This window comes from Grampus griseus (assembly GCF_964374135.1).
Source record: "Grampus griseus genome assembly, chromosome: 17".
Classification (NCBI taxonomy): domain Eukaryota; kingdom Metazoa; phylum Chordata; class Mammalia; order Artiodactyla; family Delphinidae; genus Grampus; species Grampus griseus.
In genome coordinates, this window is record NC_139011.1 from 41,774,676 (window position 1) to 41,918,854 (window position 144,179).

The 144,179-nt window shown below is 42.0% G+C and overlaps 1 protein-coding gene across 1 annotated transcript; it reads left to right on the plus strand.

Moving 5' to 3' along the window:
* Nucleotides 1-3,844: 3,844 nt before the first annotated feature.
* On the plus strand, nucleotides 3,845-90,979 carry CDH17 (cadherin 17; the record flags this gene model as incomplete). The annotated part of the gene is made up of 17 exons (XM_082674734.1): nucleotides 3,845-3,895; nucleotides 16,480-16,578; nucleotides 32,882-33,016; nucleotides 33,945-34,083; nucleotides 36,238-36,396; nucleotides 36,504-36,703; nucleotides 40,671-40,802; nucleotides 41,116-41,266; nucleotides 46,451-46,666; nucleotides 50,340-50,416; nucleotides 52,540-52,731; nucleotides 75,239-75,483; nucleotides 78,752-78,882; nucleotides 81,060-81,299; nucleotides 87,509-87,625; nucleotides 87,760-87,873; nucleotides 90,879-90,979. The coding sequence occupies 17 exons, from the start codon at nucleotides 3,845-3,847 to the stop codon at nucleotides 90,977-90,979; spliced, it is 2,499 nt and encodes an 832-aa protein (XP_082530860.1).
* Nucleotides 90,980-144,179: the final 53,200 nt, after the last annotated feature.

Genomic DNA, 144,179 nt, shown 5'->3' on the forward strand with positions numbered 1-144,179 from the left:
CCTAGCAGTGGTGTAGTTTGCCTTGGATCGCTCAGACGAAGGCTTTGCCTGGCCACTTCATTTGGCTGTGAGAGTGTTGCTGTGAAGGATGCTTCTTGAGTATCCTTATGGCCAGGGCCATTGAAAGCTGGGAATTGTGATAGGAGCTGTCCTGTGGGACAATATTTAATTTCTGACTAAGCAAACTTGGGTGGCAGAAGGAATTTTTATTTGACAAACACTGTTCAAAATATTAACTTATTGAGTCCCATAACTCTCAAAAGTAGATACTATTATTATCCTTGCTTTACAGTTGAGTAGACATTAGTCAGTGAAGGAGCCAGGATCCAAACCAGACAAACTAACAACCACATGGTATGATAGATTTGTCCACAAAGAAATCACGAGACCCTAGGCGTGGGAGCAGAAAGCAATTACTTCTTTTTCCCACCAGAAACCCTTCCGTGAAGGATGAAACTGAATGTAAATGATAAAAGAAAGGATGAGTGTAATGCTATGTTTACTTTTTAGGTTCCATTAAAACACCCCGGATGGTGGCCTGTTTGAGCATCTGACTAAAATAAGGCATTTAATTTATTTTTATTTGCTTTTTATCATTCAACTTACATGTCTTTGGAAGATTGAAAGTGCTAAAAAAATCATTTCAAGTGGAGATGGTATATATATCAACCAGCTCTTAACCTATTTACTGAACAGAAATCTGTTCATGTATTTAAAAGAGAAATAATCCTCTTTGTCAACAATAAAAATTTATTACTTTGCATCAAAATAAATCTTTAGATTTCAAATTCGTTTCCTTTAACATTTTCTGTTTATTCTGAAAGCTCTTATAGATTGGACAAATTCATAGAATACCAATGTTAGACAATCACAAGTGTTTTAGAAGTTAAGAAACATCTGTTGAGAGCTTAGTATGTGCAAGCCATACTATGAAGAGCCATGAGAGGTTAAAAAATATAATTTTAAAATGAGGCCCCTGTCTTGAAGGACTTTGTATTCTAGTAGTGGCAGCAACACAGACATGTAAATACGTGATAAAAAATAAAATGCAGGCAGGAGGGGCCTTGAGAGGAAGATGCTTCTGGCTGGAAATCAGGGAGATTTCATGAAGGATGTAGGTTCCAGCTCCATGAAGCAGACCTTGTACCCCTTAGTTTGTCATCCCCGTTCTTAGCACAGTATCTGGCACATAATAGAATGATTAAATTCAGTGATTTTAAAATGAATGAATAAGTTGGTCTTAGATGGTAGGGTATGAGAAGTAAAAGTAGAAGTGAGAAAGGATAATCTCAATCCAGCTTGATTCAGAAAATATCAATTGTCATTTACTCCAGGTGGGGCCCTGTGCCGGGTGGGGAGAACAGCCAGTGACAAATTGTGGAGACAGGGAAGCTCGGTGCAAAGTCCGTGGGGTGCTCAGCATTACTGGGTGTGGTGGGTGTGGGAGATAAGGCCAGACGAGTAAAGTGGAAGCAGCATTTAAAGGATCTTGAGGGACTTCCCTGGTGGCTCAGTGGTTGGGAACCTACCTGCCAATGTAGGGGACACGGGTTCGAGCCCTGGTCCGGGAGGATCCCGTGTGCCGCGGAGCAACTAAGCCCTTGCGCCACCACTGCTGAGTCTGCGCTCGAGAGCCCGCGAGCCACAACTGCTGAGGCCTGTGCGCCCGGAGCCCGTGCTCCGCAACGGGGGTGGGGGGCCACAGCAGTGAGAAGCCTGCGCGCCGCAATGAAGAGTAGCCCCCGCTCACCGCAACTAGAGAAGACCCACGTGCCAGTGAAGACCCAACGCAGCCAAAAAAATAAAAATAAATAAAAGTTCTTGAACGCTGAGGGGTTTGAGGAGAAAGATCCTCCAATGTGTCATTATTGTCTGTATTTTTACTTCTCTTAAGCAAATATTGGTTGATCGCTGATCATGTTTATTTGGCTAATATAAAAAAAGACCAATTAGACTTAAGAATACCAATTTATTCATTTAGATACATTTCATATTGCAATATGCTAGAACCTGCGATTCTTATTGGTTTCTGTGTGTTTCCAAACCCCGTGAGCAGTCTAAAGCAGCAGAAAAATGTCTTGTTTGTGTTTGACAAGGAGCCAATTCTAAAATGATGTTTGGACACAGCGGCCAGACTAATTCTGTTGCAAAAGCTCATTTCTAAACATTCACAAAATTTACAGCTCTAATTGCACTGAAGGGTTGTAGTCCTAGCTCTTCCTTAATATAGCTGTAGATCCTTGGGACGAGTTGCTTCATTTATATAGCATATACAAGCAATATGTACATTTTATACGTCTCTACATCTCTACACCTACAGCTACGTCTGTCCAGCTATCACACTGTGTAGGGTATAGCAGAAAGACTTGAAAGGCTCTTTGGACTTTGGCATCTGACAGATCTGGTTGGAAGCATGGCAATATCACTTCCTAGCTATGTGTCTTTAGGTGAATGGCTTAACTTTGAACCTCAATTTCCTCATGTACAAAATAAGAGTAACATTTCCTAACTCATTATGTCTGTGAGAAACTCATAAGAGCGCTCATTTAGTACTGAGCAATTGCTATGTATTTTCCATTTGAGGAAACTGAGGCACAGAGAGATTAAATAATACACCCACGGCCACACAGCTAATGAAAGGCCAAGCTGGGTTTCTGGTCCAGGCTGACGCAGAGTTTACCTTCTGTACCTCTGACATCCTGTTTGTAAAGGTCCCTCCACTAATCTACCCTATAGAATGCTGCTTAATAAATGCTCATTTCTATCTTTATCTCCCAGGGCATTTGTGAAGCTAAAATGTGATAGTACTTTGACCTCTATAAAGTTCAAATATAAGCTATCCAAGAGTAAGGAATTAAACAATTTCAGGGTCTAAATTTTTAGAGTAGTTAGAATTTTATAACCATTTCCCATGTTGATTATATTGATGATATAAGTTCAATGCAGAAAACTTTAAAAAATAAAGAAAAAATAAAGAAATAAACCAAGAGCATCCACAATCCCTAGAGGCAATAAAATAATTGGAATTTTAGTGCAGTGAGTGCATTCTTCACTTCCCTGGTTTTTTGTTTTGTTTTGTTTTAGCAGTCCAATATTATGATAGGCAGCAACCCTGCTTTACAGGACATGTGGAAAATTTATCTCAGATCTTAAAATCAGTTAGTCATGATGTGTCTTAGGGTGAAAATTATAATTTCTGTGAAATGCAAAGGCACGAGGAAAAAGGAAAAATAACATTGAATAGAATAGAAGAGGGGCAGAGTTTGGATTTTTACTGGGTTGCTTTTGAAGTAATAAGAAGTACATTTATTCCTTAGATGTATGGCATAGTTAACAGGAAGGTTTAGAAGAGCAAAGAGGCAGCTGGTGAGGTCTTTGAATGAAGGGTTGTGAACATTCTTGGGTTCTTCCTGCTTGAAGAAGCTCATCTATTTGCAGGTTTGAGTCAGCACCACTAACATTTTAGTATCTACTTATTGTGGCATTTGCCAAAACATATATCCCCCACGCATATAATGAGTGAAAATTATACTTATTGCCTATCATTTAAGACTCTTAAATGAAGAAGACTAATAAAGTGAAGCGGTTAGTAAAGATGGAATTAGCACACGCTTGTTTCCGGATGTTGACTTGTGGTTGCTGTGGAGGACAAGCTATCAGGAAGCTTCTGGAAGGCCAGGCTGTTCCACAGAGCAGAGGCTGAACTTCAGGGATGCCTTCTACTAGGTTTATAAATGAATATGATCCAATGATCCTTTATGCTTGGAGAAACATGGTTTTAACAGGATTGGCAACTAATCAACTTATCTCCGGTTTATTCACAGGAGCTTGAATAAAGAAAACCATGACGATGCAAGCCCAACTGCACTGCTTGTGTCTCTTTACACTTTACTTGGTAAGAGAAGAGAATGTTCTTTATTTATTTAGTAGAATATCCCCAGTCATCCTTCTACCCCGTACCAGGGAAGCAACGGCTATCATGATGTAAAAAATAGTCTATCAGAATTAACTCATTGTGAGCAAAGGGCACTTTGCCCCGATGGACTATTTTTGTTGAAATAGCTACAAGTCATATGTCCAACCTTTAACCAGAGGTGTACTTTCTCCTCAGCTCTTAAAAGCCAATGCCACTTCACGGGCAAGGTTTAAGCAAATCCGTCTACTTAGCTTTACACCGTTGCATACAGCTCAGGGAATCTGGAAAGAAAAGTATACTGATACCTGTGTTAGTCTATGTCCCTTAATCTTGACTTTTTTTTTTTTTTAACTTTGACCATGAGAAATTACCACCGAAATTAAGAAAAGCATTTTCTCCATTTTTGACCCTGCTCTGCTCTGTACTTTTCTTCCCGTATACGGCTTGGAGTTTTCTGACCAAATTTGTGCTTAGTCACTTGTTGAGCTAACCCTATCGACTCGGGCTTCTAGAAGCTGGAGCTGGATGGAACCTGGGGAGACCAGACCTTAACCTCGGGTAGAGACAGGGGTGCTGTCTTCACTTTCCTTATGAAGCTCATAAAGGTTATACACTTGCCAAATCTGTTGTATTATGAAGCAAGATTATGGGGAAGCTTTTGCTTTCTCCTTAGAAGGAAGCTACTAGATCCTCATACCTCTAATCTTGGTTCCTTTCTTCTAAAACCCAAATATACCATATTGAATTTCAAGTTCCAGAGAGCCCCTGAGAGCCCACACAGTTCAAAATAGTTAGAGTGAAATACAGCCAAACTTGTAAACCTACCAGAGCTCTCCCCTTGGGGGGAAAATCTGCAGTTCAAACCTTACGAGCAAGGTGCGTCCTCACAGACCAGGGCTTGAAGCATGTAGCTAAGACTGCCTAAGGACTGGGTCTAACATCCCCACTTGACTTCTCTCCTCTTCCTACCCTCTCAGATGTCCTTTGCTATCTGTATTATCTCAGAATGGTGGTGAAGTCAGTGCCTAGTTCAAACTTGGCACTGCTATTGATTGGTGATAAGAACTCGGGTGAGTTACGAAGCTCTGAACCTCAGTTTTCTGCCCTGTGAAATGGGTCTAATAATAGTACTTGCCTTATGTGGCAATTAAATGAGATAATGCATTTATCAAGCCCTTGAATCAATGACTCACACAGTCTAAGGACTTGATAAATATTAGCTATTATTATTACTACCATGTTTTAAATATCCAGCGTCTACACTCAGATGGACTCTGACCTCCATGAGGAGAACTGTGTTTTAGTCATCTTTGCAGCCTCAGCACATAGCACAGTGCCCGGAACAAGTTAGAACTTAAATACATAACTATGGATTTATATTAGGAAACATTAGGAAACAACAGTGAGACCTAAGAGAGAGAGAAGATTCTGTCGTGATAATTTGACATTAGCAGGCTCATCAGCTTCTTGTCTGAGAAGGGGACATGGATTTTTCTTCCTAGATAAAGGATGAAAGTAAGTTTTCCTTTTTCCCTACTCTCACCCCAGTGGGATTTTTACCTGGAGTAAGAAGTACTGCCCAAACTACTGCTGGCAGCAAGAGCCTTGCCCAGGAGACTGCCACGTGCACAGCTGTCTCTGGGTGAAGGAGGGAGGCTGAGGCCTGTGTGCTGGGATCTCAGGGGCATTGGGATGGAGCCATTTCTCTTCTGCCTTCACCAACCCCTATGCCCAGACCCTCTCCTGTGAAGGCTGGAAGTTCAGTTGGAGCGTCTTTCCTTCAGCATAAGGCTTTATTCAGCAGAGGTAACCATTTAAAGTGATTGCCAGTCATTTATTCTATACTATGAGTGGCTCTCCTGTTCTTTCCTGAGAACAGGTTCTCATAGAGGGTTAGAAACACTGCACGAATATATTGTAAGGGCACTGATGAGAGGGTTTGGGAAAGAGTGCTGAGTAAGGAGGCAGGGAAATCAAGGAGAAGCCAACTGTTTTGGAGTTTTGCCTGGGACTATGCTTCTTCTGGAAGGAAGAAGATCTGACATACATACTATATAAACAGAGAACTCTTGCTGGAAAGTACAATGACGGTGGCTACTAGGCAGGCAGATCTGATAACAGCATGCGTCCTTTGCTGGCCCGGAAGGCAGTGGAGCAACGTGGTGCAGAGTTGGGGCTTGGTGGTCCAACAGAGCTGGTACCATCCCACAGCGGCACCAGTTATATGTGCCTCTGCTGTAGGACTCCTCCAGAGCTTTCCTGATATTGTTGAGGATCAGAAGAAATGACATGTGTGGAGGTTCTAGTTCCATAGCTGCCATACAGGAAACACTTCAAAATATCAGTTCCATTCTCTTCCTACTTTTCACCTCTTTATGCAAGATGGTGGGTTTTATTCTTCCAACTCTTTTCACAAATTTCCACCACAGCATTCTTCCCAGTTATGGATGTATGGCTTGATGACTCATGACGTGCCCATGCATTTTGAAATCTTTATAGCTCAGATAGCCAGGTTAATGGGCAGGAAGAGAGATTTGTTGCCCTGATACGAGAACCCAACCCAACTTTGAACATTGCAACTGAGACTTATCCTTTATTTCTCATAGGTGAGCCAGCTCGTCTACCTGGGGAAAATGCAGGCTTATTTGTGAGGTTTGCCTGACTAATGTAGTTTTCCTATAGATGCCGTCACTGGTGTGATCAGCTGAAAGATGGGCTGCTTGCTGATGCGAGCAGAAAGTTGATGAAGACATTTGCTGTTAAGCAGTAGCCCCTCAAAAAGCACTGCCCTCGTCCTGTACCAACCATGGCACCTACTTCTTGTGTCCTGCCTTGCAGAGGAACTGCTGGAGCTGGAGAAGATGTGGAAAGGAGTGGAAGGGGGGAAGAGCCCCCAGAGGAAAATACACTTTGAGAGGAACTGATGAGCTAGAAGTCTGTATAGTTATTGTGTCAGTTAAGAATGCTTTTAGCTACAAGCAACCTTAGAGTCTTTCCAGTCAATAGGGATTTATTTTTCTCAGACAACGAGAAGCCTGTCGTGGGCAGTCCCGGGCAGGTTTAGCAGTTCTGTGATGTTATCAGAGATTTGGGCTTCTTTCTCTTTGCTCCACTGTTGTTTGAGCTGGTTTATCCCCTTGTGGTTTCATGATGGCGGCCACAGCTACAGACATGAGGTCCATTGCTTGAGCAAGACGAACAGGGCAGAGGCCAGCCACATCTGTCTTTCTTAATCAGGAATACAAAATCTTGACCAGAACCATTCCCTCACTTCCACCCAGGCACAGCAGACTCCACCTTTTGTTTAACAAACCAGAACTGGGTCACTTGGTCACCCTCCTAGCTGCAAGGGAGTCTGGGAAAGAGACCACTTGTCTTCCCAAGGGAGAGAGGCTGGCAATGGCTGGGGACAGCTAACCCAAGGGCCTGACACAACTCTGAGGGAGAGGAGACCAAATTCCAAAGTCCTGTGTTCTTTTTGTTTGTTTGTTTGTTTTTTACATCTTTATTGGAGTATAATTGCTTTACAATGGTGTGTTAGTTTCTGCTTTATAACAAAGTGAATCAGTTATACATACACATGTGTTCCCATATCTCTTCCCTCTTGTGTCTCCCTCCCTCCCACCCTCCCTATCCTAACCCTCTAGGTGGTCACAAAGCACCGAGCTGATCTCCCTCTGCTATGCAGCTGCTTCCCACTAGCTATCTATTTTACGTTTGGTAGTGTATATATGTCCATGCCACTCTCTCACTTTGTCACAGCTTATCCTTCCCCCTCCCCATATCCTCAAGTCCATTCTCTAGTAGGTCTGTGTCTTTATTCCTGTCTTACCCCTAGGTTCTTCATGACATTTTTTTTCTTAAATTCCATATATATGTGTTAGCATACGCTATATGTCTTTCTCTTTCTGACTTACTTCACTCTGTATGACAGACTCTAGGTCCATCCACCTCATTACAAATAGCTCAATTTCATTTCTTTTTATGGCTGAGTAATATTCCATTGTATATATGTGCCACATCTTCTTTATCCATTCAACCGATGATGAACACTTAGGTTGTTTCCATCTCCGGGCTATTGTAAATAGAGCTGCAATGAACATTTTGGTACATGACTCTTTTTGAATTATGGGTTTCTCAGGGTATATGCCCAGTAGTGGGATTGCTGGGTCCTATGGCAATTCTATTTGTAGTTTTTTAAGGAACCTCCATACTGTTCTCCATAGTGGCTGTGCCAGTTCACATTCCCACCAGCAGTGCAGGAGTGTTCCCTTTTATCCATACCCTTTCCAGCATTTATTGTTTCTAGATTTTTTGATAATGGCCATTCTGACTGGTGTGAGATGATATCTCATTGTAGTTTTGATTTGCATTTCTCTAATGATTTGTTATGTTGAGCATTCTTTCATGTGTTTGTTGGCAGTCTGTATATCTTCTTTGGAGAAATGTCTATTTAGGTCTTCTGCCCATTTTTGGATTGAGTTGTTTGCTTTTTTGTTATTGAGCCGCATGAGCTGCTTATAAATTTTGGAGATTAATCCTTTGTCATTTGCTTCATTTGCAAATATTTTCTCCCATTCTGAGGGTTGTCTTCTGGTCTTGTTTATGGTTTCCTTTGCTGTGCAAAAGCTTTGAAGTTTCATTAGGTCCCATTTGTTTATTTTTGTTTTTATTTCTATTTCTCTAGGAGGTGGGTCAAAAAGGACCTTGCTGTGATTTATGTCATAGAGTGTTCTGCCTATGTTTTCCTCTAAGAGTTTCATAGTTTCTGGCCTTACATTTAGGTCTTTAATCCATTTTGAGCTTATTTTTGTGTATGGTGTTAGGGAGTGATCTAATCTCATACTTTCACATGTACCTGTCCAGTTTTCCCAGCAGCACTTATTGAAGAGGCCTTCCTTTCTCCACTGTACATTCCTGCCTCCTTTATCAAAGATAAGGTGACCATAGGTGTGTGGGTTTACCTCTGGGCTTTCTACAGTCTTCCATTGATCTATCTTTCTGTTTTTGTGCCAGTACCATACTGTCTAGATTACTATAGCTTTGTAGTATAGTATGAGGTCAGGGAGCCTGATTCCTCCAGCTCCGTTTTTCATTCTCAAGATTGCTTTGGCTATTTGAGGTCGTTTGTGTTTTGATACAAATTGTGAATTTTTTCATTCTAGCTCTGTGAAAAAGGTCAGTGGTAGTTTGATAGGGATTGCATTGAATCTGTAGATTGCTTTGGGTAGTAGAGTCATTTTCACAATGTTGATTCTTCCAATCCAAGAACATGGTATATCTCTCCCTCTATTTGTATCATCTTTAATTTCTTTCATCAGTGTCTTATAATTTTCTGCACACAGGCCTTTTGTCTCCTTAGGTAGGTTTATTCCTAGATATTTTATTCTTTTTGTTGCAGTGGTAAATGGGAGTGTTTTCTTGATTTCACTTTCAGATTTTTCATCCTTAGTGTGTAGGAATGCCACAGATATCTGTGCATTAATTTTGTATCCTGCTACTTTACCAAATTCATTGATTAGCTCTAGTAGTTTTCTGGTAGCATCTTTAGGATTCTCTACGTATAGTATCATGTCATCTGCAAAGAGTGACAGCTTTACTTCTTCTTTTCTGATTTGGATTCCTTTTATTTCCTTTTCTTCTCTGATTGCTGTGGCTAAAACTTCCAAAACTATGTTGAATAATAGTGGTGAGAGTGGGCAACCTCGTCTTTTTCCTGATCTTAGTGGAAATGCTTTCAGTTTTTCACCATTGAGGACGATGTTGGCTGTGGGTTTGTCATATATGGTCTTTATTATGTTGAGGAAGTTCCCCTTATGCCTTCTTTCTGCAGGGTTTTTATTATAAATGGGTGTTGAATTTTGTCAAAAGCTTTCTCTGCATCTGTTGAGATGATCATATGGTTTTTCTCCTTCAGGTGGGTAATATGGTTTATCACATTGATTGATTTGCATATATTGAAGAATCCTTGCATTCCTGGGATAAACCCCAGTGATCATGGTGTATGATCCTTTTAATGTGCTGTTGGATTCTGTTTGCTAGTATTTTGTTGAGGATATTTGCATCTATGTTCATCAGTGCTATTGGCCTGTAGTTTTCTTTCTTTGTGACATCCTTGTCTGGTTTTGGAATCAAGGTGATGGTGGCCTCGTAGAATGAGTTTGGGAGTGTTCTTACCTCTGCTATATTTTGGAAGAGTTTGAGAAGGATAGGTGTTAGCTCTTCTCTAAATGTTTGATAGAATTCGCCTGTGAAGCCATCTGGTCCTGGGCTTTTGTTTGTTGGAAGATTTTTAATCACAGTTTCAATTTCAGTGCTTGTGATTGGTCTGTTCATATTTTCTATTTCTTCCTGATTCAGTCTTGGCAGGTTGTGCCTTTCTAAGAATTTGTCCGTTTCTTCCAGGTTGACCATTTTATTGGCATAGAGTTGCTTGTAGTAATCTCTCATGATCCTTTTTATTTCTGCAGTGTCAGTTGTTACTTCTCCTTTTTCATTTCAAATTCTATGGATTTGAGTCTTCTCCCTTTTTTTTTGATGAGCCTGGCTAGTGGTTTATCAATTCTGTTTATCTTCTCAAAGAACCAGCTTTTAGTTTTATTGATCTTTGCTATTGTTTCCTTCATTTATTTTTCATTTATTTCTGATCTGATTTTTATGATTTCTTTCCTTCTGCTAACTTTGGGTTTTTTTGTTCTTCTTTCTCTAATTGCTTTAGGTGCAAGGTTAGATTGTTTATTCAAGATGTTTCCTGTTTCTTAAGGTAGGATTGTATTGCTATAAACGTCCCTCTTAGAACTGCTTTTGCTGCATCCCATAGGTTTTGGGTCGTTGTGTCTCCATTGTAATTTGTTTCTAGGTATTTTTTGATTTCCTCTTTGATTTCTTCAGTGATCACTTCGTTATTAAGTAGTGTATTGTTTAGCCTCCATGTGTTTGTATTTTTTACAGATCTTTTCCTGTAATTGATATCTAGTCTCATAGCATTGTGGTTAGAAAAGATACTTGATACAATTTCAATTTTCTAAAATTTACCAAGGCTTGATTTGTGACCCAGGATATGATCTATCCTGGAGAATGTTCCATGAGCACTTGAGAAAAATGTGTATTCTGTTGTTTTTGGATGGAATGTCCTATAAATATCAATTAAGTCCATCTTATTTAATGTATCATTTAAAGCTTGTGTTTCCTTATTAATTTTCATTTTGGATGATCTGTCCATTGGTGAAAGTGGGGTGTTAAAGTCTCCTACTATGAATATGTTACTGTTGATTTCCCTTTTTATGGCTGTTAGTATTTGCCTTTTGTATTGAGGTGCTCCTATGTTGGGTGCATAAATATTTAGAATTGTTATATCTTCTTCTTGGATTGATCCCCTGATCATTATGCAGTGTCCTTCTTTGTCTCTTGTAATAGTCTTTATTTTAAAGTCTATTTTGTCTGATATGAGAATTGCTACTCCAGCTTTCTTTTGGTTTCCATTTGCATGGAATATCTTTTTCCATCCCCTTACTTTCAGTCTGTATGTGTCTCTATGTCTGAAGTGGGTCTTTTGTAGACAGCATATATATGGGTCTTGTTTTTGTATCCATTCAGCCAATCTGTGTCTTTTGGTGAGAGCATTTAGTCCATATACGTTTAAGGTAATTATCGATATGTATGTTCCTATTCCCATTTTCTTAATTGTTTTGTGTTTGTTATTGTAGGTCTTTTCCTTCTTTTGTGTTTCTTGCCTAGAGAAGTTCCTTTAGCATTTGTTGTAAAGCTGGTTTGGTGGTGCTGAACTCTCTCAGCTTTTGCTTCTCTGTAAAGGTTTTAATTTCTCCATCAAATCTGAATGAGATCCTTGCTGGGTAGAGTAATCTTGGTTGCAGTTTCTTCTCCTTCATCACTTTAAATATTTCCTGCCAGTCCCTTCTGGCTTGCAGAGTTTCTGCTGAAAGATCAGCTGTTAACCTTATGGGGATTCCCTTGTGTGTTATTTGTTGTTTTTCCCTTGCTGCTTTTAATATGTTTTCTTTGTATTTAATTTTTAACAGTTTGATTAATATGTGTCCTGGCATGTTTCTCCTTGGATTTATCCTGTATGGGACTCTCTGTGCTTCCTGGACTTGATTAACTATGTCCTTTCCCATATTAGGGAAGTTTTCAACTCTAACCGCTTCAAATATTTTCTCAGTCCCTTTCTTTTTCTCTTCTTCTTCTGAAACCCCTATAATTTGAATGTGGGTGCATTTCATGTTGTCCCAGAGGTCTCTGAGACTGTCCTCAGTTCTTTTCATTCTTTTTTCTTTATTCTGCTCTGCAGTAGTTATTTCCACTATTTTATCTTCCAGGTCACTTATCCATTCTTCTGCCTCAGTTATTTTGCTATTGATCTCATCTAGAGTATTTTTAATTTCATTTTTTGTGTTGTTCATCACTGCTTGTTTCATCTTTACTTCTTCTAGGTCCTTGTTAAATGTTTCTTGCATTTTGTCTATTCTATTTCCAAGATTTTGGATCATCTTTAGTATCATTATTTTGAATTCTTTTTCAGGTAGACTGCCTATTTCCTCTTCATTTGTTAGGTCTGGTGGGTTTTTACCTTGCTCCTTCAACTGCTGTGTGTTTTTCTGTCTTCTCATTTTGCTTATCTTACTGTGTTTGGGATCTCCTTTTTTGCAGGCTGCAGGTTCGTAGTTCCTGTTGTTTTTGGTGTCTGTCCCCAGTGGCTAAGGTTGGTTCAGTGGGTTGTGTAGGCTTCCTGGTGGAGGGGACTGTTGCCCATGTTCTGGTGGATGAGACTGGATCTTGTCTTTCTGGTAGGCAGGTCCACGTCTGGTGGTGTGTTTTGGGGAGTCTGTGGATTTATTATGATTTCAGGCAGCCTCTCTGCTAGTGTGTGGGGTTGTGTTCCTGTCTTGCTAGTTGTTTGGCATAGGGTGTCCAGCACTGTAGCTTGCTGGTCGTTGAGTGAAGCTGTGTGCTGGTGTTGAGATGGAGATCTCTGGGAGATTTTCGCCATCTGATAATATGTGGAGCTGGGAGGTCTCTTGTGGACCAGTGTCCTGAAGTTGGCTCTCCACCTCAGAGGCACAGCACTGACTCCTGGCTGCAGCACCAAGAGCCTTTCATCCACATGGATTCGAATAAAAGCAAGAAAAAGTAGAAAGAAAGAAAGAAAGAAAGAAAGAAAGAAAGAAAGAAAGAAAGAAAGAAAGAAAGAAAGAAAGAAAGAAAGAAAGAAAGAAAGAAAGAAGGAAAGAAAGAAAGAAAGAAAGGAAGGAAGGAAGGAAGAATGAAAGAAAGAAAGAAAGGAAGAAAGAAGGAAAGAAAGAAAGAAAGAAAGGAGGGAGGAAGGGAGGGAGGGAAAGAGGGAGGGAGGAAGGAAGGAAGGAGGGAAGGAAGGAAAGGAAGAAAGAAAGAAGGTAAAATAAAATAAAGTTATTAAAATAATTATTATGAAAAAAAAATTTTTTAAAGAAAAAAAAGACCAAAAACAAAAAAACAAGCAAAACCAAAACAAAACAAAAGGACAGACAGAACCCTAGGACAAATGGTGGAAGCAAAGCTATACAGACAAAATCTCACATAGAAGCATACACATACACATTCACAAAAGGAGGAAAAGGGGAAAAAATAATAAATCTTGCTCTCAAAGACCACCTCCTCAAATTGGGATGATTCATTGTCTATTCATGTATTCCACAGATGCAGGTACATGAAGTTGATTGTGGAGCTTTAATCCGGTGCTTCTGAGGCTGCTGGGAGAGATTTCCCTTTCTCTTCTTTGTTCTCACAGCTCCCGGGGCTCAGCTTTGGATTTGGCCCCGCCTCTGTGTGTAGGTCGCCAGTGGGCATCTGTTCTCCGCTCAGACAGGACGGGGTTAAAGGAGCAGCTGATTCAGGGGCTTTGGCTCACTCAGGCCGGGGGGAGGGAGGGGCATGGAGTGCGGGGTGAGGCTGTGGTGGCAGAGGCCGGTGTGACTTTGCACCAGCCTGAGGCTCGCCGTGCGTTCTCCCAGGGAAGTTGTCCCTGGATCCCGGGACCCTGGCAGTGGTGGGTTACACAGGCTCCCCGGAAGTGGGGTGTGGATAGTGGCCTGTGCTCGCACACGGGCTTCTTGGTGGCTGCAGCAGCAGCCTTAGCGTCTCATGCCCCTCTCTGGGTTCCGCGCTTTTAGCCACGGCTCGCGCCCATCTCTGGAGTTCCTTTAAGCAGTGCTGTTAATCCCCTCTCCTCGCGCACCAGGAAACAAAGAGGCAAGAAAAAGTCTCTTGCCTCTTCGGGAGGTCCAGAATTTTCCCCGGACTCCCTCCCGGCTAGCCGTGGTGCACTAACCCCTTCAGGCTATGTTCACGCCGCCAACCCCAGTCCTCTCCCTGCGCTCAGACCAAAGCCCGAGCCTCAGCTCGCAGCCCCCGCCCGCCCCGGCGGGTGAGCAGACAAGCCTCTCGGGCTGGTGAGTGCCGGTCGGCACCAATCCTCTGTGCGGGAATCTCTCTGCTTTGCCCTCTGCACCCCTGTGGCTGTGCTCTCCTCCGCAGCTTCGAAGCTCCCCCCTCCGCCACCCACAGTCTCCGCCCGCGAAGGGGCTTCCTAGTGTGTGGAAACGTTTCCTCCTTCACAGCTCTCTCCCACTGGTGCAGGTTCCGTCCCTATCCTTTTGTCTCTGTTTATTCTTTTTTTTCTTTTGCCCTACCCAGGTACATGGGGAGTTTCTTGCCTTTTGGGAGGTCTGAGGTCTTCTGCCAGCATTCAGTAGGTGTTCTGTACGAGTTGTTCCACGTGTAGATCGTCCTCTGTGTTCTTGTTTGTTACTATTTTTTTGTTGGACAACCCAGATCAACTTAATCAAGATTCAATTAACCAAGGGATATAGTACAAGACCTTTTCCCCCATGATTTCATCCTAATTGTTTTTGGGTTATTCCCAGTGTTTCTATACGATAAGAGCACACTAGCTCCTCATAAAGAAATGGAAAATAAATTCTCTTCTCACTAGTTCTTCTTTCTTTTTTGGTTTTACCTGTCCAGTTCCCCAAACCATTAACTTTCCATATCGTACTTCTAATTCTAACCTATCCCAGCCCTGATTCCCATAACAAGTAGGAGACCTGAAGAACCACTTGGGAAGGAGGGGGCACTGGCATCAGTGTGGGTGTCAGATCCTTCGTTCCAGAGGGTGCTCTCTGTGGTGGGTTTATGGCTGGCTGCCCCTTCCTGCGTTCCGCCTGCTCCGCTCTGCCTCACGACTCCCGTTAGTGACCATTCCTGGTGGGAGACGAAGGGATGGCAGGAACTACTGCTGAATACACCCTCCTGCGCATCCCCATGCTGCCAGCTTCCCACCCCTCCCCCCCCACCCCAGGCTGTCTCGGCTGCTTCTGCTGTTGTGTAGTGGGGGTAGTGGCTAAGAGGGCCGGGTCTGGAGTTGCAGGTTCGAATCCTGCTTCCTGCACTACCTGGGCAAATTATTTAACCTCTCTGCGTCTCAGCCTAATCACCAGTGAAACAGAGCTGGCAATAATAATCCACCCTGTAGGGTTGTTGTCGGGATTCAATGTGTTTAGGACAAAGCTCAGCATATACTAATTTAACAAGTGTGAGCTCTTCTTGTTGGGTGCCAGGCAAGCATTGTACTCAACACGTCTACATATTTTTTCCCCTTAAAAATTCAATTGTCTTTGAGGTGCCTGAACTCTAACGTGCTGGGAATCTGCCATGGATTTCCTTATAAACTAAAAGGATTGGAATAGAGGGGTTTTAAGAAGCTGGTGTAGGGGTTTCCCTGGTGGTGCAGTGGTTAAGAATCCACCAGCCAATGCAGGGGATAGGGGTTCGAGCCCTGGTCCGGGAAGATCCCACATGTTGTGGAGCAGCTAAGCCCGTGCGCCACAACTACTGAGCCTGTGCTCTACAGCCCGTGAGCCACAACTACTGAGCCCATGTGCTGCAACTACTGAAGCCCATGTGCCTAGAGCCTGTGCTCCGCAACAAGAGAGCCACTGCAGTGAGAAGCCCTGGCACCACAACGAAGAATAGCCCCTGCTCACTGCAACTAGAGAAAGCCTGTGTGCAGCAACGAAGACTCAATGCAGCCAAAAATAAAAAAAGTTAAAAAGAAAAGAAGCTTATGTAAAACCATGTAGAATTTAACAGCATAGTGGCATTGTGGGAAGATCATGAACTTTCCTTCAGTTAGAACCCAGTGTGTGTGCCATGTCCACTGCTTATGGGTTTTACTCTGGGCAAGTAGCTAACCTGTGTGAGCCTCATGTATAAAACGGGAGTGTTAATTTCTCCCCACAGGGTGATTGCTTGAATGGTTAAATGAGAAAAGCCGTGTTAGGCTCTAAGCAAACCATTTTGACATAGTAGAGCCTCAACAACTATTAGACCCCTTCCTGCCTGTTTTGACTAGATTTCACATTGTTTTGAGCCAGGTTAGAATCTTAGGTTTCATATATCAGTCCTGGAACCATAAGAAAATCAGCAAGTGACGCGTATACATTCATAGTAGATGGTGATGCTAATTTTTTTTTTTTTGCTAATTTTCTTTTTCTTTCTTTTTTTAACAGACAACTGGATATGGCCAAGAGGGAAAGTTTAGTGGACCCCTGGAGCCCATGACCTTTTCTATTTTTGAAGGCCAAGGACCGAGTCAAATCATATTCCAGGTAACGGCTACTCTTGATCACTGTCATCTTGATTTTGCAGGCTCTCTCTTTTACTCCTTTATCTACTGTACACCCAGAAATAAAATATAGGCATAGTAGATCTCATTATCAAGAATGATTTCAGAAGCTAAGTTAAACACAGAGATGAGTGGCTTCCGTGCTATAAGACGTTGTACCTAACTTCCTCATTCGGACTTCCTCAGTGGTGTCTGGGGCAAGTACTCCCATCTCTGGGGCGGGGATCTTGGTGCCTGTAGACTCTGCCTCTTCCCCCAGGGTGGGAAGGGAACCTGTCTCTGGAGTGACAGGGCCATCTGAGGATCTGTCTGTTCAATGAGCTGGCTGCTTGAAGCATTTGAAGATGCGGGTTCTCTGGATTACTGCTGGAATGGCCTGCTTTCCTCACCGCCTCCTCTGAGCCCATCCCTGGGCCCTCACCCATGGGTTAGACAAGGCACAGTGGGAGGCAGTCATCTCATTTAGTTAGTTAACTGAGAAAGCATCAGGTTGAGGAGTGGACTGCAAGAGACTTCAGCTTTAAGGGCCCTGAGATAATCCCGGAAATGTAATGGAGAGAGGGAGAAAAACATACTACTGCATTGACCAGAAATCCCCTGGGGAAGCCTGCTTGGCCTTGGAGTGGCTGAGGGTGCTTTGATGAGCCTCTGGGTGGGCCCATGATCTCCCGTCCCATGCACTGGGGGAGCGACAGAGGGTTGCTAAACTACCATCTAAGGTGGATGCCTTCTGTTAACTGTCCAAGCATTTGTTTCGGCAGTTCCCGTCCACAGAGGAGAGACTGAAAGCTGCCTCATGCCACTTTCTGCCATTTGGTACCAAATTAGAGCAAAGGGGCTCCATAGTATGAGCTGTTGGGGGTGCATGTGTATCTCTGTGCCCTGCTGTGGGTATTTTAGAGGCTTTGACCTCTCCAGTCAGGGAAGCCGGCACTGAGCGACGAGCAAATGCTTTGAGAGCTGGAGGCTAATAAGAGAAGAGTGTTCCAGCAAAGGCACAGCTTGGACACCTGCCCTGTGCTGGGAGGGTGCAGGGCATGCCCCGAGTTTCAGCAGAAGGCCAGCAGAGAGCCTAAAGAAGAAGGTAGGAGAGGAGGCTGCAGAGACAGGAGGGCCCTGACTTCTAAGGCTCTTAGATTTTCTCCTCAAAGCAGCGGGCCTGAATCAAGTTTCCATTCAGGGCTACAAACTGGAGGGGGGCGGGAAACGGAAGAGGTTGCAAAGGAACTGGTTGGGAGTCTATGGCAGGGCTCACACAAGAGGTGATCTCGTTAACTAACTTTCCCTCCCTTGCCAGGGAGCACTTAGTTATAGATATCTTGTTTACATTTAAAAAATTCTGTTCAAGATGTAGAGAACAAACATATGGGCACCAAGGGGGGAAAAGGGGGGTGGGATGAATTGAGAGATTGGGATTGACATATATACACTGATATGTATAAAATAGATAACTGATGAGAACCTACTGTATAGCATAGGGAACTCCACTTCGCTGTACAGCAGAAACTAACACAACATTGTAGAACAACTATACTCCAATAAAAAAACATTCTGTTCACTTGTGTATTTTTATGCTTCATAAGCTGGTAAGAATGCTGTGGGATAGGCACACGTTCATCTCTTTTTTGGAATTTGATATATTTGTATTTATTTATTTATTTTTATTGGGGTATATTTGCTTTACAATATTGCATTAATTTCTGCTGTACAACAGAGTGAATCAGCTATACGTATACATATATCCCCTCCCTCTTGGACCTCCCCCTCCCATCCCACCCATCTAGGTCACAACAGAGCACCGGGCTGAGCTCCCTGCGCTATATAGCAGGCTCCCACTAGCTATCTGTTTTACACATGGTAGTGTATATATGTCATTCCCAATCTCCCAATTCATCCCACCCCCTACGCCCCCGCCCCGTGTCCACACGTCAGTTCTCTATGTCTGTGTCTCTATTCCTGTGTTGCGAATAGGTTCATCTGTACTGTTTTTCTAAATTCCACATATATGCGTTAAGATACAATCTTTATTTTTCTCCTTCCGATTTACTTCACTCTGTATGACAGACTCTAGGTCCATCCACGTCTCTACAAATGACCCAATTTCGTTCCTGATGGTGCCTATTGTTATAAGGCACTATGCTGGGTACTGAGGATACAAGATGACCCCAACACCATCCCTGCCCCCGCTGAGCTCATAGGGTAGTAGAAGGAGGCTAACAAGTAAGCAAACAATGTAGTGAAGGGTTCTGATTGGAGTCTGGTGGGCTGCAGAGGGAACCAAGCGCAGATGGAGAAAGAGTGCTCGATTTTAAGTGTGGGCGGTAGTGGTTGAACAGAAAAGGTTTCTCTGACCCCTCAGCTGAGTATTTAAAGTTGAACAGGCACTCACAGACAGAAAGCAGGCCCTGGATACAGTATGGGAAAAAGCACAGGGGTGTGCAAATCAACAAGAGAATGAAAGATAACAGGTGGTTTAGGGTGTGCAAAGGCGAGGCTGCTGAGGTCGGGTGGTGGGGATGGGTGTCCAGACCGGCCCTTTAACCTGTGGTAGGCTGCAGGGCCCCTGTGGAGGGTTAAAGAAGGTGTGACAGAATTAGACTGTGCTTGCACAGACCTACTCTGTGATCACTGTAAGTGTGGGATGAAGGGGGTGAACCTAGAGGTGGGAAGGCTCTTGGGACAGTTTGCCATAGACCAGTGGCAAGCGGTGGAGGCCTGGTTTAAGTAAGTATAAAGGGGGAGTGGAGGGAAGGAGAGGGGTGGGAGCAATGCAAGGAAGTCACACCATCTGGGGTTGGTGACTGAATGAGTGCAGGGGGAGAGAGGAGGTGTTTAGGGTAACTCCGAGGCCTCTGGCTTGCTTCACTGGCTGGTTAGTGGTGTCATTCAGAGAGAGAGAGAGAGAGAGAGAGAGAGAGAGGAAAGGAGAGAGAGAAGGAGGGGAGGGGAGGGAAGATTTATGGGAAAGTCAGTAAATAAGTGTTAGGCCTATTGAATTTAAGGTAATATGTGGGGTTAGCTAGGTGGAGATGTTGAGGAGACAGTGGCCATGTGGGTCTGGAGATACAGACTGGGGAGCCTTCCTCACACAGGTGCTAACCCAGTGCTTGGGTGTGAAAGTCCATCTGTAGTAAGTATCTCAACAGCCCACAAGGGCCAGGTAAGTGATGAATGATGCTATCTTGGGATAAGACAGGCAGTGGCAAAAAACAGATGTAGAAAAACCCCCAACTGTGCAAACGTGAAATTAACAGTCTTCTGATACTTGGCTCCAGCATGTGGGACACAGGGAATAGTGGGGACTGTGACAAACTGAGGGTACATCAAAAAGTATAGCCTTAATTCAATTCCAAATTGTTTCACAAGTCAGAATTTGTGTACAGTATTACTGGATTCTATAGTTTTTCCACAAAAGTCAGAAATTTTTATATTTATGTAAAATTTCCTGATCTAAGAATATTGGCACAATAAAAAAAGTCATCTTATAATCTAAGCAAAATGTACTTGTGGGCCAGAGAGTCTGTGGTTACTTCTGCAACCTCTGTTTGAGGAGACTCTTGAGCAGAAGGGAGTAGATGTTCTGTGAGTACAGGTCCACGTGCCACTGAACAGAATCAGAACTGTACCTAGAGGCAATGTCCAGCTAACAAACGTCACACACCTGGAAACTGCTTCATAGGATCCTTCTGCAGTCTCTCAGGAGCCCAGCCAGTAAAATCATTCCTTGGGTTACTCCACTTCTTTTTCTGTTCTTTTTCCATTAGCCACACTACAAAGCTTGTCTCTTCTTAACAGAAAATGATAGCCCAACTGCCATGGCTGAATGCTTCTTGTTTATCGGTGTGTGTGTTGGAGTGGAGGAGTGTAGGCAACGAAGGGGATTTCCTTCTAGAATCTGAGAGTCTTTGTTCTAGAAAAGACCTTAGAGACTTTTTGTACCAACTGCTTGTTTTACAGATAGGGAAACTGAGGCTTAAATAAGTTAATGGCATCACTGATATTAAAACACTGATATTCTCATTTTCTAGTCAAGCATATCATGCTACTTAACACCATATACAAAAATTAACTCAAGGGCTTCCCTGGTGGCACAGTGGTTGAGAGTCCGCCTGCTGATGCAGGGGACACGGGTTCGTGCCCCTGTCTGGGAAGATCCCACATGCCGTGGAGCGGCTGGGCCCGTGAGCCATGGCCACTGAGCCTGCGCGTCCGGAGCCTGTGCTCCGCAATGGGAGAGGCCACAACAGTGAGAGACCCACGTATGGCAAAAAAAAAAAAAAAAAAAAATTAACTCAAAATGGATTAAAGACCCAAATGTAAGACCGAAACCATAAAACTCCTAGAAGAACACATAAAGAGAACACTCTTTGATATAAATCGTAGGAATATTTTTTGGATCTGTCTCCTAAAGCAAAGGAAATAAAAGGAAAAATAAACAAATGGAAACTAATTAAACTCAAAAGCTTTTGCACAGCAAAGGAAACCATTGACAAAATGATAAGACAAACTACTGAATGGGGGAAAATGTTTGCAAATGATATGACTGATAAGAGGTTAATATCAAAAATATAGAAAGAGCTCATACAACTCAACATCAAGAAGCGAACAACCCAATTAAAAAATGGGTAGAGGGCTTCCCTGGTGGCACAGTGGTTGAGAGTCCACCTGCCGATGCAGGGGACACGGGTTTGTGCCCCGGTCTGGGAAGATCCCACATGCCGCGGAGCGGCTAGGCCCATGAGCCATGGCCGCTGAGCCTGCGCATCCGGAGCCTGTGCTCCACAACGGGAGAGGCCACAACAGTGAGAGGCCCATGTAGCGCCAAAAAAAAAAAAAAAAAAAAGGTAGAAGACCTGAATAGACATTTTTCCAAAGAGGACATGTAAAAGGCCAACGGGCACATGAAAAGGTGTTCAACATTGTTAATCATCAGAGAAATGCAAGTTAAAACCACAATGAGATATCACCTCACACCTGTCAAATGGCTATCACTAAAAAGAACACAAATAATAAATGTTGGTGAGGAGAAAAGGGAACCTTCACGCACTGTTGGTGGGAGTGTAAATTGGTGTAGCCAAGGAAAACAGTGTGGAGCTTTCTCAAAAAACTAGAAACAGAACTACCATATGACCCAGCAATTCCACTCCTGGGTATATATCTGCAAAAAATAAAAATACTAATTTGAAAAGATACATTCACCCCAATATTCATAGTAGTATTATTTACAGTTGCCAAGATATGGAAGCAACCTAAGTGTCCATTGGATAAAGAAGATGTAATCTGTCTATCTATCTATCTATCTATGTGCACACACACACACACACACAATGAAATACTACTCAGCATAAAAAAGAGTGAAATTTTGCCATTTGCAACAACATAGATAGACTTGGAGGGTATTACGCTTAGTGAAATAAGTCAGACAGAGAAAGATAAATACTGTATGATATCACTTACATGTGGAATCTAAAAAATAAAACAAACTAGTGAATATAACAAAAAAGAAAAGACAGATACAGAAAACAAACTGGTTGTTACCAGTGGGGGGAGTGCAGGTGAGAGGGGCAAGTTAGGAGTAGGGGATTAAGAGGTAGAAACCATTATGTATAAAATAAATAAGCTACAAGGATGTCTTGTACAACACAGGGAATACAGCCAGTATTTTGTAGTAACTATTAGTGGAATATAACCTTTAAACATTGTGAATCACTATGTTGTACACCTATAATTTATGTAGTATTGTACATCAACTATACTTCAATTTAAAAAAAGACCAAAATAAAAAGTAGGTTACATAGCAAAAAAAATAAAGTAACATCTGGCATATACAAAAAAAAAAAAAAAATAGCATACTGTGCTCTCTCCATCTTCTTATGTGGAAATGATGTGGAAAACCCAGCCTTGGTAAGAAGTACTTTGAGTTCTTTATTACAGTGGTGGGAAGGAGTTGTCCCAGTTCCCTCATCTGTATTCCTTGAAATATTCTTACCTGAAGTCAGGGAGGAACAAAGCAAGCTTTCTGCCCCATGAGGTTGATCCTTGGGTTATTAACATGTCCTCCAAAAAAAAAAAAAAAAGAAAGAAAGAAAGAAAAAAGAACTAAACACCTATAGACCTGTCTCACTGAGGATTTTCAACTATCCCCAGCTCTGTACTCTCAGGGGCTTCTAGATCTAAGGATAGTATGATACATATCTCAGATAGGTAATTACTTTTCTTCTTCTTTTTTTTTTTGCTTCAAAGGAGTAATGTTATTTTATAATTCTCCCCATTTATTAGTTGCTTAGTACTTGATTTTTAAAAGTGCACATTAAAAAAAATGAGAGTTGAATGACTTCGGAATAAAGAGGTCAGGAATACCAAATAAATTGAGTCCGTTTTTAGTTTTGTTCATGATAATTAAAGATGATTCAGCAACGATGGCCATTTTACGCAGCTCATTCAGGAGGGCTTCTAGTACATGCAAGTGCATGCACTTGATACAGAGGAGGATTTCATGAAGTTTCAGTGACGACTAGAAATATCATAAGGTGACTATGGACAATCTATAAACACCTGTTGTTGTCACTGGACAGAGAAGGCGTCCAGTTTTCCAATTCACAGCTGGAACCAAGCTCTCAGATCTTCCACTCGTCTTCACTGGCCAAAAGAAAACTTTGTAATGGCTGATATTTTTTCCTTACAATTTCAATGAAGCCTTAGATTGGATCACATGAAAATGCCTCCGTGTATCTTCCAGAACTCCCCAATACCTTCCTTAATAGCATATTCAACACAGTTCTTGCACTCTTGGGGTGTAAATCCAATTAATGCTCTCCCTGTAGTACCAATTCCCTGATCACTTGTCAATGTTTTAATTTGAGCTTCTATGTAATAAGGAGATACATAATAAAAATGGTCCCCAAGGACACTGTAAGCCATGTATTGAGAGCCTTCTGAGGTTTCTGTAACTTCTTGATCTTCAAAACTCTCTACATTGCAAGCTATCTCCATTTTCCCTTCGTGAGGAAAAGCCATCGTTTGGACGCCCTTCAGTCCATTCACATTTGAGCCCCGAATGGCACTAGTGATCTCTTTTCCCAGAGCCAAGTCTTGAGATCATCTTTGGTAACATTGCAGTTCATCACTTACGGGCTAGCTACGATGCCTGATGTGAAAGTTTGCTTCTCAGTTTGCGGTTTCGCTCAGCTCCTGCCTCCCGCAGATTGGCTCTCGTCTGCTCTAGCGGCAGCATGAATCTCCTCACTGCAAAGCTGAAATTCCAATTTTGGTCCAACGCAACTGTCACAACACCCTGAAGCAAGCTGTTAAACCACATCTTCGGGCAGGTGCAGCTCCCAGGTTAGGTTTAAGAACACTGAAATCCCTCCTTGTGAACCAGCCCAGTTGCTTCCTTCTCTGGACAAGAGTGTGCTTCTCAGGCAGGTCAGCCTCACCAAAGAGAAACACACTGCAGCCAGGAACACGTTGGACCAGATTCTCAGCAAGGCTTCTAGCCACAGCTCCACACTCTTCCACTCCAACACCAGAGAGAGGGTAAATGGGAATCGGGTCCACTGCTCCCAGGCAAGGATGGATCGTCTCTTGCACCTTCATATCAATTGACTGAAAGGCCTCCAGGCAGGCAGCCAGAACGGAATTGCGTAACTCAGCAAGAGAAGCTGCTATTGTAATGTCTTTTGTGTTGCACATTTTTTTTTTTTTTTTTTTTTTGCGGTACACGGGCCTCTCACTGTTGTGGCCTCTCCCATTGCGGAGCACAGGCTCCGGACGCGCAGGCTCAGCGGCCATGGCTCACAGGCCCAGCCGCTCCGTGGCATGTGGGATCCTCCCGGACCGGGGCACGAACCCGTGTCCCCTGCATCGGCAAGCGGACTCTCAACCACTGCGCCACCAGGGAAGCCCTGTTGCACTCCTGATCAGAAAATATATTGAGCACTGATACCTCAGGATGTTTCTGTCCATTTTTTTTCAAGAAAAGCTGCTTTTGCTGCGTTCTCAACAATGTATTTTCTTCTGGCTTCTGAAATGTTTCATAAACAGGCAGCCAAACGGAGCCCCAGTCTGTGTCCTGCGCACACACCACCGTTAGCACTTTTAGGGCGGCAGAGGTTCTCCGGGGAGGTCGTAGTGCGAGGTCTGGGCAGACACCGGCACTGGGACCCCCTGCGCGGTCCCGCCCAGGTTCTGGTGTGGAGTGGCCCAGACCCACGTGGGCCGAAGGGTAACCAGAGGGACTCGCTGAGGGCCCCGGGAGACTCCAGCAGGGGGATCAGCGTCCGCGGGCGGCGGGGCCCGGAGCGAGGGGCGGCCGGCGGCGGCGCTGCCCCGGGCCCGCCTCCAGCCTGCGACCACGCCGGCCGCTCCGCGGTTTGGGGGGACGCACCTGCGGGGGCGGAGGACGTCGCTGTAGGATGGCCTCTTTTTTCTTTGTAATGTGTGAGATATAGCTTATATATCATAAGATCTACCCTTTTGTTTTTGTTTTTTTGTTTGTTTGTTTTTGTTTTTGCGTACGCGGGCCTCTCACTGTTGTGGCCTCTCCCGTTGTGGAGCACAGGCTCCGGACGCGCAGGCTCAGTGGCCATGGCTCACGGGCCCAGCCGCTCCGCGGCATGTGGGATCTTCCCGGACCAGGGCACGAACCCGTGTCCCCTGCATCGGCAGGCGGACTCTCAACCACTGCGCCACCAGGGAAGCCCTACCCTTTTAAAATGTCCAATTCAGTGGTTTTTAATATGTCACAAAAATGTACAACCACCACCACTATCTGATCCCAGAACACTTTCACCAGCCTCAAAGAAACCCTGTACCAACTAGCAGTCACCCCCTATTCTCCTCTCCTCCCAGCCCCTGGCAAACACTAATCGACTTGCAGTCTCTAGAGATTTCCTTTATAGACATTTCATATAAATGGAATCATGTAACATGTGACCTTTTGTGTATAATTTCTTTTACTGAGCATAATGTTTTCAAGGTTCATCCATATTGTAGCAGGTATTAGTACTTTTTTTCCTTTTTTATGGCTGATTAATATCCCATTGTATGAATATAATACATTTTGAATATCCAGTTATCATTTAACGGACATTTATGGCTATTATAAATAATGCTATTATGGACATTCATGTACAATTTTTGTGAGGATATGTGTTTTCCATTCTCTTGGATATATACCTAGGAGTAAAATTTCTGGGACACAGTTAATTCAATTTTTAACTTTTTAAATAACGGCAAATCTGTTCTGCAAAACAACTGAACCATTTTACATTCCCACCAGCATTGTATAAGTGTTCTGATTTCTCCACATCCTTGCCAACACTTGTTACTTATCTGTTTCTTTATTGTATTGATAGCTATCCTAGTGGAGTAAAGTGATATTTCTCTGTGGTTTGGGTTTGCATTTCCCTAATGACTAATGTTAATATCTTTTAATGTGCTTATTGGCTATTTGTATATCTTGTTTGGAGAACTGTCTGTTCAAATCCTTTACCTCTTTTTAAATTGAATTATTTGTCTTTTTATTGTTGTAAGAGCTCTTTATATATTCTGCATAAACTTCCTTATCATACACGTGATTTGCAAATATTTTCTCACATTCTATAGGTTACTTTTCACTTTCTTGATAGTTCATTTGAAGCACAAAAGCTTTTAATTTTGATGAAGTTCAATTTATTTTCTTTTTTGTTTGTGCTTTTGCTATAACATCTAAAAAACTCATGCCTCAGCCAGAGTCAGAAAGATTTATCTTCTCAGTTTTATAGTATTAACTCTTAACATTTATGCCTTTGGTCTAGTTTTAGTTAATTTTTGTGCATGATACGAGAGGTAGAGATCTAACTTCATTCTTTTGCATGTGGATATCCAGTTGTTCCAGCACCATTTGTTGAAAACACTATTTTTCCCCATTGAATTATCTTAGCACCTTTGTCAGAAATTAATTTGACCATAAATACAAAAGTTTATTTCTGTACTCCTGATTTTGAATCCATTGATCTATATGTCTGTCCTTATGCCAGTGCCACACTCTCTAGAATACTGTAGCTTTGTAGAAAATTTTGAAATCAGGCAGTGTTAAGTCTCCCAACTTTGTTCTTCTTTTTCAAGATTGTTTTGGTTATTCTGGGCCTTATACATTTTTATATAAACTTTAGGATCATTGTGTCAATTCTACAAACAAGACAAAATAATTTTGATAGGGATTGTGTTGAATTAGTATCTCAACTTGGAGAATAGTACTATCTTAACTATATTAAGTTTTTCAAGTTTTGAGCATGGGATGTTTTTTCCATTTATTTAGATCTTCTTTAATTTCTTTCAACAATGTTTCGTAGTTTTCAGTTTACAAATCTTGTATTTCTTTGGTTAAATTTATTCTGAAGTATGTTATTCCTTTTAATCCTATTGTAAATGGAATTGTTTTCTTAACATCATTTTCAGATTTCTTTTTGCTAGTGTATAGAAATACAGTTGATTTTTTTTTTTTTTTGTATATTGATCTTTTATCTTGCAACCTTACTGGACTTGTTTATTTGCTGTAAAACTTTTTTATACTCCTTAGGATTTTCCATATGTAAGATCATGTCATCTGTGAATAGAGATACTTTTACTCATTTCTTTCCAATCTGGATGACTTTTATTTCTTTCTCTTGCCTAGGATTTCAAGTACGATGTTATATAGAAGTGACAAGATTGGGCATCATTATCTTGTTCCTGATCATATAGGGAAAGCTTTCAGTCTTTCACATTGTGTATAATATTAGCTGTGGGTTTTTCTTAGATGCCCTTTATTAGGTTGAGGAAGTTACCTTCTATTCCTACTTTGTTGTGTATTTTTTTATCATGAAAGGATGCTGGATTTTGTCAAATGATTTTCTGCCTCTCTAGAGATACTCATCTGGTTTCGTCCTTTATTCTATTAATATGGGGTATTAAATTAATTGATTTTCATATGTTGAACCAGCCTTGTATTCTAAGATAAATTCCACTTGGTCATGATATATAATTCTTTTTATATGTTGCTGGATTCAGTTTGCTAGTATTCTATTGAAAACTTTTGCATCTATATTTATGAGATATTGCTCTGTAGTTTTATTTTGTTATTTTTTTTTCTGTTTTGCATATAAGGATGACACTAGCCTCATAGAATAAGTTGGGAAGTATTCCATACTCTTCTACTTTTTGGAAGCATTTGTGAAGGTTTCATGTTAATTCTCCCATACTTGTTAGGTAGAATTCACCAGTGAAGTTACCTGGTCCTGGGCTTTACTTTGTGGGAATTTTTTTGGTTACTAACTCAAGCTCTTTAGTTGTTATAGTTCTATTCAGACTTTCTACTTATTCTTTGGTCAATTTTGGTAGTTTTTAATCTAAGAATTCATCCATTTCACTTAGGTTGTCTGATTTGTGGGAAAACAATTGCTTACAGTATTCTATTTCATCCTTTTTATCTCTGTAAGTTTGGTAGTACTGTCCCCTCTTACATTCCTGATTTTAGTTGTTTGATTCTTGTGTTTTTTAAAAAAAATATTTATTTGTTTATTTTGGCTGTGCTGGGTCTTAGTTTTGGCACGCGGGATCTTTTTTTTTAGTTGCGGTGCGCGGGCTTCTTAGTTGTGGCATGTGGACTTCTTAGTAGTGGTATGCATGCAAGATCTAGTTCCCTGACCAGGGATCAAATCCAGGCCCTCTGCATTGGGAGCAGGGAGTCTTACCCACTGGACCACCAGGGAAGTCCCTCTTGTGTCTATTTTTTTCTTGGTAAGTCCAATTGAAGATTTGTCCATTTTGTTGATCTTTTCAAAAGACCAACTTTTGGTTTTGCTGATTTTCTCCTTTGCTTTTGTATTCTCCATTTTATTAATTTCCACTCTAATTTTTATTTCCTTCTGCTTGCTTTGGGTTAGTTTATTCATCTTCTTCTAGTCTCTTAAGGTAGAAGATTATTGATTTGACATTTTCTTCTTTTATAGGCATTTACAGCTATAGATTTGCCTCCATGTACTGCTTAATCTGTATCCCATAAAGTTTGGTATGCTGTGTTTTCATTTTCATTCATCTAAAAGTATGTTCTAATTTCCCTTTTAATTTCCTCTTTGACCTATTGGTTATTAGAGTGTATTGTTATTTCCATATATTTGTGGTTTTCCCACATTTCCTGTTATTTGGTTTTAGTTTCTCCATTGTGGTTAGAGAACATATTTTGTATGACTTCAATGATTTAAATTTATTGAAACTTGTTTTGTGATCTATCATATGATCTAGCCTGGAGAATGTTTAATGTATATTTAAGAAGAATGTGTGTTAGGATTTTGTTGGATGGAGTGTTCCATAGATGTCTGTTAGCTTCTGGTTGGTTTACAGTGTTGTTCAAGTCTTCTATTTTCTTGTTGATCGTCTGTCTGTTTGTTATATTCATTATTGAAAGTGAAGTTTTCAAGTCACCAACTATTATTGTTGAATTGTATATTTTATCTTCAATTCTGTCAGTTTTTGCTTCATGTATTTTGGGGTCTGTTGGTAGGTGCATATATGTTTATAATTGTTATAGAATCTTGAGGGATTGACTCTTGTATCAGTATAGAATATCCTTCTTTTCTCTAGTAATAATTTTTATCTTAAAGTTTGTTTGTTCGAATAGTAGTATAGCTTAATTTCACCCTCATTTTGAAGGATAGTTTTGTTGCATATACAATTCTTAGTTGGCAGTCTTTTTCTTTCAGCACTTTGAGTATGTCATTTCACTGTATTCTGGCCTCCATGAGAAATCAGCTGTTCAGTTTGTTGAGGATCCTTTGTATGTGATGAGTCTCTGTACTTCCAAATTCTCTTTTTTTTTTTTTGTGGTACACGGGCCTCTCACTGTTGTGGCCCCTCCCATTGCAGAGCACAGGCTCGGGTCTTGCAGGTTCAGTGGCCATGGCTCACAGGCCTAGCCGCTCCACGGCATGTGGGATCTTCCCGGACTGGGACATGAACCCGTGTCCCCTGCATCGGCAGGTGGACTCTCAACCACTGCACCACCAGGGAAGCCCTTTTTGTTTTTTTTTAATAAATTTATATATTTTTATTTATTTATTTTTGGTTGCATTGGGTCTCCATTGCTGCATGCAGGCTTCCTCTGGTTGCGGCGAGTGGGGGCTACTCTTCGTTGCAGTGTGCAGGCTTCTCATTGCAGTGGCTTCCTTGTTGTGGAGCATGGGCTCTAGGTGCATGGGCTTCAGTAATTGTGTCACACAGCTCAGTAGTTGTGGCTCACAGGTTCTAGAGCACAGGCTCAGTAGTTGTGGCACATGGGCTCCATGGCACATGGGATCTTCCTGGACCAAGGATCGAACCCATGTTCCCTGCATTAGCAGGTGGATTCTTAACCACTGCACCACCAGAAAAGTCCCTGTTTGTTTGTTTTGTGTTTTATTATGATGAGTCTAAGTTTGAGTCTCTTTGAATTTATTGTATTTCAAGTTCAGTGAACTTCTTGGAAGCATAGATTAATGTTTTTCTCAAATTTAGGAAGTTTTTGATTAGTATTTCTTCAAATAATCTTTCTGCCCCTTTCACTCTTTCCTTTTCTTCTATGACTCTCATTATGCATGTTTGCTTGATGATGTTCCGTTTGTCTCTAGGATTCTGTTAATATTTCTTCTTTCTTTCTGTCAGGGTGGATAACCTCAATTGATCTATTATCAAATTCACAAATTCTTCTCCTGCTAGCTAAGACTTACTGTTGGGCCTTTTCTAATGAATTTTTCATTTCAGTTATTATGCTTTTCAACTCTAGAATTCTTATTTGTTTTTTTAAAAAATAATTTCCATGTCTTTATTTATATTCTCTATTTGGTGAGACATTGTTATCATACTTTAGTTCTTTAGAGATAGTTTCCTTTTGTTTTTGAACCTGTTTAAAATAGTTAATTTAAAATCCTATTTAGTAAGTCTAACATCTAGACTTCCTTGCGGACAGTTTCTGTTGACTGCTATTTTTCCTTTATATGGGCCTTACTTTTCTTTTATTTGCATGTCTCACAATCATTTGTTGAAAACTGGACTTTATAAATAATATGATGTGGCAACACCAGAAATCATATCCCATTGTCTTCCCAGGATTTGTTGTTGTTGCTGTTTGTTTGTTTAATGACTTTCCTGAATTAATTCTGTAAAGTCTGTATTCTTTGCCATATGTAGCCACTGAAGTCTGTTTGGTTAGCTTAGTGTTCAGCTAATGATTGAATTAAGGTTTCCTTACAAGCCTAGAATCAATAAGTCTTCCAACCTTTGCCAATAGGCTCTGTGTACTTGTTGGGTACATCTTCAAAGATATGGCAAACAGTTTACAACTCTGCATTAGCCTTTACTTCCTGCTTGCACAGCGCCTCAAGGTCAGTCAGAGGTGAGAGATTAGGGCCTTCTAAGGTTTTTCCTGGGCATGTGCACAGCTCTACTTATGAATGTGGCCTTTTAGACTCCCAGGAATCTATTGGAGATTTTTGATGTTCCCCTGGCCCCTGCAAGGGACATCTCATTCTCAAGCTTTACCTTTTAAGTGTTTTAGTTAAAGTCTTATTTGCATCAACTGCTATCACTGTCTCAGGCAGCTGCAGTGTTAAGCAACTGCTGATGATTATTTTCAACAGATTCCCCAGGAAGAAAATTGTTTTCAGTGAGTGAGCTCTGAGTTGGGTCAAATAAAGACAAGCTGCATGAATAGGTATTTCCAGGGAGCTTCCAGATAGGTTAGATAATATCAGTTCTTTGGGGACAGGACTTCTGGGAAACTCCAAACTCCTTCTACCCCCTACATAGTACCATGGTTGTGAGGCTGTTGGTTTTCAAGGCCACTGCATATCCTGAGAAAGGATGATGGAATTAGGGCAAGTCAAAGCAACTACAAAGCTTGCTTCTAACTGATAGTAATTTTCTTAAATAAACAATCCTTGGATTTTGCAAGCCACAGTTCTACCCATGTAACACATCAGCTGTTTGGTTTTTTTTTTAAATTCCATTTCTTGCCAACCGACATGAATACACTTGGTACTGTTACAATCATTATCTAGACTTACTCATGTTCTCCTTTTGTTACTTTACACCATATCATTGTTCTTTTGCTGATTCATAATTTATAGAATGAATATTTTAATGCTTAAAATTCATTAAGTTTATGTGTTATATAATTTTATACCTTTCTTTTTTTGACCATTTAGGAGTTTTCAACTTTACCAGTATTGTAGGCTACTATACTACAAGCATGCAGTTTATTGTTTAAAAAATATTTCCTTAGAATAAATTCTATTTAGTAATATTTGCTATCAAAGGCTACAAACATTTTATGCCTCAAGTTATTTCCAAAAGGATTATACTAATTTATATTTTCATCAATAATATGTGTGTTTATTTACATCCTTTACAACATTGACTATTAGTTTTTATTTTTTAAATATATAAAAATATATTAGGGGCTTCCCTGGTGGCACAGTGGTTGAGAGTCCGCCTGCCAATGCAGGGGACACGCGTTCGTGCCCCGGTCTGGGAAGATCCCACATGCCGTGGAGCGGCTAGGCCCGTGAGCCATGGCCACTGAGCCTGCGCGTCCGGAGCCTGTGCTCCACAACAGGAGATGCCACAACAGTGAGAGGTTTGCGTACCGCAAAAAAAAAAAAAAAAAAAAAAAAATATATATATATATATATAATTATTAATGAGGTTGAACAACTTTTACATCTGCTTTATTTTATGTGAATTTTCTATTCTTGTGGTCTTAAAAGTATTATAGCTATCCAGCTATCCCATGAATAATCATTGGTATTTTCTTTACTTCTGAAAAAGTGAGATTGTCATATAGAACTTTATCAATTAAAGCCACTTTTAAGTTGTTTTCCTTAATATTAAAATGTCTTTTAATCTTTGTCACAAGTTGTAGAAGTACTAAATGACATCTTTTTTATCCTAGCAATGAAGCTACCCTTTTTAATGTTACTTAAAAGCTAGTAGTATTATAGCTTTCTGATATTCCCAGAAAAATCTCATCTAACTTTAGCTACAATTTAAAGCATCTATTGGCTTTCATCAATGTACTGAATTATGTCACATATTGTTTCTTGAGGAAAATGTATTTTGAATGTACATAGCTAACGTTCAAGCAGACTTTTAGAATGTATCACTTTAAAAGCTTAGAATTTCTTATTTTAGTGATTGTACAAATGAAAACGTTACCTGAAATTGGTGACTTACTACAAATTCTACAACATTGTTTTTCCTTACAACCTAATCTAATGTTTGCTTTTCCCCAGTTTAAGGCCAGTCCTCTTGCTGTGACTTTCAAACTAACTGGGGAGACAGATGACATATTTCAGATACAACAAGATGGACTTCTGTATTACAGCAAAGCCCTGGACAGGGAAACAAGAGCTGTTCACAAACTCCAGGTGAACTGAGACCAGACAAAGGACACTAACTCTAATCTCTCTGAGCACTCTTTGTCCTGGAAATATCACTGGCACCTTCTTTCCTAGCACAGAATCCTGTTTCAGCTCTCCTGACACTAATGACATGCTTTGCAAATCTCATTTGTCTTTTTAAATTTTATTTTATTTTTTAACAACTAGAGAGGCGTGTGGCAAAGGTATCCTCTTTTTTAGGCTTTATGACCAGAGTAACCCAATTTATATGGCTAAGGCTCTTAGATGGCATTACTCATCAAAATGAGTGGAAACCTGGATGGCACATGGATCAAAACTAGCCAGTACTTCTCTGCTATTACACTGGTGTCTGCCTGTGGCTGTTGGGTGGTCTCTGGACCCACAAAGAAGGTGGCAGTGGTACTAGATGAAGCTCCTTTGGGCCTTGCAAGAAGCAGAAGTAATCAATGACCAAAGTCAGAGGCTGCCTAGAGAGACCCTTCTCTCTCTCTTTCCCCCTTAGTTTTCATGGTTTGTATCTCTATCTGAATGATAGAGAGCTAATTGTGGGGAAAAGAGCAAGCCAAAAGCTTTCTGTTTAAATTTTACTACTGGCTCTGCAGATCAGCCACTAAAATGCCTCTGTAACAGGACATATTTTCATACCCTCAAGGGTCAAAGTGTTCTTATTTTACTGATTCCAGCTATTTAGAAAAAAAGCATGTCCAGTGTCCAGCCAACCTCACTGCTGGAAAAACACAGTCATGATTAGATTGATTTAACTGATAGGGCCTCTATTTTAGCAGCTCCCAATCTGGGCTCTTATGGGTGTCTTTCTCCCCTGTAGTGACCAGGTTATTGGTTATTTGGGCTCTAATTTCTTTCAAGTGACTTTTGAGTGTGTGATATGAGGTCCAGACTCACCAAGGAGGTTTCCTTTTCCTGTCAACATCAGGTCTCAGCCCTGGATGCTCACGGCAATACAGTGGAGGGCCCGGTCCCCATCACCATAGAAGTGAAGGACATCAACGACAATCGACCTGTGTTTCTCCAGTCAAAGTATGAAGGCTCAGTAAGGCAGAATTCTCGCCCAGGTAATAGGCAGGAGCCTGGAGATATCTGTGGAAAGATGCAAGTGTAACAGGCAGAGGGGCAGATTTGTGTGGCTAACATGTGTAACTAGCATTCATTAAGGACTTACCATCTTATTTAAATTTTATTTATCTTATTTAAACTTCACAGCAATCCTCTGGGAGTTGTTTTATTATCTCCACTGCTCTGGGACACAACATCTCAACGTTGGCACTATGGACATCTTGGGCCTGATAATTCTTTTTTTGTTAGGGGCTGTTCTGTGCATTATAGAATGTTAGGCAGCATCCCTGACATCTATCAATGCACCAGATGCCAGGAGCAACACTTCCCTTTCAAATTGTGACAGCAAAGATGTCTTCAGACATCGCCAAATGTCCCCTGGGGGACAAAATCACCCCTAGTTAAGAATCACCATTTTAGGGTGAAAATTTAGAACACCTTACAGCTTTAGAACACTCTAGAACACTCTGGAAAGGTAAGCTTACTCTCCCACATCCTCCCAGAAATCCACATTCTCAGGGTCACTGCTGGCTTCCAGTTCTTTTTCTTCTCTGACTTCAGCTCCTAGCTATGACTCATCCCTTCACTCTTTTACTTTTCATTTCTACAAAAGCCCCTCATCAAAGCATAGGTGTGTGTGGCAGGCTTTACTGAAGATTTAGAGGAATGAAGGAGCATCATGTCATAACAGTGCACAAAATAAACATGAATATTAGACTGTGAGTTCTCAGAAAGACTTTTGGCCATTTCCGTCAACTCACTGTCAAACTTCCCTCTGTGTCACTTAATCGCTATCTCTCACTCTTCAATGCCCACTTCCAATAACTCAGGAAGAATATTCCTTCCACTTTATTATGTGGAGCAATTTCACGTGTCTCTGTCCCTGAGGTTGCATACCAAAGGCTCACCACTAAACTCTGCCAAGTAATAATCTTCCAGGTCTTATTCTTTACCAATAGGGTTTTCTAATTCAGTGATTCTCAAACTTTTTCGTCTCAGGGCCCTTGTATTCTCATAAAAACTATTGTGGACTCCAAGAAACTTTTGGTTATATCCAGTGGTGTGCTAGTAAATTTTAATAGCTGTCTCTCCGGGGAGAAAAAACCTTGATTTGTAGAATTTGTCAATTTCTGTGGTATAAGTACTCTCACCATAACCTATTTTAAGCTACCACTGGTGTTAATAATTGGCTCACAAAATTTCTGAAAATTCAACTAGGTCTCACGAGTTGACTCCAATACGTCACTGGTTATATCTATCAATATTTATTGTATTTGAAATTAAAACTGAGAAATTAAAAAATATTTATTTAGTGATTGATTTAAAGTAATAAGCATATTTTAATAAAAACAACTATTTTCAAAGACAAAAGGAATGTTAAGAAGAATGGCATTGTTTTAATCTTTGCACCTCTCTTTAATGTCTGGATTAATTGAGAACAGTTGGATTCTCATTTCTGTTTCTGCATTCATTTTGTTGCCATATGCTGTTTTGGCTGAAACATTTAAAGAAAAACTCTCCCTACACAGTGTTAATAGTGTAATAACGCTTCAGATAATTGTGGATATTCTTTGATACTAGACCAAAACTCAACAAGTGGTGGTTTCTTAAATGTTATTTTCAATGTAGAATCCGAAACCATATTAATGCCTTTTTTGGGATACTCCTTTATGCTAAAATCCATCAAATTATGTTTTTTTTTTTGCGGTGCGCGGGCCTCTCACTGTTGTGGCCTCTCCCATTGCCGAGCACAGGCTCCAGACGCGCAGGCTCAGCAGCCATGGCTCACGGGCCCAGCCGCTCCGCGGCATGTGGGATCTTCCCAGACAGGGGCATGAACCCGCGTACCCCACATCGACAGGCGGACTCTCAACCACTGCGCCACCGGGGAAGCCCTTATGTTGTGATTTCAATGGGTCTTTCACACATGTATGACCCTAAAAACAGTCTCAAAGACCTCTAGAAGTCCCTGGATCATACTTTAAGAAACCTCATCCTAGAGGAAAGGGGCAGAATAAAGAATTATTTCACCACTGATATGAATTATGGCACCTTCCTCCATTCTATTTCTGCCTCTTAGAAGGCAAATGTGTCTGTGGTTGGTTTGGGTTTCAATTAATATCTTTTTTTTCTGGGTACATTTTGTTAAACAGGAAAGCCCTTTATGTATGTCAATGCTACAGACTTGGATGATCCAGCCACACCCAACGGCCAGCTTATTTATAAAATTATCATGCAGCTTCCCAAGGTCAACAATGTCATGTACTTTCAGATCAACAACAAAACGGGGGCAATTTCACTTACTCTAGCAGGTAAGTTAAGTGATGTCCTCATATGACTCTCTGAGGCAGTTAAAAGGACCTAGATCTGTATCACCTTCAGAGACATTTGCTTTTCTTTTCTCTCCTACTTCCCATAGGATCCCAGGACCTGGATCCTTTGAAGAATCCTTCCTACAAGCTAGTGGTCTCAGTGGAGGACATGGGAGGCCAGAATGAGCATTCCTTTAGTGACACCACATCTGTGGATATTATGGTGAAGGAGAATATTTGGAAAACACCAGAACCAGTGGAGATTGAAGAAAATTCAACTAATCCTTACCCCATTAAAATCACTCAGGTAGTGCCCAAGGAATGCCTAGAGCCTACCCAGTCAATCAGCACTCACATTGTAGGGGCCCACCCTCATGGTCTTCACTGACATTTCTGCATAGCGTCATTATGAAGCAAACTAAATAGACAAGGTCTCTGGCCCCAAGTCTCTGGAGTTTGCCATCATGGGTAAACTCTGGACTTTACAACTTGGATTCAGATATTATATATATGAGTTTTAAAAGAGAACTTCACTCACCTTCACCTTCCAAGTAGATAATACTGTTGTTCCCTGTCAAGAGTGTAGGATATGGCTGCCCTAGAGTGGGCTGTATGTGGTACATGTACATGATTCAAATTTGGGGCTGCAAATTATTTTTGAAAGGCTGTTTCTTATTCCTTTGGGAAAAATCTCTATGCGAAAGACTCAACCCATCACAGGCCGAGGAACAGAGATAAGACTGGTCAAGTGTGAAAGCTGAGTAGATGACCTTTACCTTTGGAGCCCACCCCTGCCAATTCCATCTCCTGTGGGTACCTCTCCCCTCCATTCAAACCCTCCCCCGGTCCCACCTCTATGGCTGGTGTTCATCCTGAACCCCCTCCTCTTTCTTTAGCTCCTGGAAATCCACTCTGGGGTTCACCCAGATCTGATCTTTTCTGGAAGATCAGGAAGTTTCTTGATGCAAAAGCTGTGAGTTAAGTGGGAGAGCACTGGATTTGGAAGCAGATAAACTCTTATGAGCCCCAACTTCTCACCAATAAAATGGGGATAATAACAGATCTTTGGGTTGTTGTGGAAATTAATTAGTATCTGTGGAAGTGAATAAAAGGTATTAACGTTATGAAGGAGTTGTAGTCTGTAGTAGCCCTAATTTTTTTCAGATGACACTGTTGTTGTTAAGGGGTCCTGGAATGGCCTATCCCACCATATCTGTTGTCTAACTTAAAAGGATTTTTATTTATTAAACATTGAATTAATGAATTTCACCTTCAGAGGAAAAAACAAAAAGAATGAAAGCAAGAAATATTCTGCTTTACCAGCTAAGAAACTATGTCAGGACTCTTTACCGTGAGAATTTCAGATTGGGTTCCTTTACTAAAGTCTTCCTGTTTATTGTTTAGGTTACCTTCATAAGGATTTGTAAATGCTAAAAAGAACACAGACACTTGTTTTCACTTAGGGCTGTCAAAGAAAAGAAAATCTAAAGAGCCACACCCAATACCTAGGCCTGGGGAAGGTACTTTGTGTGGCTTGAAACTGAATAAGAGTGGAGGGGGACAGCTCAAGAGAGAACTTAGGCTGAATTTTTAGGACATCAAAGGAGCTCGCTTACAACTAAGAACATGGTTTTTGTCTTGGACAGAGGGTGTGCTTAAATAACTAGAAAGGGATACCCTTCCCAAGCTGGTTTGAGAGAATAGTTGAGTGTGGAAATTTCAAATGGCTGTAAGACTAGAGGCAAGTCACTTAAATTTTTGTGCCCTAGTTTCCCCATTTATAAGGTGGGGATAACAATAGTCTCTACCTCATGGGGCTATTTGAGGATTAAATGAGATAACATATAAAAGTGTTTAGAATTAGGTCTGGAATGGGGTAAAACCCTCAGTACATGTTGTTATTAGTACTAGACTATCAGATAGGCCAGGCCCTGTCTGTAGCAAGTAGACAGGTCTTAGTATTGAGTTTACTGATTTTTTTTTCAAACACCTTTATTGGAGTATAATTGCTTTACAATGTCGTGTTAGCTTCTGCTGTATAACAAAGTGAATCAGCTATATTCACTTATATCCCCATATCCCCTCCCTCTTACACCTCCCTCCCACTCTCCCTATCCCACCCTTCTACAGTGGTCACAGAGCACCGAGCTGATCTCCCTGTGCTATGCGGCTGCTTCCAACTAGCTATCTATTTTACATTTGGTAGTGTATATATGTCCATGCCACTCTCTCACTTCGTCCCAGCTTACCCTTCCCCGTCTCCGTGTCCTCAAGTCCATTCTCTATGTCTGTGTCTTTATTCCTGTCCTGCCCCTAGGTTCATCAGAACCATTTTTTTTCTTAGATTCCATATACATGTGTTAGCGTATGGGATTTGTTTTTCTCTTTCTGACTTACATCATTCTGTATGACAGTCTCTAGGTCTATCCACCTCACTACAAATAACTCAATTTCGTTTCTTTTTATGGCTGAGTAATATTCCATTGTATATATGTGCCACATCTTCTTTATCCATTCATCTATCAATGGACACTTTGGTTGCTTCCATGTCCTGGCTATTGTAAATAGTGCTTCAATGAATATTGTGGTACATGTCTCTTTTTGAATTATGGTTTTCTCAGGGTATATGCCCAGTAGTGGGATTGCTGGGTCATATGGTAGTTCTATTTTTAGTTTTTTAAGGAACCTCCATACTGTTCTCCATAGTGGCTGTATCAATTTACATTACCACCAACAATGCAGGAGGGTTCCCTTTTCACCACACCCTTTCTAGCATTTATTGTTTCTAGATATTTTGATGATGGCCATTCCGACCGGTATGATGTGATACCTCATTGTGGTTTTGATTTGCATTTCTCTAATTATTAATGATGTTAAGCATTCTTTCACGTGTTTGTTGGCAATCTGTATGTCTTCTTTGGAGAAATGTCTATTTAGGTCTTCTGCCCATTTTCAGATTGGGTTGTTTATTGTTTTGATATTGAGCTGCATGAGCTGCTTGTATATTTTGGAGATTAATCCTTTGTCAGTTGCTTGGTTTGCAGTATTTTCTCCCATTCTGAGGGTTGTCTTTTCGTCTTGTTTGTGGTTTCCTTTCCCATTTGTTTATTTTTGTTTTTATTTCCATTTCTCTAGGAGGTGGGTCAAAAAGGATCTTGCTGTGATTTATGTCATAGAATATTCTGCCTATGTTTTCCTCTAAGAGTTTTATAGTGTCTGGCCTTACATTTAGGTCTTTAATCCACTTTGAGTTTATTTTTGTGTATGGTGTTAGGAAGTGTTCTAATTTAATTCTTTTACGTGTAGTAGTCCAGTTTTCCCAGCACCACTTTATTGATTTTTTTTGCCAAGTTGTTTACAAAACAACTCTAGGAGTTGGCAAATATTCTTTGTTTTAAAAAAGTAATTAATGAGTTAATTTATTTCTTTTTGGCTGCGTTGGGTCTTCGTTGCTGCACACGGGCTTTTCTCTAGTTGCGGTGAGTGGGGGCTGCTCTTCGTTGCGGTGCACGGGCTTCACATTGAGGTGGCTTCTTTTTTTGTGGAGCATGGGCTCTAGGTGCGTGGGCTTCAGTAGTTGTGGCTTGTGGGCTGTAGAGCGCAGGCTCAGTAGTTGTGGTGCATGGGCTTCGTTGCTCCACAGCATGTGGGATCTTCCCTCATCAGGGATCTAACCCGTGTCACCTGCATTGGCAGGCGGATTCTTAACCACTGCACACCCAGAGAAGTCTGTTGGCAAATATTCTTATCCCTGAAGTCTTTAAGACTAAAGACTTAAGGGAGGAATGTTCTTTATTTATGTGTCATTTGTCTTTCTTAAATAATAGCATGGTGAAGAACTGAAAGTGTCTCATCATCTTCACTGGTGAGTTCTGGGAGCTTGTTGTCCATCATGGCTTAGTGCTCAGATAATGCCGCTACTAAATACATTTTGTTTCTTAAATTGGTGTTTCGTGACATGAAATCTTCACACGCGGACTTCCAAAAGAACAACCCACAAACTCTTTAGAGGGTTCACAAAGAATTGCTTTAGAGAAGAAAAATACCCCTATATGCTTATTTGGAGCAATATAACTTAGTACAAAGGAGAAAAAAAGCGGAGGGATTATTTTAAGCTGAAAACGAAAAATGTAATTTAGTAGTTATAAGAAACCACAGACATCTAAACAGGGTTGTCAGAAATTTCAAATCGAGAATGAGAAAATTGTTTATTTCCTTTCCAGTTCTCTCTGTCCGGATGTATCTTTCCTGACAATTCACTTTGGGCCCTGTAGGTGCGGTGGAACGAACCAGATGCACTATATTCATTAGTGGAAGAGGAGAAGCCATCAAAATTCCCATTTTTAATTGACCAGGAAGGAGATATCTATGTGACTCAGCCCTTGGACCGAGAAGAAAAGGATGCGGTGAGTAAAATTAGTAGGAGTTTCACAGGTGATGAGATCCTGGGCCCATGGATATCTGAGAGCAGAAACAATTTTACTTAACACCCAGCCCCCCACCAATATCCCCCAAACTGTGTTCTGAACTCAGTGCATTATTGCTCTCAGAGACATGATAATACCCTCACAGATTCAGCCCATTTTATATTTTCTCATTTCCCAATTCTAAGCGAATTGATGATAAGGGGATAAATGAAATAGCATTGAAATCGTTGTTTTCTCTGCCTTTTAAAGGGGATGATGAAGGATTCATGTCTTAACTCTGATCTCGTTGTAGTATGTTTTTTATGCGGTTGCAAGGGATGAGCATAGAAAACCACTCGCATTGCCACTGAAAATTCAAGTGAAAGTTAAAGACATTAATGATAATCCACCTACATGTCCATCTACAGTGACTGTACTTGAGGTCCAGGAGAATGAACAAATTGGTAAGAAGCCGTGTATCTGTCCTCCCTATGTTAACTCTGTAATCCCTTTCTCCTCTTTGTCAAGTAAAAGGTGGGCAGGTAAACCTGATTGGGGATCAGTGGTCCATGCCCAGCACAGCATAGAGGTAGACTAGACTTGGGGACTCACATAGGTACAGTATTTAATTTCAAGCAATATCTGGGAAGAGTTTTTCAAAATTGGACATTTTATAACTACTACTCATACTCCTAGCACCATTACTGCCACTACTATTACTACTACTACTACCACCCTTACCACTACCACTAGCACTGTAACCATTTACACCAGTATCCTGTATACATGTATAAGGTTATCTCTTTGCAAGGTTTTTTTTTAGATTTTATTTATTTATTTATTGGCTGCGTTGGGTCTTCCATTGCTGTGCGCCAGCTTTCTCTAGTTACAGCGAGCGGGGGCTGGTCTTCGTTGTGGTGCGAGGGCTTTTCATTGCAGTGGCTTTTCTTGTTGTGGAGCACAGGCTCTAGGCACACAGGCTTCAGTAGTTGTGGCACACGGGCTTTAGTAGTTGTGACTCATGGGCTCAAGAGCACAGGCTCAGTAGTTGTGGCACACGGGCTTAGTTGCTCGGCGGCATGTAGGATCTTCCCGGACCAGGGATCGAACCTGTGTCCCCTGCATTGGCAGGCAGATTCTTTTTTTTTTTTTATAATTCATCTATTTTATTTATTTTTGGCTGCAATGGGTCTCCGTTGGTGCGCGCGGGCCCTCTCCAGTTGTGGAGAGCATGGACCACTCTTCATTGCGGTGCACGTGCCTATTGTGGTGGCTTCTCTTGTTGCGGAGCACAGGCTCCAGGCTCACGGGTTTCAGTAGTTGTGGCACGCGGGCTCAGCAGTCGTGGCACACAGGCTCAGTAGCTCTGCGGCACATGGGATCCTCCCGGACCAGGGCCCGAACCTGCGTCTCCCGCATTGGCGGGCGGATTCTTAACCACTGCGCCACCAGGGAAGCCCCTGCAAGGTTTCTCCATAGATTCTTATTTGCCTTCAACAAACTCAGTGACAGGTAAAATCCCGTCAAACTTGCTAAATAATTTAAACAAACATTCACACCCAATGTCAGATATCCTGCAATTGACCCTTGATTGTCCCTCTCTAGGAAGCTGATAGTAGCTCATGAGGCTGGAAGATGAAGTTCAAATCCTATCTGTTTTTGACCTTTTGTTCTTGACCTGTTTTGTTTCCTTGTACTGTGCCAGGATAGCTTTAGTTTTGTACAGGACGACTACTATTACAGCACTGTGATTTCTGGGAGTTTTATGACTTTGCTGGATTTGGGACACCTATTGTCTATTACCCCTTGGTGTTGAGCCCATTGGCTGAGCAGGCTGGCATTGCTTGAAGTGTTTTTGTCTGTTTCGTGTACGTTTCAGGGCTTACAGGGTTAGCAGGCTCTCATGACTACCATTCCCAGGGCTTGGCTGCCCTTGTAGGCAGATCCTCACCTGCCTCATGGGCATTCTCATCATTTTTTTTTGATCTCTTTACTCTTCTTGCCACACACTTTTCACACAGTGGGTGCTGTCTTGGTGGACACTGCTCACATGGCCTGCTTGCTCAATGCTCACTTTTTTTCCTTCTTGCTGTCAAGAGTCATATGTAGGCTATCTCTTGTCACTGTGTTCTGCTTAGGTCTTCTGTTTTTCATTTATTCCAGTTATTCTTACAACGGGAAGTATTAAATGACACTTTGAAGGATTTCAGTTAATTTTAAGGAAGAATCTTCTAAAGTGGCAGTGGAGTAACAATGAAATGTGTGACAATAGCCAAGAAACACCTATGGCATCACCCTTTTTGAAAATATGGGATGGTCTGTGATGCTGAATGAAGGCAGAAGATCTTTGAAGACCTTTGTAGATGATACCTCAAGTCTCTTTGCATAGGGCCTAACATTTAGTGTATCAGTCATCCATGTTGCATAACAAATTGTCCCAAAATTTAGCAGCTTAAAACAGCAAACATTTATTATCTCACAGTTTCTGGAAGTCAGGAATCTGGATATGGGGTGCATGCCTTTGATTCAGAATCTGGATGTGAGGTGAGTGCCTTTGATTCAGAGAGAGAGAGAAAGAGAAAGGGAGAGAGCTCAAAAAATGGCAAGTAAGATGGAAGTCAGGGGCTTCCCTGGTGGCGCAGTGGTTGAGAGTCCTCCTGCCGATGCAGGGGACAGAGGTTTGTGCCCCGGTCCGGGAGGATCCCACATGCCACGGAGCAGCTGGGCCCGTGAGCCATGGCCGCTGAGCCTGCACGTCCGGAGCCTGTGCTCCACAATGGGAGAGGACACAGTGAGAGGCCCACATACCTCAAAAAAAAAAAAGATGGAAGTCAGTCTTCTTATAACTAATCTTGGAAGTAACATCCCATAACTTTTGCTATATTCATTAGAAATGAGTCACTAGGCCCAGTTCGCGCTCAAAAGGAGGAGGTTACACCAAGGCATCAATATCAGGGTTGGGGGGATTGCTGCGAGCCACCGTAGAGGCTGCCTGCCTTATTTGGGAGGAGGACAGTACTAGTTTTCTGAAGCTGCTGAGGATGTCATTGTTGGTAAAACAAATTGTTCAGGGATGCTGCATGCTCTTTGCATCTCCAAAAGTGAGAATTTATTTTGTAACAATATTTCACAAAGTCTTGAATTGTGGACTTAATGGACCAGGAATTCTTATAAATCAACACAGATTGAGTCTATTCTCTATATGTAGCCCAAAGGGGTACAAAAAATGTCCCTGCCTTTTGGGGGCTTACTGTCTAGCTCAATAAAATACTCAATTATTCCTTAGTATATTTATATTCTCCTGTTTGGTGTCTTATATTGGCCAGAATCTTGTGGGACTCATGTCCCCAAGTCTCAGCAATAACAACATTAATTCTGAAATCCCACCTGCTACCAAGATCTTTGTGTTCATACAGGAACTTCATCCTCTTATAAAAGCCCCACCTCCCTAAAGTATTTCCGAGTGCCCCAAGAGTTGCTGTATGTACCTCTGAATCAGTTTGGGCTGCCACTTGTTCCTGGCCTTTGTCACTCAGGGACACCTCTTTGACTCCTGGCTCATTCATAAGTTCTCTGCTCCCACTGAGTGGTGTCTCCTACTGGAATTTCCCTGTCACTGACGTCAACAGTCTTCACGGTGCCTCTGACAGCCGGAGGTTTCCTCCGTGGTGAGAGAAGGACAGTGTCCTCTGTGTTATGCTCACTTGCTGGGGGGAAAGGTCCAGAGCAGGGCTGCTCAGACACCAAACAATCACAGAAGTTAGCGAGACACTCTTTCATTCCAACACACAGATGCTTTTCTTACAAGGGCAGATGCATGTTCCAAAGGTGACTCGGTTGTGTGTGAAAGCAGAAACGGCAGCAGCTGCAACACCAGATACGTGTTCTCTTCTGCTACCCATGTTGCCCCGCCTCCCCAGCCCGTGAGACACGTCTGCACGTGCCAGCTCCATTATAGACATAACATAGGTACTTCCATTCCTCCCCTCACAAACGCTCCAAATCTCCCTGTAAATCAGTAGATGCAAAGTAACATGGGGAAGGGGATGAAACCGACCTCCGCCAGTGGGGAATACATATTCAAGTTTTAGCCCTCACATGGGATTCTGGCTGTGTGTAGAGAAACCCACAATTCCCATTTCACAGAGCAAGATGACCCAGCACCTATCAGAACTCAGCCAGACCTGGGTGGAGCACTGAGTCAGAGCCGGACTTCTGGAACTCCCTGGACTGAGATGTCAACAGAAATAAAACTTAGGACCATAAACTGCAGCAAGGCAGAGACGGTCCCTGCTCTCCGTCCCGTGCCCGTCTTTATCTTTGGGGTGGAGTCAGTCTCTGCTATTTTTCCAGGAAGTTACTTAGAAGTAACCACGGTTGGCTTGTCCTTGTTTAGTTTTACCATTTGCCTTGTGTATTAGTGTCTGAGGGTGGCCGTAACAAATTACCACAGACTTGGTGACTTAAAACAACAGAAATTTATTTGCTAAGAGTTCTGGAGACTAGAAGTCTGAAATCAAGGTGCCAGCTAGGGGAGAATTCTTCCTTGCCTCTTCTGGCTCCTTGTGGTTCCTTGGCTGCTTGTGGCAGCATCGCTGCGGTCTCTGCACTCTCTTCACATTGCCTCCTCCTCCGTGGGCATCTCTGTGTCTTCTCTTCCTCTTACAAGAACGCCCATCACTGGATTTAAGGCCCACTCCAAATCCAGGATGAGGGACTTCCCTGGTGGTGTAGTGGTTAAGAATCTGCCTGCCAAGGCAGGGGACACATGTTCGATCCCTGGTCTGGGGAGATCCCACATGTCGCAGAGCAATTAAGCCATGTGCCACAACTACTGAGCTTGTGCTCTAGAGCCCGTGAACCGCAACTACTGAGCCTATGTACCATAACTATTGAAGCCCGTGTGCCTAGAACCTGTGCTCTGCAACAAGAGAAGCCACCGCAATGAGAAGCCCACACACTGCAACGAAGAGTAGCCCCCTCTTGCCACAACTAGAGAAAGCCCGTGCACAGCAAGAAGACCTAACATAGCCAAAAGTAAATTAAAAAGAAAAAAGCAAATCCAGGATGATTTCATCTCAAGATCCTGAACTGTGTCCTCCCAAAATTCATATGGTGAAGTCGTAACCTCCAGCAACTTAAAGGGTGACTATTATTTAGAGATAGGGTCTTTAAAGAGGTAATTAAGTTAAAATGATGTCATTAGTGTGGGTCTTAAGCCAATATGACTGGTGTCCTTCTAAGAAGAAAAAATCTGGATAGATACAAGTACGGGGGAAGACCATGTGAAAACACATGCACCAGACAGCTATCTACAAGCCAAGGAGAAAGGTCTCAGAAGAAATCAACCCTGCTGACACCTTGATCTCAGACCTCTAGTGTCCAGAAACTGTGAGAAAATAAGTCTCTGTTGTTAAAGCCATCCAGTTTTTGGTACTTAGTTATGGTGCCCCTAGCAGACAAAGACACTTCTCCACACACTGTACTACTGAAAGGGTTAGAAGAACCAACATCGATCTAAGAACTTTAGTCTGCTACTCAAAGTTACTTCCAGTGCTTTCTAGGAACCTGATTCTTTGGTGAAATCATTTTTTAACAGAGTAAAAAGAGCCTATAATGGATGGGTTTCCTTCTTTTCTTCTCTACAGGGAACAGTATTGGAACACTTATTGCTCATGACATGGATGAAGAAAACACTATCAACAGTGTTTTAGGATACAGAATTGTGGATCAAACCCCCAAAGTTCCTAGAGATGGACTCTTCCTGGTCCAAGCCTACTCAGGAATGTTCCAGTTAGCCTTGCAGTCCTTGCGGAAGCGAGACACTCCGCAGTACAACTTGACAGTAGAGGTGTCTGACAAAGGTTAGTATCACCTTCCCTGTGTCAAGAGTGATAACACTTGTTTTCTTTCTAGTTGTGATTTGCTAGGCTGCTCTGATGCCTAGGTGTATTACAGAAGGATGCTGTTTAAGGGTTCTTGCTTCCTATGTAAAACACAGCACAGAGGCAGCAGGTCCAACATGGTAATGGCCAGAGTGGCAGCTTAGGCAACATTATTACGTTGGTTCCCTGAGAAGAAGATGCCCAAGAGGGGATTAAATATATAAGGATTTTATTAGGGGAATTGCCTATGAGAAAAAACGGGGAGGGATACAGAGAAGGCTGGGAGAGCCATCAGACCTCAATACAAGCCGGACGCTGAGTGAAGGAGAGAAGGAAGGACAGTGGTGGGAGCACCATAGACCACTAAGCAGTCAAAGGGAAGCTCAGCAAGGTCATTAGGGGTCCAAAGTTGGCTGTGGAAGGAGTCTGTGATCTCCAAAACAGGCCTACCTTAACCTGCCGGCCTTGCTCTGTCACTGGCTTGGGCCAGCCAATGGGAAGCAAGGCCTTGGTGCAAATGTGGTGATGGGTTTCAGAGCAAGGTGGCATGTTGTCAATTAAGTTGTCAATTAACAACCCCTGGTGTTAGGGGTTGGCAAGGCACGTTGTCATGGCCACCATGGTCACAAACAATAACATTAGTTGTATTTCCCAAGTCTCCCTTTCAGACTCAAAGGATTCTACTGTATGACAGTGAAGGAAAAATGTATCGTTTGGGAAGTTTTGTCTTCTTATATTAGCTTCTAGGTGGCCATTTGACGATATCTGGAGACATTCTTCCTTAACGCCTTATACAATTTCAAAACAAGTGGTTTTTAATCTTTGTTAAGTCACGAGACCCTTTGAGAATCTGATGGAAACTATGAATTCCTCAACAAATGTACACATTATCAACAAATTGCACAGACATACAAACTTACATGAACTCAGGGACAGGCTTATTTTAAGATCATTAATACTCCTAGGCTAAGAATCGTTCTTTAACTGGCACTGAATCTTAGATTACCAAATAGTTCAGTAATTGTTATGCTACGAGAGAGAGATTATACAGGTGTGCTGAGGTAAAGAGCACCATCTCATACTGTGCTTCACGTTTTATTTTTCATTCCACAGTTGCTTAGATACTGAAGAGAGCTGGGGTTTAGCAGGCCCCCAAAGCAGAATGTTTGAGACGTAGTGATTAGGCAAATATTGAGGGCCTAACATAATGTCTAGCATTATGTTAAGAGGTACAACAGAAGTGGGTATAATAAATCATCCCTGCCCATGATGAGCTGACAATCTCACACCATTAGCCAGCCATTCTTTCAACAGTTATTGAGCAGTTACCGTGATTGAGGCACCATTCAAGGTACTGGGGATACACAAATGAATAAGACCCCGTGTCTGTCCTCAAGGAGCATTTGTGGTAGAGGAGATGGACATGGGAAAAAATAAATTGTAAGAAATATGTACAAGGTAGCCCATGAAGGCAATGAGGGACTCATTGGAAAGGTAGAGAGCTGATAAAGCTTTCTGGAAGAGGTGTCATTGCTCTGAACTTTGATGGATGAATATGACAAGTTACAAAATAGTGTAAAGGCTTACAGAGGAGAAGAAAGCCCATGTGAAAATGCACGGGGACCTGAAGCAGTTTGAGGCTGCAAGAGCATCAGATTACAAATTGTCTATGTACCTGAGTACATCTATAGACTATATGGACCAGATTATACAGTATATTTATATATAACTATATATGTGTATTGATGGAGTTAAACATCCAGTTGTGTACTGTAGAAAATTAGACTGGTAGGCTGTAATTAACATAGTTTAACCTAAAATCAGGGAAGGTCTGTTAGCCAGGAGGTCCACTGCTGGCCCAAATAAGGTTTGTGCAGAGCAGGGAGCCAGTGAGTTCAGGCCCTGGGACCTCCTGAAATCTTCAGCCGTTCTTGCTGTCTACAAATGTTCTGGGGACTGGACCCAACTTGAGTTAACATCCACTTATTTGTAATACTGTTATTATTAGATTACATGCCTGGCTTTGTGTCCAGTGCATTGAGCACAAGCTTTAGGGCTAGGCTGTGTGAATATATTTGTCAGGATCTCAGCAGGAAACAGACAGCCCCCTCAAAAGAAGTAACCAAAAAGTGTTTAGAGAGGGGATTATTTGTAAAGGCTGGGGGTAGGGGTTATGGGAAACCAACAGGGGGTGTGAAGCACAATGGCAGCCTTCCTTACCTGAAGGTGAGAAGGGATGAGGGAAGGTAACATCCCCTGAAGGAACAAAGCCTGTTCCTGTGACTATAGAAGAGGCTGCTGGCAGTGGGGAACTAGACCCTGACCCTGTTCCTCCTGCCCTTCCTTAGATCTCCTGCCAGTGCTACCACTGGTGGAACCCAACTTCTACCCAGAGGGCCAGGATGCCCACTGATGCAGTTCCTAAGGTCAGCCTCCAGGGCACAAAGCAGGATGAAGGGCGGAGAGTGGACAGAGAGGGAAAAGGAACGCATGGATTTGAATTCTGGCTTGAACACTAGTTAGTTGTATGACCTTGGTCAGGTCACCAACTTCTCTGTCCTTTGGCTTCCTCATTTGTGAACTCAAATGATGTGTGTGAACTCATCATGTGTGTGAACTCATTTGAGTGTGAACTCAAACTCAAATGAGAATGATAATTGTACCTATGTCATGGAGTTAGAATGAAGATGAAATTAGTCATGGAAGCAAAGCATTTAATATGGTGCCTGGTACATAAAGAGTGCTAACAATGTCAGTTAGGATGAGAACCTTGGCTCTGTTGCAATCTACATTTTCTAGATAAACTGACTACTGCACAGAGATTTTGAGTGACATTCCCAAGCTCTCACACGTCTGATAAGTAGCAGAGAAAGAATTTGAACAGTGGGGTTCCAAAGCCCAGAGTCTTAGCCTTTGTATAATATAATACTTCATAGATAGAACAATGGAAACCCCAACAAAAAACCTATCATGTTGGTTCTCACTGTGGATATTTCCCTGGGGATCCCATCCCCACCTGTACTCCATGCTCATCTTGGACCTAGGTTGAACCTGCTGTCTCTGACTAGGTCTCTGAATTGTCAAACCCACCCCTCAAAGCCTATGCCATCTCCTAGAGTTCTATGAGCTACCTCTGCCTCTGTAGGCTGGGCAGCCAGGCCTTTTGAAGGGGCCTAATTGTACCTTTCCTCCCTCACTTGGGCCTTCCCTTTAGGGGGGGCAGAAGGGATACAGGACAGTAAGTGCTGGAAGTGTTCAGAGTAGGAAAGACAACCCTCTGGGATGCTCAAAGAAGTCTTTCTAGAAGGATAGTTTTGTACTGGGCTTTGAAGGAAGTTTCACTAGCCAGAAAAGAGAGGCTGCTTCACAGAAAAGAAGGCATCTTGCTCGGGGACAAGCCTTACTGAGGAGGGGGCAGGTAGAGGGAGTGGGAAGCCCAGGGGAGCCTCTCGTGGGGTTTTCTTCAGCCCTTGGTGACCTGCTCATGGGTGCAGGTGGGGAGCAGAGAATCCTCTCACCACACAAATCGCATGTCAATAGTAAAATTGTGGCTATGGCCGTCACTTTACTTGCCAACTGTTTTTCTTGCAGATTTCTGATTCTTATGCATGATTTTCAGTGAAAATTTCTGTGATGTGACTTTGATTTTCAGATTTCAAGACCCTCTGCTTTGTGCAGATCAACGTTATTGATATCAATGATCAGATCCCCATCTTTGAAAAATCAGATGTGAGTAGTTATCACCTTGCTTTTTCTTTACTTTGTTCATATTTACCTGACCCCTACTTCTGGAATAAAGACACAAACAGTAGTTCGGGAAAATGCCAGACTTAATATCTTAGTCGATGCACTGGTACCAAACTCAAACACCATCTTCAGTGGAACTCTTCAGGAAACAGTAACATTCACGATTATAGTATCTGGAAGCGTCTGGTTTTTTTATTAAAAATTTTGCCAACAGCTCATTTATTTCAAGGACTGCTTGGAAGCTACAACCAGTGTGTAGCAGGACAATAAATAGATTACTGTTAGGTCTCAAACAAGCATGTGTAGTCAGAGTTTAAAATTTTGAATATTGCCAATTTAAACTCATTTTGTAATTATTGGATAAGAGAAAAGGGGAAGAAAAAACAAATCTCTGGTTTATGCCAAAAAATGTGCCCAAGACATCTGCAAGAATTAGAATTGGGAAAAAAGAGCAGGAGAAAAATGATCAGTTGAGTATATCAAGAAGAATTCAAGTTAACTTATTATTAATGTGGGGGTAGTTTGATCGATGCTTCCCTTAAAATGGACGCCTCTCTTTATTTATTCTGGAGAAGAGAGAAGCCCTTTTGGCTAGATTGTTACATTTGAAGTCAGTTTATGAGGCGGCCCAGAGCCTTGTGACGATGTTCGTAAATCACAATAGGGATAAGGCAGTGACAAAGAACGGGAATTGATTTATGGGAGGGTTTGAGGAGGTAAAAAGTGTGACAATATAACTTGTAGAGTAGGCACTGAGGTTAAGCAAGCGTGAGAGTAAGAGCCTGTTTCTACTCTGCCTCCATTCTCTTGGGCATTTGATCCTTTCTGTGTGTTGTAGTTTCCTTGCATTACATCTAGACGGTGTTTTTAGATTGAGGGTAAGAGTCTTGCATTGGGAATCTCAGAGCTTGGAAAGGCAAACTGGGCCTTAGAAAGGTGAGTCCACTTCTTTCATTGCCGTGGTCCTTTCCTGGACCCTGCCTGTTACCATCTTCATGATCATCATGCCAAGAGACATGATCTGGGGGATTTTCAGCGGAGGAGTGGAAGATGGTCTAGGTCAGTGTTAATTAAGAGCACCTGCTTTGGAGTTGGACAGACATTGGTTTGAATCCCAATTCTGTGACCAGCGAGCTGTGTGGTCTTGGGTGGGTTTTACCTCTTCAGTCTTTTGCTCCTCTGTCAAATGGAGATGATAATATAGCTACTCAGTAGGGTGCTTTGTTTTTTTTTTTTTTTTTTTTTTGTGGTACGCGGGCCTCTCACTGTTGTGGCCTCTCCCGCTGCGGAGCACAGGCTCCGGATGCGCAGGCTCAGCGGCCATGGCCCACGGGCCCAGCTGCTCCGTGGCATGTGGGATCTTCCCGGACCGGGGCACGAACCCGCGTCCCCTGCATCGGCAGGCGGACTCTCAACCACTGCGCCATCAGGGAAGCCCGGGTGCTTTGTTTTGTTGCTTATCTTTATTGACCACTTATTATGTGCCAGGCATTCAGGGGTTTTATATGCATCGTCTCTGTAAATCACCACAGCACACATGAAGTAGGTTCTGTTATTATTATTATCATCATTATCATCTCCAAGGACAGATGATGAACCTGAGACTTTAAAAAATTAGATAACTTATTTCAGTTCACCCAGGTCATAAGTGACAAGCCTAGGATTCATACCCAGGCCATTTAACTCTGAAGTTCAGGCTCTTAACCACTATTCCCTGATTGATTTAAGAATTAATTAAAATAATGTAAAGTGCCTGACACATTGTAGGTACGCAATACATAGTAGCTATCTATTTGTCTCAACTATAATGATAATTACAGTTATTAAACATATTGGATGTGAGTGGAGGGATATGTTTTAGAATCCTATCAGTAGATCTCTGAGACGTTGTGTTTCCTGGTACAATGGATATCAGTCTACAAGTATGACTGATGTCAAAATCAACTGTAACCCACTCGTTAATAGAAAAAAACATGCTTGGTAAGTATTGATGCAAACTGTGACTTGTGTCCATTCTGAAACCAAGGAGACAAGTTTGCCCTTTGACAACTGTACTCGATGACAATGGACATTCTCATTGTTTCCTTCCCCTGTTTCCTTCCTAGTATGGAAACCTAACTCTCCCTGAAGATACAGCCATTGGAACTGTCATCTTAACCATCCAGGCCACCGACGCTGATGAACCGTATACGGGAAGTTCTAAAATCTTGTACCGAATTACACAGGGAGACAGTGAGGGACATTTGGAGATTGAAACAGATCCTGAAACCAATACTGGATATGTCAAGGTTAAAAAGGTAAATAGCACGTTGAATGGAATTTGTCTTTTTCAAAGATTAATTTACTTAGGACCATTCAAGGACCTATAAGCAGAGGTGACATATTAGCAGTGACTTCTCAGGTGTGTGATGGACTCCCGGAACACTCTCAGTCATTCCTGTCCTCCCAAAAGACAGAAGGCAGGATTCTTGTTCTGGGTCTGTCACTAACTGACCAAGTAGCCTTTGCAGAGTGAGGTAGGATTGACAACTAAAATATATAAACTACAAGATAGAAAATTTTTTAGTATAAGTATGTCCCATGAAATACTTGGGACATACTTATACTAAAAAACTGCTTGTTGTTTACCTGCAATTCCAATATAACCAGTTGTTCTATATTTTTATTTGCTAAATCTTGGGCAAGGTGGTGCTCTGGGCTTTATTTCTCTCTTTGCAAATGTGGGGTATTAGACTAGATGAACCCTGTGAGCCCTTTAGGCTGTTAGACTCTTTATTCTAATGGGCCAGCCATTGGCTCCTCTTTAATAATGACTGGAAATTGGTAGGTTTCCTTTAATAGACAAGTTTTAATAAACAACTTTATTCTTTCACGGCTTCTTCCCTGCCTACCCCTTACTTTCATCTTTTATGGTATTGCTGCGTCCACTGGCTCTTGCTTCGTCTCTCCCTTTGTAAGGACTGGGTAGTCTAGAGCCAAAATCTTGATTACCATGATACTTGCTTTTTAATAGAGGGTCTTCCCATCCTTCCCTCAGTCTAATCCCATCCCCTACTGTGTACAGCTGAAGTTTGACCCTTTCCTCCATGGCTGCCTCATTTATGCTTTAGAGCATGTAAACCGTTTACCAGATGACTCAATAGGAAGCAGCGCTTGTCATCCAATGTAGTTAGAATTAAAAGGGGTCAGAGTTACAGCAATTGAGACTTTGCAGACATGGTTGGATGCTGAAGGTTTGTAGGGCAGTGTGTTGGAGGCTGCAAAAGAAAGCTCTGGAGGAAAGTTTTGACCCAGAATAAAGGAAAGCTGAAGTAGAGGCTGAAAATGAAGACAGAATAATTTCACAGAAAATAGATAGAAGCTCAGGGAGAAAAGTGCTAATGCTGAAGGAAGCCCTGGGGCAGAATCTCAGAATTCTGATACCATTATGACTATATAACCTGCTTCTGACAAAGGGCCTCGCTGAGTTGTAGCTGCGAGGTTTTTGTGTGGACCTACTCAAGACATTAGTATTTTGTGTGAGTCTGACATTTGGAAAAGGTGCCGTAACATCTTCCCCCTCTATTTGTGGCTGCCTACATGGAGACAAAGAACCCAGAAGGAAAGGCCAATCTTCAGAGTTTGCAGTGGGTGGTCCAGGCAACATACGTGATCTTTTTGCAGGAGGTAGGGGCAGATAGCTTCTATTCTCCCACAGGCCCAGAGCTCTCTAGGCATCTAAGAGAAGATAAAGCCCTGTCCATCTCAGTATGAATGAGTCCCACATGTCAGTAATTTTTCATGGTGGCTTGTTGTGAATCAAGTTAATTGGACCATTTGTGGCTAAAGGGCACCTATAGGGAAAAATTGATAACCTTGATGATTAGCGGTAGGTAAGGGCTGGAAGTATACTCCCACGTGCTCTTGACACGAGGAGGTACGTTACAGTACAGCAGGCCTCTGGCCAAAATCTTTGTCACATCCTTATTTTGTTTGTGGTTATATTCACAGTGTCCAGAATATCGTCTGGCACATAGTGGAGGTTCAATAAACATTGGTTGCGTTGAATAAATAATTGAATTCTGTGCCATGTACAATTAATAACAAGCTGGGACAAAAAACATCATCTAACTTGTGCTTTCGGCTTGTGACGTCCCAGCTCTCTGTCCCTCAGGCACTGTGGGCACAGTACTCTATTGAGAGGATTCATCTGACTGTCCACAGAAAAGGTGTTGATACAGACAACAGAACTGGCGTCCTGGAACTATGAAGGCTATAAGCTGCTGGACTAGCCAGATGCCACACTCTTGTTCATTTAATGACCAAGAGATATACTATATTGTTAACCAAACTGCATGTCTTGAATACCACTAATATCACAAAACCTCTTTGTAGGATCGCTTTGCTAATTAACAAACCTTCTAGTGCAGCTTGAGATAGTGTGAGCTCAAAAACTGTAGAAGCTGCCTCTGGAGTGTGGATCTCTGATTAGGATCTGTCAAATGCTAAGTGACAACCAGCCCAGAGGTGTGGATTCTTGATGAGGATACACTAGATGTTAGCCAACTGCCCCTAGGATGTGTGTACCCACACTGACAGATGTATGTATTCATACAGTTTTCAGTATTTTAAATAAATTAGACTCTATTATGTGGTTTTTCGCGTGTAGCTTAGCCTTACTTCTAATTCCCTCCCCATTAAGCCATCCATTGCTTCAGGACCATTGTGTTGATCATTTTTTAAAAATTTAAAATCCCAATGTAGACTACTTTTTTTTTTTTTTTTGCGGTACGCGGGCCTCTCACTGTTGTGGCCTCGCCCGTTGCGGAGCACAGGCTCCGGACGCGCAGGCTCAGCGGCCATGGCACACGGGCCCAGCCGCTCCGCGGCATGTGGAAACTTCCCGGACCGGGGCACGAACTCATGTCCCCTGCATCAGTAGGTGGACTCTCAACCACTGCGACACCAGGGAAGCCCCAGACTACTTTTATTTCCTAATATTTTCTTCATTTTTTTTAACGTCTTTATTGGAGTATAATTGCTTTACATTGTTGTATTATTTGCTGCTGTATAACAAAGTGAATCAGCTCTACATATACATACATCCCCATATCTCCTCCCTCTTGCGACTCCCTCCCACCCTCCCTATCCCACCCCTCTAGGTGGTCACAGGGCACCAAACTGATCTCCCTGTGCTATGTGGCTGCTTCCCACTAGCTATCTGTTTTACAATTGGTAGTGTATATATGTCCATGCCACTCTCTCACTTTGTCCCAGCTTACCCTTCCCCCTCCCCATGTCCTCAAGCCCATTCTCTACTTCTGCAACTTTATTCCTGTCCTGCCCCTAGGCTCTTCAGAACTATTGGATTTTTTTCTTTAGATTCCATATATATGTGTTAGCATATGGTATTTGTTTTTCTCTTTCTGACTTACTTCACTCTGTATGGCAGACTCTAGGTCCATCCACCTCACTACAAATAACTCAATTTCGTTTCTTTTCATGGCTGAGTAATATTCCATTGTATATATGTGCCACATCTTCTTTATCCATTCATCTGTTGATGGACACTTAGGTGGCTTCCATGTCCTGGCTATTGTAAATAATGCTGCAATGAATATTGTGGTACATGTCTCTTTTAGAATTATGGTTTTCTCAGGGTATATGCCCAGTAGTGGGATTGCTGGGTCGTATGGTAGTTCTATTTTTAGTTTTTTAAGGAACCTCCATACTGTTCTCCATAGTGGTTATATCAATTTACATTCCCACCAACAGTGCAAGAGGGTTCTCTTTTCTCCACACCCTCTCCAGCATTTATTGTTTGTAGATTTTTTGATGATGGCCATTCTGACCCGTGTGAGGTGATACCTCATTATAGTTTTGATTTGCATTTGTCTAATGATTAGTGTTGTTGAGCATCTTTTCATGTGTTTGTTGGCAATCTGTATATCTTCTTTGGAGAAATGTCTATTTAGATCTTCTGCCCATTTTGGGATTGGGTTGTTTGTTTTTTTGATATTGAGCTGCATGAACTGCTTGTATATTTTGGAGATTAATCCTTTGTCTGTTGATTCATTTGCAAATACATTCTCCCATTCTGAGGGTTGTCTTTTTGTCTTGTTTATGGTTTCCTTTGCTGTGCAAAAGATTTTAAGTTTCATTAGGTCCTATTTCTTTCTTTATTTTTTTAATTTCCATTTCTCTAGGAGGTGGGTCAGAAAGGATCTTGCTGTGATTTATGTCATAGAGTGTTCTGCCTATGTTTTTCTCTAAGAGTTTTATAGTGTCTGGCCTTACATTTAGGTCTTTAATCCATTTTGAGTTTATTTTTGTGTATGGTGTTAGGGAGTGTTCTAATTTCATTCTTTTACATGTACCTGTGCAGTTTTCCCAGCACCACTTATTGAAGAGGCTCTCTTTTCTCCATTGTATATTCTTGCATCCTTTATCAAAATAAGGAGACCATATGTGCGTGGGTTTATCTCTGGGCTTTCTATCCTGTTTCATTGACCTGTATTTCTGTTTTTGTGCCAGTACCATATTGTCTTGATTACTGTAGCTTTGTAGTATAGTCTGTAGTTGGGGAGCCTGATTCCTCCAGCTCCATTTTTCTTTCTTAAGATTGCTTTTGCTACTTGGGGTCTTTTTTGTTTCCATACAAATTGTGAAATTTTTTGTTCTAGTTCTGTGAAAAATGCCATTGGTAGTTTGGTAGGGATTGCATTGAATCTGTAGATTGCTTTGGGTAGTAGAGTCATTTTCACAATGTTGATTCTTCCAATCCAAGAACATGGTATATCTCTCCATCTGTTTGTGTCGTCTTTAATTTCTTTCATCAGTGTCTTATAGCTTTCTGCGTACAGGTCTTTTGACTCCTTAGGTAGGTTTATTCCTAAGTATTTTATTCTTTTTGCTGAAATGGTAAATGGGAGTGTTTCCTTAATTTCTCTTTCAGATTTTTCATCATTAGTGTATAAGAATGCCAGAGATTTCTGTGTATTAATTTTGTATCCTGCTACTTTACCAAATTCATTGATTAGCTCTAGTAGTTTTCTGGTAGCATCTTTCGGATTCTCTATGTATAGTATCATGTCATCTGCAAACAGTGACAGTCTTATTCCTTCTTTTCCAGTTTGGATTCCTTTTATTTCTTTTTCTTCTCTGATTGCTATGGCTAAAACTTCCAAAACTATGTTGAATAATAGTGGTGAGAGTGGGCAACCTTGTCTTGTTCCTGATCTTAGTGGAAATGGTTTCAGTTTTTCACCATTGAGAATGATGTTGGCTGTGGGCTTGTCATATATGGCCTTTATTATGTGGAGGAAAGTTCCCTCTATGCCTACTTTCTGGAGGGTTTTTATCATAAATTGGTGTTGAATTTTGTCAAAAGCTTTTTCTGTATGTATTGAGATGATCATATGTTTTTCATCCTTCAATTTGTTACTATGGTGTATCATATTGATTGATTTGCATATATTGAAGAATTCTTGAATTCCTGGGATAAACCTCTCTTGATCATGGTGTATGATCCTTTTAATGTGCTGTTGGATTCTGTTTGCTAGTATTTTGTTGAGGATATTTGCATCTATGTTCATCAGTGATATTGACCTGTAGTTTTCTTTTTTTTGTAACATCTTTGTCTTGTTTCGTTATCATGATGATGGTGGCCTCGTAGAATGAGTTTGGGAGTATTCCTCCCTTTGCTATATTTTGGAAGAGTTTGAGAAGGATAGGTGTTAGCTCTGCTCTAAATGTTTGTGAATGTTCTAAATGTTTCGCCTGTGAATCAATCGGGTCCTGGGATTTTGTTTGATGAAGATTTTAAATCACAGTTTCAATTTCAGTGCTTGTGATGTGTCTGTTCGTATTTTTAATTTCTTCCAGTCTCAGTCTTGGAAGGTTGTACTTTTCTAAGAATTTGTCCATTTTATTGGCATATAGTTGCTCGTAGTAATCTCTCATGATCCTTTGTACTTCTGCAGTATCAGTTATTACTTCTCCTTTTTCATTTCTAAGTCTGTTGATTTGAGTCTTCTCCCTTTTCTTCTTGATGAGTCTGGCTAATGGTTTATCAATTTTGTTTATCTTCTCAAAGAAACAGCTTTTAGTTTTACTGAACTTTACTATCATTTCCTTCATTTCTTTTTCATGTATTTTTGATCTCATCTTTATGATTTATTTCCTTCTGCTAACTTAGGGTTTTTTTGTTATTCTTTTTCTAATTGCTATAGATGTAAGGTTACATTGTTTTTTGAGATTTTTCTTGTTTCTTGAGGTAGAATTGTAGTGCTATAAACTTCCCTCTTAGAAATGCTTTTGCTATATCCCACAGGTTTTGGGCCATCGAGTATTCATTGTCATTTGTTTGTAGGTATTTTTTAATTTCCTCTTTGATTTCTTGAGTGATCTCTTGGCTATTTAGTAGCGTGTTATTGAGCTTCCTTGTGTTTGTATTTTTTACAGTTTTTTTTCCTGTAATTGATATCTAGTCTCATAGCATTGTGGTCAGAAAAGATAGTTGATACGATTTCAATTTTCTTAAATTTACCAAGGCTTGATTTGTGACCCAAGATGTGATCTATCCTGGAGAATGTTCCATGAGCACTTGAGAAGAAAGTGTATTCTGTTGTTTTTGGATGGAATATCCTATAAATATCAATTAAGTCCATCTTATTTAATGTATCATTTAAAGCTTGTGTTTCCTTATTTATTTTCATTTTGGATTATCTGTCCATTGGTGAAAGTGTGGTGTTAAATTCTCCTACTATTATTGTGTTACTGTCACTTTCTCCTTTTATGGCTGTTAGCATTTGCCTTATGTGCTCCTATGTTGGGTGCATAAATATTTACAATTGTTATATCTTCTTCTTGGATTGATCCCTTGATCATTATGTAGTGTTCTTCTTTGTCTCTTGTAATAGTCTTTATTTTAAAGTCTGTTTTGTCTGATATGAGAATTACTACTCCAGCTTTCTTTTGATTTCCATTTGCATGGAATATCTTTTTCCAACCCCTCACTTTCAGTCTGTATGTGTCTCTAGGTCTGAAGTGAGTCTCTTGTAGACAGCATATATATGGGTATTGTTTTCATATCCACTCAGCCAGTCTATGTCTTTTGGTTGGAGCTTTTAATCCATATACGTTTAAGGTAATTACTGATATGTATGTTCCTATTACCATTTTCTTAATTGTTTTGTGTTTGTTATTGTAGGTCTTTTCCTTCTCTTGTGTTTCCTGCCTAGAGAAGTTTCTTTAGCATTTGTTGTAAGGCTGGCTTGGTGGTGCTGAATTCTCTTAGCTTTTGCTTGTCTGTAAATGTTTTAATTTCTCAGTGAATCTGAATGAGATTCTTGCTGGGTAGAGTAATCTTGGTTGTAGGTTTTTCCCTCTCATCACTTTAAATATGTCCTGTCATTCCCTTCTGGCTGCAGAGTTTCTGCTGAAAGATCAGCTATTAACCTTATGGGGATTCCCTTGTATGTTATTTGTTGCTTTACCCTTGCTGCTTTTAATATTTTTTCTTTGTATTTAATTGTTGACAGTTTGATTAATATGTGTCTTGGCATGTTTCTCCTTGGATTTATCCTGTATGGGACTCTTTGTACTTCCTGGACTTGATCAACTATTTCCTTTCCCATATTAGGGAACTTTTCAACTATAATCTCTTTAAATATTTTCTCAGTCCCTTTCTTTTTCTCTTCTTCTTTTGGGTCCCCTATAATTCGAATGTTGGTGCATTTAATGTTGTCCCAGAGGTCTCTGCAATTGTCCTCCACTCTTTTCATTCTTTTATCTTTATTCTGCTCTGCAGTAGTTATTTCCACTATTTTACCTTCCAGGTCACTTATCCATTCTTCTGCCTCAGTTATTCTGCTATTGTTTCCTTCTGGAGAATTTTTAACTTCATTTATTGTGGTGTTTATCATTGTTTTCTCTTTAGTTCTTCTAGGTCCTTGTTAAATGTTTCTTTATTTTCTCCATTCTGTTTCCATGGTTTTGGATCATCTTTGCTATCATTACTCTGAATTCTTTTTCAGGTAGACTGCCTATTTCCTGTTCATTTGTTTGGTCTGGTGGGTTTTTATCTTGCTCCTTCATTTGCTGCATATATCTCTGTCTTCTCATTTTGCTTAACTTACTGTGTTTGGGGTCTCCTTTTCACAGCCCGCAGGTTTGTAGTTCCTGTTGTTTTTGGTGTCTGCCCCCAGTGGGTAAGATTAGTTCAGTGGGCTGTGTAAGCTTCCTGGTGGAGGGGACTGGTGCCTGTGTTCTGGTGGCTGAGGCTGGATCTTGTCTTTCTGTTGGGCAGGACCATGTCCAGTGGTGTATTTTGGGGTGTCTGTGGACTTATTATGATTTTAGGCAAACTCTCTGGTAATGGGTGGAGTTGTGTTCCTGTCTTGCTAGTTGTTCTGCAGGAGGTATCCAGCACTGGGGCTTGCTGGTCATTGAGTGGAGCTGGGTCTTAGCGTTGAGATGGAGATTTCTGGGAGAGCTCTTGCTGATTGATATTATGTGGGGCCAGGAGGTCTCTGGTGGCCCAATGTCCTGAACTCAGCTCTCCCACCTCAGAGGCTCAGGCCTGACACCTGGCTAGAGCACCAAGACCTTGTCGACCACACAGCTCAGAAGAAAAGGGAGAAAAAGATAGAAAGAAAGAAAAATAAATAAAATTAATAAACTAAAAAAAAATTTTAATTATTAAAATAAAAAAATTTTAAAAAGAAGAGAGCAGCCAAACCAATAAACAAATCCACCCATGATAACAAGTGCTAAAAACTGAACTGAGATAACCATATAAATCAGAAACTAGTCAGTCGCATACAACAAACCCAAAGTCTACAGTTGCTCCCAAAGGCCACCATCTCAATTTTGGGATGATTCATTGTCTATTCAGGTATTCCACAGATGCAGCGTACATCAAGTTGATTGTGGAGATTTAATCTGCTGCTCCTGAGGCTGCACAGAGAAATTTCCCTTTCTCTTCTTTGTTTGCACAGCTCCTGGGGCTCAGCTTTGGATTTGGACCTGCCTCTGCATGTAGGTCATCCTCTGGTGTCTGTTCTTCGCCCAGACAGGAGGGGGTTAAAGGAGCTGCTGAATAGGGGGTTGTGGCTCACTCAGGCCGGGGGGAGGGAGAGGTATGAAATGCAGGGAGAGCCTGTGGCGGCAGAGGCCAGTGTGACGTAGCAACAGCCCAAGGCACGCCGTGTGTTCTACCGGGGAAGTTGTCCCTGGATCACAGGACCCTGGCAGTGGCGGGCTGCATAGGGTCCTGGTAGGGGAGGTGTGGATAGGGACCTGTGCTTGCACACAGGCTTCTTGGTGGCGGCAGCAGCAGCCTTACCATCTCATGCCCGTCTCTGGGGTCCGCACTGATAGCCGCGGCTCGCACCCTTCTCTGAAGCTTGTTTAGACGGTGCTGTGAATCCCCTCTCCTCGTGCACCCCGAAACAATGGTCTCTTGCCTCTTAGGCAGGCCCAGATTTTTTCCTGAACTCCCTCCCGGCTAGGCATGGCGCACTAACCCCTTCAGGTTTTGTTCACGTCACCAACCCCAGTCCTCTCCCTGGGATCCGACCTCCAAAGCCCGAGCCTCAGCTCCCAGCCCCGCCCGCCGCGGGCGGGTGAGCAGACAAGCCTCTCGGGCTGGTGAGTGCTGGTCGGCATGGATCCTCTGTGCGGGAATGTCTCCACTTTGCCCTCTGCACCCCCGTGGCTGTGCTCTCCTCCGTGGCTCTGAAGCTTCCCCGCTCCGCCAACCTCAGTCTCCGCCCGCGAAGTGGCTTCCTAGTGTGTGGAAACTTTTCCCCTTTCACAGCTCCCTCCCAGAGGTGCGGGTCCCGTCCCTATTCTTTTGCCTCTGTTTTTTCTTTTTTTCTTTTTTTTTTTTGCCCTACCCAGGTACGTGGGGAGTTTCTTGCCTTTTGGGAAGTCTGGGGTCTTCTGCCAGTGTTCAGTAGGTGTTCTGTAGGAGTTGTTCCACATGTAGATGTATTTCTGATGTATCTGTGGGGAGGAAGGTGATCTCCACGTCTTACTCCTCTGCCATCTTGAAGCTCCTCTCCCTGATATTTTCTTAATCACAATTCTATCAGCACCTGTTCATATGAATTACAAATGTGCTAACGCAGGTAAAATTCACCGAGGAGCACACACTCCACAACTGAAGCCCCTTGTGCTTCATGAAGCACTTCTGCACAGGCTCCTTTTCTTCTCACGCTGACTCTGAGGGAGGCGGAAAGAGCCCCGCTGTACAGATGAGGTTCAGGCCCACAGCAAGATACAGTCAGTCCCCCAGGGATGGCAGAGTTGGGAACTTGACCCCAGGCTTCTGACTCCCTTCAGGAAATGATTTCTGTTGGGGCCTGGCATTGCCATTTACTAGCTCTGCGACCTTGACCGAATGTTGTAACCTCAGACCTCAGTTTTCTGATCTGAAACATTGGTGAAATGGCAGCACCTTCTTGATAAGGACATTGGAGGATTCAGTGTGAAAATACATATATAGCTCTTAACACAGCCCCCAGCAGGTAGCAGTCAATTTAATGAATGTCCAGCATTATCTTAATTCTAATTAATTAGAGTGAGGGCAGAAGCCAGGATTCTGCCTGTGGATAGATGTGTTTTCGCTTCTTGCCAAGGGGACCAAACTTGTCTAATCCAAGAGTCAAATGGTGCCCACTGGGGACTGCTGACTCAGCCTCTCTATGGGAGGACCTGGAAATCAGTAATTTTAGTGCCTGCAAAGTGTTTCTCCTTTACTCTTGCATTACTACCACACTTCACTTTTGACACCAGGTTTGTGGGTATTCCACACATCAAGCCATTATCCAACACCAGGCTGATGTCCTACAATTTAACTCAGTTCTGACACTGTCTACCTGGAGATAGCATCAGACCCCACAGGTTAAGGACTCAGTCCCACAAGACTCCTCCACACTCCACTTCAAGAGTCAATTGCAAGTCCTAGGTTTTCACCTGTACTTCTGACTGACTGGCTATAAATCAGAGGTTCCCATGACTCTCTCCTTGGGTTGGATCATTTGCTAGAACAGCTCACAGAGCTCAGGGAAACATATTTACCAATTTTTATTTAATAAAAGATATGATAAGGGATATAGATGAGCAGCCAGATGAGGAGATACATAGGGCGAGGTCTGGGAGGGCCCCAAGAGTAGGAGCTTCTGTCCATGGAGTTAGGGTGTGTATCCACTTTCCCAGCACATGGATGTGTTCACTAACCCACAAGCTCTCTGAAGGCCTTGCTTTGGGGATTTTTACTGAGGCTTCATCATGTAGACATGATTGATCATTAACTCAATCTCCAGCCCCTCTCCCCTTCCGGGGGGTGGGGTGGGTGTGGGGCTGAAAGTTCCAAGCTTCTAATCATGGCTTGGTCTTTCTGGTAACCAGCCCCCATCCTGAAACCATTCAAGGAGCCACCAAGAGTCACCTCATTAGAATAAAAGGCACTCCTATCATCCGGGAAATTCCAAGGGATTTAGGAGCTCAGTGTCAGGAGCCAGGGGCAGAGACCAATATATACATTTTTTATCGTTTCACTTGCCCCAAGTGATGCTTAGGATTAAGCAAGTTTTAGAAGCGCTGTCCTCTCTCTGTTTACTGCTGCCCCAAGCTCTCGCCTGTTGTGTGGTAGATCATCATACCCTTGGGACCAAGCAGGTGTCAGGAGCCAGGAAGCCTATTTCTTTGAGCCCTGCCTGGCTCATCAATAACTCTCCTGGCACCCCCTTTCTTGAAATTCAGGGGTTTGTTTTGGCTTTAATTTTCTTTTTTTATACAAATTTTGTCACTTCTTCATTATGGCTGATTCTTTTTCATTCTTAGTACGTGACTTATTTTTGACCAGCAAGGGTATCATCTGGAAAACTAATGTGCACTTTTTCCTCATCACCGATGATTGGTGTAAATGTTAAATATCCCCAGTCTCAATTCCTTTCCTTCGGCACTTTATCTCTGCTTCCAGGTTGAATCTAAATCATGGGGTTTGACCTTTTGAGCAGTTGTATGCAGAAGAGCGATGGTGGCATGAGCATGTGTTTTCAGCTTACCTGAGGAGTCAGTTGCCCAGATGGGCCCGAGGTAATCCCAAGAGGCCGTGAGGGTCTCTTGACCTGGCTTTGCAGACCTGCCATGTCATGAAAGACAGTATACGTGGTTTGACAAGGCTCGTCCTTGATTCCACTCTGCTGATTATCATTTGCAAATTTAGCATCTTCCATTTCTAATTTTATCCCTGGAAAACTTGGTTCAGTGTTTTTCCTGGTGTGAAAGTTAAGCAGACTGATTGATGGCAGGCTGATTTTTCCATTCAGTAAGTGTTTCAGGAGCACTGACACCCTCTCCTAGGAGGGTGACTCCCAAGAGACTGACACTGGTCTCCCTGCCCAGGTCAGATGAATTCAAATCCACCCCTCCCATGGCTGCTCCCAGAGTTAACTTTCTACAACACAAATCCCCGCCCCTGTCAGTCTTGTGCTCACCACCTCTCTCTCCTCATCAAGGATAAAGTCCCAACTTCTTAGCTTGATGTGTATCTTCACTGTCATCTCTCTCTTCTCTCAGCTTCACATGTTCTGTTCTGGTAACACAGGCTGCTCCACCTCTGCAGATATACCATCTCATTTCTTTACCCCTCACCTCTGGTGACCACACGAAGGGATGGAAAAGCCAGGGAGGGGACTTAGGACCTGATGGTAAGAATGGGGGGTGTGCATCCTCTGCCTGAGCACATAGAACGCTCTGCTGCCTGTCTGAGCTTGGGTGTGGCTGGACCCACAAGGAACAGAGTGCTGTGTCCTTTATCCACACGGCAGGCTTGCTCTGGGGGCCGCTGCCTTCCTGATCCATCAACCAGACCTTCTCAGTTTGACACCCCTGCCCTTATCCCCTGAGATGATGAGTGGGTCCCTGGGAGTCAGATGCTCCAGCTTCCACACACCTCCTCACAACCCCCAGGTGAGCGGCCCTTTCAGACATGTGGTAGTGATCAAGAGGTCATCATGGGGTTGTGCCCTACGGGCAGTGGGTGCTTATGTCTATGAAAAACCTCATTTCTACATCGTAGCTAGCTTACAAAATTTTATATCCTGTATTTTAACAAAGGTCAATTGATTCTTATTTTCTATCTCAAATGACCTTGAGTCTTCATACTTAATTCTTTCTCTTCCATATGGGCAAACTTTCTATTATACTTTCTTTTGAACTAGAAGTTGGGTTGTGATGTTGTGTGTGTTTGTGTGTACGTGGAGGAGAGGGTTTCTAGAGAGTGGGGATTTTCTCCAGGATCTCTTTCCCACTGGAGTCTGCGAGGGCTTGAGAAGGACCGAGGGCTTCTCATTTTTACCTATCCTAATGGATATACTATGGGCACTGCATGTCAGGGAAGTGATGAGAAGCAAAGAAGAATATAACACAGTTCCTCTCCTCAGAGAGCTCATGGTCAATAAGGATCTAGAATACATAACCAAACAATTAGAATCCTGAGTTAAGTATGATGAGATTACAGACGACATGGAGCTCACCCATTTGTGGATAGAGAGGAAGGTCCAGGGAAGCCAATATGGTGAGGACAGCATTGAGCCAGTTTTTGACTGAGGGGGAGAATTTTTTCAGATGTTGGGGAAGGGCAGGCCAAGCTAATGCAATCATGTGTCAATTTTTCTCTTCATGAAAGGATACTACCATTTTTGTTTAACTGATGAGAAACTGATATAAACTCAGGTTAAAGAGCTGACAGCTCACCAGGAGATCCTGGGTCCTCCAGGCCTGGAAGAGTGAATAAAACAGAGCAGTTCCCATAATCTATAATGTGCCTTTTGGGCTTTACTTTGGTTCCTTCATCTTTTTGAGGTCATGGGTACCTTTGAGACTCTGACAAAAGCTACATATCCTCCCCCTACCAAAAGATTCACATATGAACATATGTATTGTTAAACAACAAAAATTCCATTGAGTAAACTTAAGGATCAAATTGGCTTTATTAAATACTTCATAAGTCAGGTGTCATCCCATTTAGCAATTAGAAAGAAGCTCCACCAAGCTGTAGAAAAGAAAAGATTTTTTAAAGGTAGAAAGGGGGCGGACAAAGGAAATTATTAGCGAAGAATGCATTGCTTCAGACAAGGCTGCCCCCCTAAGGGGAACAAAAGGGCCTATGGGGTGGATTACCTCACTAGTGCTGACCAGATAATTCAAGACTGACTGGTTAAAGGTTGCATTCCTGGAGCAGGGATTGAAACTGCAATAGGTTAGTTATTAAGTTTTGATTTGCTTACATGGGGTTTAGCACAAGTGACTCCATTTTGGGCCTGCTGTTTCTTTTTAACAATTTTTCCCTTTTGATCAGACTCTCAGCTTATCTGAGAGATGTGATCAAAATGTAAGGCATTAAATGCCACTATCACATACCTCTCTGTAGTTCTCTCCGCTTCTGTTGATCCTCTGTGTGGTACTCACAAGTCATAATGTTTTTTTGCTTAATCTCTGTGATAGTCACAGGCATCAGCTTCAGGTTCACAATTTTTAAGTTGGTCATTCTCTTTGTCTCTTTTCTGATGTTCTAGTCTTAGGGAGACTTGGTAGTTAGCAGTTGTGAGCATGCATTTAATGCTTTTTTTTTTTTTTTTTGCGGTACGCGGGCCTCTCACTGCTGTGGCCTCTCCCGTTGCGGAGCACAGGCTCCGGATGCGCAGGCTCAGCAGCCATGGCTCACGGGTCCAGCCGCTATGCGGCATGTGGAATCTTCCCGGACCGGGGCACGAACCCGTGTCCCCTGCATCGGCAGGCGAACTCTCAACCACTGCGCCACCAGGGAAGCCCTGCATTTAATGCTTTTGAGAGAATACAGCACATGAGGGCGAGTACTCTGATTCTAACAAGCAGGATAATTCCCAATGTTTGGAGAGCACTTTGGAGCCATGGTCCCCAAGACCCAAACCAATCAAATCAGTCAAAGAAAGACTCCATGGCAGAAGTAACCCTTTTAAACCAAGAGGAGTGGCTTGCTCAGTGATCTTATGGAACTGAATTTCAGCTTCCCCAGAAGTGTTACTCCAGGTGCAGCAGGTGGTGTTGGCCACAGTGCAGACACCTCCTTGCTCAGCTAAAAGAGAATCAAGGGCTATATTATTATCAAGAACAACTTGGGCCAGAAAGTCTAAAGATTTTTTTGTTGGACAGCTATTGCTCTAACAGAGGATTTTTCAATATGTTTCAATATTTTCAAGAGTTAAGGAAAGGTTCCTGATCTAGTCTCATTTACATATACTCTTTTTTTTTTCTCTCATTTACATATACTCTTAACTGGGGAAGTATGGCCCTGCTAAAGGAAGTGAATCCTGAGTCATGAATACCTCTTGATAATTCCTTTCTAACTCAATGATGTAAATCCAGGGGAGTCAACCAATGAGGTGTCTCAGTTTGTTTGTGAACATTTAGGGGAGCAGTTAGATAACCTAAGAGACATTGCCTGATATGTACCAGCCGTCTAGGTACATAAGAAGAATGACAACCACCACAGACAAAGATAAATCCTGTCGGGACACAAATCACTTCCACCAAGGTGGCACTGTTAATAGATTCACTTGCAGGGATAGTTGCATTTGCCTGTTCAAGCTAGATGTCAGTTAGGTTTTCTCCTAGCCTGAAATAGTAGTTGTTTTAAACTTCAGAGGTTACATCCCTTAGCAATGGCCTGGAAGATACAGATGATGGTGTTACCTTTCCAGGCCAATGCCAGAGTAAAAGAAAGGGAAAGAAAAAAAAGTTTCTTGTTCAGTTAAGTGTGAAGTCTTGTTGTGGTGTCTTGGAAGGAAGCATCTACCTCAGGGTCAGCTACTTCTCTTCCCAGTCAATTTGATTTGGAGATTTCCAGCATTTATATAAGACCAGATGTCAGGTGGAGTCTTCTTCAGCTGTGAGATGTGTATCCAAGGTTTAAGACCCTGAAGTTTGGCTGCCATCAGGGTAGTGAGGAGGACCTGGTATAGTCCCTTCCAAGGAGATTCAAGGGCAGTCTTTGTTCTTAGTGATTCTAATTCAGAAGGGTGGGAGAAAACTGGAAACATTAGTTTGGAAAGTTGTAGCCAGATATTTGAGGAAAGTAGAAAAATTCAGGATCCAATCCAGTTTTCATGTATATAACAAATCCTTAAAGATAATTAGCAGGATTAGAATCTAATATAGATAAAGGTGCAAACATAATTTATTAAGCAGTTAATAAATTTAAGCAGTTATTCCTGCGTTTTAAAAAAATTCTTTTTTAGGATAATCCTACTAAAACTTAATTTGTTTGCATTAAATTTGCCTTGATTATTTACATAAGTGCAGCAAGAATAGTGATTGACTGTATAAGCTCTTTTTAAGATTACTTTGCTGGAACCTTGGAAGCAAGGTACTCTCTGAGTCTATGTACATCTCTCTCAAATGTGACAATTCAGTCCAAGCCTTGGTAATATGGTCAGTGTTTCCAGTTGTGTTCCATTACAGGAGAACAGATTCTTATTGAACTTATGTGAATGACCACCTATATTGCCATGAAAAGAATACATTAAGAGTTTCTAAATTCTGGAAAGATCATGTAGAAAAAAATGTCATTTTTGTTTACAAATGTATAGTGTATCAATTGCTGTAAGTCATAGATTGCTTAAGTGAAAAGATTTCTTTAAATCTGGAAAACCAAAGCATTAAGGAACCAGCAGTGTTTTAAAAGTCATACAAATTATAATCAATCATCCTCCTCATTTAATTTAATCCAATGTAATTAATACTTGCTCTGTTTGAATCGAGTTTTTCCACTAGTTCTGGAAATTCTTACTCAGTTTAGTTTTATGATCTTAAAATGATCAGAGGGCTTCCCTGGTGGCACAGTGGTTGGGAGTCCGCCTGCCGATGCAGGGGACGCGGGTTCGTGCCCCGGTCCGGGAAGATCCCACATGTCACGGAGTGGCTGGGCCCGTGAGCCATGGCCGCTGAGCCTGCGCGTCCGGAGCCTGTGCTCCGCAACGGAAGAGGCCACAAGAGTGAGAGGCCCGCGTACCGCAAAAAAAAACAACAACAAAATGATCAGAAACCTGTATTCTAGAATACCTGTCAGAGTCCTTTTTATGGATTTCTCTGAAGATGAAGCAATTTTGTAGGAACGTTTTTGCAAAAGCATTAGAATAAAAATTTAACTATCTGTAAATGACAAAATCCTTAAAATGCCCATTATTAAAGATCTGATGAGAATTCATTATAATGGAATTGACAAGGAAATTTGGTTATTTTTGTAATATGTAATGTTTAAGATAATAATTACAATTATGACTGATAACATCATACCAGGAAATAATAGATTTCCAGGAATTTTATCCCATTTCTGTAACACTTATAACATGTATCTATACAAATATAACATGAAGAAGGCACAGTATTACTTGTTTGATGATTTTTCCCATGTAATTTAACATATCAAATAAGCCTAATTAGTGTCACATCTCTCTTTTTATAAGGAGAAAGAAGAAATCTTTTCTGATTTTTCCAAAGGCCCTATGGAAAATCCCAAAGTTATTTCCAGGTCAAAAAGACTTCACTTAGAATTTGATTTGGGGAAGTTTGCCAAAAAATTCAGAAGGTTTTGGACACTTGGCTAAAAAGGATCACAGATCATTATAAAACAATACTTAATTATCCACTTAATTATCCAAAGTGACAATAAAAGATTTCAAGAGCAAATGCAGTAAGTTACATACTTCTGAGCCAAACTTTGCTCTTTTAATATTGAGAAGACTCGGTTTACTTAAGTAATCAAAGACTGATAATAAAGATATAAAACACAAAAAATTATTTTGATAAAACACAAAATCTTTGCTTTCCAGGCAGGTTATTTTAAAGATAAAGAAAAAACTTTGTTTAAATTTCTCATTAAGAGTAGATCTCATTTATTAGTAAATCTAATAAAACTTTGTCCTTTTAACAGAGGAAAGAAAATTAAGTTTTAGTTTTACATAAGTATACTACTGGTATTAAAGCTTATTTTAAAACCCTTATAATAACAATTTAATTTTTAGCCAACTTGACCACACAAGATTTCCTCATTTTCCCTCTCTTTTTCTGTTTCTCTCTTTCATTCTTCTTAACTTCCTATATCCATAGTTTGTCCTTTTTTTTCTTCCCATTTTGAAATAACTAGTTTTACTTTAGAGCAAAATCACTTTTATTTCCCTCAACAAAATGTATCTCCATACTTCATACCCTTTTAACCAAAAAAAAAAAAAACTCCAAAACAAAAAACATATCCAATTTTCCTTGTATACAAAGTCGTTTCTTATTATTTTTATATATTGCATATTATATTATATATATAATATATATTATATATTGCATATATTAGAATTCTTAACCCTTAGAAACCTTAATTTATAGTGAAAACTTAGTAAGCAGTTGTGAACTATTCCACTAGCATTCTTTAGATTAGCAAATTTGTGAATACATTTCATAATTTTTAGAAATACATGCTTCTTCATAGTAAAATTTTTAATGTGGCAAAAATCATATATACTAATAGAGCCAAATGTCTTTAGTGCCTCTGCAAAAGGAAACCAAAAGTAGGTAAAAATCTACGTTCAGTAATTAATGTTTTAGTATTTTATATTATTTAGAAGTGATCTAGATATTCAATGAACTTCTATCATTTAATTTAGCAAAATGCTAAGGGTGTTAAGTTATTAAAGAGAGACTAAGTACACATACCATAAAATATAATTATTGCAGAAAAAATTTACCTAAAAACTCTTATCCCACTTACATCTATCTAAATCACTTGCTCCGAACTATTATGTTTAGATTACCCACGAAAACTTCATGAGACATTAGACAAAGTCAACCATCACCATAAGCTTTTTTTTTTAAATTTTTTGCTGACAAACTTTGTAACAGAGATAACATGAACTTATTTGACTAATAAACTCATGTAGAATAAAATTTGTGTGCCTGTATTGTATTCAGTGTAATTCTAGACACATTCTATTTTAATCAAACCAGCAACTTTAAATTAGCTTTGATATAAAATATTTTCCCAGAATATATAAAACTGAAAAACATTTGGATTAGCCTCTATTATATTTTTGAGACTTTCTATGAAGACTACATTTATATAAATGCTTGTTTGTTTAAGCCAGCTAAATAGAACTCTTTTGTAAATGAGTCTTAGCAATACCATACGTCTGCAACACGTGTATATGTAGACACACACGAACATACAGACGGATGCAGAGACCTTATCACATCTGTTTTACTAGTTATTAGAAGAGTTGAATTTAAGTTGCTTTTTTTGGTCCTAAATTTCAAATGACCTTTCCCCTTTTTGTTTTTCTTCTGATAAAACTTACCTCCCTGAAGTTTGTACTTTAACATTTACATCTCAGAGGCACAGGGAAAGAATGCAAGTTATAAGCCTTTTAAGATAAAATAGGGGCGGTTTGGAGATTGGTAAAAGGAATAGGTGAACTTTGAATCGCCTCTAGAGCTGCATATCTAGTTTTGCAAAGATTTGTAAGATGAAAAGAATTGCTCTTGATTCCTCAAGGAATTGGTTTGAAACCTAAATGACATCATCAATAGCTGTCAGTTTTCAGCCTGTTTAAATGGTAAATGTTTCTGGCAGTATTAAAGAACTCCATGGACCCAAGAGGTATCCTCAAAGAGGGTGCAAAGGTTACTACCTTTCTAGGATCCAGAGTTACTCCCAAAGATAGTGAAAGGAAAAAACTGACAGCCTGCTTGCCCTAGGTAGGCAGAAAGCCAAGCTAAGCTCTTATTTTATTAATAAAAGGTAACTAATTAATAGTTTCTTCAGAGTGGAGAGGCAATTCAGACAGAAGATTACCAGAATGAATATTCAAATAAAGGAGGATGGAGGGGAGCAGTAGGAATTATGTCAGTCCTACAGTCTTTTTTGGGCACCTTTTATATCTCTACTTTTTTATTAGCCTTTTGCAACGATATTTTCAATGACACTATTTTGGAAATTTTAAGTCTTTTGGAGGCTTCTGCATGCCCATTAAAATAGGTATTCCTTGATTTTAAGTGCAATTCTTTTTTTTTTTTTTCGGTACGCGGGCCTCTCACTGTTGTGGTCTCTCCCGCTGCGGAGCACAGGCTCCGGACGTGCAGGCTCAGCGGCCATGGCTCACGGGCCCAGCCGCTCCGTGGCACGTGGGATCTGCCCAGACTAGGGCATGAACCCGTGTCCCCTGCATCGGCAGGCGGACTCTCAACCACTGCGCCACCAGGGAAGCCCTAAGTGCAATTCTTAAATGCTTTTATCTAATTGGAACGTTTGCTAGGACCCTTAGCAGCAAATGGAGTTCAACTTCCATTACTTTCCGTTCAGCCATATTTGGGACCTCAGTCTGATGGTTACCAAGCCAAGTTCTTATGCACAAAATTCTAGGTTGTCTTTAGTAAAATTTTGGCCATTTTTTTGTAGGTATTTATAGCTCCTGAGACATAGCTTTTAGACATAAAATAAGCAGGTATGCTGGAAGGTGGTGCACTTAACTCTTCAGCGTTTATGGATCCCATTAGCTATGCTGAACTAATACCTAAAAGGGCTGTGCCACTGACTTGGGGATTGTGCATTGTTTTACCATGTATTGTACCTTGTTGCACAGAAATTTTCTTTAGGTTGGCAGGTGGTCTGTATCAATCTAGCCTGTTCTATGACCAACTTATCCTAATACAGGAGTCTTTGAGTTAGGTGGTGAGCATTCTAACAGCCCTTAAATGCTCCATCTGTACCCACCAAATTTTGCAGCTTTTTTTTTTTTTTTTTTTTTTTTGGCTTCTGAGATCTCTGCTAGCAATAGCCCTTATCTACACAAAATAAGACAAACAAACATGTACACCTTAACACACCAGAGGTAACCAAGAGAAGGTTGTACACCATCAGCAATTCCCAGCATGGATTAAGTCAACAGATTCCAGTAAATGGGGACTGTGGACTGGAACTAGGGAAAGGGATGCTATACAACCGAGGGGAACTTCAGACAGAACCAAGGCCTAGGGACTCAGATTCTGCATGGAACCATCAGCCAGCTCAAGTTGACCCACTGAGCCCTGGACTGGAAAGCCAAGTGGATCAGGAGCTAAACACAAAGAGAGTGGAGCTCAGAGGGGTTTACCCCCAGCTCTTGGAAATGGCAAGAAGGACAGTGAACTTAGTTTTTGAGGGGTACCACACCTGTGTTTCTCGTTGTCCTCAAAGCTGTTGTAAGTCTCCTTCAATCCCACCACTGCCACCAAATTTGTTAACAAAAATTCAACTGAGGAAATTTAAGGATCCAATTGACTTTAAATGGATTGGGCATTAGGAATCTAGCACATAGAAGGAACCTCCGCCAAGCTGTAGAAAAGGAGAGGTTATTAAAGGCAGAAAGGAGGTGGAAAAAGGAAATTATTAGCAAAGAATGCATTGTTTCAGGCAAGGTTGCCCTCCTAAAGGGAACAAAAGGGCCTATTGGGCAGATTACCTCACTAGTTCTGATGAGGTAATTCCAGGTTGATTGGTTAAAGGTTGCATTTCTGGGCAGGGGTTGAGACTGTAATTAGGTTAGGTATTAAGATTGGGTTTGTTGACATGGGGTTTAGCACAAGTGACCCCATTTTGGGCCTCCTGTTTCTTTTTAACAATGCAATATTTAGATTTTGGTTTCTAGGAGTTCATGGATCCCAGGAAACCCTTTCTTTCCCCTTTAGAAGCCCTACTTTAGGGTCTGTCTCGTTCCTCAGCAGGTCTCTAGGATTAGGACTTTTTCCCCATAGAATTATGGATTCTGCCTTGAGAGGAACCTTAAAAGAATGTAAACCAATTGTTTGGGTGATATTTTAAAAAAAAAACAATTGCTTAAATGATACTTAAGTCCTTTTATGCTAGCCTGACATGTATTGTTTAAGCCTATTCTTTTTTTTTTGCGGTACGCGGGCCTCTCACTGTTGTGGGCTCCCCCGTCGCGAAGCACAGGCTCCAGACGCGCAGGCTCCAGACGCGCAGGCTCCAGACGCGCAGGCTCAGTGGCCATGGCTCATAGGCCCAGCCGCTCCGTGGCATGTGGGATCTTCCCAGACCGGGGCACGAACCCGTGTCCCCTGCATCGGCAGGCGGACTCTCAACCACTGCGCCACCAGGGAAGCCCTGTTTAAGCCTATTCTTGAAAGCTTCCAGAGTTAGGAACTTGCTTTTTGAAGCAACTCTTTCTGTTTTGGGTAGCCCTAACCGTTAAATTCTTCCTCAAACTAAACCAAAATTAGTTTCTTGATTTTCATTCCTGGTCCTGTCCGACATGGCTTGAACCAGAACAGACCATCGATCTCTTGATTGTGTCTGCTAAACTCTCCCACCCTCCATGAGTTTAAAGTCTTTTATTTTGAGGTTTAAGTCCTGAGGTTTCTGGGAAATCATCCTCCACCAATGTGAAAATCTCTGCATAAGCACTTCCCAATGACTTCTGAGAACCATCTTGAGAGAATCAGTAAGTTTCTGCTGAATGAATGAATTACTCAAGGGTTAATAAATTTGAGGAGTGCTGCATTGATTTCCTCTTCTAGGAGAGTCCGAACACACATTAGCATATTAAAAGTCCTGAGAAGTCCTGCAGCAAAAACTTTTCCATGGCTCTATTATCCTGAAACGTAAGTTTTTGCTGACACTAGATTAAGAACTGCTGCTCTGTAAGCGTTTTTTCAAGGAACATAGGGAATGAATCTTAAGAGAGCTAAGTATCCCCCAATTAATTTTCCTTCTTTTTTTCTCCTACACAGCCTCTTGATTTTGAAGCAGCAGATGTTTACAATATTGTGTTCCAAGCAGAAAACCCGGAGCCTCTGGTGTTTGGTGTACAGTACAATGCCAGCTCTTCTGCTACATTCAGACTTACTGTGACAGATGTGAATGAGGCACCGCAATTTTCCCAACAACTATACCAAGCAAAAGTCAGAGAGGATGTGGCTAAAGGCACCAAAGTGGGCAACGTGACTGCCAAGGATCCGGAAGGTCTGGACATAAGGTAGAGGAGAGCAGTGCTGAGCAGGCCTAGCCGTGCGCTGTGACCACAGATGGTGGGGAGGAGGAAGGGCTGGGAAGGGCAGAGAAGCTGGCCTGACTCCAGGACTCTCCCCTAAGGGAGCAGCCAGCAATCTGAGGCCATGTCCCAGTGCACTTGGTGAATCTGCCCTTGGTACTGGCAGGGTGCCAGTACCCTGGGGGGCATCAGTGAGAATCCAGGCTCGGGCAAGCGGGAAGCGGGTCAGATTCCACCCCAAACTGCCTACTGCAGGTCCCAGCTGAGAGCTGGTGAGTTCAGGAGGTGGGGTCTAGAGACTGGGCTGTCCAAAGCTAGGCCCTCTGTCTGGACCAGTCGTGGGACCAGGGTCTGGGGAAGAGTTCCAGCCCCTAAGGCGGACTGGAGTTCTAAACAGAAGAATAAAGCAAAAACCTGACTCGGCAGACTCAGCCACCTGACAAGGTGAAGGGAATCTTCTCAAAGGGGGTCGTATAGGAGCCTCAGCTTTGCAGAGAGCAGGTCTGGGGCAACAAGACTCATTCCAGAACTCAGCCCTGGAGAGATGAGTACATGGGCTGAGAAGGTTAAACAAGATGTGTAACTCTTTCTACCTTAGCAATTCTCAATCTTTTTTTTTTTTTTTCTGTGCAATAGAACCCACACAGATTTGCCTTAAATATGTGCAATGATAATTAATTTTTCTAAGATAACAGATGTATGTATCCATATCTGTATCAATATCTATAACCTTTTTAAGATCATCTAGTTAATAAGCACACAGATAGGACTTGAACCCGGATCTTTTGCTTCTATTGTAGAACATCAGTCCTACTGTCCATGGCATGACAGATATTTTAGCATGACTTAAAACCCATGCATGTGGTTATGAATGACAATTCCTTAAGTGCCTCTAAACATTTAAGGGGAGTTTTGCCTCCCACTGAGCGATCATTTAGGCAATTGGAATCAGTTCCAAGACCTTTTTCTTATTGTCTGTCTAAGATCCCACCTACTGTTTTGCTCTGCAAGCACTTGTCGACTTTCATAAAGACAAATATGAGGGCTTCCCTGGTGGCGCAGTGGTTGAGAGTCCGCCTGCCGATGCAGGGCACACGGGTTCGTGCCCCGGTCCGGGAAGATCCCACATGCCGCAGAGCGGCTGGGCCTGTGAGCCATGGCCGCTGAGCCTGCGCGTCCAGAGCCTGTGCTCCGCAACGGGAGAGGCCACAACAGTGAGAGGCCCGCGTACCGCAAAAAAAAAAAACAAAAAAAAGAAAGACAAATATGAGAAAGGAAAGAAGACTTGGGTTGTACTGTATGGATAGTGTAGATACTGCTCTGTACATCAGTCACTAATTATGATGGGGCACAAAATGTTCCTAATTTAACAACCATGTATTGTTTAACAAATGCTTCTATCTCCCTTATGAGAATGCTATGAAAGTTATTAGTCAGAGACAAGTGAGTAAAAATTTGAGTTTATGAGTGGAGAAAACAAAGGCATTTAAGATCATTCCTCAGATGGGTCCAGGAAAAGATATAACGTATGTACTATTAAGTTATAATCAGGAAGATGAGAAAGAAGACTGAGAAAGGGAGTGTCCTGTAAGAGACAAATGAAAAAAGTACTTCATGAATGAGGAATAATCAATAGATCGAATGCTAGTAATGAGTCAGTTAAGAATTAAGGATGACTCCAAAGCTGCCAAAGCCTGAGCAATGTAATTCTTTTCTTTCTTTCAGGTCCACAAACTTAGAATCCATTAGCACCCAGTGGCTCCTAATCCAATGTATCAGTAAATATTAGCGATTCTTTCATCCACCTGCTTCTCACCACTTCTGCAATGGTCCAGGTCACCATAATCATCTCCTCCACCCCTCCCTGAGTCCATTCACTGCAATCAGAGTGTGGGTCTTTAAAAAAGTAAATCAGATCATGTGACTCCTCTGAAAACCTTCCAACGGGTGTCTGTCTCACTCAGAAATCCCGACTACATAGGAATTTTTAATTCACCGACCATACACATAACCTAACACAGTGCTTGGCATATAGAATATTCTAACACTGGGGAAAAATTAATTTGAACTAATGCATTATAACTTCTTAATCATTCTCCTACTACTGGACATGTAGGTTGCTTCCAGTATTTTTTTTTAAATTCTAGAAAAGTTTTGAATGTATGTATATAATTCTTTTTCTTAACTTCTATTCAATTGTTTTTTATTTGGAGAACATTTCCAGAGGTGGGATTCTTTGACCTAAAGATATAGACATCCTTATGGCTCTGAAGTGTTGTTCCCAAAAGGCTATAGAAATTGGTTTTCCCGTGGTTCTAGGCTTGTCTCTCTCAAATTCACCTTTCATACACCTACCAATGAGTTCCATTGAAGACACAAACATGACTAGGTCACCATCCTGCTTACCACCATTCCGTGGCTGCCCACTGCTTCTCATGTTTCAGCTCTTTCCAATCCCTCTGGCTTCATCTTTTGCCATCCACTGCGTCCTATTGATATGTTATCCCACCACTGCTGGAACGTCTGATGCCTCCACAACCTAAGCTACTCCTTGGCCTCTCAGACTTAGTTCATACAATTCCTTCTGCTTAAAGCATCCTTCTTTGTCTTGCTTTAGTTAACATCTACTCTTTCAGAAAGACTTCTCTGATTCCCTTTAATTTATTTGGGATTCCACATGGCCTCTTTGTATTCACCACATTTTACTGGAATTATCTGTCTCTGTGTCTGTCTCCTCCACCGGCCTAGAATCCCTTTGTGTAATCTCCTCTCTTGGTCCACAGCATGATATTTGCTAAGCCCTCAATAGATGTCTGCTGAATGAGGAATTCACTGCGCCACCCACCAGTAGCCTCTGAGTATCCACCCATTCACACATTTCCACCAATGAGTGTTCAAGTTTTCTGAGAGGGGGCGGTTTGCTAATCAATTTTAAAAGATAATTCCAGGTTGTTTTAATTGAAATTCTTTGATTGCCAGAAAAGTTTAACTTTTTTTCTGCTAGAGTTTGTGACGATACCTTTTGTTTTAAAACAAGTACAAAAACCACTTTGTAAGGATGAACAAATCCTCCCTTTGAAGGCAGATGGTTTGCAAATAAAGCAGTAATGATATTAGATCATGTTTCTTTAAATATGTTGTCAGTAATATGCAAGGGATAGTGCTGATATAATAGCATAGTGATGCATAAACTATCTTTACATTTTCCTGCAGAGTAATGTGGGCTTCCTTTTGCTCTTTTCTCTTACTAAAGTTATTCACTAAGAGGTGACAAGAGAGGTTGGCTAAAAATTGACCCCGTCACCGGCGAGATCTTTAGTGTGGCTCCGCTGGACAGGGAAGCTGAAAGTCTGTATCGGGTACAAGTGGTGGCAACAGAAGTAGGTGAGCCGAAATAGATACATAAATTAAAAATAATAATAAATAAAAGGTAACACAAATGATTAGGGGCTACATCAGTAGAAATGGGAAGGAGGGTGAGGTGGGTGGGAAACTGGGTCAAATTGTCAGAATATCTTACAGTGGAAAAATGAAAAGGGTAAAAAAGTGGAGAGAAGTGCTCACACCTTCTCGGCTTTGTTCAAGATGAGAACCCCCGTGCCCGGTAGCAGGGCTCTTTCAGGCAGGGATGCACCCGGAGGCTGGCTAGGCTTCAGGGCTGCTGCTCACTCTGTGGTGTCCTGAAGGGACCACAGCTTCTAGGAAGGTTCCTGTGTCCCCACTGAGCTACCTCCCTTCCTCCAAAGTGGCTGTGGGTTTCTCCAGGGAGCAGGGTCAAACCACTGACCTGCCTACCTAGACTATTACTTGCTCCTTCAGGCTTAAATTGCAGTGACCGAGGTCTCATCCTTTTGAAGCATAAAATGTTTTGTTCAATGTTTTCAACTTCATATATGCCAGAATCACCCGGGAGCTTGTTCCATACAGATAGGAATTCACCTTGCAGATTCTGATTTGGTAGATTTGGGTGGCCCTGGATATCTGTTTTGATGAAACCAGGTGAACTTTTGAAAGGAAAGATTTATTATAAAGATGAGCCAAGGATGTTTGAATCTTAGATAGCTATAAAAATAAACTCACAGGAATATTATGCTTACCAGTGATAAGGCTCGTGATTAAAACACTGAGTTTCTTTACGTTTAAATGGAATTTTCCAACTTGGAGTCGGGATTCTGTTGATCTTATGCTGGTCAGAGCCTCGAATTAGACAATAAATATATCTGCCTGGCTTACCAAAAAATTAGAGTTGAACAGATTATGACTAAATAAATATAGTTTTATACCAAAGAAGGAAACTTTCAAAACGTGAAGCCCAGGGTTGGGAGCTGGAATGCGGAACATTCCAATAGGTGGGAATCATGAAAATGGTCCCTGTGTGTGAAAAGATGAAGAAAAACAAAAGTGCTGCAGGCACGTTAAACCAGTGAGGGCAGACATGCAGAAGCGTGTGTCGAACTTGGAATGGTGGTGTGTGAGTGGACGGGCCTCGCTGAGGCAGGTCGGGGACTGGCTCTCTCTCTTACTTCTAGTTGATGTGCTTCTTTCTAGCACATACCACTATCACACTCCATAAATTTAACTCTCAATTTAAAAGTTCCTGATTTAATCAGCAGGAAGTTTCTGGCTAAGCCTTTGTGCTGTGCCTTCGGCTAAAATGTACTGTGGGGTCAGCACTTCGCTTTGGATGTGTCCTAAAGGCTCTCACATTTTAGAAGTTTCATGAATCGAAACCAGGGTTCAAAACCCTGCTCTGTTTGCAGTTGTTGGCCCTGAAATGACACACATTGATGAAATGACTTCCTCCTTTGGTTAGGGAGACAGCCGACAAGAAAAGTAGGCAAGTAGTGTTTACTGGAATTGAAGCAGGTCTGAGTCAGAAATTGTAGAAACATCAGGGAGAATGAGAACAGTAAGTGTTTACGTTGTACTGACCGTCCTGTTCTAAGCACTTACACCTCATACAACACTATGGGATAGGTACTATTATTGACCATATTTGATGTATGAAGAAACCAAGGTACTGAGAAGTAACTTGCCCATGATCACACAGTTACCAATTGTTCAGGCTACAGAGGTCAAAATTTTCTCCAGGACACCACAGCAAATAACATTTGTACAGCTCTGTACAATTTTCTAAGAATACATGTCAGATCCTCATAAAGTCACGTTTTACAGCTGAAGAAATGAGCCTTAGAAAACTTAACGAACATGCCTTTAGAAAACTTAACGAACATGCCTAAGTCAGTGTTGAGCGATTAAAGGTGTGGGCTCTAGAGTCAGATCCCCTGGGTTGGAAGCCTCTCTACTGCTATGTGACCTTGGGCAAGTCACACAACTTCTCTGAACCTCAGTCTTCTCATCTGTAAATGTACACCAGTGTTGTTTTGAAGTAATGTATATAAAATGTTAGCACATAGTTCTTATTATTATCAAGACTTTCTAAGCAGAAAATGAAACTAGGTCTGAATTGTAAATATTTTTTTAAAGAAAAGGAAATATCCTTTCTTATTGAGAGGAGAATGAGAAAGCAGATACCATATTTCAATGATTCAATTCCTTAGGCGGATCCTCCTTGAGCTCCGTGGCGCAATTCCACCTGACCCTCACGGACGTGAACGACAACCCCCCGCGGCTGGTCAAGGAGTACACAGGCTTGTTCTTCTGCTATCCCCCGAAAGCACCCGGAAGTCTCATTTTCGAGGCCACCGATGATGATCAGCAGTTATTTCGGGGTCGACACTTTACATTTTCCCTTGGCAGTGAAAGCTTACAAAAAGACTGGGAAGTTTCCAAAATCAATGGTGAGTTGTCAAAAGAACATCGAGAAAAACACTGATGGGCGATGGAATGAGTTTTTATTTGCCTTGGTATGCATGCAGCACTCAACACAGAGCTTTCTTCCACGCTCCAGGAAAGAAGTTCATGCTGTGGAAACTTGCACAGGCAAGCTCTCCAGAGGGTTGAAAGCCCCCGGGGTTTGGAGGAAAGAAAGATTGTTAATACACAACATCTCTCTTAGTGTACATGAATAGTTGGACAATCAGAGCAACATTGCAAAATTTCCAATGGCAGCTGAGAAACAGGTTTCATCTGATTATTTTTAAAATAAATTTATTTATTTTATTTATTTTAATTTTTGGCTGTGTTGGGTCTTCCTTGCTGCGCGGGCTTTCTCTAGTTGCGGCGAGGGGGGGCTACTCTTGGGTACGGTGCGTTGACTTCTCATTGCGGTGGCTTCTCTTGTTGCTGAGCATGGGCTCTAGGCACGAGGGCTTCCGTAGTTGTGGCGCACGGGCTCAGTAGTTGTGGCACGCGGGCTCTAGAGTGCAGGCTTAGTAGTGTGGCACATGGGCTTAGTTGCTCCACGGCATGTGGGATATTCCCGGACCAGGGCTTGAACCCGTGTCCCCTGCATTGGCAGGTGGATTCTTAACCACTGCGCGCTAGGGAAACCCGCTCATCATGATTTTTAAAAAGAGCTTTATTGAAATATAATTGACTTACAATTAACAGCACATATTTAAAGCATACAATTTTATAAAAATCAATATATGTATATACCATTGAAGCCATCAGCACAATCAGATAAGAAGAGTTCCACCACCCCCCCAAAGTTTTATTCATGCTCTGTTGCAATCCCTATTTTCCACCCCACACTGTCCATCCCTCACCCCATGTAATCACTGATCTGCTTCCCGTCACTATAGATTCGTTTGCATTTTCAAGAATTTTATCTAAATTAAATAACAGCATGTACTCTTTTTTTGTTTGGTGAATATCACTTAGTATACATATTTGGGGATTTCACCATGTTGTTGCATATATCAACACTTCACTCCTTTATACTGTAGAATAGTATTCCATTGTATGACTATATCATGATTTATTATTCATTAACATATTGATTATTACTTAAATTGCTTCCAATTTTTGCTATTTCAAATAAAATTGCTATGAACATTTGTGAACAAGTGCTTTGTAGGAGCTATGCTTTCATTTTTCTTGGTTAAATACCTAGAAGTCATCATATGGTAGCTATACAGTCAAATTTTTAAGAGAATATCAAATTGCTTCCCGAATAGTCTGTAACATTTTACATTCCCACCAGTGAATGAGAATTCTAGTTGCTTAATATTCTTCCCAATGCTTGCTATGCTCAGTCTTTTTAATTTTAGCCACTGTAGTGGGAGTGTAGTATTTCATTGTTTTTTTTAATATGGTTATATGAGTTGTTAACATATTTATTAACTTGTTTTTTTTTAACGTCTTTATTGGAGTATAATTGCTTTACAATGGTGTGTTAGGTTCTGCTTTATAACAGAGTGAATCAGTTATACATATACATATGTCCCCATATCTCTTCCCTCTTGGGTCTCCCTCCCTCCCACCCTCCCTATCTCACCCCTCCAGGCGGTCACAAAGCACCGAGCTGATCTCCCTGTGCTATGTGGCTGCTTCCCACTAGCTATCTATTTTACGTTTGGTAGTGTATATATGTCCATGCCACTCTCTCACTTTGTCCCAGCTTCCCCTTCCCCTTCCCCGTATCCTCAAGTCCATTCTCTAGTAGGTCTGTGTCTTTATTCCTGTCTTACCCCTAGGTTCTTCATGACCTTTTTTTTTTCTTAGATTCCATATATATGTGTTAGCATACGGTATTTGTTTTTCTCTTTCTGACTTACTTCACTCTGTATGACAGACTCTAGGTCCATCCACCTCACTACAAATAACTCAATTTCGTTTCTTTTAATGGCTGAGTAGTATTCCATTGTATATATGTGCCACATCTTCTTTACCCATTCATCTATCGATGGACACTTAGGTTGATTCCATGTCCTGGCTATTGTAAATAGTGCTGCAAGGAACATTTTGGTTCATGACTCTTTTTGAATTATGGTTTTCTCAGGGTATATATGCCCAGGAGTGGGATTGCTGGGCCGTTATGGTTTTAATTTATATTTTCTTAATGACTAATGGTGTGAACATCTTTTCATATGCTTATTTGCCATCCGTATATCTTCACTGGTGTAGTGTCTGGTCAAATATTGTGCCTGCTTAAAACTTTTAGCAGTTTGGCTTCTGTTGTTGAGTCATAAACATTCTTTATATAGTCTAGATTCAAGTTCTTTGTCAGATATATGTTTATAAATATTTTTTCCCAGGCCATGGCTTACATTTTTATTTTGTAACAGTGCCTTTTGAAGAGCAAATTAAATTTCTTTTTTTTTTTTGCGGTACGCAGGCTTCTTACTGTTGTGGCCTCTCCTGTTGCGGAGCACAGGCTCCGGACGCGCAGGCTCAGCCGCCATGGCTCACGGGCCCAGCCGCTCCGCGGCATGTGGGATCTTCCCGGCCCGGGGCACGAACCCGTGTCCCCTGCATCGGCAGGCGGACTCTCAACCACTGCGCCACCAGGGAAGCCCGCCCCTAAATTTTTTTGATGACATCTGATTTACTGACTTTTTTCTTCTATAATTTGTGACTATTTTGTGTATTGTTTAAGAAAGTTTTGCCAAGGTCACTAAATTTTTCTATTTTTTTTTCTCCCAGAGGTCTTATAATTTTAGCTTTTACAGTTACGGCTATCTAATTGTTTAAACACTATTTATTGAAAATATCATTTTCACATTGAATTGTCTTGGCATCTTTGTCAAAAATCAAGTGACCACATATATATGAGTCTATTTCTGGACTTTCTTTTCTGTTTCATTGATCTCTTTGTCTTTATAGCAATACTCTAATGTTTTGATTACCACAGCTCAATAATAAGACTTGAAATCAGGTAGTGTAAATGTCCTTGCTTTGTTCTTTTTCAAAACATTTATTTTGCATTTCTACATAAATTTTAGAATTGAACTTGTCTATTTCTACCCAAAAAACCTATGCAGATTGTGATTGAGATTGTGTGAACCTATAGCTGAATTTGGGGGAGAATTTACATCTTAACAAAGTTGAATTTTCCAATCCATGAATATGATTATGTCTCCACTTATTTAGGTCTTCTTTACTTTCTCTGAGCAATGTGTTCTAATTTTCAATGTATAGTTCTTATAGAATTTCCCCTAAGCATTTCATATGTTTGTGCTATTTTAGATGTTTAAAAATTTAAAATTTTTAAGTAATTCCAGGATATGGAGATATAATTGATGATTTTTGTATATTGATCTTGTAGCCTTGTAACATTGCTGACCTCACTTGTAAGTTCTCTCTCTCTCTTTTTCTTACGTTTTCATAGATTTTCTACATAGACAGTCATGTTGTCTGTGAATTATAGGTTTTATTTCCTTTCCAGTCTGGATGGCTTTTATATCTTTAGCTTGCTTTCTTAGCGGCTAAAATCTTCAGGACAATGTTGAATGAAGGTAGTGAGAGCAGAAACAACTTGTTGTTCCTAATCTTAGGGAGATGGCATTCATAGTCTTTCACCATTAAGTATAAAGTTAGCTATAGGTTTTTTGTAGATACCCTTTATCAGACTAAGGACTCTATCTTCTATTCTTAACTTGCTGAGAGGTGTTTTTGGGTTTTTTAAAATTAGGAATGGGTGCTAAAAACTTCAGCTGTATTTTTCTGCATCTATTGAGATGATTGTATGGTTGATTTGGGGTTTTGGTTGTTGTTGTTATTGTCGTTGTTTTGGGGGGGTACGTGGGCCTCTCACTGTTGTGGCCTCTCCCGTTGCGGAGCACAGGCTCCGGACACACAGGCTCAGTGGCCATGGCTCATGGGCCCAGCCGCTCCGCGGCATGTGGGATCTTCCCGGCCCGGGGCACAAACCCGTGTCCCCTGCATCGGCAGGTGGACTCTCAACCACTGTGCCACCAGGGAAGCCCTGGTTGTTGTTGTTTTTGTCTGTTAATTGGAGAAGTATATCAATCAACTTTTGGATGTTAATTCAGTCTTCTCTTCCTGGGATAAAGCTTACTTGGTGGTGAAATATTAGCATTTTTATATGCGGTTGGATTTGATCTGCTAAAATTTTAAGGTTATTTCTATCTATATTCCTAAGGGATATTGGTCTGTATTTTTCTCTTCTTGCAGTGTCTTCGTCTGATTTTGGTATCAGAGTAATGCTGGCTTCATAGAATGAGTTAGGAAGGGTTCTACCTCTTCAATTACCTGGAAGTTTGTGTAAAATTGTTTTTTATTTCTTCCTTAATGTTTGATAGAATTCACCAGTGAAGGCTTCTGGCCCAAAGTTTTCTACAGTAGGACTCAGTGCCTACTGTAGTCCTTACCCTCTTTCAACTGGTGTCCTTACCATGAGTTAACTACAAATTCAATTTCTTTAATAGATATAGGGCTATTCAAGTTATAGATTTATTTTTGGTTGAGCTTGTTAGTTTGTATCTTTCAAATAATTTCTCTATTTCATTTGATTTGTCTAATTTATTGGCACAAAGTTATTCATAACGTTATTTTATTATTCTTTTAATATCTGCAGAATATGTAGTGATATCACCTCATTCTGATATTGGAAAAATTTGCCTCTATTTTGGTCCTGATCAAGCTGGCTAGAAGTTATTAATTTTGTTGATATATTCTCAATGAACCAGCTATTGGTTTCATTGATTTTGCTCTATTTTTTTGTTTTGTATTTCATTGTTCAGATCTTTGTTATTTCCTTTATTCTTCTTATGCTGTATTTAGCTTGTTCTTCTTTTTCTATTTTTATTTAGATGGAAGCTGAGGCAATTGAGAACTTTTTCTTTGTTAACATAGGCATTTGGTGCTATAAGTTTATCTCTTAGTGTCATGTTAGCTGTATTCTATAAAGTTTGATATGTTTTCATTTTCATTCAGTTCAAAATACTTTCTAATTTCCCTTTAGATTTCTCCTGTGACACATGGGTTATTTAGAAGTGGGCTATTTAGTTCTCATATATGTGGGGATTTCCCACATATTCCTGGTTACTGATTTCTAATTTAATTCTGGGGCTTTCCTGGTGGTGCAGTGGTTGAGAGTCCACCTGCCGATGCAGGGGACACGGGTTCGTGCCCCAGTCTGGGAGGATCCCACATGCCGCGGAGCGGCTGGGCCCGTGAGCCATGGCCGCTGGGCCTGCATATCTGGAGGCTGTGCTCAACAACGGGAGAGGCCACAACAGTGAGAGGCCTGCCTACCGTATAAAATTAAAAAAATACTTTAACTCTGTAGTGACCAGAGAACATTTGACTGGAATACTTTTTTTTTTTTTTTCTGTATGTGGGCCTCTCACTGTTGTGGCCTCTCCCGTTGCGGAGCACAGGCTCCGGACGTGTAGGCTCAGTGGCCATGGCTCACGGGCCCAGCCACTCTGCAGCATGTGGGATCCTCCCGGACTGGGGCACGAACCCGTGTCCCCTGCATCGGCAGGCGGACTCTTAACCACTGCACCACCAGGGAAAGCCCTGACTGGAATACTTTTAAACTTATTGAGACTTTTTTCTTTCAGTACTTTAAAGATATTTCTCCTTTGTGTTCTGGATTGTATTGTTTCTTCTTCGTTCCTTTGAATGTCATGTGTCTTTTTTCGCTGGATGTCTTTACTATTTTTTTTTTTCACTAGTTTTAAGTAATCTGAGTATTATGTGCCTTGGTGTAGTTTTGTTCGTTTTTCTTTTTCCTAAGATTTGTTTGTCTTCTTGGATCTGAGGATTTAGACTTTTCATCAAATTTGGAAAAAAGTTAGCAGTTATTTCTTCAAATATGTTTTCTCTTTCTAATTCAGTGTTTGCGGACACTATATGGAACATAACTACCACGAGTAATGACAACCTGCTATGTTTAGTATTCATTTCTAAAGAGAAGTCATGAATTGAGAACTTGAAGGATGTTTTAGCATCCTTTTTGACATTTTGGAGGTTACCTGTGGAGTGGTAATACTTTTGGTAGTTTAACTCATACTTATATCTAACCATTTCCTAGTCAACTTTAGTATTATATGATACAGAGATGAACTTTATTCCTGCTCATCCAGGGGCCTGCAGTTGTGTTCTCACATCAGTCATTTTTTCCATATTCTGACAGGAACTCATGCCAGGCTCTCCACCAAGCACACGGGCTTTGAGGAGAGAGTTTACCACATCCCAGTCCGCATCAATGATGGCGGTCGGCCACCCTTGGAAGGAATTGTCTCTTTACCAGGTAGATATTTTGCTGCAGGCAACTTGGGATAATGTCTGTCAATATGGTAGTTTGTAGGAATTCTTGTCTTTGGGATGGGATTCTGCAATTGTTCGCTCAAAAATTTATCTACAAAATATGGTTCTGTTTTTCAGTTACTTTCTGCAAGTGTGTGGAAGATAGGTGTTTCCAGCCAGCAGATCACATGCCTGGAATACCTACTGTGGGCATGACAGTTGGTATACTCCTTACCACCTTTTTGGTCATCGGTGAGTATAATTTCTCAGATTCAAGGATTTCTGTTCTGGGCCTTGGAAACATAAGCTCACATCAGGATCTGACTTCATGGACTGGTGTGGGGCTGCTCAAATGGCAATCTAGGCAATAACCAAGAATATAGATCACCAGTAAACCATGTCCAACTTTCCTGATTGGGAGCTACTGCTTTAGTACCACCCTCTACCTATCACTGCCTTGCTGGTTAGGTTGGGAAATACAACATAAGAGGCTTTAAAGAATAAATTATTGTATTTTATGCTTAGTTACCAAGATTTCATGATGAAGGAGAAAGAAATGCAGTAGCTGTGCCTCTGCTATGTGTCAGGCACAGTGCTTGGTGGGGAACACAGTGACAGATATACACAGATCCATCACTCACAGAGCTTATGGTCTAGTCTGCCATTGTTGGAATAGGTAGAAGCTAGCCTTCCAGTGGAGATGCTGGCATACCTGAAATGTTGCAGAACTCCCCTTTTTATGTTTTGTGACTGTGGGCCTTGATTCTTTATTATTTCAGAATAATTCCACTGCATCACAGGGCTCACTCTGCCATGGCCCCTGGCCTGGCTAGATAGCAGAGTTCCCTGTCTTCTTTTTTGTAAACAGCTCAGTACCTACTGTAGTCCTTACCCTCTTTCAACTGGTGTCTTCACCACAAGTTAAGTATTAGAAGTAGATACTTCTGCCCATTTTTTAATTGAGTTGTTTGTTTTTTTGCTGTTGAGCTCCATAAGCTACTTGTATTTCACCAAAGAAGACATATAGGTGGCCAAGAGGCACATGAAAAGATGCTCAAAATCACTAATTATTAGAGAAATGCAAATCAAAACTACAATGAGGTATCACCTCACACGGGTCAAAATGGCCATCATCAAAAAATCTAGAAACAATAAATGCTGGAGAGGGTGTGGAGAAAAGGGAACCCTCTTGCACTGTTGGTGGAAATGTAAATTGATACAACCACTATGGAGAACAGTATGGAGGTTCCTTAAAAAACTAAAAGTAGAACTACCATATGACCCAGCAATCCCACTACTGGGCATATACCCTGAAAAAATCATAATTCAAAAAGAGACATGTACCACAATGTTCATTGCAGCACTATTTACAATAGCCAGGACATGGAAGCAACCTAAGTGTCCATCAACAGATGAATGGATAAAGAAGATGTGGCACATATATATAGTGGAATATTACTCAGCCATTAAAAGAAACGAAATTGAGTTATTTGTAGTGAGGTAGATGGACCTAGAGTCTGTTATACAGATTGAAGTAAGTCAGAAAGAGAAAAACAAATACTGTATGCTAACGTATATATATATGGAATCTAAAAAAAAAAAAAATGGTACCAATGAACCTAGTGGCAGGGCAGGAATAAAGACGTAGACACAGAAGATGGACTTGAGGACACAGGGTGGGGAGGGGGAAGCTGGGGTGAAGTGAGGGTAGCATCGACATATGTACACTACCAAATGTAAAATAGATAGCTAGTGGGATGCAGCAGCATAGCACAGGGAGATCAGCTCGGTGCTTTGCGATGACCTAGAGGGATGGGATAGGGAGGGTGGGAGGGAGGCTCAAGAGGGAGGGGATATGGGGATATATGTATGCATATGGCTGATTCATTTTGTTGTACAACAGAAACTAACACAGCATTGAGAAGCAATTATACTCCAAAAAAGATGTACTAAAAATAAAAAGTAGATACTTCATCAATTCACCTGTGTAAAGGGGTTTATACAGTTCCACATCCTTTCTCTTTTAAAGGAAGAGCTGGGATTATTCTAAGTCTTCTTAATTGCTCTCTTGGCATCTGGTCTTTTCTGCCACCATCCAGTCTACCACATTGGACTCTGATTCACAGCTCTAAAAGGGATCTCATTTCCTTATACCCTTCCATTCGAATTCCTCATTATTATGGCATAGAAGGGCCTTTGTGACATGACCATTACGCATCCTAATATTGCATGGTGACCATCAGTTCTCTTTGAGAACCACAGTTTGGTGCACACCTTTTATACTAATTGAGCTGGCTTTTGAGGTTTACTCACTTATCAAACTCCCCTCTACTTCTATGCCTTTTCTTATTCTATTTGTCCTCTCATCTTGAAAGGATTTTTGAGTTTTTATGCCATGGTTTTCTAACATGACCATTTACTCTCATAATTTTACAACAAGTTAAAGATTGGATGAGTTTGGTGATCTAAAGATAGAAGTAATAGGATCTTGTAGTTTCATATCCTTACTTTTTTCAAAATAGGAGGGTTGGGATTATTGCAAGATTCTTAATGGGCTTCTGAGTATCCAGTCTTTTTTGCCATGATTCCTCTTGTAAACTTACTGCCAGGTTAATTTCTTAAAAACAACTTACTTTTCCAGATAAGTCTCTGATTTATAGTATACATAGTGCTAAAATGCACAATGTAATTTTGTAGTAGGTCAGAGATGGGGGAAACCAGAGAGGTTAGGTAGTCTACTCAAGCTGGAGCGACAAGGAAGACGGCAAAGAAAATGTAATACTTGATGTGGACATGGTGAAAGTAGGCTTTAGGTAGGTGAATTGGTCTAAGAACAGCTTTCTGGTTTTTCTCATTGGACTACTTCCTCTAGGGAAGAGGAAGAAGAACTGGAATCAACATTTATTGACTGTGTCTGAAGTTCAGGAATTCTGTCTAATGCTCACGCACTTAGTCTTCAGGGTAGTGTAGGCATTAAGTCCTATATTCCTTGATAGAGACCCAGCGATAGCCACCAGCTTCGATATGACTTGGGACTTGTTACATATTTACTGACAACAAGATAAGTGGTAAGCTTACTTATCCAAGAAAGCCCATGCCTAGAATCTCTTAATCACCAGGACAATGAAACTTTGTTGAACCACAAACAAAAATGAAATTACATGAGTCATTTTTTCCTATGCAGGTGCTACCTTATAAATGAATGTGACAGTACATTTTAAGACTCCATCTCTTTGACTCTGCATTTTCTCTTTTAGGTATAATTTTAGCTGTCGTGTTTTTCCAGATAAAGAAGAATAAAGGCCAACATAATGTTGAAAGTGCTCAGGCATCTGAAGTCAAGCCTCTGAGAAACTGAATGTGAAAAGGAATGTTTGAGTCTATGTACCAAGTGCTATTTCAGTAACACAACCATTTAATCCCATAATTTTGCTTTTCATCCAACATGTGCACTATAATTTTTTACGATATACCTTCCTGCCCTTTACTATTTTATTACTCTTAGATATTTCATGTGCTGTAGACATTAGAGATATTTTCCATTTTCTCATGACACTTTTCCACTCTGCAAAAGCCTTAGCTATTTATCCAAACACAAAAATGTATGTGCTTTTCCCTCTTAGGGAAAGAGGGGCTGATGAAATACTCTGTGCATTTTTTCTTCATTAAGAGATCGATCAGTCATCCATCACAGCACATCCCGGATTCCATTTATGCTTTTGCTAATTCCATCCCGTGTCTCCTTCCTCCACATCTCCTTTGGTATTTCACTAATTTTAAAACATTTGTTGGAGGAAAGAACAAAGCTAAGTCTCAGGAAAAAAATTTAAAGCGCAGACCTGTCCCTTAGTTTGAACAGAAACTTTTTGTTGTTATTCGCCTCCTTTAGCCCCACGTGGCTTATGTTGCTTTTCGTGGGAGGATTTTGCACTTGGGAACAGCATGAGACCACTGCAGACCATGCAGAGTCCTGCTTCATAAACCCTGGTGCCAACACCGGCCACTACCTACCACGCTCACATGCTGCGCATGTTTTCTTTATGTGTATATTAATAAAGTTCCGGTTATTATATATTTAACAGTAGAGGAAGATAAGGAAGCACAAAAGATGTAGTGACAAAAATCAAGAATAAACATTGGCTTTGGTTTTGTTTCTTGGATCTCTTTGTCTCTGCTTCCTGGTTCTCTGCATTTGTTGAGGGAAGGACTAGATAACAATGGTTATCTATCATTTATCAAAATTGCCTCCCATGTAGAATTAACCCATAAAGAGTGGGTCCACAATGAAATAAAAATTCCCTGTGCTCACGACTGTGGATTGGGGTGTTCGAGGCAGATACACTAGGAATTTTAAAATCTTAAATAAGAAAACCTTAGAGATTTGGAAGCATTTCGAGGCCCTGGAGCTGTTTTCTGGCTTCTGATTTGAGGCTTGAAAGCATTCAACATTACACAGCCTCTCAGAATTTTCAAGAATGTTTGGGAAAACAACTTGTATCTGAAAAGGTGCTCCTACAATGACGGCTGAAGCAGGCCATGGAGTTCTGTTTTTCATAAATAATCCTCTTTGAGGGCTTTTATTATCTTTTTTTAAGGCAAAAAAGTAAAACAAAAGAAAATATCCGAACTCTATTTCTAAGACCTCAATATTACTTTCTTGTATTGATAGAATGTTATCCTGTGCTTCAGGATAATATTGAGCTCTCTTACCTGTTTTTTTTTCCACACAAGGCTCATTGGAAAACTCATAACGGGCGAGGTTCTCTCTTGTCTCACCATACGCTGAAAGACAAAACAAGAAAACAAAAATCTAAGAGCACCAACAGCAAATTATATCCCAACCTAAGGAATGGTTTAACTTTCTCAGCAACTTCTGTAGGTATTTTCTTGTGTGTTTTTGACCAAGAGTGACTGTGATATGACATTTAGTTCACTTAAAATTGCATCATTGCTAGCCCTGCTTCTTTTCCGGAAAGCACTTTATCATTCCTGAAAGACTGAGGCAGTCCCAAGGCAGGTCTGCTCAGAGGGCTTAGGGATGCCTCCTGCCTCAGTTCAGGGTTGTTCTCTCTGGACCAACTTGTATCATCGAATGATAGACTGATTACACATAACCTTCTCGTCTAAAATCACTGATTAGTATTCACATTTCTTGTGCTGCTCTTCCTCTGGGTGGGCCTTCCCTCTAAACCTTCTCTTCCTTCCATGACCAGATCCCACCCATTCCTAAAGGCTTAAAGACCAATTTATATACTGGTCCCTTTGGGAAGCCTTCTCTTAGGAAACTACAGGGTACCAGGCCACTACCTCATCTAAACTACTATACCGTGGTGAGGAAAATTCTAGGATCTATTCCCTCTTCTGGTAAAGATGGTTCCATTTCCACTGGAAAACATCTTCCCCTCCCCTTCACCTGGCTCTTCTACACCTAGTCTGTATAGTTTGAGTAGAGTCAACTTCCGGTTTTCCCCCATCTCCCCATCTCTCACTTCTAGAATTGTGTTGAAGCTCTTAGAAAATAGCTCTCTTTAAGTGGAATTTGCTAAACTAGTAGAAAATAAACTCAGAGCATTCTAGTTACCACAAAAGGTAAGCCTACCCCAGAACAAGGACCACACAGAGTTGAGAGAAGATTCTGAAGATGTTGAGTGCCTGGATCCAGCTGTGCCTGAAGGCAACCTTGCCCTGGACTTTCCTATCCTGTGAGCCAGTACATTCCTTATTACTTAAAGCTCAATATATTTCTGCCCTTGCAACCAAGAGTGCATATTTGTGCCTTGCTTATGGACCTTATGTTCTACAGTTAGGGCCCATTTGATCTCCTTAACTAGTCTGGGACTTCTTGGAATCCTCTCAATGTCTCTATGACAAGTCTTGGCTCACAGTAGCTCCTCTATAAGTTTTTGAAGAATGAATACATGAAATAGCTGATTCATGTAGGCCACTTATGCTACTGTCATCTTAGAGCCACCCACCTGACAAAATTGAAACTAATCCACTCTCTGTTTTTAGTTGCAGTATCCTCAAAGAGGCGTTAAACTCTCACTTCACTACATTCCGTTTCCCTACATACAAACTCTGACGCTCCGTTCAAACATCCTCAGAGCTGAATGCAATGGTGAATGAGGCTGTGAGTGACAAAGCCCTCAAGAATTTCTGGATGGTTAAGAAATAGCAGGGAGAGTGAGGGGGTCTCAGGGTGGGGGTGGGAAGTATAGGGGCAACTCCTGTGAGTAGCTACGTAGAAAGTCTCAGGGGTTTCTGGAGAGCAGTAAATTAAGAGTAGAGATCTCAGGGTGCTGGTCCATGGTCTAGACAGCTCACAAGCAGGAAGCTGAGATTACCTCTGAAGCATCTAGGGCAAGAAGGAAATAATCTGTTTCCAAGATTCTGTATAATGCCATATGCATCATGGGAACTTGTTAAACTTGGAACCTTAAAAGTTACCTGAAAAGGTACAATATCTTACAATTTGATTTTAAAATCTCATTTCAACTGTCTTGAAATGTACAGTTCAGTTGCATTAAGTCCATTCACGTTGTTGGGCAATCACCACCATCATCCACCTCCAGAACCTTTTCATCTTCCTAAATGAAACTCTACTCATTAAATAAAAACTCCCCCGGGCTTCCCTGGTGGCGCAGTGGTTGAGAGTCCGCCTGCCGATGCAGGGGACGCGGGTTCGTGCCCTGGTCCGGGAAGATCCCACGTGCCGCAGAGCGGCTGGGCCCGTGAGCCATGGCCGCTGAGCCTCCGCCTCCGGAGCCTGTGCTCCGCAACGGGAGAGGCCACAGCAGTGAGAGGCCCGCGTACCACAAAAAAAAAAAAAAAAAGAACTCCCCATTCCTTCCTACCTCCAGTCCCTGGTAACCACTATTCTAACTTTCTGTCTCCATGAATTTGAGTGTGCTAGGTATAAATGGAATCATACAATATTTGTTCATAATATCAATGTTTTAAAACAGGTTTTACAATAGTAAGAGAGAAAAAAATAGCATTCAAGCCGAAAAGTTATCTTATGAGGAGACTCTCTCAAGACTAATGCTATTTTTGATTTTGTTGCATTCAAATGTGTCACACATTGTATATACTTAAATATACATTTTGCACACCTGTGAAGATATCCATACAATGTATACACCATGCAGGTGTGTTCTCCAAACACCACTCATTGCTCCTAAATTTCTTCTCACCAAAGCCTGTCTCATTCTGACTGAGTCCCAAGACTGTGGTCAGGTGTCGGATGCCCAGCTCTCTACCACAGGAGTGCTCAGTGGGTGCAGGTTAAAAACACCTGGGGGAGTTTTTCAAAAATACTCATTCCAGAGCCCTACCCCCAACTGAGTCAGCATCTCTGGGCAGGGGGCCCTAGCTTTAATATTCTGAAAAAATATCCCCATGTGAGTCCAATGTGCAACCACAGCTGAGCTCCCTTATTCCAGACAATCCCTAGAGGGGTTAGTACCAGTCTGGTGTGGAATATGATCTTTTGTAGGGTCTGAATCAGCGTCTTTCTTCAGAACATCACCTTCCCAATCCTCTCAACTTTCTGGGCACCTTTAATCCTAACCAGGCCTGCTTAGACCCTTTCCCAGATGCAAACATGGGCCATGCCCCAGAGTTCAGGGAAGGTAGGAAAGGCTGCTGTCAAGAGAGCCATTGCTTGGCCCATAGAGATCCTTCAGCTAAGAGCAGCCTGGTGGGTCCAGCCCCAGGTCACTCTTGCCAGCACATCGGAGCCTATGAACTCCAGCCACGAAGCTGAGAAGAAAGAAGCTGGTTTCACCTGCAGGAGAGTAGCCCCTTTGTAGACCAGAGCAAAAATTACTGTGAAAACACACATTTCTGTAAAGTGATCTTCTTGTGCTTGTGCTTGGAGAGCTGGCTATTTAAAGGGAAATTCCTGACAGTGTTAACAAAAATAAATAACATTTTTTATAACACAATTATTTCCCATTTTATTGGTTTTCCACTTTTACCTCCTAGCATAGTTCAGGCTCCATTCGACATTTCAGAGTGACTATACGCTATGTGTTAGTCGTGTGTCAGCCATCTGGGCCCTTAAGACAAGGAGGACGGCCTCCTGAGATGGTAGATAATTCTAAAGGGTAAGGGGCTGCCCTGGAATCCAGGGCTAAGAATGTCGATGGCTAAAGCACGAGTCCCACTTTAGGCCTCCACAAGTTACTCGCCATGAACAGTCATTGGTTTCTTTGGACGGAAATCAAAACTCCCCTTTTTTTCATGTGATCCTTATCCTGGAAGGGCCGACTGAGTGCACAGTGGGACAGGAAGGGGTGTGACGAATGGCCAGTTATGGAAACAAGTGTTCATCTGATTGAGAGAAAGAGTTCTCATTTTTTCCATTGCAGCACTTGGGCTGAGGAGAAGTCCAGGATTTGGAGGGCTGCATTTGGAAGGGGAGGAGGGTATGCAGAAGGAGGTGGGAATAAAAATAGGCCCTGTGTGTACCCAGCATTTCAGTTAGTCTCTTGAATTAAGCACAGGACAGGGGGAAACAGAATATATTTTTAGTAACAGAAGTTAAACTGAGCCTCTTTGGCTCCTGGCCAAGAAGAGATCCCGGAGGCAGAGTTTCCGGGGGCTCTGCTCTGGGACAACCAGAGTCAGCTGTGGCCTCGGTTGGCGGTGGACGCAAAGAACCAGGGAAAGGTCCACTGTGGGGCAGGAGGGGAGAGGCCCCAGCTGAAGTTCCCTGCTGAGTTTTGCCTTTTGTGGTGGGGTCTCAGACAGCCTTCCTGGGGCCTATGAGGGGGAGGGATTCCCCTGAGTAAGCAAACGTGGCTTGGTGTATGCTCGCAGAAATCCCAGCACGGGGATTTTGACCCTGAGCCGTGATGGAAGGTTGATGGGTGTTAAAGAAGAGAAGGGACTCAGGCCATTATACAGCTCTGAGAGAGCCTGGGCCAGGCGGGAGCCGAGCCCCGAAGCAAAGCCTGATGGAGGAGCCCCTGTTCGGCAGAAACCACTGAACTTAGAACCCCTACTCTGCCAGGTCGCTGACCAGGGGTGTGATCCTGAAGGTGAAGATGGCCATCAGCCAGCGGGGGCCTCTTGAGGGAAGGTCTGAGCCTGCCCCCCCATGGCTGTCATAGTTAGTTTGCTGTTTTAGTCTTTTGCTTATTTGTCAGATCTTTATCGAACCCCCATCATGGCCAGATACTGAGTTGGTCACTAGGAACACAAACAGCAGTAGCTAATAATTCTACATTTATAATGTGCCCTGAACTATTCTAAACGCCTTACAAAATGTTGTCATTGAATCCTTACAACAACTGTATGAGTGAGATACAATTATTATGTCTATTGTACAGATCAGAAACTGTGATAGAGAAAGCTTAAGCATGTAACTCGCTCAAGGTCACAAATAAACTATCTCAGAAGTCTTACTCTGAAGGTCACGCCCAAAGCTACCATATTTCATCTAATCTATGGAACCGAATATTGTAAGATGTGTTATTTTACGTGACACTAAGAAAGAAAAGAGCACGATCAGTTAGCTTTGCCGTACCATTATAGGATTGCATCCTCAACTTCAGAGATGTTAAAATGTGAAAAAATGTGAGTCTTGAATTGACAGCTGTTACACAGAGGCACTGTCTCTCTTCTCATGGGCTGCACAATTGCACAGGAGAGACCACCTAAACAGTCATCATGCAATGAGGTGAGCATCAGGTATCACCAAGGTGGAGCACACAGATTGCTGCGGAGATGAGAGAAGCGAGACCTTCACTTTTTTTTTTTTTTGCGGTACGCGGGCCTCCCACTGTTGTTGCCTCTCCCGTTGTGGAGCACAGGCTCCGGACGCGCAGGCTCAGCGGCCATGGCTCATGGGCCCAGCCGCTCCGCATCATGTGGGATCTTCCAGGACCGGGACACGAACCTGTGTCCCCTGCATCGGCAGGCGGACTCTCAACCACTGCGCCACCAGGGAAGCCCTAAAGAGACCTTCACTTTTGCCTGAGGGTCTTGGGAACCCATCACAGAAGTGACACCCAGCTGTGCCTTAGCATTTCTCCAAATACAGAAGGGGAGGATGAAATGGGAAATCTGGGGCATTTTAAGGGCCATGGTTGATAATGCTAATGCTAATAATATAGCAATAGCTAACAATAGCTAATCATTAATAGTTAATCACTGTGTGCCAGGAACTGCCTGAGGGCTTTCTATGCATCATCCCATTTAATCCCCACAGAAACTCTGTGAGAAAGCACTCTTGTCAGCCAGAAACCTGAGGCTAAGGAGGTGAAGCAATTCATCCCGCAGGGCACAGCTAGAGGGAAATATACCAGGATAAGGATCTCCGGAAGCCTGACTCCCAAGTTTCAGACTTTAACCACACTGCTGGACCACCTCTCAGAAGTAAATTAGTCTGATAACACTGTACCGTATAACTGAAATTTGGAAGACAGTAGAACTTCAATGTTCTCACACACACACACAAAAGGTAAATATGTGAGGTGATGATTGTGTTAATTTAAATAGTTCAATGGGAGGAATCCTTTCATAGTGTATGTAACTCAAATCATCACGATGTACACTTTTGAGTACTGGATTGGCCAAAAAGTTCATTTGTAACATCTTACAGAAAAACTCAAACGAACTTTTTGGCCAACCAAATTTTATTTGTCAATTACTATACATCTCAATAAAACTGAAAAAAAGAAAAAGAAGAAGAAGAGAGTTAGTGATGAGACATGTTCACCAAAGTCATTCTCATCCACTGAGCTCTCCATTTCCTGGGATAAGCACGAGTGAGGGCTGGACATTGTCAAACACAAAGATTGAAGAGAGACCTCTGGGAGACCTGACTCTGAAGTTGGGCAGAGAATGACTGATGGGCGGGAGGTTCTGGAAGGGTTGCTTAAGATGGGGACCTCAGTCATTTCAACTATCAAGTATCTGCTGAAATCTCATCCTGAGCAAAGGTCTGTGCCAGGCATTAAGGGGACTGTTGAAGGAAGTCGTGGCCTGAGGGCCAATGCTGAATGAAAGAAGTACAGCGTTGAATCCCTTCTCAGGCCTGCCTGGTGTGGCACTCTGACCTGGTCTCCTGCCTCCTTCCTCTTGCTCACCATGCTTTAGCCACACTGACCATCCGGCACTTCCTTGAGGAGGCTGAATGCCTTCCATTTCGTTCCTTTATGCGTGCCTTGCCTGGAACATCCTCCCAGCTCCAGCCTCTTTTGTATGGTTTGCCTTTTCTCTTGCTTTAGGTCTCTGTAAAGTTGGTCTCCTCCGAGCTGTCCTGCCAGTTATTTTCTTCCTGTTAATTTTCTTCCTAGCACTTTTCAGAGTGTAGAATATGTCCTTTATTAGTTTGCATCTTTGGGGGCAGAAATTTTGTTCACTGTTGTGTCCCAGCACTGAGCATGGTGCTGGCATATCGTAGACACTCCCTATCTGAATGGATGAATGGCTTAGCTTAGAATCTAATCATGGAGCCAAGAGGTACATCTATGATACAGAAAATAGCTGCTGAACTTCTCAAGGAATGGAGAGATTGAGGTGGGTGGAAACTGTCAAGAAAATGCATTGAACAGGGTGGGCAGAATTCAGAGACTTAGGGATGACCTTGGAGAAAAACCAGCTGGGGGAGATAATGCAGTCTGTGGGAGAACAGAAAATAGTTTTCTCTTTCCTTCAGGTTTGAAGCACCTTTATTTTCAGTATCTGGAATCACCCTAGCTTTCCTTACCTCCTGAGCTCTCCTTCAACTTACTGTAACATGGGTGAAAGCCATGGCGGCCAGTTGTCCAGCCTTCTCTCCCAGAGTGCTTTGGTGGACTCCCTTTGGGGACCAAACACAACATTGAGACTGAACTCTCATATGGCTCCTCAGCCTAGGAATGGGGATGTTTGGGGGAAAACTTTATGGATGCCGTTCTCACTTCCAGCATCATGAACAAAGTGATTCCCAATGTCCAGAAAGGACCTCAGATGGCCATATTTTAGAATCCTTTCAAGAATTTTAGAAGCAGAGATATAGCTCAATAATTATAGTGTCTTCAGTCAGCTATTCCTGTCCCCTCGCCACCCACTCACACAAATCTAATAGAGCACATCATGTGATTCCCTCTCTTAATAGTTGTACAACTTTGAATTTCATGGATTTCCACACCATAAATTTTGAAGGTCAAGATTTGTTACCATTTCATACATGTTTTGCCTTATTTATCTTACATGTCTAGAAGGATGTCTGTCAACAGAGTATTTAAGTCTTATTTTTATTATTTATTCATGTGTTTACCTCTCCTCACCCCACCTCCTGAGGGCAGGAGACCATGTCTTATTATCATTGTAACTCTGCTGCCAGCAAAGCATCTTTAACAAAAGTTTCTTGGTAAACTTGAATTAAATTGAAGAGTTCCAAGACCTTCCAGAAGTTCAGTTCTCTTTTTAGCGGAGCAAGTTGCCTCAATTCACCTGAGCCCAAGGTTGTTGCCTGTTAACCATATAAACCAAATTCGTGTCCTCCTTGTCAAAGACTATTAAAGAGCAGACATCTCAGTTTAGCTTTGATTGATCTGGGACTTAATTTGGGAAGCCTTGCCTTACCCAAGATTAGACATTATTGAACAAGAAAACAGAGAACGAACTAAAATAACTTTCTGCTATAATGGAACAACAATTTAAAAATTTAAGCAAAACTCTTTGCCATCAACCCTTTAAAAAGCATCTAGTTATTTCCGAATTTGTAGGGCATATTAATCACCACTTTTCAGCCAAGGACAACACCATGCAATGGAGCTAGGAATGAAGTCATTTTGGTACGTGTTTTCTGGAACGGTGCCCTGAATAGTTTTCTTCTTGACATATGTCCAGCTCTTTAATACAGCTTAACATTAGTAATGCTCATAGTTTGTTTATAAAAATCATGTTTAGAATATGAAGGAAGCATGGAAAAATTCTCAGAGTGAGGGAAAGGAGAGAAAAGTAAGGAAAAAAGCAGTTGTTGAGGATGAGTGAGCATTTACCCTGAGAGTGCGCGATGAGACTGCTCTGTCAATGAGAGCCTTATCCAAAGAGTCATCCCAATGATTGACATGACATTTGCTCCCTGAATTAGGACACTCTGAATTTAGCTAAGGATTATCTTCTTCAGATTCATGCATTATTCACTTAATCCACAAATGACTATTTATTACTTTTTTATTCCTACGAAGCAGGCAGAAGCAGTGGTAACAACCCCCATAGCTTTTGTTCATGCATTTTCCTCTCCATTAATCTTCTCATTCAACAGAACCCTGTCAAGTCTTCAGAAGGAATTGTGGATGTTCCCAGACTCCAGGTTCAAGGACTCTTCCACCAAGTGATTATTAAGTAAATGTTTGCAGTAATATTTACCCACTTTGGACTGTTCCTATCTCTGGTATTTCACCACAATCAGAGCCTGATCCCAAGATCAACTGGGAAACATTTTAAGGAAATAAAAGGTAAAATCCCTCTGTGAGGGCGGAACTACGGAATTACAGAGAGCCTTGGTAAATTCTCCCCAGCAGCTGGGAACAGTCAGCCAGAGAGTGATGCAGAATTCATAAACCATGTTAAAAGTTTTGGTGCCCTGGAAAAAGCTCTGAAATGTTCCAATCATTAAATTACTCAACTGAAATCACTTTCAGATGAGCCAATTCAGAGCAAACATTACCAAGCTTTTAAACTACATCATATGTTCCAAAAGTAAAATGGAAAACAATAAAGCAGAAAGGTCTGTTCCCCCACTGGCTTATGCAGGTGATTTCAGATTTAATACAAAGAAATCTCCAGTATGTCTGCCTTCAGCACCAATAACGTGAATAAGCTTGGACCACTGATTCCAAGGAGTTTAATCTTTAAATGGTTCTGCCAATTAGAGTTAATGTCAGGACACTTCATACGTGGTAGATGTTCAGTAATGTTCATTTCACTGATACGTAAACACATGGATAAATAACATCTGATGAAGAGAATAAGGTGAAAACTCCTAAAGTTTGGCAGAGTAAGATAGCCCTATGAAAGAGGATAAAAACAGAGGTCAAAAAAGTAAGACAAAAAATTGCAGACTAAAGCGCTGACAAAAATCAGAGAAGAAAATTATAAAAAGGAGTAAGTGGTTGACAAGATCAAATGTAGTGAGATGCCTTGGACTGATAAATGTCAAGTGGATTTAATAACAAAGTGGTAATCTGGATGATGATAGTTGCAATTTGCATATAAGACCAATTAAGTAGGCAGCCTTTACCACTACCTCCAACTTCCTGCGTTCACACCCTTGTATAATCCCCTACCAGGAGTGTGGGCTGGATTTAGTGACAGAATCCTAGTGAATAGAATCTGGCATAAGTTATGGATGTTACTTCTTGTGTTAGGTAGCAGAAAGACTGTGGCTTCTCTCTTGGGTTGCCCTCTCTTTCTCACTCTCTGATTCGCTTTTTCTGCCACGTTGTGAGCTGTCCTAAGCAGAGAGTTACATGACAAAACCCCTAATGTTTCTGGCCGGTAGCCAGGGCGAACCTGAGGCCTGCCAGCAGCCATATGTACCCAAGCACATTTCTGCAGTCACTTACTCTGTTAGGAATATGTATTAATAAACATGGATTATTTTCATTGGTCTCAAGAAGTACTGCTATGCTATTGCTGAAGATCACAGGGTAGCCATTCTCTCACCTAACAGCAAAGAGTGGTGGCCCCATGGGCTTAAGGATAACTATGGAAGACATCCCTCCTAAATGACTGAGCTAAGAAGATGTATGTCTTCTCACATTCAATTTACTCTTTAGTCTCCCAATTCATGGTTTCATCTATTGCTTCAATGTCCATTTAGAAAATTCCAAACTGTTTTGACTAAATAGGCAAAATAGATAACTAAGAGCCAAAACAAAATACTTCAGAAATTGTGACCTTTTAAAACGGGATGTGTTTTAAAGTCACTTTCTCTTTTGAAAAAAAATACCTGAAGAAAAACATTTTAACAGGATTGATTAACACAGCCATTTGGTTGTGGTTATTTTGATATAGGAAGTATTTTGATGTAACTGTTTTGATCACAGTATTCTGTTGCTTCATCAGAATGAAAAATTACAGTTTATTTTTTAAAATTATCAACTGATATACCCAATAAATTAGTGGATATTTCTACTCTGATCCTCCCCCATCCTAGATCACTTTGATCTTAATTTCCAGGTACAAGTTGACGATGGGATGAAACTTGGGGATTAGGTAAGGATGACAACTTCACAGTATTGCAGAATGATATTTAAAATGTAAAATTTTACATTACAAGGAACTAGCAGACAAGGATGGTAAAACAGCTGTATTTGAGTATTTAAAGACAAAATATTGAGATCAGTAGAGCTATAAATAAGAACTCAAATGGAAATTCTAGAGATAAAACCCACAATATCTGAAATTTTAAAAAGTTCACAGGATGATATTAAGAGCCAATGAGCCACTACAGAAGAAAAGATTAGTGAATTTGAAGACATAACAATAGAATCTATACACACTGAAGCAGAGAGAAAAAAGACTGTAAAAAATGAGCAACTCAGTAGAATGAAAAGACAAGTCACAGACTGTGAAAAAATATTTGCAAAAGACATATATGAAAAGGGATTGTTATCCAAAATACACGAATAACCCATAAAACTCAACAATAAGAAAATGAACCTGATTTAAAAATGGGCAAAAGACCTAAACAGAAACCACACTAAAGAAGATAGAAAAAAAAGTACACGAAAATATAGTCAACATCATATGTCATTAGGGAATTGCAAATTAAAAAAACAATGAGACACCACTACAAAAAATTTAGAAAACATTTAGCTTTAAATTAAAATTAAAACACAACATATAAAATGTGTAGGATTCAGCTAAAGCAGTTCCTAAGAGGGAACTTTATAACTCTACAAGCTTATATTATAAAAGAGGAGGGACAAAATCAATGATCTAAAATTTCACCTTAAAATACAAGAAAAAGAAGGGTGAGTTAAACCTAAAGTAACCAGAAGGAAGAAAATAATAGAGCAGAAAACAATAAATTAGAATATGGAAAGAAATAGCAAAACTAAATTTATGTAAAAGCTGATTCTTTGAAAGATCAATGAAATTGATGAACATTTAGCTGGACTGATCAGAGAGAGAGAGAGAGAAAGACACAAATTACCAATATCAGAAATGAAAGAAGGAACATCACTAGAGATCTTATAGACGTGAAAATGATAATAAGGTAATATTATGGGCAACTTTATACCAACAAATTAAAAAATTCAGACAAAATGGACAAATTCTTGAAAGACTCAAATTACCAAAACTGACTCAGGAATAAGTAGATGATACTTATGGAGTCAACCTAGCACTGATTCACTGAATGCTATTGAAAATGACTAGTTTTGATCAGATTTTATCTAAATATATCAGTGGGCCAAAATTACAGACGATCTGAACAAGATTAGGGTGTCCAAATAAAGCCAAACAACCCATTAAGTAATAAAATATACAATGCAATTGATGGCTGCACCACCAAACAAATGAAATACTTTTCACTGAGTTGCTGAACAACTTGACTCAGTTATTTAGGAGTTTCATAAACCTGACCTTCAAGATTTAGATGCGAAGGCACTGTGGGTTGGCTTACTCAACAGCCTTTCCCCTTCCCTCTTGCTTATTTTCTAAGCCTCCCTTGCAGCTAAATAAAGGTGGCCATATGCACCAATCCGGCAAGAGTTATAAGCAGATGTCTGCTAGAGGGTGGGGGAAACACCTTGACAAAAGGAAACAAAGTTCAGCAGCCGTCTTGCAAATGAGACAATTGCAGAGACAGGAGTCCTAACATCTTTTAGCTGTTGAATCAGTAATTGAAATAATGGCCTTCTTATTGATTTTTTCTTGTTGTTATGTGAGAAAAGTATTTATTTAAACAGTTGATGTTGAGCTTTCATTTACTTGCAACTAAACACAGTCTTAACCAGAGAAGACCAGGGCACACTTATATACCCCCATAACGAAGGAACCAACTAAGGCCAAAAGGGAGCCGTCATTCAGCTCTTCCCTTGACTGGCTACAAAATCTTAGAACCATTACTTAGCATCAATGAACCTGAGTTCTGCCACCAATAGATTAATAAAAATAATAACAACAGCAATCATAGCTATCTAGTAAAAACAGTGCTGAGAGGGAACAAATAAGAGGCTTCAGAATCCCTTTTGGCCACTGGAAAGAAAGATGGTATGTCAATACAGGAATTTTTTACACATCAGAATTGCTAAATCTAGGCTGTGATTCTCCATGTGGCATAATAAAACTTCACTAGGCATCGGTTTTAGTATGAATATGAAGAGTCTTGAAATTTTTAGAGGCACTGACACTAAGAAGGAGTCAGTCAGCTCCTAAGAGGAACAGGAAAAGTAAATTAAGCACATTCGGTGTTTCCCCAACAGAAGCCTGTGACAATATTTCATATGAAGGAATCTTTGCCTCTGTGATTCACTGCAAATCCCATGACCCGTGTTTCTTTTCACATGACAAACCACCAGGGTTCCCCCAGAATAACTCCTTGTTTAGCAGATATTTGTGGTCAAGGTTCAGAGAAGATTTTTGCCCATAAATGGCTTGTGCTCTATCCAGCTGGAGGAAAGGAGGGCTCATGGAATTTCAGAAGACTGCAACTGCCCAGGGAAATCCATGCAAACCAACTGGGCATGTAAGCAAACAGAGCAAGCCACAGTCATGTGCCACTTCCAGTTGAAAAGGAAAGGGAATAAGATTGGAATACACACAACCACGGTGCCTTACCTTTCTTTCTTGAAGCATGGAGCTCTGTTAGCTTGCTAGTCTAATTGGTTTCTTGTATAAAAAGGAGGGCTCTGACATCACCCAGCTCCACCACTTACCAGCCGGCTGTGTTGATACTGGGGAAATAGACAAGTTGTGTCTCAGTTTTGTCATATGTAAAATAAGGATAATAATAGCCCCTCAATAATAATAACAATAATATTAAATTTATTGAGCCTTTACTTCATACAGAACACTATTTTAACCACATTAAGTATGTCAAACTCCTGTAATCTTCACAACTCTATGACGTAGACTCTATTAACATTATTGTATTTTATGTTGAAAAAGATTCAAGAAAGGGTAGGAACCTTCCTGAGGTCACATAGCTGGTAAGTGGCAGAGATTAGATAGAGGGTTACTGTCAGGACTGAATGCAATAATGTATGTATGTAAAGCCCTGTCTGGCACATAGTAGGTATGTGCCATGATAAATGCTAGTTGCTATTTCTAGGTCACCTTCTGCCCACGATGTCACCTCAGAAACAATTATAGGAATCTATTGGAGGCCATGTGTAGGGAAAGTACCACAAATAAAAGCACTGAATCTTTTCATTGAAAACCAAGTTAGTGGGATAGGAACATGCTGGGTAAGGCAGTTGTAATAGTTTCCTTGGAAGCCTTTCGGGAGAAGCAGCCAGCACAAACCAGTTACAGAGCCATTGTCAATGGAGAACTAAAGTCAAGCTTAGGAAAGAAACAAATGTTGAATTCTCACAATGGCAGGGGAGCTATACGAGAATGTAAAGTGGGTAACCCTGCAACAGACACATTCCCACTTCTTTCCAAAATAATCTACAGGGATCTAATCCTTTTGTTTTTCTATTTCATAATTAAAGAGTCACTGGCTATCTTTCTGCTCCCCAGACAGCCCCTTCTATTAATATGGACTCTTAGAACATTTTTTCCATTCCCCAAGATATACTTAATGCTAATCCGCTCTTGAGTTCATCTTTAGCCAAGCTGAATTTTATGCATCTTTACTTGTATCGCCTCCAACCGAGTTTAGAACTATTCACTGAGCTATTTTCTCAAAGATTTTTTCTGCAATCAGTAAGATTTATTCCTTAATGAACTTCATGGAAATAATTTTAAGTTTTTTTCGTTCTTTCTTTTTCACAACTCTCCAACACAGCTTTCTGTTCTGATATATTTTAGAAATGGGACCTTTGGGAACTATCCCGTGATTTGTAATATTCTCAGAGAGATGACTCCTTCCTTTCCCAGAGGTCTTGCCCTCTGACCAAGGTTAGCCTCCTGTGCACACCCTTGACTCCTTCCTCTCCTTCTTGCCCTTTGAGTCCACTCTTACTCTCCTCTTCCACCATCATTCATCGCTCCCTCTCCTGTGTCCCCACTTCCCACAGTCTCATTGATCTCTTGTCCCTTTAGCACACCAGCCCCCTCTGCTGTCTTCTTACTTCCTTCCCACAGTGGTCAGTTCTCTCCAACAAGTGGTATCACTTGTAGTTTCAGCTGTGCCTCAGTCTTATTTCCCTTTAAAAATACCCTCTCCTTGATGACCTATGACCTCCTACTTGTCAACGTCAACAACCTTTCCCTGGTTTTTGTCCTCCTTAAGCACTCGGTACTATTTGGTGCTGTTTACTCACCACACCCTTCCTGAAATCCTCTTCCTTCTTCTGGCTCCTCTTCCTGACAGAGGTGCTTCCTTGGGGTAGCTGTCAATCCCTGATTTCCCCAAATGAGATGTGACTTCCTCCTTCCTGCAATTGCATGTGTCTATGTCGTATCTGTTCTAGATTATTAATTCCTTGAGTGCAGTGACTTTGTTTTTATCTCTTTCTCCACATACATATATACACATACAACCTAGAACTAATACAGTGCCCTGCTCAAAGCTAGTATTCAGCAACAATGAGCACAGATAGAAACATGGCCTCAGAATGTCAGGATGCGGGCCCAAAGTCTGAATGTGGCCCAAAGATTAACATAATTTGTCCCACTTAGTTACTTTAAAAGATTTAATAATCAGCTTTTTAAAATTGGGATATTTCACATCAAATATTCATATGTTTTGGTCATTTTTTTGACACATCTGATTTAATCTGATCTGGGTCCCTATTCCTATATGGCAACACTTAGAGGATCTGAGCATCCACTGTCACCATGGGGAGGACACATGTCCCCAGTTTTCCACTTCACTCATTGACATTTCCTTCTTGGACCCTCTAGGTACTTTTGTTTTATGAACTCTTGATAAATGAACCAAGACAATTGGATCAAGGAGAGATAGACTCTTCAATTTCTCCATCAGTTTTCCTATCAGCTCTGTCCTCTGGCCATCTATTAAGAATTTGGAGTGAATGGCAAATTGTAAGTCTCTCTGAGCTTCCTGTAACTGGCCAGGATCTGGAGCTAATGCTTCCTCCATGAAGTCTTCCATGGTTGTTCCTGCTAATACAGGACCCTCAAACTCAACATACACACACACACACACACACACACACACACACACACACACACACACTTCAGTCATCTTTGGCTACATATATGGCTTAACTTTGACTGCCTACACCATGATTGCATCTTGGGGTCTATTCCCCTCTGTTCATACGTGTCTGAGCTTCTGGTTGGTGAGCGGTAGAGGAGCGGGAGCCTTGGTGGGGGAAGGGAGAAGAGGAGGAGAAGATTAGAAAGGATGATTTGGTCTCTTCCTCAAGGGCAGGCCCTATGGACTGAGTGTGCCTCATGGTGAAGGGGGAGAGCCGGAAGCCGACACCAATGTCTGGAGGGGCTCTGGGTAGGGCTGCCCAGATGCCCCAGGACACTCAAGGTGCCCAGAGTTGCAAAAGAGTCCCTACTTACCTTTTTTTTTTGCGGTACGCGGGCCTCTCACTGTTGTGGCCTCTCCCGTTGCGGAGCACAGGCTGCGGACGCGCAGGCTCAGCGGCCATGGCTCACGGACCCAGCCGCTCCACGGCATGTGGGATCTTCACGGACCTGGGACACGAACCCGCGTCCCCTGCATCGGCAGGCGGACTCTCAACCACTGCGCCACCAGGCATAGCCCCCCTACTTACCTTTGTAAAGAACTTTGGCACCGCTCTTTACCCAGAAAGCTGGAGACGTTGGAAGCGGGGGACATAGTCTCTTGGCCTGGGTAGTGGCCATCTTGTGATGGGCTGTGACTGTGGCAAGGCAGGCCAGGCTGAAGGCAATGTGGGTGACGGGGAGCAGAAGAGGAAGGTTAGAAGAAGTGTGCACATTAACAAACTAGTTGTGGGGTAGTAAAGCACCTTCTGGGGCTCCCAGGAGTAAGTGGGGACACCATTACGCAAACGGGGCTTACCCAGTTATTGGGCACTGATTTGCAGGTATTTGTGTTCACATTTCTATTAATTGGTGTCTTTAACAAAGAGACCTAAATAACAGTGATTTAAATGATAAGTTGACTTCTCTCTCAGGTAAAAGTACAGGGAGATGCTAGTCCAAGGCTGGTATGGCAGCTACAGAATCATCACGGTCCTAGCTCCTTCTATGTTGCTTCTCTGCCATCCTGAATATGTGGCTTCCACGTCATGATTCTAGATGGCATCTCCTGCTCCTGCCATCATGTCTGCATTCCAAGCAGCAGGAAGGAAAAGGAGGGGGAAAGAATGGGAGCATTGCTTCTGTTTCTTTTTTCTTTTTTTAATTTATTTTTTATACATATATTTTTATTGCGGTATAGTTGATGTACAATATTAGGTAAGTTTCAGGTGTACAACATAGTTACTCACAATTTTTAAAGGTTATATTCCATTTATAGTTATACAATATTGGCTATATTCCCTGTGCTGTACAATATATACATGCTGTTGCAAATGGCAAAATTTCATTTTTTTATGGCTGAGTAGTATTCCATTGTGTATACATACCATCTCTTTTTATCCATTTATCTGTTGATGGACACTTAGGTTGCTTCCATGTCCTGACAATTATAAACTATGAACATTGGGGTGCATGTATCTTTTTATTTTAATTTTTTATTTTTATTTTAATTTTAATTTTTTTAAAATTAAATTTTAATTTTTAATTTTTATTTTTTTTTAATTTATTTTTTTTAATTTATTTTATTTTAATTTTTATTTTTAATTTTTAATTTTTTATTTTTATTTTAATTTTAAAATATTTTATTGCTAAAAATTCCAAAACAATTACAATAGTAACATCAAAGATCACAGATCACCATAATAAGTATAATAATAATAATGAAAATGTTTAAAATATTGCAAGAATTACCAAAATGTGACACAGAGATGTGAAATGATCAAATGCTGTTGGAAAACTTGTGCTGACAGACTTGCTCAATGCAGGGTTGCTAAAAACCTTCAATTTGTAAAAAAAAAAAAAAAAAAAGCAATATCTTTGAAGCACAATAAAGCTAAGTGCAATAACACTAGCTGTGCCTGCAGTTGTAGTACTACACTTATGTTACTATTAGCAGTCCTTGGTCACAGTGAAGCCCTCCAAACAAGGTGCTAAACCTTTCCTGATTCTCAGTCACTTGTCTCAAGATTCCTATTTACTACTCACTCTTAAAGTCAGCATCCCACAGTTTAACATGTTTAAATGTCCTCTAGTTTCTTCAAGTGCTTTAGTCTTCTTAATTGTAAGTATTATAGGGCAGAGACCATGTCTTGAATTCTCAGAGATTCTGATTCAGCTAAAATAGCATGGGGTGCAATGGTTTGTTATAAGCACCTGAAGTGATTCTAATGCAGGTGGTTTATGCAGACCACAACTGGAGAAACAATACGATAATGGTTTAGAGTGAGCTCTGGAGCCAGGCTGCTAGTGAGTGGTTGTAGGCGTGGGCACGTCAACTTGCCTCTGTTACCCTCACTTTTCTTGTCTGTGAAAAATGAATAATAGTACCTGCCTCACAAAAGTTGCGGTGAGGATTGAATGACATATATTGATTTAAAGCGTGTCTCATTGGATGTGCCTGACCCACCATAAGTGCTCAATAAACAGTAGCTCTTATTATTCCTGTAATGCTATTTATATTAATCACTGCATGTGCACTTTTTGAGTTAGTGTTTTTATTTTTTTCAGATATACACCCAAGAGTGGAATTGTTGGATCTTATGGTAGTTCTCTTTTTAGTTTTTTGAAAAACATCTGTACTGTTTTCCACGGTGGCTGCACCAATTTACATTCCCATCAACAACAGTGTACAAGTGTTGTACACTCTGCATCCTCACCAGCATTTATTTGTATTCTTTTTTTTTTTTTTTTTTTGTGGTACACGGGCCTCTCACTGCTGTGGCCTCTCCCGTTGCGGAGCACAGGCACCGGACGCGCAAGCCCAGCGGCCATGGCTCACGCGCCCAGCCGCTCCGTGGCACGCAGGGTACTCCAGGACCGGGGCACGAACCCACGTCTCCTGCATTGGCAGGCGGACTCTGAACCACTGTGCCACCAGGGAAGCCTTGTATTCTTTTTGATGATAGTCATTCTGACAGCTGTGAGGTGATAACTGTTTGTGGTTTTAATTTGCATTTTTCTGATGATTAACAATGTTGAGCACCTCTTCATGTGCCTGCTGACCATCTGTATGTCTTCTTTGGCAAAATGTCTATTCAGGTCTTCTGCCCATTTTGAAATTGGTTTGTTTGTTTTCATGATGTTGAGCTGTATGAACTGTTTATATATGTTGGATATTAACCCTTATCAGTCTTATCATTTGCAAGTAAATATTTTTTCCCATTCAGTAGGTTGTGTTTTTGCTTTGTCTTTTCTGTGTAACAGCTTTTAAGTTTAATTCAGTATCATTTGTTTATTTTTGCTTTGTTTCCTTTGCCTTAGTAGAGAGATCCAAAAAAAGATTGCTTTGATTTACATCAAAGAGTGTTCTGCCTATATTTCCCTCTAGGAGTTTTATGGTTTTGGTCTAACATTTTTGTCTTTAATCCATTTTGGGTTTATTTTTGTATATGGTGTGAGAAAATGTTCTAATTTCATTCTTTTACAGGTAGCTGTTCAGTTTTCTCAGAACCACTTATTGAAGAGACTGTCTTTTCCATTGTATTTTCTTTCCTCCTTTGTCATAGATTAATTGGCCATAAGTGCCTGGGTTTGTTTCTGGGCTCTCTATTCTATTCCATTGATCTATGTGTCTGTTTTGGTGCCAGTACCATACTGTTTTGATCACTGTAGCTTTGTAGTATAGTCTGAAGTCAGGGAGCCTGATACCTCTACCTCTGTTCTTCTTTCTCAAGATGGCTTTGGCTATTCAATGTCTTTTGTGTTTCCATACAAATTTTAAAACTATTTGTTGAAAAATGCCACTGGTATTTTGATAGGGACTGCATTGAATCTGTAGATTGCCTTGGGAATTATGGGCATTTTTACAATATTAATTTTTCCAATCCATGAACATGGTATATCTTTCCATCTGTTTATGTTTTCTTCAATTTCTTTCATGAGCCTCTTATAGTTTTCTGAGTACACATCTTTTACTTCGTTAGCCAGGTTTATTCCTAAGTATTTTATTCTTTTTCATGCAACGGTAAGTGGGATTGTTTTCTTAATTTCTCTTTCTGACAGTTCGTTGTTAATGTACAGCAATGCAACAGATTTCTGTATGTTAATTTTGTATCCTGCAACTTTACTGAATTCACTGATGAGCTCTAGTAGTTTTTTGATGGTGTCTTTAGGATTTTCTATGTATAGTATCATGTCACTTGTAAACAGTAACAATTTTACTTCTTCCTTTCCAATTTGGATTACTTTTATTTCTATGTCTTCTCTGATTTCTGGGCTAAAATGTTGAGTAATAGTGGTGAGAATGGGGCTTCCCTGCTGGCGCAGTTGTTGACAGTCCGCCTGCAGATGCAGGCGACACGGGTTTGTGCCCCGGTCCAGGAAGATCCCACATGATGCGGAGTGGCTGGGCTTGTGAGCCATGGCTGCTAAGCCTGTGCGTCCAGAGCCTGTGCTCCGCAACGGGAGAGGCCACAACAGTGAGAAGCCCACGTACCAAAAAAAAAAGAAACATAGTGGTTAGAATGGACATTCTTGTCTTGTTCCTGATCTTAGAGGAAATGATTTCAGTTTTTCACATTGAGAATGATGTTTGCTGTGGGTTTGTTGTATATGGCTTTTATCATGTTGAGGTACATCCCCTCTGTGCCCATTTTTTTGGCAAGTTTTTAATCAAAACCTTTTTCTGAATCATTTGAGATGATCATATGGTTTTTATTCTTCAATCTATTCATGTGATTATATCACATTGATTGAGTTTGCAGATATTGAAACATCCTTGCATCCCCGGAGTAAATCCACTTACTCATGGTGTATGATCCTTTTCATATATTATTGCAGGGGTTCCCAACCCCTGAGCTGCAGACCACTACCAGTCCGCAGCCTGTTAGGAACTGGGCCGCACAGCAGGTGGTGAGCGAGTGTGCAAAGCTTCATCTGGTGCTCCCTATCACTGGCATTACTGCCTGAACCACCCCCCAACCCAGGCCGTGGAAAAATTGTCTTCCATGAAACCGGTCCCTGGGGCCAGAAAGGTTGGGGACCGCTGTATTATTGGATTTGGTTTGCTAGTATTTTGTTGAGAATTTTTGCATCTGTGTTCATCAGTGATATTGGCCCATAGTTTTCTTTTTTTGTGATATTTTTGTCTGGTTTTGGTAACAGGGTGATGCTGGCCTTGTAGAATAAACATTTGGAAGTGTTCCTTCCTCTTCAATTTTTTGGAATAGTTTGAGAAAGATTGGTGTTAACTCTTCTCTAAATGTTTGGTAGAATTAACCTGTGAAGCCATCTGGTACTGGACTTCTGTTGTTGGGAGGTTTTTTTTAATTACTGATTCAATATCAGTACTGGTAATTGGTCTGGTCATATTGTGTATTTCTTCCTGATTGTGTTTTGGGAGACTGTACATTTCTAGGACTTTGTTAATTTCTTTTAGTTTGTCCATTTTATTGGCAAATAGTTGTTTGTAGTAGTCTCTTATGATCCTTTGAATTTCTGTGGTGTTGGTTGTAACCAATTTTTCATTTCTGATTTTATTGATTTAGGTCCTCTCTCTTTTTTTCTTGATGATTCTGGTTAAAGGTTTATCAATTTTGTTTATCTTTTCAAAGAACCAGCCCTTAGTTTCATTAATCTTTTCTATTGCTTTTAGTCTCTATTATTTCTGTTCTGCTCTTTATGATATCTTTCCTTCTATTAATTTTGGGTTTTGTTTCTTCTTCTTCTAGCTCCTTTAGGTGTAAGGTTACATTGTTTATTTGATACTTTTCTTAGTTCCTGAGGTAAGCCTATATCACTATATACTTCCCTCTTAGAAATGCTTTTGCTGCATCCTATAGATTTTGGATCATTGTGTTTTCATTTGTCTCCTGGTATTTTTTTATTTTCTCTTTGATTTCTTCAGTGATCCATTGGTTATTTAGTAGCATACTTTTTAGATTCCATGTGTTTGTGTTTTTGCAGGGGTTTCTTTGAAGTTGATAGTTTTGCTCTGCTACTGGGCTGGGCCAGGGCCCAGTTGGTCCCAGGGCAGGATCTGGCCTGCTAGTGGGTGGGCTGGGTCAGCAGGCTGTGGGATGTTGGGTTTCTTGAAAGTAGTGTCTGTCCACTGGTGGGTAAACCTGGGCCTGAGGCTAGAAGAGGTTCACTAGTGGGTAGGGCTGGGGACCAGCTGGTCCCAGGGCAGGATCTGGTCTGCTGGTTAGTGGGCCAGATCCATAGACTGCAGGGCTGCAGTTTGCTTGTGGCTGGTGTCTGCCCCTTGGTAAGCCTTGTCTCAAGGCTAGAGCGGGTTCCCTGGAGGGAGGGGCCAGGGCCCAGGGGATCTAGGGCTGAGGACTGCCCACTGGTGGGTAGAGCTCAGTACTGAGGTCTCTGGCTGGAAGGTCCTGGTAGGGGGGTTGGTCTCATGTCTGATGCCTGTGCACTGGTACATATGGCCAGGTCCTGGCCCCTTTGGTGGTCAGGGTCATGTCCAGCGGAAGCTGTGGGCTCAGAGGGTCTTAAGGCAGCCTGTCTGCTGGGGGGTGGGGTTGTGTCCATGCCCAATTAGTTGCTTGGTCTGAGGCATCCCAACACTGGCACCTACAGACCGTTGGGCCAGGGCAGGGCTGGGTCCTGGGACTAATGAGCTAGAGGGAGGATTCCAAAATGACATTTGCCAGCACCATTGTCCACGTGGTAGAGGAGCTCCCCAAAATGACAGCTTCCAGGGTCTATGTCCCCAGGATGAGCTGCAGTTGCCTCCTGCATGTCCAGAAGACTCTCCAAGATCAGCAGATAGGTCTGACCCAGGCTGCTCCCAACCTACTGCTTCTGTCCTGTGTCCCAGAGGGTGTGAGGTTTAGTATGTGCCCTTTAAGAGTGACGTCGCTATTTCCCCCAGCTCTGGGACTCCTGAAAGCAAGCCCAACTGGCCTTCAGAGCCAAACGCTATGGGGGCTCATCTTCCTGGCACAGGACTCCCCAGGCTGTAGAGCCTGACATGGGTCTTGGACCTCTCACTCCTTGGAGAGAATCTCTGCAATTGTAATTATTTTCTCATTTGTGGGTTGCCCACCCAAGGGTATGGGACTTGACTACATAGTGATTCCGCCCTCCTACCCATCTCTTGTGGTTCCTTTAAATTACTGATTCAATATCAGTACTGGTAATTGGTCTGCTCATATTGTGTATTTCTTGTAGGAGATATTTTTCTGGTAGGTTATGGTCTTTTTCACCAATGTTGTAGGAGATATTTTTCTGGTAGGTTATGGTCTTTTTCACCAATGGTTGCTCTGCAAATAGTTGTGATTTTCGTGTACCTGTGAGAGGAGGTGAGCTCAGGGTTTTTCTATTGTGCCATCATCGCTTCTTTTTAAAGACACAACTAAGAAACTGTGAAGACCACTTCTTATATCCCATTGACCAGAACTTTGTTATAGGGCCATTCCTAGCTACAAGGGAGGCTGGGGAATACAGTGTTTAGCTTGGTTATAATGCACCCACATAAACATTCTCTCTCCTAGGAGAAGGGGAGAATGAATTTTGGATTTCATCTGGAAGTCTGTTTTACAACAGCTGTTTCCAATACACTGAAAGCTCATGGAAGACCGGGTCTTTGGCAACGCTTATTCCACTAAGTACTAGCATAATATGTATGCATAGTTGGTTCATAAACAAGAACTGCCATGAAATCTGCTCTTGCCATCCTGGTCACTATGGGCTAGTCATGGAGTTAGTGCATGCACCTGCAACGGAAGCTGATCATCGCAGAATCAGTGTCTTCTCTACTACTTTCTACCTGGGGGTCTTTGAACAAGTCAGCATGGAACCGAGTCTCTTCATCTATTCAGTGGGAATAATAATACCTGCCATCACAGTGTTGTTAGGATTAAATGTATGCTTAGTGTTTGGTACTAGGTCAGTGCTCAATAAGTGTTTTAAGAAACTAGAATCGCAAGTAGATTATCCCATAGCTGATAGGGACAGAGTAAAGGGACTAAGTAGGTGATTAAATAGTTAATCCCACTAAGGGATAGTAAGTAAAAAAAAAAAAAAAAATGTTGGGAGACCCCTGTAAGTTAATGATCACTCAAGAAAGCAGGCTTGCTTAACAACAAAACCAAGCAGGCTTGCTTAGCAATAAAACCATGCAAAAGAAGCATGAGACATGCCCTGAAACATTTAAACAATGGTGGAATGAGATGCACATTGTGCCCAGTGAGGTCAGTAAGTTAATGATTCCTAGGACATACTCCTCTGTGCACACTAAAAACAAAAATATAAGGAAAAGGTGACATTATAGTGAAGACTGAGATAGTTTACCATATTTTAGTATATGTTACTTGCCTTTTTGCTAATCTCGGTAGCACCATGACAATCTCAGTTTGACCATGTAGGGACAAGAAAACTCCCCCGCCCAGTGTGGAGGAGGAACTGGTAATGGAAGCTTGTCTACACATGAGAATGAGGAAGAAGGCGGTCTTCTCCCCCCGCCACTTTTCCTCTGATTATAAAACTGTAGCCCACTAAGTTCTTGGGGTGGCACCCTCTTGCCCACCTGCTTGTAAACCTCACAAGTGTCCTATTCTAATAAATCACTTCTTTTCTCTCACTTTGCCTCTTGCTGAATTCTTTCTGCCCTGAGACATAAAGAACTGGAGCTCCTTGAAGCCCCGGAGCTGCATTTCTGTGGTTTCATAGCAACATCAGGGAGGGGCCCCACACAGAATCCCCCAGTTCACACAGCTGCTTGTAAGGAAAACAGAATAGTTCTCGGTAGGTGTGTGCTTGCTTGAGGAAGCCCAATTTATAATCATCTTTATAAACAACCAAAGAAAATCCTCAGCAAGTAACATTAGGAGGCCAATAGCTTGAATTTCTCCACTGATTTATGATATAGCTTTTCTCAGCATGACTCTTTTGCCAGGTACCAAGAGAGATACTGGGAATGTCTTCTCTCATGACGGAAGGGTACTAGTGGAAGGCACAGAACTTTTCAACTAAAGGTTGAGCACTGCAGAATTCTAATCCTGTGGGAGGTTTGTCTATGAGACCTGCCCTAAAGGGCTTCTCCTGTTTCCAGACGATAAGAATTCTTGGCTCCAGGGCTGAATTTTTCTTGTGAACTCTCAAGGCAGTTGGCTCCTTTTGTGCTCTCTAGAGGGGTGAGAGTCTAGACCTCCCTCTAAATCACACAGTCATTGCAAAAACCATGCAAGCTACCATTCCCAAAGTGCTGCCGCATTTTTTTTAAAGTAAGTGGTCTTGTGTGTGTCACCTGCAGGAACAAGAGTCATATTGACAAACACAGTGACATGGGAAGAGCATGGATTTAGAATCAGATGGACTTTGGATCAGGCCCCAGCTCCACCGCTTGGCTGAAAGAATTTGGGCAAGTCCTGTAACTTCACAAAGCCTCAGTTTCCTCTGGAGGCGAATGTATTGCCTCAATCATATCCTTGAAAGAGTCAAATCAACTAACATCATGTATCAGAAAAGCACTTTGTACACTGAAAACCTCTGCAAACATTATTTCTAATGTTGTGAAATTGGTCAAGGGACCAATTTCATGCTTTTAAAGGGACCTCCGGGGTCCTCTTCTACACAACCCCCCCACCCCACCCCCATTAAAAGGCTAGGGTGTTATGCCGCTCTGGCCTCTTATCCCTCCCCCATCTGATGAGGAATATTCAAGGAAGAATTACACTCGCTCCCTTATGATGTTTCATCCCCCACGAGGGTCTGGATCATTGTTTCCTTGGCTACCCTCCCCTCCATGAATGGCCCCTTCTCAAGACTAGTTAGCAGGTTAGACCTTGGCATCAGAGTCAGCGAAATCCTGTTTTGAACTCTGTTCTCCAACTTTTGAGCTAATTAGTTAGCTGTCTGAGTCCTGATTTTCAAGTGGGGGAAAAACAATAGCAGTGTATCAGCTTTGGGCTGCAAGTAGCAAAACAATCCAACTCAAACTGGCTTAAGCAGTAGGGTTATCTTATATAACGGGACATCCAGAAGAATTCTGGGAAGGAGACAAGATTACTCTCAAATGAAGCCAGCTTATCACTGGTGTGGGAATGCATTTGGCTTTCCTGAGGCTACACTGGGGAAGAACAAAACTGTGATTCAGTTAGAAGAAAGGGAAAAATGGATGCTGGGTGGGCAACCGAGAGTTTCTCCTGCCAGGATGCTACCAGGGATATGTGAGAGTTAGAGAAAATAAGGTGATGAAAAGGAAAACACTTGTTCCCTTAACTCACTATTCACTGAAGGCCTCTGTACTCCAAGGATAGGCAGGGATTTTTCCCTTACCAAGCAATTCTCCAAATTTCAGTGGACATAAACTTGGTGTGCTACAAATTTAACTCAATCCCAACACGATCTCCCTGGAGATAGCATCAGATCCTACAGGTTAAGGGCTCAGTCCCAGAAGGCTGCCCCACTCCCCACTTCAGATGCCGATCACAAGTCTAGGTTATCATCTGTGCCTCTGACTGAACGGCCATAAATAGGAGGTTCTCATGATCCCTCCTTGGGTTTGATAATTTGCTAGAGTGACTCACAGAACTCAGAGAAACAGTTTACTTACTATGGATTATTGGTTTGTTGTAAACGGATACAACTCAGGAACAGCCAGGTGGAAGAGATGTATAGGGTAATGTATGAGGCAAGGGGTATGGAGTTTCCTTTTTCTCTCAGGCTCACCACCCTTCCTGCACCTCCATGTGTTCAGGAACTGGGAAGCTCTCTGAACCCCATACTTTAGGGATTTTTATGGAGGCTTCATTACACAGGCATGATTGATGAAATCATTGGCCACTGGTGATTAAACTCCATCTCTAGCCCCTCTCACCTACTGAGAAGTGGAGGGGTGTGAGGCTGAAAACTCCAACCCTCTAATCACTTGCCTGGTTCCCTCAGCAGCCAGCCCCCATCTGTAGGGGCTTTCCAAAAGTCACCTCATTAACATAAACTCAGATGTGGTTAAAGGGGCTTGTTATGCATAACAGATGATGCTCCTGTAGCCTTTAGAGCACTTATCACTTAGGGAATTACAAGGGTTTTAGGAGCTCTGTGCCAGGAATAGGGACAAAGACCAAATACCTACTTATTACATCTCAGTATCACAGGTACTGAGTGCTTAATAAATGCTACCCATTAGCATTGTTCTTTGTTTTTTTCTTCTCCTGTCAAACCTTCTTTATCCTGGATCTTTCGTCCTCATGATCCAGATGTGTGATCAGACAGACACTTAAAAAATGTAGCACTTTCTGGTATCAAGCAGAACTGTGAGGACAAGACTTTTAAGCAGAGGGGACACAAAACCTGTCAAATCACAACTGTACAGAATTCTCCTTAGGACCAACGTTGGTCACAGGTGTCTTCAAAGCAGCCCCTCAGGCCTCTTGCTGTGGCTGCTGTGTTGGAGGAGTGGAGGGCCTGGCACAGTCCTCACAGGTTATTCTTTTTTTCCTTTTTTCTTTTTTTAACATTTTTATTGGAGTATAATTGTTTTACAGTGGTGTGTTACTTTCTGCTGTATAACAAAGTGAATCAGCTATACGTATACATATATCCCCATATCCCCTCCCTCTTGCGTCTCCCTCCCACCCTCTCTATCCCACCCCTCTAGGTTGTCACAAAACACTGAGCTGATCTCCCTGTGCTATGCGGCTGCTTCCCACTAGCTAGCTATTTTACATTTGGTAGTGTATATATGTCCATGCCACTCTCTCACTTCGTCCCAGCTTACTGTTTCCTCCAGTCCATTCTCTATGTCTGTGTCATTATCCCCTCACAGGTTATTCTGTTATTGCAGGAGCTTGGCCTGGTAGCCTGCGAGCTCATGGCCTCCTTCTCCACCACCCCCGGGGCCCTCCCTCCTCTTTCTTTGCTAGCTCTTTCTAGCAATGGAGCCATGTGCTTGTGATCCTCAATATCATTTTTGGTAGAATTATTCTGAGCAAAAGTGCAAGTACAATAGGGACACTGTTTTGAAAATATGATTCTGATATAGTTTTTCACTTGCCTATAGTCCTTGTGTCATAAGTCTGAGCACTAGGCTTACTACTCAGAGAAAGAGGGTGGTTTGCTCCTAAAAATAGTAAAGATACTGTTTTTCGTAGTTCATTCTTGGATATAAGTTTCCACATTAGAACATTCCAAAGCCTAGAATGGGTTATTGTTTTTACAAGGCCATCTTGCTCAGATGCCTGCTCTCAAGAAGACACATTCTTATTTCCCAGTTGGGGGTAAAGGAAAACAGCATGACAAAATAACATGTAATTATACATGTGGTAAGTAGAAAACGAGGTAGGTGCAACCAACCTTATTAATTGGAAACTTCATTCTAATTAAATGGATGTTATCCTAGTAATTTCATAGAAATACCAGGTGACAGAGACAGAGGTGTTCAGAAATTTGTTGCTGCCTTTTGAAATGTAGCAAAACATACCAACCAACCAACAGAAATCTCATCAAGATATGTTGCTTTCAATGATTCTCCTGTGGGCAGGCCACTTTCGTCTTTGAAGTTGATCAGTGTGGTGATATCACGTCATCATTAGTGTTCTGAACTTGTATAACGCTAGCAAGCAGTATTGGTTGTGGAGGCAAGAGTCCTCTTTCTTAATCTAACTCTGTGATTGAGAGCAAACCCTCACACCTGCAGAAAAATAAAAAGCAGTGTATTATAGTCAAGATACCATCCAGAATGCATCTTTCTTGGTCCCAAAAGTCCATGCCACAGATCCATTAGCTTTCCCTTGGGGTGCCCACTTAATGCCATTAGCGAACACTTGTAATAACAAGTGTTCATATATTACATATATATATATATGTGTGTGTGTGTGTGTATGTAACCAAATTTTTTCAATATTCTCAAAAATATACAAGAGATTACACAAAATTTTAAAAGGACACCAACCATTTCTAAAGCTAACACCAAATATATACTGTGATTAATTCACAGGATTTACTCACCAAATCCAAAGGGGCACCTTAGAATAGCTGGGATTAGGAGATACTGAAGTTATCAGATAACAGACTTTTGACTGAGATTCCATAGTGCTTCCACTCTAGACATTATAATCAGAGTAGCATTTTTGAATTGGGTATCTTCTTTCAGACAGATTTCACCTGTCATGCCTACAGGATTTTCCAAATTTTCTCCCATCTGCTGGGACTTTCTGATTTTTTTTTTTTGCGGTACGCGGGCCTCTCACTGTTGTGGCCTCTCCCGTTGCGGAGCACAGGCTGCGGACACGCAGGTTCAGCGGCCATGGCTCACAGGCCCAGCCGCTCCGCGGCATGTGGCATCTTCCCGGACCGGGGCACAAACCCGTGTCCCCTGCATCGGCAGGCGGACTCTTCAACCACTGCGCCACCAGGGAAACCCTATCTGATATTTTTTAAGTGTCTTTTTCTTTTAGCCAAACACTTTACAGGGATAAGTCCTTCTCTAGCTTTAACATTTTTGTTTCTTTTGCTGTATACATAGTATGAGGAGGTATCCTTTTAAAACTTCAATTATGTAGTGCTTTTTATTTCTTCACCTAAGCATTTAATGTAATTAATAATCTACAACTTCTTGTCAAGTAAGTCAGCGACCATTTCATCCCCTGCAACATGGATACTCTTGGAAGTAGTTAAGTCTTAAGATATTGCTCCATGAATGATTGAATGGAACTTAATCCTTTTGTTGAGTATAGATGAATATGTTTAACAAGAGCGTAATGGAAATAATTTCTTCCAGTTTCCTCCAAAGGTCCATATCATGGCTCTCAGTCAAGTGACCTTTCCCTCTTATCTAACCTCTGCTCAAGGAGAGAAGATGGGCCAGTGACAACTGGCGTAAAATTCTTGTTTGCAAGTTTCTTCAACTTCCTGGAATGAAATGCTGACTCATTGTTAGAAATGATCCTGTATTTTAGATCCAGGATTCCTGGGATCCAATAAACAGGCAGGGGTTAGCTGGATTTCAATAACTTCCTATTATGCCTGCAGATAAGTGACACCATCTGAGATTGCAGTAGAGATCTGAGATAGAAATAGTAACATATGAGTTATTTGGAAAATAATACTCCAGTTCAAATTGTATTCTTCTGTTACTTTCTCAAAGTACATTATTCTTTCCTATCAGAGCATTTATAATTTTAATGATGTGTTTGAATGCTTATTCATTAATGTTCATCTCCCCAACTCATCAGGAAGCTCCAAGAGGGCAGGAAACTTATCCTTTACTATTATTGTTATTGTTTTTGAGGTATTACTTACCTATATAAAAATACACAAATCTTAAGTACACAGGTTGCTGAATTTTTGTGTGCATATACACCCACATATCTACCACCTAGGTCATGATATAGACCATTTTCATCACTACAGAAAGTTTTTCAATGTCACTTCAATTCAGTATTCTGACATATAACTACAGGTTAATTTTGCCTGTTCTTGAACTTCATGTAAATGGAGATATACAGTATATATACTCTTTTCTGTCTGGCTTTTTAAAAACTCAATATAAATGTTTTTAAGATTCATCCATATTTTTCTATGTCTCCACAGTTGTTTTTCCCCTATACTAGTATATAATATTCTATTATGTGAATATATCACAATTTATGTACCATTTTCCTGTATATAAACATTTGAGTCATTTCTAGTTTTAGTCACAATGAATAAAGTATCTTATAGGAGTCTTTTGATGTCAACACATTCATTTCTTTGGGGTATATACCTAGGGTAGAATTCCTGTGTCACAGGGTAGACATATGTTTAACTTTAGTATACACTGCTAAGCAGTTTTCCAAGATAGTTGAACCATTACAACTTCCCCTAGTAGTGACTGAGTTCTCATTGCTCCATATCCTTGACAACACTTAGTGTTGTCAGTCTTTTGGTTTTAGCCATTCTGGCTGGTGTGTAATGGTACTTCATTGGGGTTTTAATTTGTATTTCCCTGATGAGTAATTATGAAATGAAAATCTCCTTCAGGATGATATTTTCTTTCCCACATCTGTAAGTAGACTATTTGTTGGTTGACCAGAGTTAGTTTGACTAAAATAGATGCAGGTATCATTATATTTCCTGCATTCTGCTGGCCCAGTTTATTAAAGTTCTTTCTTCACTTAAAGTGAAATTTTAAAAGTATAGAATTTCTATTAGAAATTTTACCTTTACTTTTTGAGACATGAAGAGAAATCATCTCAGTAGAAGGAATTTTCCTGAGGCCATTATTTCTGAAAGTTTGGTTCCAAGAGAGCTTTTGTAAGCTAGTATACTGGGTTGAATATATTTACCCCCCAATTCATATCCACCTAGAACTCTAGAATATGACTTTTTGGAAATAGGGTCTTTGAAGATGTAATTAGTAAAGATGAGGTCATACTGGATTAGGGTGGGCCCTAAATCCAATGTGGGTATGCTTATAAGAAGGCCATACAGGGCTTCCCTGGCGGCGCAGTGGTTGAGAGTCCGCCTGCCGATGCAGGGGACACGGGTTCGTGACCCGGTCCGGGAAGATCCCACATGCCGCGGAGTGGCTGGGCCCGTGAGCCATGGCCGCTGAGCCTGCGCGTCCGGAGCCTGTGCTCCGTAACGGGAGAGGCCACAACAGTGAGAGGCCTGCGTACAGCAAAAAAAAAAAAAAAAAAAAAAAAAAAAGAAGGCCATTCAAAGACACATATACAGAGGAAAGAAGGCCATGCGAAGACAGAGGCAGAGATTGGAGTGATGCAGCTACAGGCCAAGGAACACCAAAGATCCCTGGGAGCTACCAGAGGCTAGGGAGAGGCAAAGAAGGATTCCTCCCTGGAGCCTTCCGAGGGAGCATGGCTCTGCTGACGCCTCGATTTCAGACTTCTAACCCACAGAACTATAAGCAGCTACATTTCTGGTGTCTTGAGTCACTCAGCTTGTGCTAATTTGTTATGGCATTCCTAGGAAACTAATACAGATGGCTTAATGGAGAACTTCATATCCAAGGTAATGGAGCAGAGTCAGCTAAGAATTCTTAAAGGTACCCCAATGTGGTGCAATAGTGTAGAAGCTCTGCAGTGGAAATAGCAATGCTTCAGGTGTGATTTTCTTTTTTGGTAAAACGGAATAGTAAGATGGTGCTGATGAGAAGTACATCCTTAATATTTCAAGATTCACTAAATATTCAAGGATTAGGTCAAACAGTATTTCTGAGTTCCATAGGCTCTTAGGAGCTGACTCATTCCTGTTGAAGACTTTCTGTTTCATTTACCTCAAAGGAGAATGAAAGTCTCTCAAGACAGGGCACAGCTCAGTGCCTGGCACAAAGAAAGAGATCATAAATATTGCTCAGTAAGCTTTCAGTAGATGGGTCTCCTTCAGTTGTCAAGCAACAGAAGCCAATTTAGACTTACTTTCATGGGCTCACAGAACTGTGAAGACTGGGACACAGCTTGTTTCTGGCAGGGCCAGACCCAGGGACTCAGAAGATGCTCGCAGGGGACTGTCTTTCCATTTTTCAGCTCCATGTTAGCTTTATTCGTGGGTACCTTTCTCCCACCTCTCCTTGTAAAGGCAAAGAGAGTCACCAGCAGCTCTAGGCTTACATGATTCTCGCAGTTAAGGATTCCTAATCAAAAAAGAAAGGAGTGCTTCTTTCTTACTAGCTCCCAAAAAAGCCGAGTGTAAAGCTCTGATTTATCCCGGGTAACAATAACTGTGGTGGGGTGTGGAGAACACTGGACGGGCCCAGGTCACATGTGGGTAAACCACAAGGATGGAGAATGGGCGGGATATTTCTCTCAAGAGACCTCAGCAAACTAAACACATATCCATCTCCTGCCTAAAGCTGTCATTTGGAGTTGTCTTTGGAATGGATTGCCATGCTGGTAATTGCTCAGATTTTTTTTTATAGCTTCCCCTGTTGTCTCTAGAAGTTTCATTCTGTCATTCAGCAGTCAGAAGAAAGCAAACCATTGGCCACAGCTCTTTTCTGGAGCAAACTTCCCTGGGTTAATATGCAAAATCCAGTAGAATACAACTGTAGGATCTCCAAAGGAATAAAGGACACTAATGGAAATTTAAAAGAATAAAAGCACTAAGAATGAACCTCATTGGGTCCTAGCACACAAAAGATCCATTTTAAGATTGGCAGAGCCAGGTAGCACTGCAAGGAATCTTCAAATTTCTGAACCTGAATGAAATCAAGTGGAGTAATCAGTTTGAAAAAGAAAGGCATCTATGCCTGCAGAACCAAATTAGGCCTGATTGAGATGCGTCATCGTCTTCTCGTTGATGATTGAGAATTCTTTCTCTGTATCTCCAAAAGACAAGAATTAATCAAACTAACGTTTTAACTATTCAAAATAAATAGGATTTGGGATACAAGCACATTTATTTTATGTTAAAAAAGGGGAAAATTGAGTTAGAAATGATTAGCACCTAGCATTTATTATAAAATACTTATTATATGTCAGGTACTACGCTAAATGCTTTATATGAAATAGTTAATTCTCCCAACATCCTTATAAGGCAGATATACCATCTCTGAGCTACTTCTAGAATTTTCCATTCAGCAGTTTACAAGCTAGTTTTCAATAACGCATTACAATTTTAAAATCCCACCTCTATGGTCTTTAGTATAGAATGGGGGAGCAAAAGCCACACTGGTCCATGTGGATCACAGAGGATGAAGCCCAATAACACATGTAAGAAGAGGACTGGCCCAGGGCCCAATCCAGCACATGAAGGGGGCTCAGTCCACCCTCGGGCACTCTTGTTCACTCCGGGCCCATTGTGTTGCCACTTCTAGCTCCACATCTGGTGGACTGGTCTCGTTGAAGTCCTAAGAACAATGAGAGTGAACTGCCACAGCGAAGCAGAAACAGACCCAAAGAATGAAACACTGTCTGAGGGCATGTCCCAGGAGTCCAGGCACTGTTTGCTCCGAGAGTGACAGGCAGCAGGCAGGCGGTGCTTCCAGGCTCCCTCCTGTGCCACTTGGCTGGCGTTTCTCTGAGTACGTGCTGCACGTATGAGTTCTCTCAAAACACAGGCTCTCTCTTTCTCAAATGCTTCTCGGAGATCCTTGAGCTTCTGGCTTATCACAAGAAGTATTCCTGCTATTCCAGAAGTAATTTTTTTCATATCTGAACACCTGCTGATAATTGAGACTTGGACCTGTGAAGCAATCCTGGACCTTGTCATGAGTGAAAAATTCTGCTGCAGCAGCCCTCTCCCTGACGCTTTGACTATTTAAAAAATGATTTTTTTTAACTTTACAAAAGGATATATGATCTTTTACAAAAATTAGAAGTCAACAAGTAAAAGGAAGAAAACAAGAAACATAATCTTATCTGTCTAGTTAATACACTAGTTTGTTTCCTTCTAAATCTTTTCATCTCTCTGGGTTCATATAATGCAAACTATTTTGTGATTTGCTTTTTGCATTTAATAATATTCAAGTAAATGTTTTCCTATATCTGCAAATATACTACTATCGCCCATAATTGTATAACAGAGTAGTATTCCACTGTGTGGGTACAACTATTTTTACATTTAAAAGTATGGTAGGTGTCTTTATGTTCTGATGTCATATTAAAGCAGACATTGAAATGATTAGCTGGCAAACGTAAAAAAGAAAACTTTTTAATGGTGGTTTTCCTAGTGGTATATCGAATAATTGGTTTGGTTACTTTTTCCCGAGACCAATACCTTTTTTTTTTTACTGCATTAACTTAATTGGTCTGTAGCTCTGAGGTTCTGTGCATAGATCTTAAATGCTCCTGAAAAGCTAAACAAAAATATTAGATAAACATTGGATGTAGGTTTTCCTGCCAAGAGTCAGAGCTGTCTGCTTTGCTTTCCCTGGCACGCTGACTGGAATGCTAGCCTTGTTTACGTTCTGGGGACCACGCAAAGTCATTAGACGTGGGAGGGAGGGTGCAGGAGGTGAGAGGCACTTATAGCCTGCTGCTCCTCTGGGTGCTTTCTCCTTGAACAGATTTCATCTTGTCACTGAAACGATTCTTTGTCATTTGTGGAGGCTTCCTGGCAGTAATATTTAGGAATAGTGCCTTTCTCGGTTTTCTGTCTTGTTTTATTAGCCAATGTGTAAGACAGTGCTCCCTTGCTTACCGTATTATTCTTAGCCTGTTGAGGAGAATGGAAGAGAAAACAGGAGTGTTTGCTAGAGCTTTTGAATCAAGAAAGAGCATCTTCCCTTTAAGGAGACTCAGGAAGGCTGTGCTGCATACGGCCACACCCCTGAAACTGATGTTTCACAACCTGTCACCCTGCAGCGCAGTGACACATTTACACAGGGGTTATATTTTGTACACTTACCTCCCTAGCCTTCCAAGTATGTGCTGTTAACCACTGCACCACCTTTCTGGGGAGTGCCTCTCCAGCAGCAGAGCTGCAGCTTCTCTGGAGGTCTTTCCCCTAATCTTGACCCTGAGACAGATCCCGTGTTGGTATCACCCTTCTGCCTGGCACTGGCTGGCTGGGAGTAGCCTCTGACACTGGGTTACCTCCATTTCAGATCTGCTAAAGAGCTTTGCATTACTAAGTTCTGAGACTTCTTGTGGTGAAACAGACGAGTTGGCAGTGGGAACACAGCGTATTGTCAGAGAGCAGACTAAGAAAAGGATAAATTCAGAGGCAGAGGTTGTGCGAGGAACTAAGCATGTTCTTAGAGCTGGGTTTCCCCGAGACCCCCCAAGGGCACACAGCCCCTCATCTGGGACAGGAGTTAGCTTGTTATCTCTGGCCCCGGCCTCCCTCTGGCTGACAGGTCTCCTCCTCTCTCTGCATTTCTAACCTTGGTTCCGGCTTCTCTTATCCTGGAGGCTCTTGCTCTGGCCTCTAAAATTTCCCCTGAGTTTAATGGTCTTTCAGCACCAGGCCCCGACTCTTGTGTTTTGATTTGTCAAATTTGACCTCTTGGGCTTCCCTGGTGGCGCAGCGGTTGAGAGTCCGCCTGCCGATGCAGGGGATGCGGGTTCGTGCCCCGGTCTGGAAAGATCCCACATGCCGCGGAGCGGCTGGGCCCGTGAGCCATGGCCGCTGAGCCTGCGTGTCCGGAGCCTGTGCTCCGCAGCGGGAGAGGCCACAACAGTGAGAGGCCCGCGTACCGCAAAGAAAAAAAAAAAAAAAGTAAAGGCAGAACTGGGATTAAAATAGAAAACTATCTGGCTCCAGTACTTGTGTTCATCTCACTATGTCAGACACCCATTCATTGACTTACTCAGAGTCAGGTTTTGGGCCAGGTGATATGGCCAGGAAGTCACCAGGGCATGAAACAGCTGGGACTTGACCCCTGATCTCCCATACCATCCCAATGTTCTTTCTCCCACACCACTGCAATCTTTGTGACCCAAAACTGGGCAAATCGTATGAGAAAGGCTAAGTGGGGTTGTGGGTTTGGTCTACCCTGGTTCAGCGGCACCCACCAAAATGGGAAACTCTTTCCAAGTCTGACTGAGTGCCCGCTGGCCACCTCCCCTCCCCACTGCTGGAAAAGGACACCCACTTTGTACCTCATCCTTTGCTTCTGCTTCCTTCCTGGGCTGCCTGCAAGATGCCAGGTACTTAGTGTAGGCTTTATTTATTCTTGTCTCCTTGAGGTTTTGCCTATGTGTACTTTCCACTTTCCAAAGTGCTGAAAGATATATTGTTGTTTTTTTTTTTCTTCCATGCAGTTTATTGCAGAGCCACTCACAGAATAACTCATTTTAGAACGAGATTGCTACAAATGTAGCATGCACTTTAATTTAGGGCTGTCCTTGCTGCACTGTTAGAGCCATCAGTGTTGACCTCTGGGATTTGTCTCAACTAATGAGGGTTGCAGCAAATAGGAATTTTGCCTGAATGGCTACCTTTTTAGAAGGAGGTTTAGGATTGTTTAAATACAGGTTAAATCCATTTAATTGAGCAAGCATTTTAAGGTCCATTGAAGTGTAACCATTAATAATGTAATCTCCCAGGCTGGAGGCTGAGGGGATAGCAGGGATGAATGAGGCAGTCTGTGTCCCCTGGGAGACTTTTGTTTAATTGAAAGGGAGGCTGACGGAGAGCAGGGGTCAGCAAACATTTTCTGGAAAGAGTCAGATAGTATATATTTTAGGCTCTGTAGGCCATAAGGTCTCTGAAGCAACTACTCAATTCTGCCTCTGCAGCATAAGAACAGCCATAGCCAATAGTAAACAAGTGGGCATGGCTATGTTCCAATAAAACTTTATTTACAGGGCTTCCCTGGTGGCGCAGTGGTTGAGAGTCCACCTGCCGATGCAGGGGACATGGGTTCGTGCTCTGGTCCGGGAAGATCCCACATGCCGCAGAGCGGCTGGGCCCGTGAGCCATGGCCACTGAGCCTGCGCGTCCGGAGCCTGTGCTCCGCAATGGGAGAGGCCACATCAGTGAGAGGCCCGCGTACAGGAAAAACAAAAAAAACTTATTTACAAAAACAAGTAGTGGGACAGATTTGGCCAACCAGCTATAATTTGCTGACTCCTGGTTTAGAGCAAGGTCTCTGCCACAAGACTGCCCATTTTACAGCCCACTGCCTTCAACTGTGGGACTTTGGTCAATTCACTTAATCCCTCCAAGTCTTAGATTTCTTATCTATAAGTGCGAATAGGGATAAAAGCTGCCCCATGGAATAGTTCTAAAACTGAATGAGATAGGGCTTCCTTAGGGCAGTGGCTGGCTCCTGGTAAGAACTCAATAAATGTTAATTATTACTACTAGGCCAGGAGCCCATTCAGAAGCCTCTCTCTGGTGAGGACATCACTATAGCAGTGATGACAGGGATAGAAGTAGAGAAAGGGGGCTCTAAACCATAAAGTGCTGTAAACGAATTCTCTTAGAAGTGAAAGTCTTACACGAGGACCTTGTGAAGAGGTGTGTGAAGATCAGAGAGCCTTCTGAGGCTTTTTCTGACACCCCCTTCCCCCAGCAAATATGGCCTCTTTGCTCTGCTCTCATCACATCTTGTGCAAACATCTGTTAGGGCGTTGGCGGTTCCTCTGAGGTAACCAATAGTTAATGTCTGTCCCCACTCCACTGCGAGCCTCTCCTGGGATTTCAGGACCTGGAAGAGGGCTGGGCTCAATGTTAGGTGAAGAGTAAGTATTGTTTTTGTATACTTTTCAGTGTTTAGGATTCCATATATGTAAAGAAACAGCTCTGCTGTAACAGCCCTGAGATCTCCATAGCCAGTCAGTCCAGCTTTGAGGGAGGGAGTTTTGGAAGGACCCTCCCATCATGCTGCTAATATCCTCCTCCTTTTCACTGCAGTTCCTAAGCTGGGTCTTCCCCATTCTCTGAACGTCTGTTTTCTTTATTTCTAAAAGTCAAGAACTGATCCTGTAACACTTACAGAATGTTCTTGAATAACCAATTGACCCCTGATTGTTAAATGAATAATCTTTTTCTCATAGAAATGAAAAACAGGTTAAAATGCCAAAGTCAAACAATCCAAGCATGGCAATTCTGTGGCGGATAGAGGCCATGCCACTGTACGGAGACCCAGATAAACAGAGTGAGTGCAAGCCAGACAGCCAGCTCTCCATTACACACCCCGGTAGGCATCCTCCAGCGCCTTCCTGGCACAGTCTGGAAGCGTGGTGCCAACTGGGGACACGGCTGACATCCACCTCAGTTCTAACAGATGCAGATCAATAGACCTGGCAGCTGGTTCATCTTCATTTGAGTTGCTTTTGAAAGTCCAGGGTAGGGAAAGCCAACAGGCTCTGCAGCACAATGTGCTAGATTGGCCTTGGCCAAAGGCACTTCTGCTGTCTGCCTCTCCGCTATGGTGAGTCATTCTCAACAGGGGGAGGCGGGAGGGGGAAAGGGGCCTCTTTGCAAGGATGTGGAGCTGGCCTGCCACATCCCAGTTCTTTGTGCAAACTGGGCATTGTTACTCACTTCTGTCTGAGATACAGAACCAGGAATGTAGCAGAAGGAAGAATGGGGGCCTGGGAGAGGAAGAACAACACAGACACATATCGGTGCCTGGGCAAGCATAGTGCTAGAGGCTGACACACATCCTCATGTGAAATTCCCACAAAAAGTCTGAGTCCTCCATGCCAGAGCACTTCTTTACCCTGGATCCTAGGTATGAAGGCAATTATCCAGCCTGAATCAACCTCCACAAACCTCCAAGAGGTTCTGTCACTGCCCCACACTCTCCCCAAGACCAGTCAGCACTTGCTATACTTGCTTTTCTCAAACTCAGCATTCTCTGTTTCACCACAGAACCTTTCCAAGTGCTATGCCTTCTATCTGGAACTCTCTTCCCTTCCTGACTCCCCTTCTTCCAGCGTTTTGTCTCAGTAACTCAATATTTATACCTCAGTTCTCCTTCATCAGGAAAGCTTCAACTCACCCTGCAGTGTAGGTCAAGTAGCTTAGGTACAAGCTGCATTTCTCCCTTTCAAACCTCTTACCTCAGTTTGTAATCACCTTTATTAGCAATAAGTCAGTAGTTAATGCAGTGAGTGTTTTATCCCCATTGTTAGCACAGTTCCTGGCTCTAGAGTCGAACTACTAGGACTTAAATCTTATCTCCAACACCTACCAGCTGTATAACAAGGGCAAATCACTACATCTGCCTATGCCTCAGTTTCTGCATCTATAAAATGGGCATGAGAATGGTGTTGACATCATAGAGTCGTTGGGATGATTAAGCAAGTGAACCCCTGAGGTGCTGATGCTGCCTCTTCTCCTTGGTGTTGACACCTGGCTGGACTTCTGCATTCACAGGTACAGTCAGGACCTCAGCCTGAACCACTCCTGACTTCTTGTTTTGACCAACTGTTTTTGCTGTCAGATTGGTTCATTTCTGCCTGGTCAGTCCATGATTTTTCCCTTTGACCTTGACCCTGTTTCTAGCCCCAAAGCTGACATGGACATCACTAGCCCTGGCTCTCATTCAGGTTGTGACCACTGCTCTGGAGGTAGGAGAGACAGTGGTGACAGCAAGGTGGAATTGGATGGACTGAGCTCTGACCTGGAGACACCACCATCTACAGGCTGGGAGTCAGCGAGGGGCCGAGATGACAAGCAGAACAATTTCAAGACTCCAAAAATCTGCCCTTTTGTCACATTTTCCCACACTCCCCTCCCTGACCTGGGCAGCATCCTGTCCTGTTCCCCTCCCTCTTGACCTGAAAACAGCACTGGGGAGAATATTGTTGGTGATGTTTTCCATTATAATCACTCTTCTACTCTGTTAAGATTACATTTTACATGTTTAGATTTTTTATTTTATCTTAAATTAGTTTTTAATTATAAAAGTAATACAAATTTACACGGTTTAAAAGTTAAAACTGATCAGAAGCATAGAAAAGTTATGAAAAAGCTCACCTTCACTTACCTATACTTGCATATCCCATCCCCTTCTGAAGGGTAGCCACACTCTATGGTGTGTCCTTCTAGAAAAAGTTTGGCAAATATGCAATTTATACAAAAATATGTATTATACATCCCTTTCTGCACTAATGATATATTATACATATTGCCCTGCACAAGGGTACTTCTTTTAATAAAGCTGTAACTTTCTTTTATTTTAAAAGATAAATAGAGATGGAAGGAGAAACAAAGACATTCAAAATGCCACTTGTCAAGCTGTGCTTCTTCAAACATTATTGATATATGACTCATTCTTCTCAAGGCAATAACATTCTGTTCAGAAAATTCAGAAAAGGTCGTCACCTTAAAACCAAAGGAAAACTTTGGTCTTAAATAGATATTTAACAGTACTTGTTCAGAGTAGGCATTTATCACCAATAGTGACACAACTATTGATATCATTATTAGTATATTCTAGAAGGGAAGGCTGCCTAAGAGGAGCTGATTACTCCTTCCTTTCTGCCACTGTTATCCCTTAAATACACACTGTAGTCACATCTATATTTTAGGTTTATAACTGTGTGTTTGTATTTCTTTCCTTTTGAGTCTTATTTATCTTTCAAGCCCCATGGGCTCAACAGTGTCTGGTACGTAACATGCAATCAGTCTTTGCATTGTCAATCCCTATGTAAAGACATAGCTTCAACCCTTAAATATAAACAGGCAACCAAGGACCATCAGACTTGAGGAAAGCTAAGTCATGGGATCCAGGAAATAAGGAACCTAACACAAGAAGGAGATGAAGAGAATAACCGGGATGATGGCAGAAGTAAGTTCCAAGACAATAGCTCTGCAGCAGGCCTAGAAAGAAACCAGAGGAGATGGAGCAAAAGAACAGAGGATATCTCCAAGGAAAAAGTGTATTTAATAGGTTACCTGATGTATTTGACCATACAGAGGGAAACTTTACAGCTTTGTAAGTGAATCTGGCTGTAAGTTGGTGATAAGTACATAAAAAGAACTAAAGGAATAAAAAATAACACAATCCTTAGCTCCAAGAAAAACAAGAAGTTCTACAGGAAAGCAAAATAAATAATGCTTGTATAGTCATAAAAATATAAACACAAAATAGTAATTTAACTGAAACCTGGGATATAAACATACTTGGGATATAAATATACTTGGAAAATGAGATGGAAGAGAAGTATAATAAAGCTTATCTTTCACAGATAGACATTATCAATAGATAATGTCTATAAAACTGAAGAAAGGGCTTCCCTGTGGCGCAGTGGTTGAGAGTCCGCCTGCCGATGCAGGGGACACGGGTTCGTGCCCCAGTCCGGGAAGATCCCACATGCCGCGGAGTAGCTAGGCACGTGAGCCATGGTCGCTGAGCCTGTGCGTCCGGAGCCTGTGCTCCGCAATGTGAGAGGCCACAACAGTGAGAGGCCTGCGTACCGTAAAAAAACAAAAAAACAAAAAAACTGAAGAAAAACCAGCAAGAAACTTCTGTTAAGGCATATTACTTAGACAGTATGGAGGTCCCTTAAAAAATTAAAAATAGAATTACCACACGATTCAGTAATTCCACTTCTAGGTATATATCCAAAAGAAGTGAAAGCAGGATCTCAAAGAGATATTTGTATACCCATGTTCATTACAGCCTTATTGACAATGGCCAAGAGTGAATATCCATCAGTGAATAAATGGATAAAGAAAATGTGGTATATACACACAATGGATTACTATGTAGCCTTAAAAAAGAAAGCAATTCTGCCATTTATGTTCAAATGGATGAACCTGGAGGATATTGTGTTAAGTGAAATAAAACAGTTACAAAAAGACAAATGTTGTGTGATTCCACTTATATATGATATCTAGTCAAACTCATAGAAACAGAAAGTAGAATTGTGAGTGTCAGGGGCTGGTTGCGGCAGGGGGGATGGAGGGTGTTGTTCAATGTGTATAGAGTTGCAAGATGAAAAAGTTCTAGAGATCTGTTGCACAGCACTGTAAATATAGTTCACACCACTGAAGTGTACACTTAAAAATGGTTAAGAGGTAAATTTTTTGTTTTTTACCCAATTAAGAAAACTCATGGGGGGAGTTCACTGGTGGCACAGTGGTTAAGAATCTGCCTGCCAATGAAGGTGACACGGGTTCGAGCCCAGGTCCAGGAAGATCACACATGCTGCGAAGTAAATAAGCCCATGCGCCACAACTACTGAGCCTGCACTCTAGAGCCCACGAGCCACAACTACTGAGCCCTCGTGCCAGAATTACTGAAGCCCTCTCACCTAGAGCCCTTGCTCTGCAACAAGAGAAGCCACCACAATGAGAAACCCACACACTACAATGAAGAGTAGCCCCCACTTGCTGCAAATAGAGAAAGCCTGCGTGCAGCAACAAAGATCTAATGCAGCCAAAAACAAAACCTCATCGACTGTACAGTTAAAATATATGCATTTTATTGTATGTGAGCTATACCTTAATGAATTTGAAATGAGCAAAAAAGAAGAAAAAACATGTTACTTAGAGAAAACACTAGAAGAAACAGCTCTTTTAAAAAATCTCTTTAAAGAGGTCACCTCTGGTAGTGGGGGGCGGTGGTAGAGCAGGGACTACTAGTTCACACTACGTGTACAATTAAATGTTAAATGTTATATTATGCTCATATACTGCCCAGAAAAAATAAACAATAAATTTTAAAAATCCATTCAAGGACATGAGTAAACACTGAGGTTTCAATGGAAAAATGGGTCAAGGTTATGATTCAAAAAGAAATACAAAGAGCTAATGAAAATAAGAAAAAAGTGTTCAAAGTTATTAGTAACAAAAGAAATCCAATGATACACTCTTTTTCCTATTAAAATAACAAATAGTAATAAAAATCATATAATTCAATGATGGCATAGATGGAATGAGATGAAGGGTTTCACACATTGTGGTGAAACCTTCCAAGAGGGCAATTTGGGAACGTGTATTGAGGTCCTTCGGGTCATACCTTTTGACCCAATGGCTCTAGTTTAAGAATTCATCATAAACAGAAAATTAAAGGATTAAATCAGAGACATGGACAAAAAATTTCCAATGTTCTATTATGAAAAATTTTAAACACAGAAAAGTTGAAAGTACAATGAACACCCATATACTGTTCACCTAGATACAACTATTGATAACAATTTGCCACAAGTAAATGGTATGACCTCCATAGTTAACAGTGGTTATGTCTGGTTATTGGGATTATAGGTAATTTTTACTTTTTATAGTACATTTTTTAGTTTTGAGCAAAAACAGGAATCAAAAATTCCCAATTAATATCTTAGCAAAAAGAAATTCCAGGTAAGTGATTTCAACAAATATTACATAGTCCTTTCCTGTGTGTAATGCCATATGGCACTCCCACTACTAATACCATTTCTGAAATCAAAATACCAGTCTTCAGAAGCTTTAGTGAAGTCTGTGGTGAGCTTCTCCAGCTTTTTGTCAACAGCTTGCCCTTGAGAGAAATTTCTAAGATGCACATCGTTTATTTGAAACTAAGAGTGAGTTTCCGTCTGGGTCAATCCGAGACTGTGTTTATTACTATTTTTCCAATTTCTAATGACCCTGGACATCGTCCTGAATTCCAAATGGTCACTTCTCTTAACTGGTCTGAATCGCCTTCCTCCACCCTTGCCTGCCCAGCTCACACAAACCCACTGTGGAAGGCCTTGCCCACATCCATGGTACCTGATATTCCAGAGCAATGAGAGAGATGCTCCTCCCACCTCCCGCGTCCCTGAAGCGCTGCGCATGCTTTCTTCCCGCGCGGGGTTATCACTCAGTCTCCTTACCTGCCTCCGACACTGGGCTCTTAGCCCTTGAGGACAGGGCCTGCCTTACCTCAGTGTCCCAGGACCTAGAAGAGAGTGGGGCTCAGCCACCAGGGCTTTGAATGCCTACTATGTTGCTTAGAAGATACATTGTTTCCGCCGGAAACCGTTCAAAATGGCTCCAGAGCGTCCCCCTTTTGTCTTTTGTATTTTCCCTTAACTTTACTGAGAGAAATGCCTGAAGAAGATGTGGTTTCCCGTCTGGCTACCAAGCAGGAGCTCAGAAGTTTTGTCCTGCCTCTGATTGAGTGCCTCGGTACAGGCAACTTTTTCTCTTCCAGAGGGAAAACAATTTGGGAATGACGTGGATCATCTTCTAGACGGCTACTGTGGGAGGAAGGGTGGCGGGGGAGGAATGGAAAATGAAAGTTCCTTTTGAGCTCACAGTGAGCTGAATCCACTCAGCAGATTTACCCCCTCTCTGGGCTCGTTTCCTCGTCTGTGAAAGGTTAAGTCTGGACGTGATGATGGCTTCTCAGGCCCCCTAGACAATGTGAGTCAGAGGCAGTGGCCCTTGCAGGGAGTCCCGGATAGGGGTAGAGAGGATACCATCAACACAAGCCCCTAGAGAACTCCAAGCAAAATCAAGAGAAAGGAAATTCAGAGCAAGTCCCCACTCTGGTCAGGTGACCTCTCCACTTTTGGAAAAAAAAAAAAACTCCCAAAATGAATGAGACTCGCTCAGAGGCCTTTTGTGTGTGTGTGTGTGTGTGTGTGTGTGTGTGTGTGTGTGTGTGTGTGTGTGTGTGTGTGTGTGTGTGTGTGTGTGTGTGTGTGTGTGTGTGTGCGTGTGTGGTGCATCTCTGGCTGGGGTTCTTCCTGAGCAAGCACAAGCTCATCTCGACCTGTAGACTTAGTGCAAGTTCGTGATCGCAGAGATGGCGCAGTACTACTGGGGCGTTTCCTGCCCAGCCTGATACAAAGTTCTGCACACACCATCGCTTCATGGAGAAGGTTCAGGGACTCTGTTAGCTACGACCTCCTGCTCGCTGGCCTTTGCCCAGGGCCCGGCTACCCTGCTAGGCTGCTCAGTCACCGGTGAAAAGATTGCTTCAGTTCCGTGGCAGCCTGCTTTAGGATTTGGTTAGGTTTGAATCATTTTCAAAAACAGAAAATGGACATCGGATTCCAACTCCCTCACATCCTGTGTGTCTCAGTTGCCTTCACAGAATCGTCACAAACGAGCAGACGTAAAATCAGGCAGGAAGTTAGGGCACCGTTTAGAAGAGGGCAGATTTACGCAAAGATCCTCAAAATTTATCTCTTTTGAAACACGGAGGCTGCCTCAGAGCTTGAGAGGATGTTGTGCTGGAATGAGCACTTCCTGTGACAAAATAATTACCCTGTGGCTCCCCAGCCGGCGGCACTATGGAAACCAGCGACCTGCTGTGCATGGCCTGTGACTAATGTGAACTGCATTTTAAAAGGCATTATTTTGCCAAAAAGAAAAAGCAGGACTATAATAAAATTAATGAACTTTTAAATATGACGTTTATGACTTTTTTCCTTACGTGCTTGAAATATTTGTCTTTGCTGAAATTCAGGGCACAGAGACTTAGGATCCCAATTATTCAGAATTACCTCAGACTTTGAGCGATACTGATTTGTGACAAAACAGAGAACTGGGCAAAAGCAGAACTTCTAGCTTCATACTGTCATAAAAAATAAAACAAAAGCGGTAATACAATGTCCTTCCCAGTGCCTTTTAAGACCTGCTTCCCTGGCTGCTCACAGACACGGACTGCCCACACCACCTGATGAGAGCCTGGGTGAGTGGCCAGCCTGAACTGTGGGGTAGACTTAGGTCCCTTGGTGGTGCCTCTCAACGTCTACCACGCGGATTTCCTTTGACCTCCAGGGAAATTTGAAAACTGATGATGTTTTGCTATGGAAAGTTCTGCTCTTGGGACTATGCCCAAGCTTTTGATAATGTTTACATCTATTGCTTAATAATTCCCAACACACATCATAAAAAACCCCCACAATTTAGGGTACTTTAGTTCACCCTACCAAAAATAAATCAATTAATTTAAAACAACAAAGGGAATTTATTTCCCACAGTAAGTTGAGGGGGAGAAACCCACAGGGCTGTTGTTCATTCCCTGGGGCCAGTTAGACGTTTTTACTCCTCTTTCCCCATAGGGGAGGCCTTTGCACTCACTCCCTTCCTTGCTCCCTGAGAGCTGATAATCTGGTTGTTCAGATTCTAGAACACTGATTGGGTCACGTTCGAGGGGACAAGGGTGCTAGGAATGAGTGGTTGTCTCCTCCTCTGCATGTGGCTGAAGCAGTAAACTGATTCAGGGCAGATCGGCCCATCTTCCTTTCTCTTCTCAGTGGGAAAGGAGCTGAGGTCTCGGCCTGTTAGGGAGGGAGCCAGGGAAGCTCTCTCCCCTCCCTGTAGGGGGGCTTCTCTCATTTGCTGCCAACTAGAGGATGGCGAAAGCCTGAGAATCAGATGTGGACCTAGGAGGAAACTGAGGGCTGCCCTTCAGGCCTCAGGCTGCACCCCTTTCTCCAATTCTTTTCACTGCCATTTTGCACAGAGCAGTGGTTCTCCAACTCTAGCAAGCATCTTAATCACCAGAAGACCTTGTTAAAACACAGACTGCTGGACACCAGCCAGGATGTCTGATTCAGGAAGTCTGAAGTGAGACCTAAGAATCTGCATTTCTAATAAGTTTCCGGGTAATGCTGAAGTCGTTGGTCCGGGGACCACACTGTGAGAATCACCGGCTTAGAGTTTCAGATACAAGCCCAGTTTATGATAAAGTAGTATTTTGCTTTCTTTTACAAACTAGGTGTTTCTGGGTCCCTTGCTGAATACCATCAAAGCCTCACTCTGACTCCTAAAAAGAGTAATAAAATTATTAAATTATCCCAGTAATAGACAAGGGGTTTTATGATGTAACGATAAAGATCTCAAAGGTTTTTACCCTAAAGAGGAAGAAGTCAAAGAATCTCAAGTAGAAAGCTGCCCACATGTCCTCCACAGATGGTTAAAAAGGTGTGAGTAGCCACGAGGGAGGGCCTGGCAGACACAAGGAAGGACTTCTAAGTGGCAAGGATGATTAAGCAGGCATGGAAATACTGTCCCTGGGGGTCTCTAAAAGCAGCATCAATGACCAATCTCACTCGCATGGCTTGAACCTGGATGAAAACACACATTTCTAGAAGAGTTGCAATTAATTTGACCCTCATTCTCTTCCAGGAACTATGCTAAATGCTATATTTTATTTTATTCTTGTAACAACTCTGTAAAGTTGGTGCTAACATTATCACCATTTTACAAATAAGGAGGCAGAGACCACAAAGCCCTCTTGCTCATACACCTGGAAAGTAGCAGAACTCAGGTTCAAACCCATGTCTCTATGATTCCCTGTCCCGATTTTAGGTCATACACGAAGTTATAATTAGCTATTGGAGGTTTGTATTTTCAGATTAAAGAGTCGTTCCTGTCCCAAGAGGTCGGAAGGAAGAAAGTTCCCTGTAACTGAATGAAACATACATGATCGGCAAGCTTTGATGGGTTGTGGGTGAGCGAGGTGGGGTAGAGGATATTGTAAGCACAAAGGCCCAACCAGTGAGGAGCTGGTGAATGATATGAAGAGCCGGTGCCTGTGGGGGGATTACAATGAAGAGGGTGGAGAGAAAGGAAACTCAGCTCACAGTCTGCCTCTTTCACAATTTTGCTTGGGGCAGATATGCGGAGTGTAGCCAATAAAAGAAACCCAGATTCAATAAGGGCTTAACCAGGATGGAAATTTATTTCTCTTTGATGAGACAGTCCAAGCTGGTAGAGCAAGTTTCCTTTGTGAAGATGTCAGGGGCCCAGACTCTTTCCATTTCATTGCTCTGCCATCCTCAATACGTGCATCTGTCTTGTGTTGTGGATGGGCTGCTCCACTTCCACTGCCCTATTCCAGCTACTGGCACCAGATCCAGAAGTTACACGTGCAACTTTCCTCTGTATATCTTCGGCTAAAACTTAGTCCTGTGGCCACGTCTGGCATCAAAAGAGGCTAGGAGGGCTTCCCTGGTGGCGCAGTGGTTGAGAGTCTGCCTGCCGATGCAGGGGATGCGGGTTCGTGCCCCGGTCCGGGAAGATCCCGGAGCGGCTGGGCCCGTGAGCTATGGCCGCTGAGCCTGCGCGTCCGGAGCCTGTGCTCCGCAACGGGAGAGGCCACAACAGTGAGAGGCCTGCATACCGCAAAAAAAAAAAAAAAGAGGCTAGGAAATGTAACTTTTGTTTGTTTGTTCATTTTGTTGTTTTTTGTGAGGAGTTGTGTGCCCAGCTGAAAATAAGGGGTTCTATTATTATGAGAGAAAGGGAAAATGGATAGTGAGAGAAATTCAGCTGTCTGCCTCCGTAGGCCCTTTCAGCGTGGCTTAGGGTCCCTTCCCTTTGTTAAAAGCAGAATATCATTACAAAATACATTTCAAGGGCTTCCCTGGTGGTGCAGTGGTTGGGAGTCCACCTGCCGATGCAGGGGACGCGGGTTCGTGCACCGGTCCGGGAAGATCCCACGTGCCGTGGAGCGGCTGGGCCCGTGAGCCATGGCCACTGAGCCTGCGCGTCCGGAGCCTGCGCTCTGCAACGGGAGAGGCCACAGCAGTGAGAGGCCCGCATACCGCAAAAAAAAAAAAAAAAAAATTTCAAAACCTGCTTTTTTCCACCATAACAGAGGTCACCACCAGCTACCCAGCCACCTGACCAGAAAACCTGGGATTCTCCTTTGCCGCCTCCTTGCCCATCCTCTGACAGGAAGCAAGTTCCATGAAGGCAGAGAATGTTTGTGCTGTTTGTCATGTTCCAGCGCCCAGCAAGGGGCCAGGAGTGTCACTCTCTGCTCAAACCCTGTCATATCCCATGTTCTCAGGATGAAGTTAGTGCTCCTTTGGCGGCACTCAGGCCCTTTATCGCCTGCCCCTGTCCAATCCTTCACGCCTCCTTTCTACAGCCTGCGGGTCCCTTCCCCGAAGCCATTCTGCATTTTTCCTGATGCCCCACATGCCGTGTGGCGCGCTGTTACTGTCGCCTGACCCAATCCCATTCCTCAACCAACTATTGAGGACTCAGCTCCGGTGTCACTCTCTCCAGGAAGTTTCTTGGATCCTGTTCTCATTCTAAATCTCCAGGCCCCTCTCTTCTGTTCCTGTCTCTGCTGAGCGATCCTCTATTATAGCATTCCTCATTTTTCTATCTTCTGGAGGCCTGAGACCTCCAGGTTTTGTCTCTATCCCCCCAGCACATTACACAATGTCTGCTATATCGCTTAATAAGTGTATGTCGAGTCCACTTAAAACTCCAAGAATCTAACCGTGCTCAACACTTGTGTATCATGCACCTCACAAACCAGGACCAAGCAGAGTGTGGTCAGGACAAAGCCAAACCCATTACACAGACATTTATTGAGCACCTGCTTTGTGGCTGGGAATGACAGCCAGGTGTGGAACAATCCTTTCCCACAGAGAGCTCCTAGACCCATGGGGAGGACAAGCCACACACCCGGCTAAGAGTTCTCACCTAACAGATATGTCGTGACCGCCTTCTTCTCTCCCGCGGGGAATTCGCCCTCCTGGGGCCTGGGGGTAGAGCTTGTACCAGCCTAGAGCGGTCTTCCACCCCAGCTGCCCCAGGCCACGTGGGGAAGTGGGCCAGCGAACCCGCTTCAGAGAACAACTCAGGGCCCTGCGCTTCTCACACTATTTCAGATTTGCAACCTTGTCTCCTGCCTCAGTGCCACTGAGACATCTCAGGGCCTTTTATTCAGTCCCTTAACAATGGCGATTAAAGGCAAGCAAAGTGAGGCACCATCCAGCCACTGCAATGAAAGAAAATATCAGGGGCAATTTAGCTTCAAGTCTGAGAACAACACAGGCCATCAGTTTTTTGCCCCTTAGTATTTTTCAGGCACAGAATGAAAAAGTATCTCAGATCTGGAAAGAGATCCAAATCTGTCCCAACACATCTGGTTTCAAAGAAAAAGGTCACGTTATTTTTTTCCTGGTATTTGCAAACCCAAGGATCAGACACTGAGCGGCCTGGCTGCCTTTGCTTGGGTGAGGAAGAGCTCAGAAGAGAGCTCTGAGCTCTTGGATGGGGATGAAGGCCAGACGTTGCTCATCGTTTTGTCACCCAGCAGTCACCCGGAGCCTCCTTCCAGACAGCCCCCGTGTCAGGCGCTTCAGAGACAAAGGTCCATTCTGCCGTGCTTTCACCAGGCAGGGCATGACACGTGTGCAAGGTCATGTGTTATTGTAACAAAAAACTGTAGACAACTTAAGTGTCCATTGCTAACAAGCCACTTGATAAATTATGGTCCTCCCATATTATGAGATGTCAGGCAGCCATTAAAAAATATATTATCTCTAAGATATGTTGTTATGAGAAGAAAAGAAGCTTCGGAACAGTGTTAGATTTGATTATTACAGAAAAGGGATCTATCTGTCTACACACACATACACGTGGGCATATGCAGTCTTTTTTTTTTTTTTTTGGCCGTACCACGTGTGTTCCCTGACCAGGGATCAAACCTGCACCCACTGCATTGGAAGTGGGGAGTCTTCACCACTGTGCCGTCGGGAAGTCCTGCAAATATACAGTCTTAGATGCTTACTGGCTTACTGTTGATGCTCTGGGAAGGGAAACTGGAGACTTTAGGGTGAGAAGAAGACTTAATCTTCATTATATATGTTTCAATAATGTCTGAATTTTTAAAAAACAATCTTAAAAAGAATGCTCCTTCTTGAGTTAAAAAAAATGCAACATGAGTTGAATACCACTCTTGAATACCCTGCCAGGCAGTGGACGTGCGTCATCTCATTCACTCTTCACAAAACCCATGAGGAAGGTATTGTTACCTCCAAATAACAGGTGAAGTAAGACAGCAGCAGCTATGGAGAGCCAGCAAGGGCCAGCGCACCAGGCCCAGGGCCTTCAGAGCTGACTGAGCCCCAGTTCCCAGAGTAAGTCTGGGAAGTCAGGCCAGGAAGGTAATGTCCAGTGAAGGGGCCACGATCTGGCCAAGGGGACAGGACTGCTTGGGGCAGATAGCACAGGGACATCAGGGAACGCTTCTTCCTGAGGTCTGAGCCCTGAAGATTGAGGAGGATTAGCCAGGAGGAGTGGGAGCGAGGTGAAGGGTGAGTAGCACATCTGGGGGACAGAGCAGCAAAGGTCAAGAAACAGAGGCTGAGGGGAAATGGTGCCCCACAAAGGCTGCAGGTCCGGGTGTGATGAGTGGTGGAGATGAGGCTGCAGACAAAGGCTGGAGCACAGGAAGGAGGTCGTGGGTGGCCAATGCTGAAGGTGGCCAGGAGCCACTGCAAGGTTTCAACAAAGGAGGAGGGCTTGCTCCTTCCTCATCACCTTCACTCTTTTTTTTTTTTTTTTTTTTTTTTTTTTTTTTTTTTGCGGTACGCGGGCCTCTCACTGTTGTGGCCTCTCCCGTTGCGGAGCACAGGCTCCGGACGCGCAGGCCCAGCGGCCATGGCTCACGGGCCCAGCCGCTCCGCAGCATGTGGGATCTTCCCAGACCGGGGCACGAACCCGCGTCCCCTGCATCGGCAGGCGGACTCTCAACCACTGCGCCACCAGGGAAGCCCACCTTCACTCTCTTGTCTGTTCTTTTTAACGCCGATTACCGTCTACAAAATCCTGTTCATAGTTTACTTGTTTATTGTCTGTCTCCCTCAACTAATACATAAGCTTTGGAGAGCAAGGACCACATGTGTTCTGTGGGCTCCACCATCTCCATGCCTAGAGCAGTGCAGGGCACGTGTGGACACTTGGCATTGGATAAACGGATGGAGATTGACTGAAGGCCTGCTGTGCACCCCACACAAGCCACAGTCCTTGTCTTCCAGGAGGGAGACAAGACAGTGCACTGGGAACATCCACCTGCCCCTCCAGAGCTCCTCCCTGTCTTCTCCATCCCCGCCGCATCCTGGGAGGTGGGCCTGCAGGGGCTGCCTCACCATTGTAGAAGTTCCCTTATGCTCCGGCTTGTGGGAGAGGCCAGCCAATGGACAGCACCATCAGGA